The sequence below is a fragment of the Castanea sativa genome, chromosome 1, assembly GCF_040712315.1.
Source record: "Castanea sativa cultivar Marrone di Chiusa Pesio chromosome 1, ASM4071231v1".
Classification (NCBI taxonomy): domain Eukaryota; kingdom Viridiplantae; phylum Streptophyta; class Magnoliopsida; order Fagales; family Fagaceae; genus Castanea; species Castanea sativa.
The window spans coordinates 15,822,098-15,965,217 of NC_134013.1; the positions used below are offsets into that span (position 1 = coordinate 15,822,098).

General features: G+C 34.9%; 12 protein-coding genes, 1 non-coding gene and 1 pseudogene across 16 annotated transcripts; 3 read left to right on the forward strand and 11 right to left on the reverse strand.

The window, feature by feature from the left end:
- Nucleotides 1-862: 862 nt before the first annotated feature.
- Nucleotides 863-5,495, reverse strand: LOC142643984 (increased DNA methylation 3). 2 transcript variants are annotated; one of them, XM_075818679.1, is made up of 3 exons: nt 5,242-5,495; nt 3,001-3,989; nt 863-1,438 (listed from the first exon to the last, which is right to left on the reverse strand). In XM_075818679.1, exons 2-3 carry the CDS (start codon nt 3,962-3,964, stop codon nt 1,203-1,205), a joined length of 1,200 nt encoding a protein of 399 aa, XP_075674794.1. In that variant the 5' UTR covers nt 3,965-3,989; nt 5,242-5,495; the 3' UTR covers nt 863-1,202. The 2 variants fall into 2 exon arrangements, with proteins under 2 accessions (XP_075674794.1, XP_075674798.1); XM_075818683.1 differs by having other exon boundaries at nt 3,001-4,001.
- Nucleotides 5,496-9,406: 3,911 nt separating this feature from the next.
- On the reverse strand, nt 9,407-9,491 carry TRNAM-CAU (transfer RNA methionine (anticodon CAU)). The gene is given in 2 exon segments: nt 9,407-9,442; nt 9,454-9,491. It is a non-coding gene; the product is annotated as a tRNA-Met (tRNA).
- Nucleotides 9,492-10,406: 915 nt separating this feature from the next.
- On the forward strand, nt 10,407-11,716 carry LOC142620187 (heavy metal-associated isoprenylated plant protein 28-like). The gene is made up of 3 exons (XM_075793610.1): nt 10,407-10,537; nt 10,830-10,902; nt 11,321-11,716. Exons 1-3 carry the CDS (start codon nt 10,532-10,534, stop codon nt 11,515-11,517), a joined length of 276 nt encoding a protein of 91 aa, XP_075649725.1. The 5' UTR covers nt 10,407-10,531; the 3' UTR covers nt 11,518-11,716.
- A 3,048-nt stretch (nt 11,717-14,764) lies between these two features.
- LOC142624108 (uncharacterized) lies at nt 14,765-18,349 on the forward strand. The gene is made up of 5 exons (XM_075797649.1): nt 14,765-15,095; nt 15,198-15,540; nt 16,320-16,591; nt 16,802-16,998; nt 17,551-18,349. Exons 2-5 carry the CDS (start codon nt 15,275-15,277, stop codon nt 17,971-17,973), a joined length of 1,158 nt encoding a protein of 385 aa, XP_075653764.1. The 5' UTR covers nt 14,765-15,095; nt 15,198-15,274; the 3' UTR covers nt 17,974-18,349.
- Nucleotides 18,350-19,428: 1,079 nt separating this feature from the next.
- Nucleotides 19,429-27,434, reverse strand: LOC142621535 (AT-hook motif nuclear-localized protein 10). The gene is made up of 6 exons (XM_075794815.1): nt 27,232-27,434; nt 26,101-26,700; nt 24,961-25,013; nt 21,474-21,605; nt 20,529-20,690; nt 19,429-20,071 (listed from the first exon to the last, which is right to left on the reverse strand). The coding sequence occupies exons 2-6, from the start codon at nt 26,657-26,659 to the stop codon at nt 19,829-19,831; spliced, it is 1,149 nt and encodes a 382-aa protein (XP_075650930.1). The 5' UTR covers nt 26,660-26,700; nt 27,232-27,434; the 3' UTR covers nt 19,429-19,828.
- A 4,245-nt stretch (nt 27,435-31,679) lies between these two features.
- Nucleotides 31,680-34,764, forward strand: LOC142616152 (psbP domain-containing protein 3, chloroplastic). Its single transcript, XM_075789030.1, has 9 exons — nt 31,680-31,943; nt 32,059-32,174; nt 32,289-32,354; nt 32,782-32,862; nt 32,951-33,033; nt 33,133-33,208; nt 34,104-34,222; nt 34,327-34,371; nt 34,495-34,764. The coding sequence occupies exons 1-9, from the start codon at nt 31,747-31,749 to the stop codon at nt 34,519-34,521; spliced, it is 810 nt and encodes a 269-aa protein (XP_075645145.1). The 5' UTR covers nt 31,680-31,746; the 3' UTR covers nt 34,522-34,764.
- Nucleotides 34,765-35,566: 802 nt separating this feature from the next.
- Nucleotides 35,567-40,001, reverse strand: LOC142616144 (SWI/SNF complex subunit SWI3B). Its single transcript, XM_075789024.1, has 6 exons — nt 39,660-40,001; nt 39,054-39,541; nt 38,333-38,743; nt 37,622-37,760; nt 36,188-36,318; nt 35,567-36,109 (listed from the first exon to the last, which is right to left on the reverse strand). Exons 1-6 carry the CDS (start codon nt 39,889-39,891, stop codon nt 35,924-35,926), a joined length of 1,587 nt encoding a protein of 528 aa, XP_075645139.1. The 5' UTR covers nt 39,892-40,001; the 3' UTR covers nt 35,567-35,923.
- Nucleotides 40,002-43,762: 3,761 nt separating this feature from the next.
- Nucleotides 43,763-49,821, reverse strand: LOC142613738 (uncharacterized). The gene is made up of 8 exons (XM_075786223.1): nt 48,685-49,821; nt 48,220-48,343; nt 47,315-47,444; nt 46,076-46,112; nt 45,714-45,954; nt 44,732-44,842; nt 44,543-44,641; nt 43,763-44,253 (listed from the first exon to the last, which is right to left on the reverse strand). Exons 1-6 carry the CDS (start codon nt 48,913-48,915, stop codon nt 44,745-44,747), a joined length of 861 nt encoding a protein of 286 aa, XP_075642338.1. The 5' UTR covers nt 48,916-49,821; the 3' UTR covers nt 43,763-44,253; nt 44,543-44,641; nt 44,732-44,744.
- A 4,884-nt stretch (nt 49,822-54,705) lies between these two features.
- LOC142643451 (cinnamoyl-CoA reductase 1-like) lies at nt 54,706-59,128 on the reverse strand. 2 transcript variants are annotated; one of them, XM_075818092.1, is made up of 7 exons: nt 59,021-59,128; nt 58,457-58,920; nt 58,126-58,298; nt 57,537-57,722; nt 56,609-56,771; nt 55,194-55,383; nt 54,706-55,008 (listed from the first exon to the last, which is right to left on the reverse strand). In XM_075818092.1, the coding sequence occupies exons 2-7, from the start codon at nt 58,578-58,580 to the stop codon at nt 54,864-54,866; spliced, it is 981 nt and encodes a 326-aa protein (XP_075674207.1). In that variant the 5' UTR covers nt 58,581-58,920; nt 59,021-59,128; the 3' UTR covers nt 54,706-54,863. The 2 variants fall into 2 exon arrangements, with proteins under 2 accessions (XP_075674207.1, XP_075674216.1); XM_075818101.1 differs by lacking the exon at nt 59,021-59,128 and having other exon boundaries at nt 58,457-58,680; nt 58,784-58,996.
- An 11,269-nt stretch (nt 59,129-70,397) lies between these two features.
- Nucleotides 70,398-73,597, reverse strand: LOC142644203 (cinnamoyl-CoA reductase 1-like). The gene is made up of 6 exons (XM_075818864.1): nt 73,208-73,597; nt 72,202-72,371; nt 71,832-72,017; nt 71,461-71,623; nt 70,869-71,058; nt 70,398-70,669 (listed from the first exon to the last, which is right to left on the reverse strand). The coding sequence occupies exons 1-6, from the start codon at nt 73,335-73,337 to the stop codon at nt 70,537-70,539; spliced, it is 972 nt and encodes a 323-aa protein (XP_075674979.1). The 5' UTR covers nt 73,338-73,597; the 3' UTR covers nt 70,398-70,536.
- A 3,491-nt stretch (nt 73,598-77,088) lies between these two features.
- On the reverse strand, nt 77,089-80,227 carry LOC142615038 (cinnamoyl-CoA reductase 1-like). 2 transcript variants are annotated; one of them, XM_075787721.1, is made up of 6 exons: nt 79,899-80,227; nt 78,940-79,109; nt 78,572-78,757; nt 78,240-78,402; nt 77,606-77,795; nt 77,089-77,406 (listed from the first exon to the last, which is right to left on the reverse strand). In XM_075787721.1, the coding sequence occupies exons 1-6, from the start codon at nt 80,020-80,022 to the stop codon at nt 77,274-77,276; spliced, it is 966 nt and encodes a 321-aa protein (XP_075643836.1). In that variant the 5' UTR covers nt 80,023-80,227; the 3' UTR covers nt 77,089-77,273. The 2 variants fall into 2 exon arrangements, with proteins under 2 accessions (XP_075643836.1, XP_075643827.1); XM_075787712.1 differs by having other exon boundaries at nt 77,089-77,409; nt 79,899-80,208.
- A 33,675-nt stretch (nt 80,228-113,902) lies between these two features.
- On the reverse strand, nt 113,903-121,269 carry LOC142619808 (cinnamoyl-CoA reductase 1-like; annotated as a pseudogene).
- Nucleotides 121,270-128,018: 6,749 nt separating this feature from the next.
- Nucleotides 128,019-131,125, reverse strand: LOC142617123 (cinnamoyl-CoA reductase 1-like). Its single transcript, XM_075789830.1, has 6 exons — nt 130,879-131,125; nt 129,845-130,014; nt 129,476-129,661; nt 129,144-129,306; nt 128,511-128,700; nt 128,019-128,311 (listed from the first exon to the last, which is right to left on the reverse strand). Exons 1-6 carry the CDS (start codon nt 131,000-131,002, stop codon nt 128,167-128,169), a joined length of 978 nt encoding a protein of 325 aa, XP_075645945.1. The 5' UTR covers nt 131,003-131,125; the 3' UTR covers nt 128,019-128,166.
- Nucleotides 131,126-132,856: 1,731 nt separating this feature from the next.
- LOC142617129 (cinnamoyl-CoA reductase 1-like) lies at nt 132,857-136,117 on the reverse strand. Its single transcript, XM_075789839.1, has 6 exons — nt 135,897-136,117; nt 134,584-134,759; nt 134,217-134,402; nt 133,885-134,047; nt 133,283-133,472; nt 132,857-133,085 (listed from the first exon to the last, which is right to left on the reverse strand). The coding sequence occupies exons 1-6, from the start codon at nt 136,018-136,020 to the stop codon at nt 132,953-132,955; spliced, it is 972 nt and encodes a 323-aa protein (XP_075645954.1). The 5' UTR covers nt 136,021-136,117; the 3' UTR covers nt 132,857-132,952.
- Between the last annotated feature and the right edge of the window lie 7,003 nt (nt 136,118-143,120).

Consider the following 143,120-nt stretch of genomic DNA (forward strand, 5'->3'; position numbering starts at 1 on the left):
TTTTTGGAATAATAACATTTTGAATAAGTCTAGGAGTTTTGTTTCGAAGAAAGTATTTTTGAGGAATTGATATTCTTTCATTCCCTTTAACACAATTTAGAGTCATCAACCTCTCTCTTTCTACCACTATGCATTCTGGATGTAATAGTCACCCTACAAATACAAGTTCTTATGAGGTGTGAGAGGGTAAAGACATCACGACATTTTACGCACACACTAGAGGGAGGCTGGGAGGGACAAACAAAATCTGTTCTTAACCAACCCGGTACTTCGAGGCAAAGAACTCACCTGTCCCCACCCCCATTCCCTCTTCAGGGGAAGAAAACTTACACAGGGCAAGGACTATTTTGATTCAAAACAGTCTGCCCATTTCCAAGATAATCTTTATTTTGGAATTTTATGATAGTTGTTGACTCGACTTAAAAACTACCATTTAGCTAAGTGCAACAAGAAGATTGTTCAATTAGATAATTGTGAATTAACAGTGGTCACAGTATGCGAATCAAAATCATCCTCATTTGTTTTGAAATTGATACATGGTCATTTCCTGGCGAAAATTATATTTCCATGAAATTCCTGGTATACTTACTACAGTCTCATATGATTTAAAATCCCCAGTCAAATTAAGTACGATAATTAATTTTACTTAACATAACACTAAAATTTCTGAAAAATAAATCTTCACATTGAAATTATCATTTTTTTTTTTTAGGTACGGGGCATCACAGGAAAAGCACCTGTCTATCAAGCTTGAACTGGAATAAAGCCACATCCAAACAATAGTGACTATAGTTCTTCCAATTAGCAGCAGATGTATAGCTCTGCCCAAACAACCCGCATAAAAAAGTCAACACAGAAATAGTAGTATGCAAAATTGCAAAGTTGCAGCACATATATTGCAAATTAGCTACAGTAGGCATTGTACACATTTTCTGCAGTCAATCTCCATATTTTGCTTTACTTACATGCAAATGTTTCTCTGCATCTTTGCCAGCTATTAGCAGACCATCAGTAATCAGACATGACTCTCAAAATCCAAGCACCAGGGTTAGTCCTTCCTCCATTACACTTTGTCGCACTATGGACAGTTAAATGGCATAGCAACCACATGAGCCAATTCTACTCCAGAACATGCTACAAAAAGGGCTGTACTACATTGTTTATGATTCCAGAACTGACCATCTACTTAAAAAGCCAAGGCATCACTCATGTTTTAGAACAACAGCTTCGAAAATGCCATCAGATCTGAAGTTAGGAGCAAACAGCCTGGGATCAACAGGTCCTGGAAGACTGAAAGAGAGTGTGAATGGTCCAGGTGGGCATAATTGCTGGAATTCCATCTCAAAAACACGCGACCGTTTCTTTATAGTTCTTCCACCAGCTGTTGACCCTCGGAGATGAACCTTGCCGTTAGATTCAATCTCACAGCTGAACGGGCCTGCAACAACAAATGATATCAACTTGAGGAAGTTCAGAAAAGAGCACGCCACTTTTGAAGAATAGCATAAAACCAGGAAGGGAAAGCAACAAGTTGAAGCAAGATAGTTGGATTTGCTGAGACACTGAGGGAAGCATGTGTTACAAAAGCATGCATGACATAGGTCACAAGACCAATAGATATAGTTCCATTCTCAAGAACCATGAATTGACTTGAATTTGTAAAATATTGTCAGATTATTGAACTGTTCCTGTATACTTGAATGATGCCCATATGACTTTTTATTTTCTTAATAAATTACTAATTACTGAAACATAACTTGTAGGGCCAAACTAAGCTCTATGAATGATATGCAGAGATAGGAACAGGGTCTGCTGCTTATTCTAGAATGTGAAGTCTTTTGCACATGGACATAATCCAAAAAACACTTTTATGGATCTAAATTATCTTGTCTTGCAGGCAGAAAGTCTTTACCTATCTAGGATCTAATGTCATCTTATGTGCAATACTTTGTTTTTTATTAGCAAATCTGAGAAATTCTGTGAAGGAAAGGAAAGAAAAAATTTGAAATTAAGATTCATCAGGTAAGCATATCTCTGTATTGATACAGCAGTAAACATGTCACTATGATCAATAATCCAAATGGAGAAAAAGTATTTTTATTATGTTTAATAATACCTAACCTTGCTGAGAAACAGGAGGGACATACAGATCTATCCCATGAATGGATGTCAGCAATAGATTTTCAACTCTCCTTTTTTAGGCAAGTGTGCAAATGAAAGACAAGTGAGTCTATGCTCAACGCACAAGAAGAGACTTAAACCCTTGGGGCATTGTCACAAACTACGAGACTAAATACCAGTTTCTATGTCAGAAAAACTCAAAGGAATTGACGGGCCACACAAGCATATGAACCCAACGACATGATAGATGAACTAAAAGTGATACAGCTTACCAGAAAATATCTTCTATTCACTAATATGGAGAAACACTTTACAACACACATCAGAACAGATTATAAGAGCTTGATTGGTAGCAGTGTTTAAGTATCGTTGTTCAGTTTTCAGTGTTGTGGAAATGGTGTTTAAGTGTTATAAAAATACGTGTCAAAAGTGTTATTGTTGTTTAAACACTGAAAACTGTTGTTTAAACACTGAAAACTGTTGTTTAAACACTGAAAATTGTTGTTTAAAAGCGGGTACCAAACAGCCCCAAAGCATCACTGACCAGAATACGCTATGAGTCTATGACTAATTTAGAATACAGCCTCTGCAAACATTTATGGCCTTGAACCAAAAAGGCCACTCCTCAGCGTCTGAGGTCTTTCACAGGACATCTCTATGGCCCATTATAGAGATGCTCACCAATATGAACACAAGGATTTTTAATTTAACAGAGCAACCATATGCAAATGGAAGCATGCAGAAACAGAGAGCAACCAACTATTATATGTTATTTTGTGAGCATGTCCATAAGTGTAAGACTTATCAATTACCAACGTACTAAATATCAAATATTAACATGAAGAATTGAAGGGAAATGGGGAAAGGAAACAATCATACAAAAATCCTTCTTAACTCCCGGTAGAGCAACTCGGAATAAATATGCAGCTTTGCTGATACCAATGTCCACAGCACCAATAGGTGGTCCAATTTTCCCCCTTCTAGCAGTCCCACTCAAAACAATAGAAGCATGCAAGTTACAATCTTCTACATTTGGAATAGAAAGAAGAGGCATCATGACAGGTCCATCCAATTTACAAGTCCTCTCGTAAGTTCCTCTTTTACTTTGATGTTTTGACACAGGAACTACATGGGGAAATGCTGGCATTGACAAAGGATCATTGCGGTGCCTTCTCATGTATTTTTGTCGAAATCTTGTTGATGAATTACCATTTCCATTGGCAGTGTATTTTGCAGCTGTCTCCACACTACTATTCATGCAATTCTGCTCACCATCGTTGCCAGCTTGGTACTCGTGCTTGTAACATAGGGCTTCATTTATGTCTATTTTCAAATTATCGATACCAGCTATAGATCTGAACCTTTCCAGATCGTCCTCTTTCATATATGATGTAATAGGATCACAAACAAGAACAATTCCCTTCACAATCCTGAAGCTTGCAGGGAACCATATCTGTTTATGAAGATTCAAAGGGAAGAGACTAGTGAACTGCTTACTTTCTTCTATCAACCCTGAGCTTGGGGAAGGAAGGGTTCCCTTTAGGTACATATGCAACATATTTGGTTTTAAGATGAAGCTAGAACTAGCTTTCCTCAGGACATAGTAATATAAGCTCTCCAATAGAGAAATGCTGACATATGAAGGGCCGAGATCGCTCAACGTATATGGTGCTAAACCTTCATTTAATTTTTGAAGTGCTGAGCACCTTGGGTTATCAGACTTGACATCAGGACCAAAGTAAGTGCTCATGATGAAATTCAGCAAAAAATGCTGGTTATCAAATGGTGGTTGGACTGAGCTTCCAGGAGTTCCATTTTCACCTTCCGAGCCCATGCCTTGCATCAACTTCTTTAAAAGTCACAAAAGCCTGCTAACACACCTAAAAATAAGTAAAATCAAATTCTTATTTTTTACTGTCTAGAAGCATCACATTACAAATTTCTTCTATATTTTTTTATGTTTTATTGACTTTGATTACTATCATGATTAATAATAATCAAAATGCAGCAAAATGCTACTAGGCTATTTAAAAATCACTCCTCAGGGCTCATTGAATGCAATATTTTAATGAATGAAGAAATGGAATATGTTCAACCAAGTAAAAAGGCAGCTTCATTTAAAAAATGGGTCTAAGTTGGTTTACCTATAAACTATAGAACTCTATAAAGCCACAAAGGAATACAAAAATACATATATTCACACACACACACACACATATTTTCCCTTGCTTTGTAGACCACTAACATTCAAATTTTAGTCTTTCAGATGAGTTAATTCTGCGTTATAGAGTTTAAACAAGTACATATGTTTCTTAATTCTTCAAACAAATATAGACAATATAGGAAAATTCTCTTATATCTTACTTGGCGATACGAAGCAGTTTTTTCACATCCACTTTTATGTTTTTAATGTGTACATTTTTTTTTCCTGCTTTTTAAAATGTGTACATTACCGCATCAATTGTGGATATATGTGTAAAATAATAGATGTAAACAAGTGTGAAAGAATAATTAACCTATTTATTGATAAAAAATAAAATATAAAAACATTCTCATATATGGAAAAATCTTATTACACACTCTCTTTGTTGCACACTCCGTTCACACTGTGAAACACGATTTCAGTTAAAACTGTGAAATCATGTTTTAAAAACACGATTTCAGTCACGCAGCAGTGTGTATGCAGTGAGTGCGTGTAATAAGGAGTATATGACCATCATTACTCATTTATCTTACACTGCCTCCCATTTTCATCACCCAGGCCAGTAGAACATCAAAAGCCCTAGTCAGTCAAGACTAAAAAAAATACATGCACTTTCAGATTTTATTTGCCATTAACTTTACCCATGAAATTGTGGTCCTAAGCTAGGCATTTAATATTGTCTAGACCCTCACTCTCACTCCCTTGCCCAACAACCGGACCCGGCCGTATTAAACAGTAATATTGGTAAACATTTTAGAACAAAGGCCAATTTCAAAACTTTAGAACAGTGAACACAGTTTTAACACGAATCAAACAGTAATTACTACCAACAAAAAAAAATCACTGTAATGTGAATATTAAAACACCTAAAAAAGGTGGCATTGAAATTGAGAATGTAAGTGTGGGCTTAAGTTTACCGTATCTATTGTGGGGAGAACGGAATGATGATAAGCATTTGGTTTACAATGACGGAATGTGGTCAGTAATTTGCTCCTGTTTTTGCCCCAATGTGGGTTGAAAATGGGAAGTAGAAGTTTTTTTTTTTTTTTTTTTTGTGTCAGTGATAGAAAGTAAAAACGCAATTTTGGAGTGTGGAGAGAGAGTGGCGCAGTGAGAGTCTCCTCTAGTCTAGTCTAGAGACTCTAGTTCTCTAGTGGGATGTAAAAGTTGGGTGTACCACAAGCAGTGTGTGGAGTGTGAGGGCGTCCACTGTAGTTGTAATTTGTAACATCAGGAGCTCGATTGGGCCCGACGTCGTTTTGCGTTACTAATCCCGTGCCTTTTTTTTTTTTTTGAAGTAATTTTAATGGCGATGTGTTTGTTGGGTCAAAAACCCGAAAGTTCTCGCCTTAACAAATGTTTTTGGTTTTTTTTTTTCTTTTTTTTGAGAAAAGCCTTTGGTAATAATGATTAAGAGTGACAAAATTTGACACAACCTATGAATCCGACACCACTAACCCGTTTATAAACTGGTCATGGGTTGAGGCTAAACGGGTTCGAATTATATTCAAGCTAACACAGTTAACTCGTTTAATAAACGGATCGAATTCGTGTTCAACATGCAAACTCGTCTTACCTGTTTAACTTATTAAGTTATTAGTTTTTATTTTTAATTTTATTATTGCTTAATTTATGGTTTTTTTTATATGTCTATTACTATATTTATGGTTGTAATTGTATTTGAATTTTAGATATATGGAAATTGATAAAATTATATAGGTTAGGTATGAGCCATTAATCAAATAGATTATTATATTGGTTATTTTTATTGACTTTTACATGACTTGTCAATTAAACGAGTTAAATGTGTTGGGTTGAGTCGACCTGTTTAATAAATAGGTCGTGTTCAAGTTGAGGATTCTTAACACGTTTACTAAACAAGTCGGATTTGGGTAAACCCATTTAGCTGAATACTCATGGTTTGACACGACACAAACCCGACCCACGAACACGAATTGCCACCCCCTAATGATGATGTGGTAACGCAAGCATTTACTATATTATAGAAAGACTTTTACCCTTTTTTTATTTTGATTCCCCTTTGGCGAGGGAAGGGAAATGGGGGAGGACTACGCAAAATAATAATAATAATAATAATACATCTTCTTTTTATTTTTTTTGGGTCATTGGGCAGCAGCGGCTCAAGGATATATTTGTAGGAAGTTCAGTAAAAAGATGCATTTTAAGTATTAAAAAAAAAAAAAGGTAAATCTTACCGTCTACGTGATTTTTTTATTACAAATTTGTTAAGATCTAAATGATTTTTTTAGATTTAAGATAAACAAATTTATACTATTTTTCCCCATATTTTAGATCAAATTGGTTTGTTATTGAGTTTTTTTTTTTTTTTTTTGGGTTTAAAAATACCAAGATATTGTCAAGATGATCGTATTCAAGTTCATCTAAGCTAGGCTTAAAAAAAAATTAAATTTAGGTCTAGGAGGTTCAAAATTTACTTTAGGAGGGTCAAATAAAAAAAATATATATGTCATTTTTTTTGGCCCACCACCTCAGGGGGTTCATTTGAACCCCCTGGACTGTACCTAGAGCCGCCCATGTCATTGGGTCTTTGGTCGAATCATATAAATATATAAAAATTTTAAAATTTATAAAAATAAGTTTAAGAGTTCATAAAATGAATATGAAAATTGATAAGAATAAGCATGCCTAAATTATTAATTAAAATTAAGTCTAAAAAAAGCCACCTAATATAATTCAAACCCTAGATCTCACAAGTAACATTTAAAAAGATATGAAATTAAAGGATGTCATATTGTAGCAAAGTTTGTGCTAAATAAAATCTTATTGCATTATATTTCTTAAAATTCTAAAAATAAAGGCATATCTTACAATTCAAAGTCATATTCTATGCATATTACATATCTCACTAGTTGCTCTATTCCCATGGATTAAAATCTGAACTAAAACCTGAAGCTATATCTTTATTAAGAAGTCAAGTATCAATCTCATTATAAAATTATTGTTTTCATTATGCTTTAAATTCGAACAAGGGTACTACAATGAACCCATAAATGTAATTTAATTCAAAATTACAAGAGTAGATGAATCATAACACCCCGTTTGGCTTGCATGGGTTGCAAGAAAACCATTGGGTCTTTACTAGGTTTAATTGGTTCAATTGTATAAGTGGTCCAATTAAACAATTGGATCAGTTTAGGCACCAATTCATTGGGTTACTAGTTCGATGGGTGAGAGTCAAGTTTAATAATTATGTCAAAGAGTATAAAAATAGAATATGTTATGTGACCTAAGTAGGTAAGGCCAAATCCAAATGAAAAATTGGTCAACAATAAGTTTAGTGAATGAAACCCAACCCTTCATGAAACTTTTTAATTTTTAAGTCTTTTTATGTGATTGCATTTGATTCAATCTTAGATTCTCTCACCTCTTCTTGATTGACTTGTAACCACCTATCTCCATATCCATCCTTACATAACACCAACTCTCTCTCTCTCTCTCTCTCTCTCTCTCTCTCTCTCTCTCTCTCTCTCTCTCTCTCTCTCTCAATTTTTCAATTAAAAAAAAAAAAAAGCAACATCAGGTAACAAATGTTAATCTCTATACCTAACAAAGTAACAATGTGAAAATTTTGAATTATCAATTGTTTGAATAACTACTGGTATGGGATATGTATGAGGATGGTACAGATTCATGTAGATCAATGTCAATTGAGAAATTAGGAGTCTTTTGGCTGAATATTGCAAAAATGAAATTTATTTATGATATGGGCATTGTTCAAACTTATTTGGGAAATGAGAAGAGAAGCAAATTTCGTCAATAGCGTTGCTGAAATTCTAAGAAAAAGTATGAGAGAGGAGAGAGAAATGATGTGATGGAAGGAGAGAGAGACAATTGAATTTTGGTATTGTAGTTACCGAAATTCCTACCCAAAATGCAAGCTGCCTAGATTAGAGGAGTGCCCGAAATGGGAGGAGTGCCGAAAAAGAGAAAAAAAAAATAGGAATTGTGGTAATGGAGTTGTCAAAATTGTAGGGGAGAGGAGAGAGATAAAAAAGAATTAAGGCAATGGAGTTGCTGAAATTGTGGGGGAGAGAAAAAAAAAAATTATGTCAATTGAGTTGCCGAGAATGTAGGGGAGAAAAAGAAAAAAAAAAATTTATGGCTTGCCAAAACTGGAGAAAAAAAAATTTATGGCAAGCCACAATTTAGGCAACTCCATTGACCATTGCCTTTTTTATATTTATTTTTTTCCAGCTTCAGCAAGCCACAAGTCTTTTTCTATTTTTTTTTTCTCCCTTACATTTTCAGCAACTCAATTGTCATAATTTTTTTTTTTTTTTTTGGGTTTTTCTCCAATTTTGGCAAGCCACATTCCTTTTTTTTTTTCTTTTTTTTTTCTCTCCTACATTTTAGGCTTCTCAATTGCCATAATTCCTTCTTTTTTTTTTATCTCACCCACATTTTGGCAACTCCATTGCCTTAATTATTATATTTCTCTCTCCTCTACCCTACAATTTCAACAACTCCATTGCCACAATTCCTATTTTTTTTCTCTCTCTTCTTCAGGCACTTCTCCTGGGCAGCTTGCATTTTAGGCAAGAATTTCAGTAACTATACCACCGAAATTTGCTTCTCTTCATATATATATATTTTGGTTTAAATCAAAAGATAGAAACAAAGCATCACACGTATTATTAATTCATACTTCATAACTTTGTCGTGGCTTCGTCGGCATTTTAAAACATTAGTCCCCCACTCCCCATTGCGGCAGCCAAAGCAGCCTGTGAGATGGAAGAGGTTTGAAAAAGCACAAGTTTATGAGTATGACCAAACTGTGATGATGTGATGTGATTTTCAAGAAAAAAAATGCAGTATGAAAATTCGAGATCCTGATTCTAAAAATTAAAGCGAATTCCCTATTCTATTCCTTCATTCTTCACAGCGATCCCCAAGCATTTGGGGTTGAATCTTAAGGGTCCCCCTTGATCTGATCCATTTCTTTATCGCTTTCTGTGCATAATCCACCCACACTCTCTGACCTGGAAATATGACATCAAATTTTCTGAGCATTTAAAAAAAAAAAAAAATTTTTTTAAAAATTGGGGTGAGAGAGGCTCGAACTCTCGACCTCAGGATTACTCAGAAGCTATGAGACCTACGCGCTAGCCAACTGCGCCACCACCCCTTGAGTTACTGTTTGTAAAATGTTTTATTTAGATAGAGAATATAGAAGCGTATGATACCACCATTTCTAAGTTCACAGGGGTCTTTATGATATTCCCTCCAACCTGGCTACATGACTAATTCATTCATCAGGCCATCACTGTTAGTCCTTAAAATCTTATCTATGGTATAAGGCTAAGCAAAAACTACACTATCAAAAAATACCAAACTTGCAGTGTAGTTTATTATTTCTTGAGGATGTAGAAGTATTTATTCTCTTTTCTTTTTCATTTGCTCTTTTCCTTTTTTCCCACCTTGTTATATCCAGGGCTAAGTATATGGTACATGCTGAGAGTAAACTAACAAGGAAAGGATTCACTTTATGACAGAAAAGAATTGTACAAACGTGACAAATGTTGAATATGCAAGCTGTCACAAGGTTTGGCCCACCAAGAACTGATCTTAACTTTATCAAAGTATTTGGCATAACCAATTAAACCTACGGCTGTGATCATCTCTGATCATATATGCATGCACCATGTGAGCTAGATGTGGATTATATACTATACTTCTTTCTAGATTTTCCCTTCATATGATCCTAAATTCTCAAACCCATCTCCAAGAAAAAAGCTAAGTTGGACCCGTCAAAGCCAATCATTTCAAATGCTTGAAACTTACATTGCTTTGAGCTGACGGGAAGCCTTGAACCATGAGCTCACACAACTCCTAAATCCCCCTCTCGATATTAACTGTTTTCTTGTTTTCTGGTTTTTGTGTCTCTCTTTGGAAAAGCAAAGCAAGGCAAAGCAGATTATTTCATCTAGTTCTAGTAGCTGACCAAAAACCAAGACCCACTTTACTGTCTACTCCCAACTTTAGTTGCTTATGTTATGTCTTCTCTGCTATATATATGTGCCTGACATTCCCTGTCTGTCTCATTCATTCCCCACCCATCATTCTAATTGTTTCTTCTAGACCATTGTCTTTGTTTCACTTTATTGCTCCATTCCTATTACCAGTAGATCAACATAAAATTATCATCTTTCCAGTCTAAAATTCTTCATGGAGGTACATTATCTACATTTCCTGTTGTTGTCGTTGCAATCTTTGAGGCCCTCTGTGTGCATGTGAATGTGCACTTTAATGACATTGCATATCACTAGAAATTGGACAATCATTGATTTCCAAAGCATTATTGATGCATTTCTAAGATACGGGACAATGCATTTTTCTCACCTAACCAGCATTTGCAAGTGGTTTTACTTGTCTCCTATCACTCCACTAGTTGACTGCCAACAAATGCAATTGTTCTCTGTAGCACGTTTTAGTTAAGACTGAGCTTTGTTTTTTTTTTTGGCAGACTGTTGAATTGAAGGTGGAGATGGTTGGCATACATGAGAAAAGACTCAGGAAATGCTTGTCAAAATTGAAAGGTATATATATGTTGCTTTCTTTCCGAGTTATTGATCAGTGCAGCCAGCATGACAGGCAGCTTTTTAACAAAGCTAATCATGACTGCATAATGTAGAAGCATATTGGCAATCATATTGGTTAGAATTATGGTTAAATAATTAAATTCATCATTTTTTAATAACTCAAACTTTTGGGACAATCGATAATTTATCAATATCATTGTTCAACAAAGTTGATTATTGATTGATTGCTAATTCCCCCCCCCCCCAAAAAAAATTCTTCATTTTAATTAGCAGGACAATACCATTCCAGCATTTCATCTTTATTGCACCTCTCTCTCTCTCTCTCTCTCTCTCTCTCTCTCTCTCTCTCTCGTTTATTATTCTTAACCAATTAATGTAATATGCTTCTTTATGTTTGATCCTTGGTCACTTACAGGGATAGAGAAAGTGGAAGTTGATGCAAATAGTCAGAAGGTGGTGGTCACCGGATATGCACACCGGAACAAAATTCTTAAAGCAATAAGGAGAGGTGGTCTGAAAGCTGACTTCTGGTCTGCACAAAACGAGCTTCTTAGTGCTTATGCCAGTGCCAGTTATGGAAGCTTGAGATTCAACAATTACAACTTGTTTTAGGAGCTTTTTTTTTTTCCCTCTTTCTTTTGTTTTCTTTACTCTTATGGGATCATATACCGAGGTTATGTTTGTGTTTTTCATATCATTTTATTTTTTATTTATTTTTTGTTTCCCCTTTTTTCTTTTACAAAAGAACTGTCCCAATTTCAATGATGATACGTAGAGTGAAATGGAAGTCTTAAGTTTTGCAGCTTTGCCCAGTACCTTGACCTCGATGATCGATATAGTATTAAATTAAAATTCTTGAATTATATATCAATCATTATTCATGATGTTGTGGAAGTGAATGGTTGGTCTAACATGAAAAGAAGATTTCTGTACTACAACTCTCTCTGCCTCTGGTCCCTCTAAATCCCACTAATCGAATTCGAATTCTTGGAGTACTGCTTGATTCGCATTGTTGCTGTTTTGAGGATAAAGAATTTTTCCATTTCGTGAAAAATTGTGTCCCTAGACAATGTCCACATAAAGGAACAACAGGTATTTGCTGTCAACCTTGGTATAAAGTACCATCTCATACTCGTTTCTCTCAAATGAATACTGACCCAAATGAGGAATAGTATAACATATCAGAAGAGATATTACATAAAGATTACATAAGATACCTACCCCTACCCTTTTTTTTAATTAAAAAAAAATTACATAAGATACCATGATCTTTATCCCAAAAAAAAAAAAGATACATAACCTATGCAAACAATATATATTATCCCTTTATTTTTTATTTTTTTTGAAAATCTCCTTAATATTTTGTTAAACATATAAAATGTCCATAATTAACTCGTTATTATAAGAATAAATAAAGTCATTAATGTGCAGTAATAATCTTTGCGAGGAGTCAGTCACCATTTTATTTGTAAAAATAAGCAATTAAGCACATGAATTTTCACTTCCTTATGTAAAGGTCTTTTGTTTTTGTAAGTATATACACTTATCTCATCTCCTTCCTCTTTATGTAAAGGTCTAACTCAGGATATTGCACTTAAGAATTAATTAGATTTAATATAAAATAATCAAATTTCCCATCAACCTTTAACCCTTATTTTAAAACAAAATCTATGCCATGAAATGTTTCACTTTATATTAGTCTGTATATTTTTAAAATGTTACCAAAAAAGAATCTTCAAATCAACGTGTATATAAAAAATACTAACGTGATAAACAAATTCATGTAATTGGGGTCAAATAGATGCATGAAGCATATGTATCAAGAACACGATAAAGAGAGAGAAAAAAAATCACCAATTTAGTGTACATTCACTAAATTTAATGATAATCAACAACTAAACCAGGCCAATCTGAATCCTAACTAGAAAGTGTGGCAAAATGAGTACTCATGCCTCATCTTCTCACATCATATTTACATAATCAAATAGTTTTAAAATTATTTAAAGATCAATCAAGAAACTTCAAAGGCTATTTAAGTTCAATTATCTTTGAGTTAAGAATCTTGTAAACCAATTGGTACTAACAAAAATTTCCAGAGCCCCTAATAAATATTGAATTATTATATTTTTAAAAAATCAAGCACCTCAAAATATGAGAAATACTAGACCGAAAAAGGAAAATGTTCCAAGTATACAACTCTCATATTGGCATCATAATTCTATGAACGCCAAAAATTTAAAGAAATTTTCACAGTTTTTCTTTGTTATTTGTATTTCTAACGAGTCTAAATGAGATAAAAGAACTATGAGAGAGAGAGAGAGAGAGAGAGAGAGAGAGAGAGAGAGAGAGAGAGAGAGAGAGAGAGAGTGTGTGTGTGTAAAATTTTGAATTTCTTAGTGTTAAATTGTTAATAGCCTTAGGTGGCGGTTTCTCACATCTCAAGAGGCATGTGCATTTAATTATAAAATATTTGGTGTTTTTAATAATACTTTTATCATTGCATTTTTAATCTATTCATACAAGTAGATTAAGTATCGTTACGTCATTAATAATTTAATTAAATAATTAAAATATTAATTTTATGGGTAGTAAAATTCGAGTAATTTTTAGGTTCTCTCCGAGTACAAAGAATAGTGCTCCCTCCTCTCACATTCATGGTGGGGTATACTCATTAAATTCATGGTTGGGTCTACCATGAATGTAAGAGGAAAGAGCACCATTTTTCCGTACTCCGGGAGCACTTAAGAATTTTCCGTAAAATTCAATTGGCTCATTCTATTCTAAAATAGATGTGTTTGAGCACAAACCAATTTTTGGTCACTGGAGGTGATTAGAGATCACTCAAGTACAATTATTTGACTTTGTGAGACAGGATATGAGATCGGTCCAACCTAACTTAATAGGACTTTCTATATAAAATGCATAAGTTAACGATAAGAACAAGGATAAATACTTTGATTACCAAACCTAAATTACAATGCTTAAATTACGAAGCCTAATGTAATGATGCATTTACAAGCATGAAATTACAAGTCTAAAGATAATCTTGATACAAAGAGAGTCAATTCTTTGGGTTTTCATATTTGAGATTAAGTGTTTTGTGTGAGAATATTCTTCTCTATTTATACTTGAGGTTTTGTCCCTTAATTTTGTCCTCTCTGTCATGCATCGCATAATTGCCTTTTACTCGTTTCCAATAACGTGAGGTCACTTGTTTTCTTTAGCCAAGTAATGACATGCCAAATTTGTTGTATAAGAAAATTTTATCATGGTTATAAAAATCGAACCGGGCATTGAACCGTTTAAAAAAAAAATCGATTTAACCCCAAATTTTGACCGGTTTTAGAGGTTTTAACCGGACCAGACTAGCTCCCAGTTCCCAATTGAACCGGTCGGTCTAGTCCGGTTTTTAAAACTATGAAATTTATTACACACAGAGTGTGTGTTTCAATAATTGAAATCGTGAGTTTGACTCATGAATTCGGGTGTAATAACCTAAGGCAGTGTTTAACTGAATAATGAACATATGTAACTAATAGCTAATAGTGCTAAGTGTGCCATTAACAATATTAAATAGGCTATAATTAGTGGGTAAGAAAATGATGTTAACAGTAAATACAAATATATCTGAGATTTGTTGCGAAAATATTGTGTGTATACGACATTAATATGTAATCCTAATCTTGTGACTCAACAAAATCCTAATTCCTAATCCTCACAAGATGGTAACTCAACAAAAGCCTAATTCCTGATCCATCCACAGCCAGCACATCAGATCAATTTTTTATTTTATTTTATTTTATATATATATACAAAGATAGAATTTTCCCTCTAAACACTTGAACACCTACTCTTTTCCATCAAATTCTGATTTGTCATAATATGGACCAGTCTACATTCACCGTTTGAGTCTCGAGTGAATTTAATTAAAACAGTTGCTGCAAAAAAGAAGAGAGAGAGGAAGAAAAAAAAAAGTCAGAGAAACCCCCCCAAAAAAAAAAAGCACTTAAGCGAGAACGAAGGAATAGAGGGAAACACCTTCGTGGTGACCGGAGGGCTTGGATTCGTAGGCTCCGCTCTCTGCTTGGAGCTGGTCAGAAGAGGGGCTAGCCAGGTCCGAGCCTTTGATCTCCGAACCACCTCCCCTTGGTCCCAACACCTCAAAACCAACGGCGTCCGCTGCGTCCAAGGTAATAATATTAGATAATTTTTTTTTTTTGTTGTTCTGGGTTTGGACTTTTGAGTTTGTTTTTATAGGACAATTTTGGTAATGGGGAATTATTGGTTGGTAGGTGATATTGCACGGAAGAAAGATGTTGAGAAAGTAGTTCGAGGTTCGGATTGTGTGTTCCACTTGGCCTCGTACGGAATGTCGGGGAAAGAAATGCTCCAGTTAGGTCGTGTCGACGAGGTCAACATAAATGGGACTTGTCATGTGTTGGATGCTTGTCTTGACTATGGGATCAAAAGGCTTGTTTATGTCAGTACCCACAATGTTGTTTTCGGAGGAAACGAGATTGTCAATGGGAATGAGGCCTTGCCTTATTTCCCAATTGATCAACATGTTGATTCCTATGGACGCAGTAAATCTATTGCTGAACAGTTGGTTCTGAAGAGCAATGGTCGTCCTTTTAAGTAAGTTCTTTTTCTTTTTCTTTTTTTTTTTAAGGTTCAAACACACTTTAAATTTTTGTTGCTTGTAATTTCATATCTCTAATATTTTGCTTCTTTTGGATATGGGATTTCAATTTATTAGTTTCAATGAGTTGAATAGTCTATGAAATGATTTTTTTTTTCGCATGGATGAAATTTATGGATGAATTTGAGCCTTATTAATATGTGAGTTGAAATGATTTGGGGTAAAAGGTCATTTCAAAATCATAAATTCACAGGTGGTGTTGTTCAAGCTTTATTTATATCAAACAATTGATACTTGCAATTGTTCTTCAAATCCCTTAATTTTAAATCCCCAAATCCAAACGCAATAAAAGGTATCAATCTTGTCATTCCTATGCAATTTCTTTAATAGCAAATGGATGGAAATTGAACTTGGACCATATTTCAGGGATGAAAATTGAATATAAAACTTTTTTTTAAAATTTCTATCTTTAATTCCTTGATGGAAGAGTATGAGTTATTGTGCTGTAGGTATGGTTTATTTGTTGTACATATTAAAATCTGGCATGGCATGAGACCACCTTTCAAATCAATATTCATGAGCATGCTTTTGTGATGATTATATCAACTGATATGGCTGTGAGTATATTCGTAGGAAAGAAAACATTGGAATAAATGGAGAGAATTTGAATTGCCTCAATGCAATATTATGTGATGTTGGTTACCAATTGTGGCTCCTTTCTTTAATTAAGTTTGAACTTTGTATCTGAATTGTGGGGTTTTTCCATGATATACAGGAATAAGGATGGCAATTGTCTTTATACCTGTGCGATTCGTCCAGCTGCTATCTATGGACCAGGCGAAGAAAGACACCTGCCAAGGATAGTATCCATAGCAAAGTTAGGTCTGGTGCCATTTAAAATTGGTAACGCAAGTGTAAAAACGGACTGGATTTATGTCGATAACCTGGTTCTTGCACTAATATTGGCAAGCATGGGACTGTTGGATGACATTCCTGGAAAAGAAAAACGTCCAGTAGCTGCTGGCCAGCCATACTTTGTATCTGATGGTAAAGATCCAATTGTAATTTCAGAGTTGTATTTCTATTTCCCTTTAATCTCTGAACTAGTACTAGTGGTGGTGAAGTGCTTTATCCTTGAGGCAGTTTCTAATAAATTGGAAATTTTAGAAAAATTATTTGAACTTTGCCTGAATATTCTTTGATGATGAGAATGATGCTTAACTGTGACAGGAAGAACTAACTAAACTGTTTTTACAGGGTCTCCAGTCAACACTTTTGAATTCATCCGGCCTCTGCTTAGAAGCTTGGATTATGACCTGCCAAAAACTTCCTTAGCTGTTCCCCATGCACTTCTTTTGGGAAAGTTTTTTTCAGTGATCTATACAATCTTGTATCCATGGTTGAATCAGTGGTGGCTTCCTCAACCTCCCCTCCTTCCTGCTGAAGTATACAAGGTTTGTTGTATCTTCATTGCTGAATATAATTCACGTTCATATATGGGTTCATATATGTGCATAGTCATCAGGCAACTAGTCTCCAATTCATTGTATCATGCTTCTCAAGGAAAAGGATGTTTTGCCTGCATTATGAATTTTTTTTTTTTTTTTTTTAGTTACATTTGGTTTACTTTTGCTTCCCATGTAGATACATGTTGATAATGGTGCTTCTCCACATTCTTGCCAAGTGATCCAGGAATTTGCCTTTGATTTTTTTAATTTTAAATTTTCCAACCAAGAGGTCAATATGGAAAGAAGCATAATGCATTTTGCTACCATAATTAAGATGGCCGGCAATGTATGCTAATCTTTTAGGCTAAACCATTGATGAATGGACTTCTCTTCAACATTGATAATTTATATTGTTATTCTTGATCAAAATATCACTGCAAGGATATCATTAAGGTTCCTTCCTTTTGGTTTAATAGTATGGATGGATTTCTGTAGTGTGCCTATTTATGTTATGGTGAATACCATGTCATATTTGCTGAATTTCTCACCTATCTACAGGTTGGTGTGACCCATTACTTCTCTTTCCTTAAAGCAAAGGAGGAGCTGGGCTATGTTCCAATGGTAACCCCTCGAGAGGGCATGGCTGCAACCATCTCTTACTGGCAGGAGAAGAAAAGGAAGTCTCTGGATGGGCCTACGATATTTGCATGGCTATTCTGCGTCGTTGGAATGAGCATGGTATTCTGTGCTGCTTATGTACCTGTGCCACTCTTTACAGCTATTGGTCTTTTCTTCTTCCGGTCCATAAGGGTAGTAAGGATGGTATTTCTTGTATCTACCACATTACATATTATTGAGGCTATATATGCATGGCACCTGGCAAAAAGGGTGGATCCTGCTAATAGAAAAGGATGGTTTTGGCAGACTCTTGCTCTCGGAATCTTTTCATTGCGTTTTCTGTTGAAGAGAGCAAGGAAATAAAGGGATGCCCCCTTTATGCGTGTTCATCTATAGTTGTAGAAGATGTTCCCTTGGTTTAAGGATGATGAAAACAAATGTGATTCTCTCATGTTTCTGAAGAGAAATGGAAAGAAATTTCATTTCTTATTGTTAGAAGGAAAATAGGGGGCTTCACGTGAGGTAAAAATGGTGAAGGGAGCAGTTTGCAGATCATGTTAAAGAAGGATAGCAGTTAGCTCTCTGAAGATTTAAATGCCAGCACCACCAAGCCTCAGTCATAGCATACCGCTGTCTATTCCCTTGAAATAATAATAATCTGTAGCAACAAAAAATAATGATAATAGTAATGCCATTCGCGCATAAATTAATGAATTCTATTTTGCTCCCTCCCTCTTAAGACTCGATTGTGGTTTCATTTGATCATGGGTACGTTTGATAACAGTAGAGATTTGTACAAACTCGAATGTGTACCAAAATTAAGCAAGTTTATGGTCTCCCACAACTCCCAAAATCCAAAAAAATGTTCTTGGTGAATTTTCTCTATGTTTGGATGGAGGGAGATGAGAAGAGATGTAAGGAGAGGAGAGTAGAATATGATTAAATTGTACCAAGTTTTAGTGTATTCATCCACTCCTTTCTCCATTTCTCTCCCTCCATCCCTCTTTGTTCCAAACATTCCCTTACTGAAAAATACGAAACACTATGGAATGTAGGCATTTAGTTATGGTAATACGTGTGCCTTGCATTGCCTCTATAGGCTCAATGCTTGACATGTGCCAGTGATCGAAATATGCTGCAGCCTGCATTCCATGATGAATTCTCATGCCACATGCCAAAAGTCACGCCAATGGTGATCCTGCAACTACTAAATGCCGCACAATCATGCAACTTGCCATGCTTCATATTAGTTTAGGAGAAATGTTGACATTTCACAGTTGTCAAATTTTTTTAACTCAACTTACACTTCTTGGTGTTCAACTTACACTTCTTGGTGTTTGTTTTAAAAAAAGACATCTAAAGTTCAAATCTCGCGTCTCCCAATCATCCCCAAGCAAAAAAGAAAAAAATAAAAATAAAACAATGGCAATCCATCTGGGTAAAATGGTCCCAAAAATGTTGGTTTTGCAAGTAATTGATAATAGATTAATAGTTTACAAATTGAATAATTTGCTGCTTAATCCACCAGAACAAAAAACAATTATTTTCCTAATTTCTTTAGGAAACTAAATGGAGTTCTAAATTAGATGGAGACTGCTCCTGTTTTTGTTGAAGTAATTCTTCTTGAGTAAACACCTTAATCTTGATATATAGCTTTTGTTTTTCCGGTTTCAGTTTTGAATAAAAAGTTTACTGCTTTCCATCAAAAAGAAAAAAGATGGAAACTGGTATTTAAAAAGAAAAATAAAATGAAGGCATCCCCCTATCCAAAACAAAAGGCATGAAAGAAAAAGCATAGTCCATGCTAAATACCGAGAATCAGAGAAAAAATTGATACAATATTTAGCCATGATCAATTGCAAAACAAAGGGAAACTCCAGTATATTTGATGGGCGACAGCAACTACAGTAAGCCAACACATGACAAGCTAAAACACCATCTCAATCTAGAAATTCCTAAACGCACAAGCTCCTCTCTAATTCCTAGCTTACAACCTCAAAGTGCATAGGGCACCTCTCACTAGCTGGTTGGTACATTCAGCTGGCAATGGCCAATGAAGTCAAACAAAGAAAGCATTCTATAGTCCTTATTCTACTCACCTACACATAAGGCCTGAGTTACAAATGGTCTAGTACGGCTTAAAAAATAGATAGAAACACAACATTAGAGCCCATGCCTACAACACAAATCAGTGAAAAGACTCCAAGTTACAAGGGTTTTACTTCCATGCCATGCTAGACATGCCCTGTGGGTTACTGTTATTGCAAGCTCCAGTGCTATGGTTAAGTGGACTACCAGGTCCGCCCGAGGATTCGCTAAGAGTTCCACGTGATGGTGGACTGCTGGCCCCTGTATGCCCACCTCCAGGGCCAAGCTTTGATGATGGGGCATTCAAAGGCTCCATATGGTTTGCTGACTTTGATTCCTTCCGACCATCTGTGATGAAACTCCCCACGACCACCTGCCATGGGATAGGTCAATGTTGTTGGTTCGATTAGATTAGAAGACATAATATGCTTAAAGAACCGACAGCACAGAGAGAGAGAGAGAGAGAGGGGGGGGGGGAATCTAAATATTTCTCCATCATGGATATCATAAAATTGAACAGAACATGAGGATTCTTTTAAAAAAAGAAGTTACTAAAATCTTACCAAATTTAAAAGAAAAGTTTCCGACAAAGAAAAATTTATAATTCACAATGTTTTGATCCACGTATATTCTGGGAATCTTCAACATAGTTTTAGCTCAACTATTATTGATTGTATACAAATCAACCCAAATATTATTGGTGTATAAGAAAATTTGCAAAAATGAGATAAAAAACATTAGGCACCATGCAAATAGGTTTCAAAAATACATTCTAAAACTGAAAATTTAAATAAATTTCACACAAGAAGAAAAAAGAAAAAATAAAGCACCTGAATAGGGGTTGCAGCTGTAAGAAGGCCAGCCACGCCACCGCCTAATACACGTCCATCTGGACCAGATAAAGACACACTTAAACCCCCAGTTCTGCTCCGCTGACCACCATTTTCAGTTAGCAGGAATGAACCAGAAAGGGACAGAATTTCGAATCGCCCCTGCATATTAAGGAAAAAGAAAAAAAGAAAAAGAGAGAGAGCATGAAAATCAAAAGCTAGCCAAGCAAGGTTCACATGTAGCCATATACATAGCATGAGCCCAAATCCATATCATAGCTGTCTATGATTGCAAATAGGCCATATAACTGGAGGGGCAAAATCCATGTGAAGCACTGAAGCTAAGCCAAGGCAAAGGGGCAAATAAGTCAAAAGATATATTCAACTTTTGACCAAAATGTACAGGTAAGTTGAACTCTATATTCACAACTGCACAAGTCAAAGTTGATTATTAGGATCCTTTTAACACCCCCCCACCCCGAAATCCGAAAACAAATATAAACCCTCCTCTTGTGCTCTCTATTTACAATTAACAACGTTTAAGAAATTCTTCATGTATGTTGAATGATTCCAATGCAATGGCTTTATTGCTCTTCTATTTTGTTTTTTAAGATTCTACCAGTTTACTATCTAATTCTTTTTTGTTTTCAAGTTTTTCTTTTAAAGATTGGCTATGCCTTTATCTATATAGTATAATAAATTGCTACCAGTAAAAACATCCTTGGTTGTAGAAACAATGGGTTTGCTAGCATAACTGCTACAATAGATAAGTAACATCTTTCATGAATACCTCTTGATTGTCATGTCAATTCCAATGCAGTTACATACCCCAAAAATATTAAGATGCTTATAACACTTCCAATTATAGTTGGCATGTCTTAGAAATTGCAGTTTCACCTCAGTAAGAGGGAAGGCCAGAGAAAAGTTGTTAGCAATCTGACAAACCTCATAAGTTACAGTTCCACCAGATGTGGCTGGTTGGCGGAGAGTCACATTAGATATGGCTCCATTAGCTGACATAATGCAGACAGCCCTTGGACCATTCTGAGAAAATGCCATAATTTTTGAAGATACATCCTGAAAACCAAAAACAAGTAATGTTGAATTGCCTGATGAACTTATTTTTCATATTTATTAAATCATAAATCTTCAATTTGCAAGCACCATACCAAGTTGGAATATATATATATATATATATAGCACAAGAAAGTCAAGACTTTCTGAAACGTACTCCAAAATTCACTAAACTAGCAAGAGAATGTCAACTATCCATAAGAATCATATATCCTGAAACTTCCATTTCTGTTTTGCACTTAGCACTTATATGACGGAAACTTGTCACTGGGATCTGCCCATCATATCACAAACACCCACCCCCCACCCTCTTCTTTTTTTTTAAATGTTAGGACTTCTTAAGTTGTAGGAAGGATAACTGATAATCGTCTTCTGAAGAATGGTTCAAGCAAATAAAAACCTTATGCTGGTTCTGGAATTAATAAAATCGGTCCTAACAAATTCTTCCTGAAATAGCAGCACCTAGATTTCTGACTCTTGATTATGAGTTTCGTATTTACCTACTATTTATGACAAGTCAACAAAAATTATTAATTCAAGTTTAAGCTTTGCTTAGTTGACTTCAAAGGATTCGTATCACAGAAAAGATATCGCATCCAGGACAGAGTATGAAATGCTGGTAATTATGCTGCACAAACTTTAGAATTAGTAAGAATTATATACCCATTTCATACATAAATCAGATTCAGACATTACATGGTATATTGTTGAAGACTCCTAAAAATCATCTTCAATGCAGACCATCAATTATAAATCAAGTACCTCAAGGTATAACAATGATGTTAGTAACTACTATATAAAATAATATTAAACTCAAAGCCCATTGTCATAAATATCTGAAAGGGTATAGATATGGGCTTATTTGGCACAGTTTCCTAATTAGTACAAAATGACTTGTACCAGAGCCTTCTTCAGAACCTTTATTTTTTTTTATAAATCTTCTTCAGAACCTTGTTTTATCAGCCTAAGGTGAATATTCTAGTAATTCAAGTGCCCTTTGCACTATTAGAATTTTTCTCAGACATTTTACTAAGGTTGTAAATCTACAGATCAGCCACCTAAAAGTATAATAACAAAGATTACATCGTGAAGAAAAATCAAATACTAACTTCTTGCAGATGTAACATTGGAAGCAAACACTGCCAGACTATAGTTTTTTGCCATGTAATTATAATTATTTTTAAGGTATTTAATATACAGATACCTTGGGGCCAACACTCACTTGTACACATGGGTTCAAGTCACAAGCCATAGATTTCTAAGAGATATGATGGTTAAAGAAACACTATTGTCCATATCATTATTAAATAATAACTGCTTTCCACATCAGCTTACCTACTTCATGGGAGCATATGCTATCACCAACTAAGCAAACTGAGATGTCAATACCAAGCAATCCCAATACCAACCAAACAACCCAGCCTCCATAGCTCCACTGGTTTCAAAGATGCAGCCGCTACTTTCTCTACAAACCAGTGCCGGCTGCCCATTCTTTTTCCTTTTCTCCTCATAGATCCCCATTGTGGTCATGTGGCTTGTCATAGAGACTTGAGGTTGTTTGGCTACAGAAAAGAAGCAATATTTGGGATTTGACACCTCAACTTGCTGAAATGAATACAACACCAAATGATATGTGTGATGTTTATGAACAGTGTAGCACTAACGGCATTTGTAGAATAGAAAAAGATTAGTTTTGAGAGCTTGCAGGGATTTGTTCCAAAACAGAAAGAGAGGAAAGTGCTTAATTGGACTGGTGATGGGGTGAGAAGGGTACGGCAGTTTTTTCCCCTCTCTCTCCCTCTCTAAATGTTTTATTTGTTTTTCAAGGAGAGGAAAAATGCAATTTATTAGGTAAGCTAAGATGGAAAGCAATATATTTAATAATGATGTGGACAATAGCGTTTCTTTAAACATCATATCTCTTAGAAATCTACCATTTAATAAAGGTGTAACTTGAACTCATCTCACATATAAGATACCTAAGTCATAATTCAACACTCCTAGCCTGCATCATTAGATATCTGTGAAAGCTATATCTACAAAACTATGAAGTCAGCTAAGTTTTATTTTGTACAGCCTTTCATAAAGGCAAAATGAAACATTAGAAACTCAACAAACTGAAATTGCATTATCCTTAAGTAATTTAAGGTATTAGGCATCCAGTTTTTCTTTCTTGCATTTCCTTCAATTTTAGGTATATAGATATAGCAAATTGTTTCATAGTTGCACAAAAATACCATTAGGCTAACATTTAACAGTTTTGCATATTCATTATCTAACAGCCCAAGCAGTGCAGGTAACAGCTTCAAGCACACTTGAGCGCAAAGGCTTCTTGGAGCCTAGGTGCAAAGAGCTTGATTGAAGTAAAGCGCACTTTTTAAAATATAATATATAATAAACTCTAATAAATAAATTTATTGCATACAATTAAAAAAAAATTATAAATTCAAATAGTAAATGTATTTTTACCTAATAACTAAAATAGATATTAAAATTTTTATATAGTAAATTTGAAAACAATTATCAATGGACAATTCGATAATAATTTAGTCGTAGAAAGTTTAAATACTGTCTTTTATATAATCCTCTTGTGCTTAGAAGAATCATAAGTGTGATAACTATGATAAAAAAGTATACAGTTCAATCAAAATATTTGCAAAAGGCACAAGAATAATAAATTAGAGTGGTTAGTGTCTATTGATATGTATACATTTTTTGTGTAAGTCAGCAGCTTAAGAATAGTGTTATATAAAAAATTAATAGTCCACGTCATTTCCTTCAAGTTTGAGCAATTAATTTTAATGATTCATATATTTATTAACCCAAAAAAAAAAAAAAAAAACGCTTATTCAAAAATTTCCAGAAAAGCGTGCCTAAGGCGTGCTTCATTAATTGAGCTTTGCTTTGACCAAGCAAAGCGCGTAGACATTAGGGCTTTGAGCTTTAAGCGCGCTTAATTAAGTGAGCTTTGCTTTGACCAAGCGAAGCGCGTAGACATTAGGGCTTTGAGCTTTAAGCGCGCTTTTAACAACACTGAGTCCAACTAAACAATAAACACATTACTAAATTTGCATATAACTTGTTTGTTCAAATAAATAAAGCCTTCATATACATAAAGTAAAGGAACTCTACAACTCTCGCATTGATTACAGCATCCATGTTGTAATTAAGATGACTGAGCAACAAGAAGAAACATCTCACTATGCATGTGCAGTCATTTACGTAGAGCAGAACAGCAGCTAAGATATAAAAATGATTGCACTTGCAACCAAATATCAGCAATGATCAAGTGCAAAATAAAAATGTAAAGAAAAGATATATGTGGTCAATAGGAAATAATCAAAAAAGACAAACATACCTCTCCAGCCTTCACGGTGATAACATGTGGTGTAAACCCAACACCTGCTGATCCTGCAAGCAGAAACCTCCATTTAAGATACTTGTTATGATAAAGTAACTTACAGGCCAGTAGCACACTGAAACTACATTTCAATTAGAAGGCAATAAAGATTGATTCAAATACAGTGCCTGACAGAACCCATTAGACATGCATTCCTACCTTTTCTGTTTTTGTTTTTGGTTGACATAGAAATTTTTTATTTATATATGAAGGGTCATCTTCATTTTTTATTTGATCTTTTTCAAATTTTTTTAGTTTGGAGGGGAAAGTGCTGGGGAATTGTACTTGCTTATGTGAAAAAAATTCTTCTGTATCAGGAAAAAAAAAATGGAGATAGAAAGTTTAAATTGACCTCAATATTTATGTAGTCATAAAATAGAGAACATTTTTTAAAACAGTTAGAAGAAATTGTATTGAATATTGATGTGATACAAAAACAATTCACAGAAAATATTGGAACTAAAAAACATTTGTTCTTTGAATATTAAAACTCACTAATATATGTCCCATTACAGTAGTTACGAAAATAACAGGAAAATGAAGAATCAAGAAAATTCTGATAGCCAAGAGTGCCAAAGAAAAAATATATATATATCAAAGGGGGACATATATGTAATTTTGGAAATTTAGAATCTAACATCAGGTCTAACAGGTCCCCAGGTTCCAGCATTACTACATTCTCTTCCTATTCTTTTAAGCAGAGTCATCAGCATACATACACATCACCTACATATCCCTTTATTATTATCAACACCAACCATTACATTCCCTGTCAGAAACCACAAACTAAGCAAAACCCCAGACAGCTGAGAATAAAAAGAAAGAAAACTAAAACCAAAAATAAATATATATATATATATATATATATATATATATAAAAACACTCCGGGGAATCAATTTAAGGATGAGAAGAAGTCAAAACTACTATTGTCTTTAAAAACCAAACATGTCAAATATTCCAATCAGGCCACGTGAAAGACAAAATAAACTGCAAAAACAACCCAAACACACACACACACACACACACACACACATGCACACATGACAACAACAAAAAAGAAAAAAACCCAGATATAGATTCAAAAAAAAAAAAAGTACCCAAAGCTTCCAATTGGTGCTTCTTGCTACTAGAACCAGGCGGTCTCCCCCTAGCTTTCTTGAACGAAGTGGGTGGCGCTGATCCTCCAGAAGGAAGCGATGTTGGAGCCGAAAGAGGAGGAGCTGGAGGAGGAGATGAAAACCCACCTCCACCACTTGACTGAGTCTGAGCTACAGGTACAGGCTGAGCCGTAGGAGTGAGACCCAAAGCCATAGACCCATCTGGACCATACTTTCTGGGCCTCCCTCTTTTCCTCTTAGCTTGCTCTCCGCCACTCATATTCCCCATATTCACATTCACATTCACAGCCCCACCACCTCCTCCACCATCAAGCTGGTAAGTCGGTGATGTTGCCGCCGTCGTAGCTGCGGCGTTTGCTGCGGCGGAGATGGGCTTGTAAACGGTGCTGCCGTCGGAACTAAAACCCAAGCGCATGTTCTGAACCAGTGGCTGTGACGGCGGCGACGACGACTGTTGTTGCTGTTTCTGCTGTTGTTGAAGTGCTCCAACGTTAAATGGCTCTCTACTTGTCATCACTCCTGTCTCTGATCCTGACATTTTTTTTTTTTTTTTACTGATTTCTCATACAATCACAGACCCTGCAATTTTTTTTTTTTCACACATTAAAATTCTACATTTTAACCTATAAAGAAAGGAACTTTAAAACCTTGCAAAATTCATTAGGGTCATTAAGAACCCTAAAGATGAAAGATTTTACAGTGAGAATAGAAAGATTCACACTTGTGTTTAAGTGAGTGAGTAAAAGCAGTGATGAGTGGGTTTTAAACTTTGAAGTGAGTTTGGAATCAAATCTTTTTGGCTGAAATCTAGTGAAAGTGTACAAACAAACAATAAAACCCTAAAAATTACTTCAAAAAACTTAGTTTGAGAGAGTGAAGAAAAAAAAAGGTTTTTTTTTTTCTTAAATTTCAAGATGGGATCAAGAAAAAAATTTATTATTATAGATTAAAACAGAAAATAAAATGAACATTATGAAAATAAATTGAAAAAATAAAAATAAAAATAAAAAATAAAAAAATATTTTCGAAATTCAGAGATAAAGCATCTCGAAAAATACAATGAAAATTAAAGAAAACCATAAAATATCAGAAAAAATTGCTGGGACTTACCAATAATTCAGAAAAAAATAGCAGAGGAGGCTGAAAATTAGAAGAGGAGAAAATTCTAGGGTTTTTGGAACGAAAACGCAGAGGAACTCCAGAGGGCTTTTTCTAAGAAATGCGAGAATTGTGAAATTTATTTATATTTTCTTTTCTTTCTCCTTTTTAATAAATAATAAATAAATTTTGTATTTTGGGGGGTTTTCCACTTTTTAGTGCCTTGCTTCTCACGGGTAAGCCTTTAATAAAATTTATAAAAAAAAAAAAAAAAAAGACAGGTAAAAAGCATTCCTAATTTGCTTTTGAACAAAAAAACAAAATATTATTTTTTTTCAAACGCTTTCATTGCTCTTTCTTTTCTTTTTCTTTTTTAAATTTTATTACTTACTATATATCAAGTATTTATTTTTTCTACTCGCTTCATTACTATACCACGTGTTAGAAATAGGTAAAATATCTAGATAAGGATTGTGTGTCATGAATAGCAGGCGAGTATCTTGATATTCTTTACTTGCGGTATTGTGTGAAAATGGTTTGTGTCAATTTTGTATTTTCTCTCTTGTTCTTTTCACACTTTTTTTTTGAAAAAAAATCTTCATTATAACTCCAATTATAATAATTACTCTGTCTATTTGTAGTTGTACAGTTGTTGGCTTGGTGATTTGTTGATTATTTTTGTTCAATTTTTCTATTTTTTTTAAAAAAAAATGAAAGATCTTTTGGTAATCAAGCTGAGGTTGGTGATGGGTAGTTGGTCCATAAAGGAATAAACAGTAGTAAACAAGTAAAGAATTGAAGACAGAAATATTGACTTATTAATATCTGCTAGCATATGCATTATTACTTGGATTAGGGCTGCAAAAAAAAAAAAACTTGGATTAGGCATCTAGATCCATCTATTTTATACTTGCCTTTGCAATGCAATGCTAGCATATCTACTAGGCTTTGAAAATCTTGTCATCCCCTCACGTTCCTTATTACTTATACAAGATTAACTTGAACCCCACGGCACCTACTCCACTCTTTCCTGTCCATTGTACTATATACTTATATGTCAATGAGCTAAAGTCTAAAGGAAATACTATTGTATATATTAAAAAATAAATAAACATTCATGAATAGTTTATCCATTATTGGATAGATAAATCTTATAAAATATGTTTTATTTGTAAATTTTCAATTATTCAGCAAGAATGGGGAAAAAAGTGTAAATGTTCAATTTGAATTACCTATATCATGCATTAACCAAAACTTATAGACAAAAAAACTTTTCTTGTTACAAAAAAAAAAATACACACTAAAGATAAAATTGACTAATGCTTAAGATTTATGGTTAGAAATTTAGAATATACTCAACGACTTAACTAAATTCTTACTCAAATTTTAACTAAAAATCTAGTTTTCTATTTTGGCTGAAACCGAATCAAAACCAACAAAACCATTTTGACCAACCCAGTCACCCAAACAAAACCCACAACGAGAACCATGAAGAACAGTCATCAACCACCATAAATAGTCATTGTGGTACCTATAAAAAAGTATGAGTAGACTCACAGAATTCTTACTCAAAGCCAACAACATCTCATTCCACGAACACACTCTAGCCAACGCATCATCTCAACCTCTAGTAACCAGAAGCATTGGATTAAGCTACTATGATCCACCTAACTCGATAATGAAGCAAATCAAGCTGTGGGAGAGAGAGAGACTTATTAAATATTTTCGGATTACAACCGACACAGTATTCCATACCAATAAGAATAAATTATTTAATACAAAAATATGACATAAGCTTAAAAAGTCATGTGAAAAAATTAAATTTTGTATTATGTTACTTGCTTTTCTTGTTAACGTGTGTCATGTGTTTATATTTCAAAAATATCTAATAATTTTTATGGGGAGAAAGCGAATAATACCTAATAATTATTCTCCTATTAACGCATGTTTTGGATTTAGCTTCTTACCAATTAGAGTAAAAGAGATGTTGCCCAAAGATGCCCTTTGAACACAATAAGATATATGAAATTTATTTGTTATATTTAAGAAAAAATTGTGCTCTCAATGTTTTAAATATTGTAATGGAATAAATTGAATATGAATTATATCCATTGAAAGTCTATCATTCTAACTAAAATGTTCTTCATGTTTTAATGTTATAATCTATATGAGTGTGACTGAAACAAATTATTCAACCACTCGGTCAAAATATTCTATATAAATAAATAAATGCATACATCTACATAGATATAATTTGATTAAAAAAAAAAACATAGATATAGAGAGGGGGGAGGGGATGGGTGGTTATAGAATACTACTCCATTAAATACTCAATATCTAACTAAAATTTTGAGCACTATGGCTTACACCGTGACCAACAAACTAGGTAATGTACTCTACTTGTGTAATATATTATAAAGCCAGTTTAAAACATTAATATTACTATTTTCATGTGTATTCTAATAAGTATTACTGTTTACTCAAAAAAAAATCTAACTAAACTTCAAACCCTTACCTAAAAGGAACACAATAGTAACAAGGTAAATAACTTTCTCATATTAGGTTTCAAGTTTTTGATATGATCAATTAAAGTCTTAAACATACATTATGAAATAAATTCATTTTGAATCTATGTTCATCATTGTTATTCATTTTTATCATTTTGAACAATAAAGAGGTAAACAACTTTCTTGTAAGTGTCGATTGTAATATATGTGATCTTACTTTAGTTAGTAAAAGAATGAAGAGAAATTAAAGTTGAAAACTAAATTTTTGTGGCTCGCTTGAGTGAGCTCAACAATCACCCAAGCAAAGTCATACTACAACAAGACTTGTCGTCCAAGAAACCGATTACTTAGTTTGGCATACAAAAAAGTGATATCGACACTTTACTTATCCCGCTCGAGTAAGATGAAGAGCTAGCTAGAGCAAAGTGCCAATTAGAAACAAGACGTATTCATTGAAAACATTATAAAATATTAGTTAAATTACAAGACTCTTATCAATTAATCGTTTAATTAATAATGCATTAAAGTTTTTTTTAATTAATTTCCTACTTAATGATGCATTAAAGTTTTTTTTTGTTAATTGCCCAATTAATGATGCATTAAATTTTTTGGACAAATTACACTTCCCTTTCTTGAAGTTTGAAAAAATGACACTGACCCTCTTTAAAAGTTGAGCGTAAGTGTCATTTTTCCAAACCTCATAGCAGGAGTGTTATTTGCCCAAATTTTTTTAAAGCTAAAAATTATTCTTCTCATCTCTTATCCAATTGACAATAAAAAGTTGGAGCTATAAAAAGGGGATTCAATAAAGAATAATATGTTTAAAAAGTTTTCCTATTCACATGAATAAGTTATTGCAAGTTTCGACCACAAGTTCAAGTCGGCAAGATGTTTTTTTATTTTATGTCATGAACTCATGATTACCTTGGAATCTTTTTAGTCGGAAAGAAAAAGACGGAAGTAATGGACAAATGACTTTTAAATTTTTTTGGATGCAATTGACTTTTAAATTTTAATTACACTTTTTAGGCTTGAATCCACTTTGCTATAATTTTAAATTAACTCTGTCAAATCCTTCTCCGTTATCTGCTTCTTCGTAATCATCAATGATTGAACGTATTAGTTCTTATTTTGTATTAAAAAAAAATTATTTTCAAAAAATATATACATAGACTAACCGTACATCTCAATTAACCAGAAACAACTTGAAAAATGCCTTAAGATTATTCACATCAGGTAATGCAAAATACAAAAATGCTTAATTTTACATAATTATGTTTCAAAATCATCCACTTTAGTCAAGTTAAAAATGTGTAAATTTATAAAATTATTACAATAATTATAAATATTTACACAATTACTGTAATTTTATATTTTTTTTTCTCTCATCTTGCTCTCATAAGATTTTCTCTCATCGGGAAGATAATAATAATGAAAGAATAAAAATAAGTTTTTTTTTTATATAAAATAGAATATAAAATAGATAATTTGATGAAATGTTTTCAAAAAATAATTAAATTTTTTTACACAAATTAATACAAATATTAATATTTTACTTGTGTTAATATCTTATTTTATTTTATCTGTTGATACTTGGGAGGAGTATGTCAGTATATTTTTGCATTAATTATTACTAATACTTTACTTGTGTTAATATTTTACTTTATTTTTATTGTGTTAGAATTTAGTTTTCGGAAAACTAATTGCAATTAATAAATAAAGATTTTGAAACCCAAAATTATTTGTGATTGTTTTTTTTTTTTTTGAGAAATTATTTGTGATTGTTTTAAATATTAACTATCCAATTCAACTTAATTAAAAAAATTATTTTAAAAAATTAATTAATAAATAATAATTTAGCCAAAGAGAGAAATATACGCCCATATAAAAATGAAAACAAAATAGACAATATTTGATAAAAATAAATACAAAATACCCAGAAAAAGAATATTCGATTAAATTACAAAAAAAAAAAAAATGAAGTACTAACAAGCGGATACTGTTCACCAATCTAAAAGGCATGGCGTCTGTTTCTTCACTACATCGTTTGCTCCAGCGACCTTCCAATTCCATCTGCCACTACACAGCTTTATCCAATAACAAAGCTCCACAAACTACAAATTCTAACTCTAGTTTCTATGTTCTTGGTTCAGTTTTTCCAGCCACCAAACATAAAGTACTATGTTGCAAGAACAGCGAGCAGCTTCAAGAACAAAGGTAAAACTCTAAAAGAAACTTTGTAATTTCTATTTCATCGTACTTTTATTATTATTATTATTTGGGTTCACTTTCTTCTTTGTTTATGTTTTTTTTTTTTTTTTTTTGGGGTCAGTTTTGAGGTTGAAGAACTATGCGGAGCTAAAAGAAGAGAAGTCGTACTTCAGTTGACAATTGCTGCATTTTCTTTTCCAGCAATCATTTCAAGTGCAAAAGCATTTGCTGAAAACGGTGCGGTTCTCATCTCTCACTGTCACTTCCTAGTAGATTCCACTTTTCTTTTTTCTCAAATTTTGTACTTGAAATTAAGTTGTTACTCAAATTATATCTTATATCAATTTTCAGATGTACCTGAGAATTTTCGTGTTTATACCGACGATGTGAACAAATTCAAGATTCTGATTCCACAAGGTGAATAGTATTAAAGTAAAAACGTAAAGAATTAAGAATACAGACATTAGCCTTGATAGTATTGATAGTACTAGAAGTCTAAAAAGCACTGTACTTTGTGTTTCCTTTGTCATACGATATGATACATATTTCTCATGTATGATGATGATACACCAGTGACCAGTCACCGCTGTAAATGATGATCATGGTTTGATCCTAAGTTCCTAACATTGTAGTTTTTGAGTCAAGAGCCTGACTCAATGACATTGCAATTCGAATATGATCTTTCCCCATTTGTCAAAAAAAAGAAGTAATTTCTGGGATATAATATACACTCACACAAACTCACGCTCAAAAAAAAAAAAAAAAAGACGAAAGAAATCTGTTGTCAGAGCAATTATAGTTCATAACCTGAACATAGTGATTGGGTGACTTGTTGTTCATGCAGATTGGCAAGTAGGTGCTGGGGAACCTAATGGATTTAAATCGATAACGGCTTTCTACCCAGAAGATTCTTCTAATTCAAATGGTACACACAAAATTTTCTTGATGAATCTGTCTCCAGTAATTTACTAAACTTTCTTATAGTATTGAAATTGCTCACTGGGTTGCCTCAGTCAGCGTTGTAATAACGGGGGTTGGACCTGATTTTACAAGGATGGAATCGTTAGGGAAGGTCGATGCTTTTGCTGAGACACTGGTGAGATCTCAATTCTCAAATAATCCAATTTAGTGTCTTTTAAGTAGAGAGCTTGTTTAGGTATCAAGCCAATTTTTACATTCCAAATGTGTTAAACAGGTTAATGGATTGGATAGAAGCTGGCAAAGGCCTCCAGGTGTGGCTGCGAAGCTCATAGACTGTAGATCCAGCAAAGGTAATTGCAGCCACTCTAGTCTGACAATGCAATGAAATGTGAACTTTGAGAAAATTTGTTTGGAATGGTCTAAAATCTAATTGGTGCACTTCCTTCGAATAAAACTGTCCGTGTATGTCAAATTTAGTATAAAACCCTATACCTTATGCAAATTTACTTTTCTATTGACTGTCGAAAATCAAGAGATTATATATCATGTTTCTGAAACATGCATTTTCTCCCTCACATGAATTTTCTCAAAAATAAAAAATTGTGAGGTCCACCCTCATGTGAGGGAGAGGATGCATGTTTTGGAAACATAATGAATTTTCTCGAAAATAAGAGATTAGGTAGCGCCTTAAAAAGAGGGAGAAAGAGAGAGAGAGGTGGAACTCATGGAAGTCTTGACCAAGTTCGGAGAGAGAGAGAGAGAGGTGGAACTCATGGAAGTCTTGACCAAGTTCTCATCTAGGAGGTGGATTTCCATCCTGCATTTTCTATGTATCACTTCACTTTCGGCTAATGGTCTTAAAAGGAAAAAACTTTTAGATGCATACATATTCCACACATCATTCTTTATGTTAAATCTCTCTCTGTGTCTCTGTCTCAATGAGTAAATTTTAGTTCCAAGAATAGAGGAAAGGAATATAGTCAAACTAGTGACTTCCATGTCATGTCCTGAGGCTCATTCTTTATATTAATCTAATAAACTTGATTCCCAATTTCATTTATTGAGTATGCACTACAAAATTCTGGTGAAAGTCGCAGACATATGTTTTCAGTCTCTCTCTCTCAATAAGTAAATTTTAGTTCCAAGAATAGAGGTAAGGAATATGCAAAATAGTGACTTTGTCATGAGGCTCATTCGTTATATTAATCTAATAAACTTGATTCTCAATATCATTCAATGGAACAGGATTCTACTACATTGAGTATTCACTACAAAATCCTGGAGAAAGTCGCAGACATTTGTTTACAGCAATTGGGATGGCATCCAACGGCTGGTATAACAGACTATACACCGTGACAGGCCAGGTAGATCTTACCACATTGTAGTTCTTGTACTTCCATAGCAGTTTGTCCAAGGTTCAGAGCGCACATTCAATACTAAGTACATATAATTTTATATTTTGCTGCAGTTCATTGATGAGGAATCAGATAAATACAGTTCCAAAATTGAGAAGGTGAAGTGATGTAACCTTGTAGCTCCTTATTTCCTGTTTTCACTCAGTAAAGGTTTAAGGTTTGGGCTTGCTCCACGAAACTGGCGGATAATTCACTTATTGAAATGCACATCTTATTTGCAGGCGATAGGATCCTTCAGGTTCATTTGAAAAGATTTTGGCAAGTGGAATGTAAAAGTTTTGGTTTTCAAGTTTCAAGTTCTGTCTCACTAGCTTTGTATATTAAACATTTTACACGGAATTTTAATTTTTTTTAGGTTGGTCATTCTGAATGATATTAAGTTACTAAATTCACTGCATTCAACATTCAATCCAGCAGTTAACCAGCACACAGGTTGCTAAATTTATGCAAGTTCTGAACAGATTTATATAGATGAGATGAGATTGCTTCTTTTTTTTTTCTTTTTTCTTTTAAAGTATTATATATGAGATTGCATTGCATCTCAATCATTTTCTTCCCACAATGATTTTGGTAAGGATTGGATAACTGAAGCAGACGAACACCAATTGCAGTTGAGAAATCCACAACAGAGTATTAACTTCCTTATAAGGTTCTTTGGGCTTTTCCCTAAAAGCAATGTAAAGACTAAAGCCAACTGCAGCAGATTACTGAAGGTGAAAAATTGCAGGTTACAAAGACAATCCACCAACTGTTCAAGGTTATATTTCATATAAACTTCTAGGGTCGATGACACACTTGTTCCTAGAAATTGTCTACACTTATCCAACACTATACACAGAACCGGAATGAGGCAAGCCAAGGGACTACCCACTTATAAGATACTATAAAGTTAGTGTTTAAACTTTAAACACTATATTTAAATAAAAAAAAAAAACTTGATAGTTTAAAAAATAATTATATGTGCTCATCTAGTAGCTACAGCCTACAAAAATTAATAGTTTTGCCATTATAAATGATTTTTTATATGACAAAAATAGATTTTAGGTATATAAAATTTACTCTATATAGTTGCTTTTTCAGAAAAGGTCGAATTCAAGTTTTACACTTCGTTTTCATGAATGCTTACATATGTCAGAATTGACGACTTCTCCAACCTAAAATATAAGGATTAGAATTCTCATGTTCATGAGAATTAAAAGATTCTCAGGAAGTTTTTCAGATAAATACAAAACCTTCATGAATTATTGGAAATTAATAGTTTTAATCTAGAGTTCCAGCATAACAAACACACCCTAACAGAAGTTGTATCTCAGATTCTCAATATAATAACTCAATAAAAACAAAAGTAATATACATGTAGGAAGATATTGGCAGATGCATGCCAATGTTGCCATATGGTAAGTGTGATTTTTAAAATTGAGCACAAACCTACAAGGGGGACAGGAAAAGAAAAACCTACATGGGGGACAGCTGAGCAGGGAAGAAGCTTTGCAACTACAACCAATCTAATTTGATTTGAGAGTAAGTTTTGCAGATCCCGAGAGAAAGTCAATTAACAGGCATGGGGGAAAATATGGCATTTTTGGTAAGTAAATAGATAACTAGCAAAAAAAGAGGATAAGTATATAGATATTCATGAATCTTGGAATATCAATCTATTCTTACACTCTTCTGCTCCATGCGTTCGTCAGTTTTTGGGGCAGAACGTCTATGAAACAAGAGGGTAAGCTGATCAACAAAAAGCATGTTCTTCATTTGCTCCAGTTGTTTCCATTCTTTTTCCATCTGCATATCTAGGTTCTCAAAATGAACAAGCTTATCTTGGATCTCCTTCATCTGCATTGACTCCTAATGTTTAGCAAATAATCTATAATGTGACAGGAGCATGAAGCAATGACTGAGAATCATACAAACCTGAACTTCTGCAATCCTAGAAATTGCTCTCTCCACATCCAGCTCTTCTTTCTGAAGCTGTGAATTTGCTTCCACAAAAGCTCCTTCTGATGCATTCCCAGTGGTGTCGCCATTAGGTGTAACATCAGCTTCTGCATCAGAAATATAGAGCCATTATTCTGCTGAAAGTTGAGTGGTCTCCACAATAACACATTCCCCAACTAGCATTCTCTGTAGCTTTTTACTAATTCATAGGTATTTGGCCAAAAATTTACTCAGTTGTAAATTTTTAAAATTTCCAGACCTGACAGGTTGAAGGCTGCCATGCGTTAGTAATATTTGCAAGGGCAAAACTTAGATACAGTACCTTAAATACAGTACTTTAGGTTCCCCTTTTAAAATTCAGCCCTTATTAAAATAACTTAGCTAACAGTGTTAACACCCTCTCTTTCTCTAATTCTGTTAACTATATCCCTCCATCATCTCACTCTCATCTCAAACTTGAAGATCTCTCCACCATCGGAACTCCATGGCTGCTGTCAAGGGCGGCCACAGCAGGCCACCATTAGCCACTCTCTTGGTCTCTTTTGGGTTTGCTCTTCTCGCTGAAGTCTAGCCTAGGCCCCCAAGGCTAAAAGCCTGAAACCCATGAGCTCTGCAACCATCGGAAGCACACCAGTGATGGAGAGACCGCCGATCGTCGTCCTCCTCCTCTTCTCTTTCTTTGTTTGTTCTTTAGTTTTCCTTTAATTTATCTTTTCTCCTCTCGTTTGATTTTATGTGGGTTTGGGGATTGGGTTTGTTTTGGTTGTTAGGACATGATAGTTTTGGTTGGATTCCAAACATGGGGTTTTTGGGTATGGTCATTCGTAGATCTATGATTACATGAAATTGTTCATTGTCCGTTCAAGTTCTCTGCTTCTCCAACTATGTCCCTAGCCACATACAAGAAGCAACAAACCTTTAGTTGACAACGCAATGCACATAATTAAGTCAGCCTTTTCGTTCTTCTAAAATCTTGATTTCTTTAAAATTTAGAAGTCTGAGAGATTGAAAAGCTAAAGAGATTGGGTTTTGCTCATGGGTTCTCTAACATATTGGGAAACTGAAAACAAAAGTGCAAAGAAAGAGACAGATAACGGATTGTGTTAACACCGTTAATTGAGTTATTTAGTCTGGCAGGTGGCTGAATTTTAGAAGGGGTACCTAAGGTACTGTATCTAAGTTTTGCCCTATTTGCAATATGGTCCCAATTGACAAAATACTTATGTCATAAATCAATTGGGTAACACCTCCTAGAAAGCACTAATTGAATAGTTGCCTACTTAGTACTTATTAAGTTTTACAAATTCAAATCAGTAACATCCTAGGCCCAATTCCAGCCCATATGCAGCAAAATATGTCAGTCCAAATCCTAAATGCCTGAGAGCAGCTCCAAATAAGAATTTTGTATACCTTGCAATTTTGTAATTTTGGCAAGCGAACCTTGAGGCTCTTTATTAGCTCCAAGGCCCACCTGAGAGAGACTCGTAACTGCCGCTCGGGCAGCAGCTTCTGCAACATCTACACCTGCCAATGCTGACAGAAATGCAGCCTGAGAAATGTTCCGAGTACAAACGTCAATGTTGACCTTTGGAATAACCGCATTGGTTCAAAATAAATAAATAAATCAAGAATGATACTGCCAACCACATATACTTGGATGAAGCACACTTAAGATTCAGTAATAGTTAGAAAGTCCATAATCTAAATCCATTCTAGTTGAGCACTTGATTATCTATATAGATTTCCATAGGTAACACTATTAGATTAGAAGTGAACCCTGGCACCCTTGAACTAAAAGACACGGTGCAGTAAAATCATAAAGGGAGGGCCAAGGCTATAACTATTGTTAGAGCACTTTATGTTCAGCCCATTGAGATTTTCACAAGGAAGTCCTGCATCAGTCTAACCCAACCTAATAAAATTCTCCAGAAAGAAAGACCCTGTTTAAATAGCAAGGCCTACAAAATGATTCCCAGACAAAAAGTAACCCTTGTTATGGATTCGAGCATACACTAATCCGTCCTAATCATAAGGTCCTGCTTATTGGAGTTGTAATCAAGTTCTTTAAACAAATTAAAGCCATACCCATTACCAAGATTTGAAATAACCCCATAAATATACCTGAGCCATAATTGGGTTGCTTGCATCAGCAAGAGGTGTGAGACACAGTCTTTTACTGGGGAATGATGCACCCGAACTTTCTAATCTGCATTCAGCATCAACATGATCCTTCATTTGATTACATTTGACATCAACCTCCCCAGAGTCTGCATGTTTAAGATATTCCTCCCCAAAGGGAAGCTTAAGGAAATGAGCGACACATTCCTTCTCGCTTCTACCACCAACATGTTGTGCCACCCTCCTCCAGTCATCACCATAATGCAAAATAGCTTCCATAAGATGCAAATTTTCTTTCTCCGTCCAATCTGTCTTCATATCTTCACTGATCTCAACCCGCCTGAAATCCGAAGAGTTGACACCAACCCGGTAGTTCCCACGGACATAGCATCTTGCACAAAGAGTCAAGTCATACTGCTCAACAAAAGACAAATTTCCAAGGATCAGACCTTTTGGCACCAATCAATTAAACAACAAATCCATAAACAGATGAAATTGATTACACAAAGGCATCCTAAAGATCAGTTGCAAGCACTATGCAGTCAATTAAGACTTGGGTAGTTGTTAGTTATTCGGAAAACTTAAAATAAACACAAAAAAATACATACAAATATAAAATGTACCTAAATCAATTAAAATCATATTGTATCCTAATTTTTCAAATATCCTACAAGGAACTTAACAAATGTATGAAAAAAAGGCAGAAACATAATAGAAAACTGACCTTATCACAAGCAAAGCAAGCAATGCTGCAAACAAGCTTGCAACCACTACACACAACCTTAGAATTTTCCTTACTAGGACCCGCGGACGAATCAGCTGCAGCCGCGGCCGCAGCAGCAGCAGCAGCGGCAGCGGCTTTAGCTTCGGCGCCCTGAGAAGAAGAAGAAGAAGACTTGGCGTCCTTGTCTTCCCATTTGAGTGGCTTGTTTTGTGCGGAGGGAGAGTAATTGATCAAGCCCCAAGCCTCGAGAAAATCGAAGACCCTACGAATGGACCCCACGTCGCCCACAAGAGTCTTTCTAGCGTCCGTGAAGGTTATTTTTCTCGAAGGGGCTTGTGGTTGTTGACGCTGATGTTCTCTGAATTGCTTGACGATGGAGTTTCTGTAGTGCATGTAGACCTTAGGGTTCTTTGAAGGAGACCGAGAATTGAAGAATTCTGGGAGGAAACGAACCTCGCATTCGTGAATGTTGTCCCATGAAAACCACCCTAATCAAGATTCAAAATCCAAAATAATTAATTACGCAAATTATAACAACAAAATATATATATATTTAAAAAAAAAAAAAAAAAAAAATTGTTAGTTGGTTTGTTAGTTGGGACATACGGGAATAACTGGGGATGTGGATGATGTCAGCATCGGAGGAGGGAGGTGGATCAGGGGGTCTGGGAGTGGCAATGACGACGGCGACGGCGGTGGCGGGAGTGTCGGGTTTAATTGGGGTTTGGGTTTGGGGTTGTTTGGGATTGGAAGGGGTTTCCGAATCGGGTTCGATTTCGGTGGTGGAGGGTCCGGGGGATTGTAATATAACCGGTGTAGTTGAGACAGTAGTCGCCATTTAGAATTAGCCTCTCTGACTGTGAGGGCCGAGAGGGAGAGGATACAAATTTGAGATCGCGAGCGAGTCAGTTCGGGTGGGCGGAAAAAATAGTAACGGGTTTGTGTATCGCCCACTTCAGAAATGGACCTTGGATTTGGTATGTAATATGTGTATATAGTTACCCGATGGGCTTAGATTTGGGTTTTGGAACTTATCATTGTTATGAATTGGCCCATTCCTATAAGAAAAGGCCCAGAGCCCAGGACCCAACCGAATGCTCTCTCTCTCTCTCTCTCTCTCTCTCTTCACGTTTTTTGACCTTAAAGATCATTTTTTTGAGTCGTCCGTGTTAAAGAAATTTTCTTCTAAACTGTTTTGAAAGAAAGCATTGTCCAAATAGAAGACACTTCTCTAGTAAATATGAATGAGTCCAAATTTCATGTGCCACTTTTTGTATACGACTCTATGTTCCTTCAATCACTACTTACTATGTGCATGATTATTTTTATTTTTATTTTTTAAAAACGATTACTTTCCATTTTAAACTTTAGTTATTTTATAAGAAAAGTAAAATGAAAACATGACAAATAGTGATTGGTGGAACATAGAGTGGTACACAAAAAGTGATACAGGAGATTTGGACTTAATAGTAATAGTATACCAAAATTATAAACTAGATTTCCATAAATTAAAAAAAAAAATAAATTATAAACTAGAACCTTAACCATAATCTTGATCATTAGCCAAAAAAAGAAAACTACCAACCCAAAAACAAACATTGGTTCTTATCCCAAAAAAAAAAAAAAAAAAATACAAACATTGATTGTTAGAGTAGAACTACCCATATATGTTGGTTCTTACCCATATATGGTTATTTTTCTTTTATAGGAGAAGAGTGGCGAAAGAAGACAGATACAAGTTAATAAGGAAAATAAGAATGAGCACATTGTTAGTTATTTGTAACTTCATATATCACTGTGCACCCTTACTGTGCATCCTTAGTGTGTGATCACTCCACAAGTATAAATGTTTGTAAGGTATAGTTCAAGTCTTCAAAAATGAGCTTTACACACATATACACTTAAATTATGTTAGAATAGAATTTTTATCTTGTAAAAAAAAAAAAACTTTATATAAAATAGGTTTATTCTTTTTCATGAGTTGATACTTGATACTTTGCTTTTTATAAAAGAGTTTTTACATATTTTTCTTGTTCCTTTATTTTGTTGATAAGATTGAGATATTATTCATCAAGGCTAAATAAAGGGCTTAAGATGTCATCTATATGACAGAAGGCTGATGTCATCTATATGACATAAGGCTTATGTCACCTGCTCAAGATTTTTTTTTTTCTTGTGGTTAATGGCTTCTAGCAAATTTCCAACTTTTTTTATTATTTGACTTGTAGTGGGTGTGTAGAAATTCGAGTAACCATATACCTCTTACGATTTGTTAGCATAAATCTTTTGAAATTTCAATCATTAATTTCTTTTGCTTAATTGAACAAATTAATTAGGGTTTGTGCTCAATAAGTTATTCCCTCAACATGTGGTAATTCAAAGGACATAACTCTTTTTTTGCTTGTTGCTATTAGAAACCGAATCTAATATGGTTGGAAGATTTTTATTATTTTTTATTTTTATTTTTATCTAACTCACCATCTTGCTGAAAGTGAAATTTTTACCCTATTTCAGGTTCTTGCTAAATAAAAGAGCAATGTTTTAAACATAGCAAAAAAACTGATATCATTGGACTGTTGTTAAAACTTGAAAAATACTTGGTAAGCTATTCCCATTATAAATCTTCATTTTTTATGATTAAAAAGAGATGTTAACTTTGGTATTCGTTCATGCGTATTATATCATGACTTTGAAGCAAGATTTTTCTAGTCTTTTATTTTCAGGCCTTTGTTGAAATGCTTCAAAAATATCATGAGTGAGCAAGCCTTCTGCTTTCTCAAAAATTTAAAAGAAAAAAAAAAATTCTTCATTTTTTCTATTTGAAAATATTGAAGTAAGAAATTTTGAACTTTTTTAGCTTCGTTATTTGCTCAACTATTTTTTTTTTCTACCAAATTACTCGAGTTATTTGAACTTTCCCTTTTTATATTTAATCCCCGAAATTTCATGATTATAGAAATGATTTATTTCCAAATAGGCTTATTTTGTCGTTTCCAGAGAAATACCCACCAACTCCATTGCGCTTTAAAAAAGCGTCTAGCGTTATTATCGGCTGTGAATGACATGATTTCATGTTGCATAGATTTCTACTTAGAATCCTTCACCATGTTTAGGTGCTCGTTTGGAGCTTTTGGAGCCTTTTTGGCTATAGTAACCAAATATTTTTTATGAGATTCATGGATTCTTGCATATAGATGGATCTCTATTAGTTTCTTGTTTTAGCAATTATTAGACCATTTTAATATTATTCCTTTCTTTTATTTGTCATTAAATCTTTAACAACTCCAATACCTATTTTGATAACGGTCAATTAGACTGAAATTCTATTTATCATTAAGTCTTTAACAACTTCAATATCTATTCTGATAACAGTCGACCAGACTGAAATTGGATCTACCTGGTGGATACATTAGTAAACAACTTTAAGAAATTTTTTGATGAGAAAATAAAGAAATAACTAACTAACTTTATATATATTAATCGGACCCTAATTTTATAATTTTATGTATTTTAAAAAAATTGAGGATGAGAGAGGAATTGAGTGGGAGCGCGCATGAGCGCGACACTATCTCAATTTCACGAGAACAACTGAATTCAGTGGTAAATTGAAATGGAAGCCAGCCTGTTTGGGACAAATTAACTTATTTCCCTCAGTACAGTACAAGAAGTCGAAACAAAGTTTGTCAACGCTGCAAGTGTCGAGTGTCGTGGGTTTCCACGACGGGAACTAACAAAATATGCTCCCAACAAATAACAACCATGACAATGATAATAATGCATGCCACCAAAACAACAATATTGGACCGACCTAGCCAACTACGACCGACCACAACCATAATTTTTTTTTTTTTTTAAAAAAAAAAAAATTCCCCAAGGGACCACCTCGAGCAAAATGAATTATTAAAGTATAGAAAGATATCACCGCCAACGAGGTGTAGAATATATGACGTCATAACAACCCACGCACAATGTCATCATACTCTCATACACAAACAAACCTTCTATGAAAAAACAAAACAAGTTCCAGCACAAAAATACAGCTTTAATTAAAGAGGATTTGTATTTAAATAAGTTTATGTACAATCGAACGTGGATACACATTTTGGAAGAATGCAAAACAAAATTATAACCTTAAAAACTGAAAAAGATACAGAATCACGGGGGTAAAATGAAATGATCTACGACGCCTCTTACAGTCTTACGAGGCTTAGAGGACAGTGATATGCATACTAATGACCTTATCGAACAACAAACGTAATGATGCCACCACTCGAGCGAGTAGCAAGCAAACATTCTCTACAAGGGACAGTCCACGAAGAAAACAAACATCAACAAAAAACATTCATGATGATTTTAACACATTTTTAACTACGACATGCACGTGCTGGGACCTATTATTTCTCTTTCCTTGCCACCTGGCTCACACATCACATGCCAATGCCAATGCCATTGTTAATTAACACATGGATAGGACAAGATCAGCAATAGACAACCTCCCCTATGTATAAAGGGCCCAACGACCTCAAATCAAGGCACTGAATATGGCATTTAAATTGCCAAGTAGTTAACGAGGCTCGAGAGCAAACAGTGACTCAATTGGAAGTTCATCAAAAAAATAAGATTAATTTCTTGACCATTAATCTTAGCATAAATTGACGATTCCTAACCTTCCCATAAGGCAGGCAATCAAAAATCATAATGAGAACTAGTAAACACACAAAAATTCTTCTCAAATAAGATATATACCTGAAGCTTCTCCCATGTTTTGAAGCCAGGCCCTCAACAAAATCATCCAAGATGCAAGAGTTAATGTTTTTCCAATAAAAATCCTAGCACTAATATGCACAGAACAGAACACAAATCATTTATAAATACAATGGACCCAACACCACACAGAGCACCAGAGACTATCTATACACCCAAAATGCAGGGACTAGACTATAAAAGAATCATATGTTGATTCTAAATGATGATTTTTTACAGAGTTTTATTACTACATGGCTGCCAGAAACCGATTCCAGCACCCATCAATCCATGAATGCCTGCTACTCTTCCTGAGCAGGGGCATTATATGAGGGTTTAAATAAACTATAGGGTAAAGGTCCTAATGGAAGTGCAGCCCGCATCTTCCACATCCCTTCTCCGCCATCTGGAGCGACTCAGACATTTGACTTCTCTGGTGAGCATGACTATGTATGACCTGCATAACATGAAAATAACATAAGAATGCCTGTGGCATAAATACTTATATCAGAAACTAGTTAATTTAGGGATTCAAAGTGTTGGGCAAAAAACTGTAATTGGGTTTCAGAGAACCTAATTAAAATCAAGATCTATACCAGAAAAATAAATATGAAAATATAATTAAAAAAATTCAATAAAAAATTTCCCCCACCATACAGTCTACTTCTCCATCATCTCATATTAATCGGACTAAATATTAAATTCGTATTCAATGAGGCTACAAATAATAAATTTAAAACTTGTACCTCTAGAATGCAAAATATTTAATTTGCAAGGCTAGATCCGAAGCCCGCCACTCAAGTAGCAGTTCCGCTGCTCTTAGTCCTGCTGCAATCTAAGGATACCTGAAAACAAGAGACTCCAACAATAACATCATACAGGTGGTAGATATAAGCAAGATCACGGAAGTATCTATCCTGCAATGTGGCACTCACCTTGATCAACCCCTCACCCAGTTGTTTGGTCCGAACCGCTACCTTGCATATACTGAGGAGAAGGAGCAGGAACTATAAACTGTGGTTGTGCTGCAACAGGTGCTGCTATACCTGAAAAACAAATGAATTTCCCTGCTCAGGTCTATATAATGTTATAATCTTTTTTGAGAATTTTACGGAGCAAATATCATTTTGAGTTTTCCCCTCCCTTTCACATCAGAAGTGGAAGACTTGCTTTATGACCTTTTGGTAAACTTTTTCTTTAATAAATGTCACCTCCATATCTTTTTCCTACTTTAATCATTTATCTTTCTCCAACCTTTACTTCATCCAGTCATCAGATGTATAATTTTATGAGATTCCATCACCATTTCACAACTCCGAATTAAAACACTATCCCAAATCTTTTTCTAAAGCTGATTCCCAAGATTCCAATCGAACAATGGCCTCAATTCATGGTATTTTACAACTTTTTGCATTCTCATTTTTCTATCTTATGGGCTGTACAGACACATGGTACAGGATAAGATTTTTTTGGGGGGATTTAGTTTTGGCCTCAGGGAGAGGAGAGAGAGAGAGAGGGGGGGGGGGGAGTGGATTTGAACTAGTGAATTCCATTTCATGAGGTGTGGTCTCTAGCTGATTGTGCTACCTTTGGGTTCACAAGAATTTGGTAAATCATTTGAATGTTAAGCAGTTGTTTCAGCATATTTTCTGTTAAAACAGTCTGATAACTATGGTAAATTGCTGAAATAAACATTAAAGGCTTGACTCAAATTTGTAATGTTCTTCAATAAGGCTTGCATTATTGCATACCATAAACAAACTGCTAAACACAAAGGAAAATTGCAAATTTTTGTTTTCCAGAATGTTGATAGCAGAGAAAAGGAATAAAATCTTTCATGTTGTAATCCTTGCTGCGACGTGCAAGTGGCCATTCATGTTATAAAGAAACAGAGCTAGTTTGCAGGACATGAAGTACCTGTAGGATATGGTGATTGAATTGTAGGCATAGGCGAAGTTGTTATTGCATTAACACTGGGCCCACCAAACTGTACTATTTGATGACCCGGCATAGCATAACTGGGCACTGCTGTATAACCATGACCACCAGGAATTGTTTGACCCATTTGTCCATAAGGATAGACAGCAGTGTTAACTGTCCCAGGTACTCCATAAATCTGAAGATATTGCTGACCTGCATAAGGGTTGTAAACACCACCCTGCAGGAGGAAATACAACACAAAAAATCATTGCAAGAAAATCACAGTATTCTCACACTCTTTTATAACCATACTTAAATGTGGGTTTCAATTACTGCTACAATTTTGGAGCAATGCTGACCTGTGGATACACATATTCAGGTCCATATGTTGCATACCTGCACAGAAAAACCACCATTGGAATTTTTTACAAGATTATATAATGTCACAAATTGAGGCTAAAGCGATTGTTCTTAAGGTCTGGACAGTGGCTACCACATCACTCTCCTTTAAGCAAATGTTGGAATTTTGGTATCTTTTCAAATTTAGATGCTAGATTTGCTATTAGGTGTTTCTCTTGTACACATCCTGTGTACTAGGGTTGCACCCTTTACTGCACTTTTTTAGATGAATTTTATTGCTTATTAAAAAAAATTCTTGACTCAAATTGAGAATGTTGCTTAGACCAAAGTCATTTGCAAGATGAACAAGAACAACATGCAGCACCATTCATAACAATGAAATGACCAAGGTTTCGCAAGCAACCACAGGTTGAAGTGATCCTTTCCTATCAATGAGCCATCTCATGTAAACCTAAGGAATAGATCAAGAAAATGGTGAGACTAACAACCCTAATCTGTGTTTCTTATTAAACTACCCCTATCATCATTCTTGCCTGTTCAATAAACATTGAGCTGGGGTACACATCCACCGCGACTACCACTTTTTGCATTCCTGCAATTACCAATCACAATATGTAACATCACTGGACGAAACCAACCCTGACATCTGAAGGAATGACTAAGTATTCTTATTACAATTCTAAAAGTGAGGTTGCATGTTGTGATTGGTATATGCAACACAAAAAGAAATGCAAAAGATAAAATAGTTGCAAAGGGGTGTACTGAATTGAACAAAGTGGTCACCAATTATTCTAAGGCCACTGAACCAAGAATACATAGGCCTAGGTGGAACACATTCAGCTCCAATACACATTAGCCCCAAGGCTATCACTTAATTGTGAGAATAGTGATAGAACTTTTGCAAGATAAAACCCAAACAATAATTTCAGGATTGAATCAACTATATTATTCTTTCTATTGAAAGTGAACATCTAAGCAAAGTTATAACATCAAGAAAAATAAAAGGGGCATGTCACTATTAGCCAAACAACGTTCAATGAACATAGTTTTAAAACATAATTTCAGTTTACCTTCTATTCCCCCCCCCCCCCCCCAACCCTCCCCAACCCAAAAAAAAAAACAGCATATACACACACACATACCTTTTCCCCTCCCCCCCCAACTTAATATTGGTTTAGACATGAAACTTGAACCTAGCTAAACTGAGCTGACTAGCTGCTTTGAAATGCACAACTTACCCATAAGGAGGATACATTAATCCTTGTTGGTAGCTATAAGAAACTGGTTGCTGGTAGCCAAAACTTCCAACGTAAGCCCCCCGGGCGGCTTGCATATTTCCAATGTATGGGCCTGGTGGTCTCAAACGTCCTATGATAAACAAAAGCAGAAAGCAAAATACAAAAAATAAATCTTACTTAAAGAAACTGACACATATAGATGGTTTAAGGGCTGAAAGTTAAACTGAGTGAAATTAAAAACCACACTAGCTCAATTATCTCCAATTTTAGGCATTAGCTTAAATGTTTAATAACCCTTTTTTTTATTTTTTTGGAAAACACACACACACACACAACTCAACATTGATTCCACATTCATTGCACTACCAACTGCTACTTCATATACATACAAAAAGCTTCCAGAACCAGAATGGCTTGAGGTTAACATAAAGAGAGTCCACTATTAACAAGGCAACACAAAGTGCATGTCAAATATTCATTCCCCCAACAACATGGCTCAACCATATCTGCTTTTAAGAAAACTGCAAATCCAATTACATGCAGCTATGCACAAATGACAATGTCAGTAAAATGTCCTATTCTACAGGTCAGCATCTCAACCAATACACAGAAACCAAACTTCTTTTTTTAATTTGTAATTACCCATGCACCCTCCACATGTTTTTATAGGGGAGAAAGTGCCATTGAGCTAGTGCTCATATTGGCACAAGGACAGAGAGGTATTTGGTACAAAATTTAATCTAGATGGTGAAGCTCCAGAGTATACCGCATAACATACATGGTCATGAATCTTCTAAAAAATGTATAGAAAAAAAAAATCCACCACAAGATATTGAACAATATGACCTAACAATGAAACCAGCAACAGGGGAATTATTAGCCAAATGCCAGCCAGAAATATATACCATAATGCATAGGAGGCCGAGGTCGCCCTAGTGAAGCCAAATTACAATTTGCTCGCCTGCCATCAATAATTGGGGTAGGATCAGCACAGGCTCTCCTAGCAGACTCCGGGTCGCGAAAAGTTACCTAAACCCTCCATGTAAATACGGGGGGGAAAACCAAGTCATTCAATAGTGAAACAAGTACTCCTCATCAATACAAACTAGCACAGATTCAAATACATTGACTAGCAGAACCAATTTACTCAATCAAGCAGATATTGATAACTAACAGCTAAAATTTTCAAATTTCCAAGGTGGCACACATTACAGACCGTTCTGATCAATCCTAGGATCATTGAAAGAACAACTAATATCGTTTACATCGAGGTGTACTAAACCAATACTCATTTCAAATGAAAGATATTTATTATAAAAATAAAAATAAAAACAAAAAAAACCCAGAAACTGAAAACAATAAATACTCACAAAACCATAGCCTTTTGATCGACCAGAATTCTTATCAGTGATAACGACAGCCTCAAGAATCTCACCGAACTGCTCGAAATAGCGTCGCATGGTCTCGCTCTGTGTCTCCCAAGCAAGTCCCCCAACAAACACCTTCGTATAAGTTGTATCACCAAAAGGGGAATTCAAGAACTGATACCCAGAACCCGAACTCGATCCCGAACCCGGACCCGGAATCGACTGGTACGCCATGAATGACAATTTTAATTTTTTTAATTTTTTTTGCCACTTAAAAAAAAAAATTTACCCAATTGAAATTCAGATAAGAAAAAAGATTCGATCAAATTGAGTGATACTAAAGTCGACCCAGTAAACACTAAGCACATATTAAAGGAAAAACCCTAGAAAAACCCTAGATTTTGACGACGAGATATACTGAGAATCCATATAGAATTTAAAGGGAATCCATGAAAGATAGAGAGTGAAGCTAATCTTCAAAGAGAAGGAAGAGATCGGAGGAATATATGTATATATATCAGCCTAAAAAGAATCAATAATTACATAAAAATAGAAAGGAAAGAGAAAAAAAAAAAAAAAAAAAAGAAGAAGAGAGAGAGAGAGAGAGTAGAAAGAAAGAAAGGAAAGGAAACCCTAGAAGAGAGGAGGTGAGGTCGGTGATGGGCCAAGAGGTCGGTGATGGTGGTGGGATAATGGAATTTAACATATAGAGAGAGAAAGAGAAAGCATGGGCTTTTAGGGTTGGGCTGTGTATGAGTGTTTGTGCGTGAAAGAAAAAAAAAAAGAGAAAAGGTTGGTCTCTCTCACTGCTCAGGTCAGTTCAAAGAGAGAGATATATGTCTGTGAAAGAATCTTTGGAGGGTACTACTACTAATCGAAATAGAAACTTGATAATACTAAGTCTAATTATACCTAGTAATGGTATTTGAGGATTTAGTACTACAGGGATAGTAATTGTTGTAGGAGAATTGATTTTCTTCTTCTTTTTGTTTTTTCATTGTTGGGTTAAAGAAAAGAGAGAAAATGGAAGAGGAGAAGGGTGGGGGGTTAGGATTTAGGAAGAGGAGGAGGAGAGAGAGAGAGAAAGAAAGTCATGATTTGCACTGAAAGAGGAGAGAGAAAGAGAAAGAGAGAGAGAGTGAAAAAGAAGGAAAAAGTTGGACCCTTTTGTCTTCGAGAGTTCTCAAAACAAAAGAGAAGGAGGGTGTGGATTGTGGGTCCCATGTTATTGTTTTCCGCCAACCCAGAAAACCTTGTTATTCTCTCTCTCTCTCTCTCTCTCTCTCAAATTAGAAAAGAGAAAAGAAACCTTCTTTCTTCGTTATTACTAGTTACTACCACTCTTTTCTCCATAATTTCACTTGTCAGCTTAGCTTTACTTTACACGTACTGTGTGGATAATTCTAGTGTCACCAACTTTTCCATAATTTTGTTACAATTTTGTTATATGACAGTTCATAAGTCGTGAAATCATAGATTCATACGAACTCATTATTTTATTTTTATCACTTATAACATTTCATGTAATAAAATTGTAGTAAAGTTTGTAGCACTAGTCTTGCTCGTTTGATAAAATGGGATAAGGTTGTCCAGCGTGTACAAATTTAACAAAGAGCCAAACACGGACCTAACGCGGATGTTTTTATTTTTGCTTGCCCTGTTCTGTTGCACACTTGCACTAATTAGCAACTTCGTTTCTTCTTATGATGACAAAACAGATTTTATAATATATAAAAATACACACACGGCTCATCAAAAAAAAAATACACACACGCACAAAGTAACAAACTTTATGATGTCACAATTCGGCTCATGATTCTATTTCAATTCCACCCTATAAAATAACTGTGCTACGATCTAAATTGATTTAGGGATATAGGGTTAATTGATTTAGGGATATAGGGTTATAGGACACTTATAATCTGTATTGCGACGATCATGATTGAAGTTATTTGGGTTTAACATGAAACTTACATAATTCTAACAATAAATTTAGTAACACAAAGCTTTAAACAATTTTTTATTTTTATTTTTTATAACGGTTGAAATTGTTATAATTAATGAATAATAAAATTAGTATTAATAATATATCAATGTGAGAGTAATATTACTTTAATCATAACTTACTAGCTCAAAAGTTATGAAAAAAAAGTTAACAACTTAGCAACTATTTTGCAACCTTCTAAGAGAAGATAAGAGAAGAAAAAGAAAAATGAATCTTTCTTTGCAACCTTTTTTTGCACACATAATTCGGATTCTATGTTTTTTTTGCAAGATATCGTGGAGGATCTCATTTTGTAATATTGAAGTGTTGGCTACAATTTTAGTTCATGAAATTTTGGTAGATATAAAGAAGAAAATAAAAGATGATTTAGGCAAATTATAGGAGGTTTTTATTTTAAGAAAAAAAAATGATAGGAGTTAAGTCCTAACTCCTAACTACTTTGAAGAGAATAGATACTTGATATTAATGAGACAAATTTTAAGTGAGAGAAAGAGTGAAAATTTTTGTTTTTATAACACATTTAAGAAAATAATAAAACGCATGTACCTGGTCACCTGGGAATAACAGTAAGATCTAAGCAGAAACAAAACGTAATACTTATGAAGTATATTTTCTATAAATTGATACGTCCATGATGAAAAGACTCCTCCCTATAAATTGTTGCACATCTTTGTTATGTCATTGGATTTTGTTTTAGTATACCATGAATTTATGAAATCTCCATCAAATGACAGTCAAATTGATAATCGTTTAGCTTAATTGATGGTTCCTTGAAATGGGAGATAATTCTTTAAGACACTTCCATTTTTAACACAGCTTGTACATTCAAATATATTTATAAAAGGTCTCTAAAATATATATATATATATATATATATATATATATCTATAAATGAGTAATGTTACAGATACAAATTATTTTACAATATTTTTATAAACTACTGATGCGGCTTTAATATTTTCCAAATAGTTATTATAAATAAAAGTGCGATGTTAGTGATAGGTCAATATTAGAACTAGTAAAGATTTGTCATATCAACAATTTGTAAAAATATTGTAAAATAGTGTGTACTTGTAATATTACTTTTTATAAAAAAACAAAATCATTAATGTGGACAACACTATAAATTTAGGTACCTTAAGAGCTTAAATAAACTAATTTTTATTAATTTTAAAAAGTACATATAGTGAGATGATACCAACTTTTTTATTTTTTGACCTTTTGTTAAGGGGAGGAACCAATCAAATAGATTTAATTTTTCCCCCTAATTTCATGAATGATTTTATTTATCCATTTATTGACAATATTGTGAAATTATTTATTTCTATTTTATGTATTAATATACAGAAGTGATTGGATAAAGCCGAAGGAGCTGTCCATGTTACTATAGTCAAGAAAGGGACCCTCGCTTTGGATGATGCAGGTTGTGACATGAATCATTGTTTTCCTTCGTTAACCGGGTTGGTACACTCATAAAGTATTTTATTGGCAAAGATCACAAGGGCTCAGCCCCATTGGAGGCACTATGCAACTAACCATATGAAAAACTTAATTGGCTCAAAATATATACACTGGATAGGTAGGGTTTGAATTACAGACATGATCCATGCAAAAAATGTTATTATCGTTAAACTATCATTAAAACCCTAATTGTTTTAATATAAAAAAGAAAACCAAAAGTGATACAATGGAAGGATTGTAAATGAATAGAATTATTTATGAAGAACTTGGGAAAAAAATTGTTCAAGTTTGTTTAGATAGTAAATAAGCTAAACTTAAATCTAGGCTTAGGTTAAACAACCAAAATTTATACGTAATAATGTATATGGTTATATGTATACATAAATAGATGCGCGCGCGCACACACACACATATATATATACATGATTGTATTTTTTAATTTATTATAAATGATGGAAAACAGGGATTCAAACCTTGATTTTTTGTATAAAGGAGATGATACAATATCATCAATCTACAGTACTCTTTGATAAGATTAAATTGTGAATTAGTGCATAATTAACATATCAAATTGTTATTCATTATTTATTGATAGTATAAATAGTCATTATCAAATAGTTTATTATTTGGTTTTCACTAGCTATATATATATATATTTTTTTTTTGAGAAGATCAATAGCTACATTTTATTTATTAATAATTATCATAGATTTGTGATGGGGTAAAAAAATTTAGATATAACGTTTATTATAGATGGGAAATGATAAGCTAATCAAGTAACTTATGAACAAATTTTAACTTGTTTTACAAGAAATTGAATCAAGTTTAAACATGTTATTGAGTTCAGTGATGAGCTTGAGCTCAATTTGTATTCAAAATAAAATTAAATAAACTAATTTCAAACTTTTAATACTCAATTCAGTTTTTTTTATTTATTTATTTATTTATAAACTACTCAGTTCAGTTTTACTTGTTTACGATCCTAAAACTTTTCATTTTATATCCACCACTTTTTTGATAGATATGACATATGTTCCAAACCAATTTTTTATTATTTTATAATCTTTTTCTCTTTTGAGGAAAATTATTATTTTATAATCAAGTTAAAACATTAATTGGTTTTTTTGGAAGTGGAATTCAAACATAGTCTCTTACTAGAACAATCTTGTATCCACCACTTTGGTACAGCCTTATCATGGAAATGGACTAAGTAGCTAACTTAGGATTCTCTTAGTAAAAGAACAGGACTACTTTACCATTAAAAGATTAATTTTGTGATTAATTTAAACATGTATATAATGGCTTATCATTGAAAATCCTATTGCATTTTATAATAAATGATATCCGATGCACAAAGCTTACGTGAGGTCGAGTGTATTTGTTTGTCCACTGTTATTGTAATTTTCTTGGTTGTGATCAGATACTGTTCCTAAACTGGGAAAAACAAAAGGGTCACATTCCATGGGTCAGTGGCTCTGCAAAAGAGACATGTTGAAGCTAGTGGCTGGGATTTGGGTTCGATAGGGGCCCAATTACACCTGTCTTGGGCCACACCAGTTGTCCTGCAGCATTTTAATTATAGGGACCACAGCACCAGCGTATCTTGGGTCAATAACATTTTTTTGTGGTCCGGGTCCTTAGACTTTTAGACTTCATAGAGAGATATGTGCATTGCTAAGGGCACAAGAATCTGGTTTGGTGTTAAAAACTATTCATTCGAAAAACAACAACTAGTTAGATGACCGGTTAGAAGAAAGGAAAGAAAGGTTGTCTCTGTTTCTTTCTCAATGCTATATTTATTTATTTATTTATTCGAAAAACAAAACTTTGTCGTTGAATACATCTTGAGGACCAATAACAGTTTAAGGATAATGAAGCCTCAAACTTTGTTTGTTTGTTTGTTTGTTTTTTTTTTTTCTGATAGAGTTTTATAATCTTTAGTGTCTACCGTTATTAATTGCAATTTATATTATTAGACCATGATATCAATCAATTTTTGGTATATGTGGAGAAAAATAGACTATTTGATTGCATGCTCAATTATCTTTTCAGACCTAACATAGTAATCTTGCAAAATAAATGTATATCAATATTTTGTAATTCAACATATTGTCCTTATGTCCTTTGACTCTTTTCACCTATTGAGCACCAAGATTTTTGAATTACACTGCAATAACTGCCTACTTACAACCAATTGGACTTAAAGAAATAATTAAATCGTTTGGGGGTGCTTTGGACTGTCAGTACCTCAATTCAATTCATAAGAGGACGTTCACCTTTGACGTTTTTAAATATATTAAGATTTTCCAACTTGCCCAAGCTTGATTGAGTGTTATTCCTAGAGAAAAAGATTGAGCAGGAAGAAACTTGAACACATACCTTAATTGTACTGCTTATAAAACTGATTCAGATGACAAGATTCATGAGAAACGAAAATGAAAAACTGTAATGTAACCATCATTTCATGCCGTTAATATTTTATTTCTTAGATTTAATAGTATACAAAATGTCATGTTATTTAATCATGAAATGAATCATTATCTAAAATAGGCACAAAATTTTACAATTATTGAATTTGGCCACCGCTAACGTTAAGATATTATTTATTTGAAATGGATCAATTTTATAGTTTAGATTAAAAATTACAAATCCAAAGATATATTTGACATGAGCTAGCATAAGCTATAACTAATTTGAGACATTTCAAAGCAGGTGGCTAGTCCTGGTCCTTACTCAGGAAACGGCTCTCTTCATATCTCTTCACAACATCCACAATTGTCTCATCTAGTGGCCGATACTTCCAACCCAAATTCTGCAATTTCCCTGAACTCATCTTCACATCTTCCTTTATAGCAGTGAAACTATCATGGTACACATGGAGTCAATGAAAATATCAAAGAAGAAGAAGAAAAAGATAGTGTTCAAAAGACATTAAACTAGATGACTATTGAAAATAGGTTACTAGAAACGTAAAACACATCCATATTAGGGTAAAACTGATTTCAAGCTTTCTATTCAGGATACATTGCCTGAAATTGGAAGTTACCTTTTAGGGTAATTGTAGTTAGGATACAAGCTCTTCAGTTTGTTTACCAAATCTTGCATTCTTATTACATATGATGTGCATATATATCTCCCTTTTGCTTCAGGCTTCTCATATGCAAGCAACAACGCTTCAGCCACATCTCGCACGTCTACAACAGGTCGTGCCTTATTTTCCAGTGATTCGATTCCACCTGACCCCATAGAACCCAATTTTATTAAAATTACAAAACAAACAAGAAATAGAACCCAATTTTATTAAAATTACAAAACAAACAAGAAATAGAAAATGTGTGTGTGTATAAACATGACATGGTAGCAATCTCCAAAGCCTTATTTTCAGGGGTGGAGCCAGGGGGTTGAGGGAGAGGGGGGGGGGGGGGGGGAAGTTGCCCTTGGCTCGTTGAAAAAAATCCTTGAAGTATGTATATTATGAACTATTCTTTGGTACTTTACCCTGATAAGAAAAAGATTTTCACTTTAATACATATATAGACCCTTAACACCAAGAAAGTAGAAAAAAAATCTTCTCCCATGTACCATATCATATCACTTTTTCATCAAATGTACTATCTCACCATGTATGTCTTCACCCATTTCATTGTTTCTTTTTTTCTCAATCACTATTTTCAATTTACTATTCACAACCCTTTTCTTTTGTAACAATGCTATGAATACTACAAATTTTACAAATTGACATGTTATCAATCATAAAAAAATTCATTTAAATATTTATTTATTATATTGTTTAAGTGTCATACATTCTTGTCATATTAGTTTGTGAGCTTTTTATAGTAGAATTTATAGTCATTTTAGCTTTGAGAAATTTTATATCCACAACATTTTAACAACACTTTCACAACAAATTTTAAATAACAGGTCGTTACTAGTTGTTATTGGTGAGCAAAAAAGTAAATTTTAATGGTGGGTTAAAATTTGAACTAATAACAACTTATCACTTATGATTTGTTATGAAAATATTGTGAAAATCTTGCTTATCCCTTTTTTTTTTTCATGGCAATCTAATTAGTGGTCCCCATAAGTAACACATAATTATTAGTGGTCTGCCACTGCTTATTTTCTTAAAATGTACTTATATAATCTACCTGCAATTGTTATAGTCATCAATCAGGCAGAAATCAACTCAACTTAACGCAACAACACACTGTTTTTTTATTTATTTTTATTTTTATTATTATTATTTTTTGAGAATACTAAAGTATTTATAACACATACACAAGGGAAGAGGAGAGAATGTTTTTTAAAGAAACATACAATGGTGGATATCCAAAAGGGCCTAACACCTCTCATTCCACGTTGCAACACCTCTCATTTCACTTGTCAGGCATTTTGACCAATATAAATTGTTATGGAATGACTAAATATAACACAAATAGACGTGGAAGTAGGAGGGGAAACCTTTCAAAAGTGTTAGGAGAAATAAGCTACTGGCATTCATTGTAGGTTGCAGCAATGGCCCGATAATAATGGATGGACAAACAGTTATAATGCTGAAGTCACTACTCTTTGCATACTCCAAAGCTTCACTTTCCGCAACTGTTTTGCCAAAGCAATAATATTCCTGAAATTCATATGAATAGGAGTTACCTTATATGTACCAAAAATTAATAGATGACTATACCTTTATACCATATAAAGAGGGTCCTTTTATGACATCTCTAATGTTTTTAAGGGGTGACATGGAGTAAGGTGACATGAGTTACTAAAAATTGTAATAAATTTATTGTCGTATGTGACCTTAATATTATCTGTCCAAAATCAAAATAATCGATTTTTTTTAAAGGAAAATAAAAATAAAAATGGGTTATTGTGTGGCATGGCAGTTTGAATTAGCAAAGTTGATGCAGACGCTATCTTATTAATTTGACCTTATCATAGTCTAATGTGAAAAGGGGAAAAAGTGGAGTTATTACTTAATCGGTAATTACTTGTTATGATCTCAATGTTCCACACAGATTAAGTGTAAAGTGTAAATTTAATTATGTGTTTAGAAGCTCTTGAGTACCTTCCTCTTGTTAGCTGGTTTTCAAGAGTAAGTTCTGCCTATGGGTTCCTAACGGTACTCTTAATCTCTTACCGACACTGAACACACAACTTGTTTTTAAACATGACTTTCCAAGAGATGCGACAAAGTTATTGTCATGTGTAAATCTGTTACTAACAGAGGTATCATACCCCCAAAGAAAGTGGGTGTATCCATGAATTTCCTAATATAAAGATTAAAGTGACTACAGAGTTTGGTTGTGTGCTGGAGCCTGGAGAGGAAAAAGAAAAATGCTAATTCCGGACATTTAAGAAACAATTGTAAACGTTGCATATGAGATACCTGAACTTCCTTGCAGAGCTCTGTATCAGACCAACATTCCTCATCCATGGGCTGATCCTTGGGCCAACTGCGGTTGAACATAACAGCGCCAATAGATGAAACAACCACGACTCTCTTCACTTTTGCCTTCGTACATGCATTTAGTACGTTCCTTGTGCCAGTAACAGCTGGTTCAATTAGTTCTACCTGTGCAAAATTTTAATTTCATGTCATTTGGCAAATCCAGGTTACAATAACCATACACTTGCAAGTAGATTGGTAACCATACTTCAGTTCAGTCCAATTTGAATAAGCAACAAAGCCTTTACTAAAATGTCAAAGTTGTATCATCACACAGTCAAAAGACTGTGAAGGAAGTCTATTGAGGATGTTGGAAATTAGTTTCCCATCTTATGGCAAAATTGGATCCAACTCATTCAAATGAAAAAAAAAAGGTTGATTTATATATTACCCTTAATTTTTTCTTTATATAAATACATATTATATGCATGTGTTACTAAAAAGACTAGACTACACAATAAGTAAAAGTGAACTGATCCAAGTATGGATGAAAATATGGTTGAATTAATAGTGACTAAAAAAGTATTGCCTCAGGGTTAGGATCATTGCTCCGGGTAGGAACAGGGCAGGCAACATGGAAAACCCCAGTACAACCATCAATGGCAGAACAAAGACCTTCATAGTCCAGCAAGTCCGCCTTGAAAAGTTGTAATTTCTCTGAAGCGTTTTCCAATTTTTTCAAGTGAGCATTCTTCATATCACCTGAAACAATTCGTAAGTTTTGTGCATATGATATTTATAGCAACAGATTGATAGCACTTTTCTCTCCAGAAATCAAAACACTCAATGAAATAAACATTCCAAGCACTAAAATTACATGAACCCAAACAAATCCTTACTCGTATAGAACATAGGATTACCTGGGTCTCTAACAGTTCCATGGACCATGTACCCCTTTGAGAGGAGGATCTTTATGACCCATGATGCCAAATATCCTCCTGCACCAGTCACACACACTCTTTGCTTCCCTTCTACCTGTGTCATCTCTCTCTCTCTCTCTCTCTCCTTTTTTCTTCTACGAAGATACCTTTGACACTAATGTCGACTCTTGCCAAGAGGGCTCAGTGGTATTTCTCAGTTCCATCTATAATTAAGCATGGAGGTTCGAATGGAATAAAAATCACGGGGGAAACAATACAAAGAGAGAAAACAAAGCAAGAGAAAAATACAAAGGGAATCAGACCCACATGAAAAGGACCAAATACATTAACAGAGTAGGCCCAACTTGCATGGTTGTGAGTGGTGACCAACCGTTAAAACCGGCAAGCTGTTCTTGAGTTTCTGAGATGAGACCAACAGACCAGCTTGCTGTTTTGCTTGATTGCTAAAGTTGATTAAACTCTACTTATTAGTACTTAAAAAACCGAGCATATATAGTAATATAACCAAAAAATCCAAAAACTAAAAGAATTAGACTGCCATACCTTGTTTTTCTAGTATTTGGTGCTTAGTACATACCTTTAGGACTTTAAAACTAGAAGGGCATGAAATCAATGTTGCAAAAACAAACAACAGAAATTAGTAAAACTAATCTGCCCAATAGCGTCAGAGGCAGTACACAATAATGCACCACTACTTACAATTCAATGGTACCCAAACAGGCAGAGATGATGATTTGATGTCAAGGCTTTTAAAAAAAGAAAATTGTGGACCTACTACTATTAACAATGAAAAAAGAAAAAGAAAAAAGTAGTCACCGTCCAAATTGGGAAGTGATCATATGCATATTTTCTGTCACTCACATGGAGGAAACATTCATTCGATGCATGGTGTATTTTCTCCCAAATTAGATATACAAAATCAAATGGATAGACTCTTCACCTCAAAACCAATCAGTGATGAAGAAGACACACTCAATTTTTATTTTACAGGATTTGACATTGCGCTCGGCAGAGCATTTGCAAGGAGTCAAATTGTGGTTTTCCAACAAGGCTAAATGTGACATTATTCATTAATTTATATTTATTTTAACAAGATAAAATTGAATAGCTAAACTTTGCATACTTAAATAAAATTAAAGTAATCAATCAAATTAGATAATCAAAGTCATAGTTCATTAATATTTATTTTAATGGTTAAGTTTACACCTAAGCTCTAACTAATTTAAAACTCTTTTAAAAACCACTGAACACTTTTGATGTGGTGGTCATTCCACAAGTATAAGTGCTTGTAGGGTTAGGGCCTAGGGGGTTAAGAGCTGGGGTTCAAGTCTCTAGGAGGGAATTTCACACTCATATACATTTAGATAATTCTAGAGTAGAATTTCTATCTTGTATATATATATATATATATATATATATATATATATATATATATATATATATATAAACTCTTCTAAAAAAAACTAGGGTGCAAATTGCAAATTACATCCTGAAATTTTAGAATTTGGATTTTACCCTTTGAAGTTTGGAGGTGTTTGAATTTTACACATTGACATTTCAAAATTTGGATTTTACTCCCTAAATTTTAGGAGTGTTTGGATTTTACTTCCTAAAATTTGGGAGTGTTTGAATTTTACACCCTGAAGTTTCAGAATTTTAGGGTGAAAAATCCAAAAACCCTAAATTTTAGAGGTAAAATCTAAGTTCTGAAATGTTAGGGTGTAAAATCCAATTACCCCCAAACTTTAGAGAGTAAAATCTAAATTTTTAAACTTCATGATATAAAATTGAAACTTTAGGAGTGTAATTTGTAATTTATCCAAAAAACTACTTTAAAACGAAATGAAGGTTCTCTTCATTTAAAATTGGTCTCTTTGGATTAAATATTTCTGTAAAAATATTATTCCTTTTATAAATTTTATTATATTTAGTTGGTATCCTGTAAACTTTTAGACTAAGAAATAAAATTTTAAGTGTGCAATATATCAGAAATAAAAAAGCCATTTAAACTTGATAACAAAGGCTTGAACAAATTGTAGACTTCAGATGCGTGGGAATTGGTTGGCTTAATTTAAAAAAATATATTAAAAAAAATGCCATAAGAACCCATTCAACACTTGAAATATATTACTCCTAACTGGCTGTTTATTACTCTGACATAGACTTATCACTTTTTTTTTTTCACCATTAACAAATAGTCACATTAAATAGTTGGGAAAATAAGTGTGAAATTAGTTGTGGTCCTATAATTTTTCGTTGTGAGCTCCATGAAAGCATTGTGTTGGGCAAGAGGTTGGCATTCAGGCTATTTTCCATGTTCATATCATAATCAAAATCCGATTTTGAGGTAGAATTGTTTAACATAATTATTTATATACACTACAAGCTCCAAATGAAGTAGATTGTTAGAGATATATTAGCCCATTAGCATAGGCTCAAGCCTAATTCTACTTTGTGTGCAAGCCAAGTCTCCTACTTGTACTAGAAGTCTATTAGTCTAGGGTTTAGTCTACTATATATACACATGTTATGATTCATTGTAACACAGGATTTGTACTACACTCTAATATATTATTGATGTAGCTCTTTAGGGTTTTCTCCGTGGATGTAGGCTGTTAGGCTGAATCACGTAACCCTCGTGTGTTATTGTGTTCTATACTTTATGCTTTCGCTTCCGCATCCATATTAGCATATTCAACATGGTGTATCAATGCTAATATTTAACATGGTATCAGAACCATCTTCTTGTGGCCATGGTTTTTTGTCCTTACAGTATTTTTAAGAGCAATCTTTATCTTTCTTGGTATTTTTTCCCTGCGTTCATCTTCTTTGGCTTCCCATTGCTGCCGACAAAAGTCTCCAGTATAGTCATGACACCGTTAGAAGTTGCATTAACACTGCAAGACTATTGCCTTCCTCAAACTACCATCACAGAGCCAAACTTCATTCAATGGATCTTCTCAACCTTATCAATTCTCAAGTTTTCATCAAGCTTCCATCTTGAATTTGAGAGGAGGTGTTAGAGATATATTAGCCCATTAGCATAGGCTCAAGCCTAATTTTACTTTGTGTGCAAGCCAAGTCTCCTACTTGTACTAAAAGTCTATTAGTCTAGAGTTTAGTCTACTATATATACACATGTTATGATTTATTGTAACACAGGATTTGTATTACACTATAATATATTATTGATGTAGCCCTTTAGGGTTACCTTTGTGGATGTTGGTTGTTAGGCTGAATCACGTAACTTTCGTGTGTTATTGTGTTCTATATTTTATGACTTTGCTTCCGCATCCATATTAGCATATTCAACATGGTATATCAATGCTAATATTTAACATAGATGTTGCAAAGTTAGAGAGGAGAAGAATATACCCAACAAGGTATATATATATATATATATATATATATAATCACACACACACACACACACACACACACACACACACTCTCTCTCTCTCTCTCTCTCTCTCTCTCTCTCTCTCCGACTAAGCGTACTAAAGCTATTAAAGTAAAAGTGTAAAACACAACACCCACATTATGTCAACCTCAATCCACATCTAGAGTACCTAAAGTCTTAGCATGACATAAAAATTCTCGTAATATCCTACCACAATCATGAGTGTCACAACAATTAGTTAAACCTAAAGAGGCCAAAAAAACTAATCCCACGTGTGAGCCTAAATACACCAAGAATGAGTAAGAACCCACACCTAGAGTTTCCTTTTTACTGTAAACTAGTTGCTAACCCGTGCATAGCACGTAGGGATGACAATTTTTCCCCGCCCCGCTTAACTCGCCCCTCCCTGCTTCGCCCCGCGGGGGTTTTTCTCGCCCCACAAAGGTAATGGGGCGGGGATGGGGCAAGATTTTAGCCCCGCACCACGGGGCGGGGATGGGTTTAGACTTTTTAGACCCAACTCGGCCCGCCCCTCCCCGTACCCACCTCGGCCCGTGTTGTTAAGGGGTTATAATTGTAAATTTTTCATATCCTAAAACCCTACTTTTTAGACAAATATATCAATATTAGCTTATTTTATTTTACCTAATGTGGTTCTCTGCCTTTATATTGTTGTGTTATACTATGAGTTTTTTTTTTTTGGGTGATTGTCTTGTTAAACACTTGATATATTATTCAATTTTTTATTTCTAAAAATTGATTTGATTTGATGGGATAAATTTAGTTGTAATTTCAAGTATATTTTTTTAATGAAATAGGTTTCATTAAAAAAAATTGTACTAGTTGTAAGGCAAATAAAAAAAAAGTAGACTTTTATGGGGTGGGGCGGAGCTTCGTGGGGCCCCAAGGGATGGGAATGGGGTGAGAAAGTTTTCCTTGTCATGTAGGGCAGGGCGGGGATGAGGCAAGATAAAACCATGCGGGGCGGGGACGAAGACCCTATCCTTCGGCCCCACCCCGCCCCATTGTCATCCCTAATAGCACGGGAATCTACCTATTTGTGACGTAAACTAAAATAATTTTATAAAATCTTAAATTGATTAAGAAACTACATTATTGCATGATTTGCTCTTGTATGATTTTTATTTGTGTTACAATTTGATGAAAAAACCATTACTTGAACGTGCAATGGCTTATTCAAAAATTTAGATATTAAAACTTCTAATGAAAGACCAAAAAAATTAAAGAATCAGATGATACACTACTTATAAATTATTGAAATAAAACAAAATATATATGACTAAACAATAGAGAAATATAAGAGAAAGATATGTTAAATTCAAAAGAATAACTTATGGCCATAAAGCCCATAACTATTGAAAGGAATCAAAAGATTCAGGACCTACAAATTAAAGATAATATATATGTGTGTGTGTGTGTGTGTGTGACTACACAACAGAGAAATATAAGAGAAAGATGTTAAAACTTTTGAAAGACTACGAAATATTAAAGAATCATAAGATTTACTTCCTATAAATTTTTGAAACAAAACAAAATGTATATGATTACATAATAGAGAAATATAAAAGAATATTTGATTACCTTCAAAAGAATAATACATGGTATTGTCATTGAAATAAGCTAAACATGTTTAAATATTGCAAAAACTAACATAAATTTAGATGTTAAAACTTCCAAAATGCCAAAAAAGATATATAATTAAAGAATAAATTATTGAAACAATTTAAAAAATATATGACTATTCAAAAGAGAAATATAAGAAAAAGAAAAAAGTACATAAACCCATAAAATAATAAGTTTTAAATTTTAACGGGTCTAAACTTTAAACGATGAAAAAACAATCATCAATTCTATAATTATTTAAACAATAAAATAGTAATCTTAAAATCAAAAAAGAAGCAAATTACAATAATACCTATCACACTTCACGTAGTCGTTTTTATTTTAATTTTTTTTCAACCCTATTTGATTGGCCAGCTCAATATTTTTCAAATAATTCAAATTAAATAATAAAAAAAAGTTAAAACAATAAAAGTATTGGAAAAGGAAATACTCTACGTGGCCAAGAAGCACACCACCTTTCCTCTTGTGTACATAGTTTATTCATCGGAAAAGAAGAAGACAAAACTCCAACTCGTATAACAACCCTATTTTGATTCTGTGCTGCCTCTACCATAAAATATATATATTTTTTAACAAAGTAGATGAGAAGAAAATAACATAAGAAGAGTTCATACCTCTACTCAGTTTTTTAAAAAATATTGTTGTTTGCTTTGCTTTTATAGTGTTCATGATAAACCTTGCAAATTTAGAGATAAATTATCAATGTTTGAGTTTAAGTTGGACTTGTTAGAGAGATAGAGTTTCACTTCTTGTTGAGTTTGGATTAAAAAAAAAAAATTTGTTTAAAAAAATGATAATGATGAGTTTGAGTTTGAGTTTAAGTTGAACTTGTTAGAGAGATAGAAGTTTGGACTAAACAAAAAATATTGTGCTGACGTGAAAAATTGTGGGAGTTTCAGAGGTTTCAGTTTTATATTTAGAGAGATAGAAGTTTGGACTAAACAAAAATAAATTTATTTAAATAAAATTATAATTTTATTTAAATATTGTACTGACATGGAAAATTGTGGGAGCTCTAAAAGCTTCGGTTTTATATATCATATACTATATAATAAAAGTTGAGTTTAGAAGCCGTGATTGCGCCATGTGGCTTTACCAAATTGCAAAAATTTTGTTAAATTTTTTAAAATATATATAATTATTTTGCTAAGTGGCCGCATCAAATTGCAGTAAGTTTTTAGATAAAAACAATTTTTTTTATTTTTTTTTATCTTATCAACTTCTTTGGATAAAGTAACAATAAGTGTTCTAATGAGCTTCTTCTTCTTCTTCATTTTTCTTTTTTATTTTTTAAATTTTATATAGTAACAATTTGACTCTTATCTTACGTTATTTTATTTTATTTATTTTTGATAAAAATTTATTCTACATCATCTATTTACATTATTATTATTATTATTTTTTGGTGCGATTGTCTTTGTGGGAGGAAACTTAGTCTCAAACCCCAAGAAGGAATTGTCCTCTTCGAAAATGGTGTTGAGCCATAATCCTTAAAGTTTTGCTCAATCCCACATCGAAAAGAGACGTCTTCTACTCATGCCTTATAAGCCTGAGCCTAAGACATGAGTGTACCAATACTACACATGTGTAGTAGTGGTCTTGGGGATTAAGGCTCAACGCCATTTCCGAAGAGGACAATTCCTTCTTGGGGTCTGAGACTAAGTTTCCTCCCACACTGTCAATTATTATTTTTTAATTATTGAATTCAAGGTTTTTCATTTAAATATGCACTTGAGATTCAATTATGCAAACTCCCTTTATATTTTTTTTAGGCATCTCCTTTTATTTTAGTTGCATAGTTATCTACCATATTCCATTCAATTAATTTTGGACTTATATATGATTTTATTTATTTATTTATAAAAACTAATCTTACACAATATGCATTCACTATATAACTTAAAGTAAAATGTTACTTTGTTTTAAAAAAAATAGAGTAAAATATTACTTTATTTTTGTTATCTATTTAATTTTAATTAAAATAATTTTTTTATTTTCATTAATTTACCCATGATTCTTGATTAAACCGTGCATCGCATGAGCATAGTACTAGTGTGTGTGTGTGTATATATATATATATATAAGAGGTGTCTCTCAAAAAAAAAAAAATATAAGAGGTATATTGAAATAGGATTCAAACTCATTTATTATCTCAAAAGGTTACCACATAGGAGAGTATAATAAGATTAAGAATAAAACTTGATATAACAGAACTAGTCGCTAACCCGTGCTATGCACGGGAACTTACCTATTTGTGAGGTAGATTAAAATAATTTTATAAAATCTTAAATTGATTAAGAAACTACACCATTTCATGATTTGTTCTTGTATAATTTTAATTTGTATTACAAATTGATGAAGAAGCCATTGCTTGAACGCGCAATGGCTTAAAAAAAAATTGTCAAACAATTTCAGATACTACAAAAAAAAATAACTCAAAAATTCAGATATTAAACTTCTGAAAGTGTTGACACCTCATTTTGCAACCCGCATTTAACCTCACCTGGAGGGTAAAAGGTAATTTTTCCTTGGAAATGTGCATCTTGATTCTAGTCATTAGATCCTTAATCTCATTTCATCAAAACAATTTTGATATTGTAACGATCAAATCGACTGGTCATAAGTCCTAATCGGACTACCAGATTTAAAGTTATCATCAAATCAAGTTTTAGTGATTGAGATGCACTATCACAAATTGAGTCCGACTATATGTGATTATGAACAATTGATTTCAATTGGTTATAAGTATAATCAATTTGAGATCAATGATGTGTCATAATTTGATTGGTTAGGACTACATTTTATGGTAGGGTTGCATACACCTAATTAACTAGATAGTTAAACATTAATTATTCAATGAGTAACTTGTGCAATTATCTTTTAATTAGGGTAAATTTGAAACTAATTAAGTCTGAAATGGGAGTAATTGAAGCCTATTAATGTTAATTGGAAACTAATTTGGGATCTTTTAATGCTAATTGTGCTGAAATTGTTTTCAAACAAATGACATCTGCTCACCATTTCGTTGATATCTCTCAAAATATTTTGAATCTATGAATAAGGTTAATTTTCCCAGAAACTAGACATTCGGGGCTTCAATTTGAGCACAAGAACGAGACAATTCCGATCAAAATTGAATAAGATATGATTTTTTGAAGTTGGCTCTACAGGCTGTTACAGTAATTACGGAAAAACTGAATTTTGCTCGCTCATCACTTTCACCAATCTTTACAATCAATGCCCCCGATTTTCCTATATGCTAAAATAAGGTCTAGGTTCATGATTCTTTATCAACCCTCATTAAATGACTTTCCATTCATATTTTTTCCACCACTACTATATAAACCCCTCATCTCCTTCATTCCAAAGTATAAAAAAAACATCTCATAAAAAAAACTCATCTCTTCTCCTCTCTTGAGTTCTAGTGAAGTAGAGTAATCTTGTCATATTTTGGTTTCTTGAGACTCAAGGTATTGAGTGAGACTTACTCTCCCTCTCCCAACTCTTCTTTTCCTCTACCTTTAGAACCTCTACCAAGAGTCTTCTCCTTCACCGTATGGATCTTGTATGAAGGTATAATCAATTTCCTAAACTTGTTTTTTGTGTTGCTATGATGAGAATGTAAGATTAAAGCATGATAGTAATTATTTAAATTCCCTTGAATATTTTGAATATTCTTAAATGTTTTTTTTGTGTTCTTCACATATTCTTGATTATTCATTACATGTTCATGCATAACACTAGTTTTGATCTTAAACATACATAAAATATGAAAAAGATGTTTGCTTCATAATTCTTTCAAATCCTTGGATCTAGGATATCACCATTCATACACATTCACTAAAATTTATTTTTCAATCCAAATGCAATACTTAATAAATGAATTAAGGTTTATCACATGCACACACATTAAATTTAACATGCAAATTAATTGACATATTGGATGATATGATATGAATGTTGGCTACCATAATCTAGAAGACCGGTTTCACCAGGTAAGGTGGATGTCTAACTCCTTCCCACCTTGTAACATAACCTCCGACCTTAGATCAAGGGTTAGTAGATCCAATACTTATCCATGTAATTTTTCAATTTCTAGATTGTAATTAGGAAATAAAGCCATGTACTTTGTCTTAAATTGTACCTAGGACCAAAGCCATGTAATTTCCTATGATCAATATAAATTCAATTTCAAATTAATAAAATAAGGAATTTTTCAATTTTGGTTTTCTTATTTATTCCAATAATTAAATAAGTGACGATTCCATTGTAAAACACTTAATCTAAAGGGGAAAATATAACTAGTCGAACCTTCATTTTGAGAGGCAATAACACGACTTCACCTATTTATGTGGGATTGGCCCAACATACTTAAAAATGGACCGGGGGCGCGATCTCTCACAGAAAGACAAAAAAATATTAAAGAAAAATTATCAATGTTTGAGTTTGAGTTTAAGTTGAACCTGTCAGAGAGATAGAGTTTCACTAATTGTTAAGTTTGGACTAAAAAAAAATAATTTTGTTTTAAAAAATGATGAGTTTTAGTTTAAGTTAAACTTGTTAATAGGGACGAAATCAAGACTTGAACCTAGATGTGCATTGATAATAGCTTAATTTTGCATATTTATATTATTGTTAGAAAGCATTATCATACTTATTTTGAGGTAATTCATGCATTTTATAGTTGGTTTTGGAATAATGGTAAATAATCAATTTTGTGCTTAATTAAATCTTATTGTGTGAATTTATCTTTTGTATGAGAATGGAATTAAATAAGTGGACTTGTGCAAAGAAGAAAGCTAATGGATTTTACTTTTACAAGGGCTATGATGAAGTTAAAGAAGACCAACCCAATTAAATTTAAGTTCAATTGGAGTAGGGAATCAAAGGAAATTTGCATCAAATCCAAGTTCAATTCGGATTAGGATTCCAGACTGCACATCAGTTAGTATTTTTGGCATAACTTTCGGCTCAGATGTCTAATCGAGATGATTCAAGTTGGGCTGGAAAGTTAACTTAAAGGGCTACAACTTTGTAGTTTACCAAAAGTCCTAATTCTGACGTTAAATGGGCCAAAATTGTCGGTTAAGTGAAGCCTAAAAATCTGAAATTTTCCCCAAACGGGAATTCAAGTTGTAATAGGATTCCTTAACCTATTTAAAGGCTCTTTAGAGCAAAATTCGAGGGAGGCCAGTGCTAGGACTAAGGGCTGAACATAGAGAGTGCGGCTACTTCTTTGGTTTTCTTTCATGACAGTTAGTTTTATTTTATTTGTCTAGTTTAATATTTAGTATTTTATTCTTGTGTTTTATTTTAATTATTATGAGTAGCTAAATTTATAATTAGGATTAAGGATGAAACTTTGTTAAGGATTATCAATAATATTTATGTGATTTGATTTTTTCCACAATAGTTGTTCTTTAATGATTTAAATTGTTCTTGCTTCATATCAATTGACTGAGATGAGATTCTAGATATGAGTTCAATCATGTTTTTCTTATGATTTAGGATTTGTCTTAATTAATTGAATGCTTGGTTTATTAATTCTTGATTATAAAATTGGATATCGCTTGTGATTTATCTGTCAATGGATACAATTTATGATTTGATTTTTAGAATTGGATATATCTTGTGATTTGTTTGGCTATAGATACAATTGATGATTTGATTTTATACTTAAGAAGCGAAGAAGAACATGCTTTTGATTTTTAAAATAAGGATTTTAATGAGAATATTTTCCATGATAGCAAGATTGATTTCTAGATTATCATGTAGTAGTTGGGAAAAATTAATGATTATAAATATATACTGATATGACTTACAAGGCAGATTCCAAAACCTTAATTCCTTTCCCTTGATTGTTTGTATTTTTTTATTGCTTTATATCTTTTGCTTAGTTTAACTATTTGCTTAGTTTATTTAATTTCAAAACAACTAATTTTTATTAAACTAGATTAGGATTAATTTTGTTAAGATTTGATTAATTTTCCTACGTTCATTCAAGTTCCTGTGAGTTCGACCTCGTTCTTGTCAAACTATACTTCGGTACGGTTCGTACACTTACGAGTATTTTAAAATTTCACAACAGGGGAGCAGGCATGAACCAAAAAAAATTTCAAGTGACATGGTTTATTAAAAAAAAATCATGGTAGAAAAAACAATTGCACTTTATTACCTAAATATTTAAGACAAGAAGGAAATAATATGAACAAAAAAAGTTGAAAGTTACAATATGATATTCTAACCTTTTCGAAGAAGAAGAAAAAAAGAAAAAGAAGACTTCGGATCTCCAGATTTTGAATAATTGGAATTAATATGCTGATTTTATCACGTTGACCAACTCATCAATATGATAAACTCATACTTTTGGATGTAACTGAAAATCATACTAATGAAGTTTTCAAAACTTTATTTGAGGGTTTTAAAAAATTGAGATATTAATATTAAGAGTTGGCAATACTACATCATCAATATTGGTTTCTAAAAGAATTTTGCATTTTATCTTTTGAAAAAGGTTTAAATATTGTAATTGACTTTTTCATAATTTATAAATCAATTAAAAAGAGTCATATAAATTATTATAACCCCGTAAGAGAATTTTTTTCAATGAGATTTTTTTGGTTATGAATTATTGAATTATGATATTGGTGATTTTGAGATTGTTTGTTTTGTTGTATTTGGACTATGGAGGGGCCATGGGCCCAAAGAAAGGGTTAGGTGATTAGTTTCTTTTGGACTATTTGGACCAATTCAAAAAGCCCCTTAGTGGGTCCGTCCCTGTTGTTAAAAAATAAAGTTTCACTTCTTGCTAAGTTTAGACTAAACAAAAACAATTTTATTTAAATAAAATGACAATTTTAATTAAATATTGTGTTGGCATGGAAAATTGTAGGAGTTTCAGAAATTTCGGTTGCTATATATATATATATATATATATTAATTCGGACAGTTACTTATTATCCAAACTTAGGTTTGCTTTGTAATCAAAGCATTAAGCCAAACCGTCGTTTGCTTTTCAATCAACGATTCCTGCTTTGCGATAGCTTTCAACAGAATCAGTTAGAGTTTCCTTTAATTGCCGGAAACTCCAACCCAATTTTTGCAATTTCTCAGAACTCAGTCTTCCTTCTTCTGGAACTTCAGTATAGCTGCCAATACAAGCAAAGTCCATAATCAATGAGTTGAGACAGCCAAATATGTAACACAAACGACTAGCAAAAGAAAAATGCATGGGATGATTGTTAGTTGTCCACCCTTTTGCATGATCACGTAACCATGTTGATCAATAAATATATACCATATTGAAAAATCACCTTAATAATAAATAGCATCAATAGAGAAACTTACTTCTTAGGATAGTTATAATTGGGGTATATACTTCTTAGCAAGTCAACAATATCCTTTGCCTTGATTGTGTGTGCCGTGCATATGTATCTTCCTTCAGCCTCAGGATTCTCATAAGTCAGGAGTAGTGCCTCAGCTACATCACGTACATCTATAATCAATCGAAGCTTGTTTTCCAGTGATTCAAACCCATCTGCATAGTAATCAAGTGTAGAAGATGAGAGAAGCATACCCTCCATTACAAATCAAAAAGAAGCTGTGCTTAGGAAAAAAACTAAATTCTCTAATACACTAATCAGAATCACTAGAGCCACTTGTGGCAAAGCAAGGCACAATGAAAGGGATGGAAATATATATAAGAAGCAGTAGCAATCCTAGAAATATGGACCTGAAAAAATTAAAGCATGAAACTTTAACTTGAGATGTTAATAGTCCGTTTCATAAATACATGCACAGCGTGAGATACAAATTTTCATCTGTATATAAAATTATAAAATGTGACATGTATTATATACATATATTTATATTTATAAACATTCATACATTTAAAAGCACGGAAAGATTACAGTAAAGATAATATATTATAGGCAAGTACCTTTCAGAAGTTTAATGAGAACCAAGCTAGTTGTATTCACTGTAGGCTGCAGAATTGGGCCCCAAATAAAGGAAGGACATACGGTTACAACATCAAGGCCACTTCTTTTTGCAAATTCTAAGGCCTCACTTTCTGCTTCCGTTTTAGAAAGACCATACCAGTTCTGGAAAAATTTAGAACTAGGTCATTCAGTATAAATATAGAAACAATTTATCAAAATCTATAATTCAGAATTGGTATACAAATAATTTTACTATAATTTGTATTGGAATCCCGCGATGTACAAAATAGAGCAACAAGCTCAACATACAATTAATTATTCAGCAAAAAAGAAGAAGCTCAACATACAATTGTGTTTTGTGGTCAGTTACCTTTGTAGTTCTACAGTATTCCTTGTCAGACCAACAAGTTTCATCCATCACTTGATCCTTGGGCCAGCTTGAATTCAACATCAAAGCATAAACAGAGGACACAACAACAGCCCGCTTAACTTTTGCTTCAACACATGCTTTCAGTACATTAAGCGTGCCCTTTACAGCAGGCTCAAGCACTTCCACCTTACAAAAGATATATGAAAGAAGTGTAAAAAGGAATGCAACAAAAAATCTATGCATAATATATTAAATAGCTTAGGAAGGTAATATAATTATATATTATTAAGGGTGTCTTAGTAGATTTGTACTAATTGATGCAAAATTATTTATTAATGAGGAAAAAGAGGTCATAGTTAGGTATTCTTGCCTCAGGGTTTGAGACTGTGGTTGAAGGAACTGGACTAGCAACATGGAATACTCCAATGCACCCCTCAACTGCAGAACATATAGATTCGTAATCCAGTAGGTCTGCCTTGAATGTTTTCAAGTTTGTGGATGCGTTCACAAATTCGCTTAAATGAGCATACTTCACATCTCCTGCACACAATTTCCAAGAAGTTCATCTTAAGAAGCATCCAAAAAATGATTGAGCAGCAAATTAATTATAGTTCTCCTAGATAGGGGGAGTTTTTTTATTAAAAAAAATTGTCTGATACAAATCAGTTCTAAAACTGAAAGTGAAAAATGGCATTTATAGTTTATATATATGGTCATCCCATGAAATAATTCTTACTATATGTTCACTTTTGATAGTTCTATAAAGTCAGTCCTTTTGTTTCTTAAAGTATTCAACATGATTATATTTCACCTATCTAAAAAATTTCAACATATTATATTTCATTTCAAACAAATAGAACATGAAGAAAACTTGAGTCTATTCCATTTGCAACTGATATGAGAAATGTCCGATTTTTTTTTTTTTAGTTGAAATGAAATTCCTTCACACTCATTAGTGGGTTATAGTAGTCAAAGGCCCTGTAAGCTTATTGCGGTGAAAGTAAAAGGAAAATTTTACATTAGAAGGAAAGAAAATGCACATTAGCATTTTCGGTTTCTATATATATATATATATATATATATATATATATATATATATATATATATATATATATATATTTTTAATCTATAATTCATTTTATAGTTTATATTACCATTTTCATTTCATTTCATTTCACAGAGCAATTATAAGTTGAAACAATACAACAGCCAATTACAAGATTGATGAAACAGTAATACTAGTTGCAAAGTCAGGCATACTAAGTACGTAAGAATCAAATATACAAAAGAAATCTCTTCTCTTCTAACTGTATTAAAAAGATGTAAAGTAAAGATGAGAAGAAAGTAAAAGAGACAAGGTAAAGTGAGTGAATAACCTGGTTGTCTAACGGTTGCGTGTACAAAATAGTTGTTGGTAAGAAGTATCTTAATGACCCATGAAGCAAGGAACCCTCCTCCACCTGTTACACACACTCTTCCCTTCTCATTCTCAGTCTCAGCGGCCATTTCCAAAACGAGTTTCCAACACAGCGATCACCCACCTCAATAAGTCAAACTGCTCTGTTCTTCTCTCTTTCTTTCTTTTCGTAATTGTTTTTTTAAAAAAAAACGTTTTTGTTAATTTTTTAGTGTTTTTTTGGCCCAAAGTAAGAACTGGAAAAGGCCAAAAGGACCCAGCCCATCCTAACCTAAGAGGACCCAACTGGGTTGGAGGAGAATGGGAAATAAAGTTTTGGGTAAATTCCATTAACCTCCCTAAGGTTTGAACAAATACCACTCAGGTCCAAAATATTTTAAAATTAACCAATTAAGTCCCTAAAATACAATTTAATCCCTAACACCCCTAACTCTGTAACCCCCTCCATTACTCCCATTTTTCTCACCCGGTCTCCTCTCTTATTCCTCTCCCTCAGACCACTCTTCACTTATCTCTAACCTTAAATTTGCTCCAATTTTACCCATACCCATACCCATACCCATACCCAATCCCAACTAAACCCACAACAGCAAAACTCAAATCCAAAAAAATCCCAGCCAAACCCACAACAAAACCCAAATCTTACATTTGGATTTTAGATTTGGGTAGTGCTTCTTCAAGAGACAATGAAGCAGATTTGGCTGTGAAGTTTATGGCACTAGTGCCTTTGTGTCTTCCTTGTCCAGCTTTGAGGATTTGAAAGAAATTAATGTTGATGATGAGCGTTTGGATTCTGGGGTGGGGTTAGTTTTCTTGACCCTGCAGCGTTGCAACAAAAGGAAGGTGCGGGACCCAGTTGTGGTTGATGAAGATTTTGTTGAATTTGGTGGGTTTAGAGGGATCAAGGCTTCCAATAAGGCCGAGGCAGTGCTGGGTGAGTTTTGATAATCTTTGGTTTGAGAAAGTTTGGATTTATTATTTATTATTATTATGTGGGTGTTTTGGCTTGGGGGTTTAATTGGGTTTGCTTCGTTTTGTGCTTTTATGGTACAAATGTGGGTTTTTGAACTGGGTGGAGGAGTCCAATATGGTTGACTATATAGTGTGGCTTTTGTACAGCGGTGTGGGTATGAACTGCGGCGATGTGGGGCGAAAGAGAGAAGCAGATGGGGTAAGAGAGAGAAGAGAGACCTGAGAGAGAATGAGGGAAAGAAAAATAGTAATGGAGGGGGTTACGGTGATATGGGTGTTGGGGATTAAATGGTCTTTTAGGGACCTAATTGGGTAATTTCAAAATATCTTGGACCTGACTGGTATTTGTCCAAACATCAGGGAGGTTAATGGAATTTATTCTAAAGTTTTTCTCCAAACTAAAACCCTTTAAACTCTTTATATACTTTTATATAGAGAGTAAATTTTGAAACTCTAACAATTGGATTTAATGTTCTTATTATACCCTTTATACTTATAAAATTTTAAGAAGATCAAATATCAATTGCTATGCCATTAAAATTTCAAGTTTTTAAGATTTAAAATTGTATATAAAATATAAGTTTATCGATCGAATAGTAAATAATTTTCAATTTGAACAAAATCTGATATGCATGGTAAGAGTATAAGAAAAATGAAATTTACTGGTTAAATTTTCAAACTTCATGTTCAAAAAGAAATATACGAGAAGTTTGAAGAATTCATCTCTAAACTAGTTTGGAGATAGGAATGGTATATAGTTACTACCTTGACTAGGGAAAGAGGCAGCCCAAGCAGGCGCGCGCGCGCACACAGAGAGAGAGAGAGAGAGAGAGAGAGAGAGAGAGAGAGAGAGAGAGAGAGAGAGAGAGAGAGAGAAAAACATAGGGTTATAACATTCATATTAGTGGGTGTATAATATAAAAATGTGTCAAATTTGCACAATTTTACTTAAAAATGACCTATATTAGTTAGTGTATAATTATGTAAATTTACAAATTTGTTATAGTAACATTTTCTGAAGCCTTTTTCACTTGATAACGAGGGTTCCAATAAAGTAGACTTCATATGCACAAGAATTGGTTGGCTTACTTTTTATTTTTAAAAGGCCAAAAGAACCCATTTTGCACTTGATTCAAATGGTGGCAGACTATGACAGATTTTTGTCACTTTCACATAAATTTATCATTTTTTTAAGCACCCACAGGCAACTACGCCAAATAGTTGTGAAATGGTGAGAAATTAGTTGTGCTCTTATAATTTTTTTATTATTATGAGCCCCATAAAAGCTGTGTTGGATAAAAGAGGTTGGTATTCTGGCTATTTTACATGTTCAGATCATAACCAAAACTTGATTTTGACGAAGAATTGTATAACATAATCATTTCTGTACATTATAAGTTCCAAGGGAAGTAGATGTTGCAAAGCCAGAGAGGTGAAAAAATATACCCAACAAGGTATAAATATAATCACCCGCTCTCTGTTCGACCATGCTGTAAAAGTAAAAGTGTAAAATGCTATACTTAAAAAGCCAAGCATATCATTTATTATTGTTGTGCTTTTGTTGAGCTGCATCAATATATCATTTTAGTTTAATCTAGTACAACTAAATTTAAGTGAAATTCTTTTTAAACAAAAAAGCTATGAATATACAAATGTAATTTTTAGGCAATTATTAATTTGTTTTAAAGTCGTTACTTTTAAATGAATTGCATGAAGTTGATTATATATTTAAGCAAATATATATATATATATACACACACACACACACATACACACACATGTATGTCATATTGTGGTTCCTTAACAAGGTTGAAATGTGACATTGTTCATTCATTTATATTTATTTTAACAAAATAAAATTGAGTACGCCATAATAAAAAATAAAAAAAATCAATCAAATTAGATAATCAAAACCCAATGAATAAGTCACGATTCCTTGATATTTATTTTAACGTTTAAGTTTGAACCTAACTAAAATTCAAAACTTTTCTTCAAAAAAACTACATTAAAACGAAATGAAGGTCTCTTCATTTAAAATTGGTCTCTTTCCTAAGTTGGATTAAATATTACAAAGTATTATAGAGTTATTTTTTCCTTTTTATAATTTTTTTAGTTGGTATCATGTACAATTTTAGATTTAAGAAACAAAATTTTAAATGTACAATATATCCAATTGACAAAGCCTTTTTCACTTGATATCAAGGGCTCAACAAATGGTAGACTTCAGATGCATGGGAATTGGTCGGCTTAATTTTAAAAGAAGCCACAAGAACCCATTCTACACCTAGATTTAGTTTCTCTCAAAAAAATAAAAATAAAAAACACTTGGAACAAATGAACTCAGCCAAGGACTGAAATATTCTAAAGGAGTCATTACAGGACCAAAACAAATCCTACATCCATTTTTTGTAACTATCCTTTATGGCAAACTTTGACTGGACTCACAACTCTTTTATTTTATTTTTTTTCATTATTAACAGCAGTCACATCAGATAGTTATGAAAATAAGTGTAAAATTAGTTGTGATCTTATAATTTATAAAAGCTTTGTGTTGGGCAAGAGGTTGGCATTTGGGCTATTTTCCATGTTCAGATCAGAATCAAAACCTGGTTTGGAAGTAGAATTGTTTAACATAATCATTTCCGTACACTACAAGCTCCAAGGGAAGTGAATGTTGCAATGCTAGAGAGGTGAAGATATACCACCAAGGTATAAATTAATCACTCGCTCTCTGTTCGACTAAGCGGACTAAGCTGTAAAACTTTGAAGTGTAAAACGCCACACCCACATTGTGTCAACCTCAATCCACATCCTCCATGTGAGCCTAAATACACCCACAATGAGAAAGAACCCAACGCATAGAGTTCCTTTTTAGAATGAAAATAGGATTCAAACTGATAATCACTTATTATCCCAAAAGGTTGCTACAAAGGAGAGTATAATAACATTAAGAATAAAACTTGATATAACATCATTAATTCTGATAATCACTTATTATCCAAACTCAGGGTCCATCTGCAATCATTGCATTAAGCCAAACTGTCGTTTGCTTTTCAATCAATGTGTCCAGCTTTGCGAAAGCTTTCAACGGAATCAGTTAGAGTTTCCTTCAATGGCCGGAAACTCCAACCCAATTTTTGCAATTTCTCAGAACTGAACCTATTTTCTTCTGGCACTTCGGTATAGCTGCTAATACAAGCAAAGTCCAGAATCAATGAGTTGAGACAGGCAAATATGTTACATAAACGACTAGCAAAGGAAAATTTAAGGGGATGATTGTTAGTTGTTCACCCTTTTGCACGACCACATAACCATATTGATCAATAAATACATACCACTTTGAAAAATCACCTTAGTAATAAATAGCATCAATAGAGAAACTTACTTCTTTGGATAGTTATAGTTGGGGTATATACTCTTTAGCAAGTCAACCACATCCTTTGCCTTGATTGTGTATGACATGCATATGTATCTTCCTTCAGCCTCAGGATTGTCGTAGGCCAGGAGTAGTGCCTCAGCTACATCACGTACGTCTACAATATATCGAAGCTTGTTTTCCAGTAACTCATACCCATCTGCAAGGTAATAAGGTGGTAAAAGATTAGAGAAGTATACCCTTCATTACAAATCAAAAAGAAGCCATGACTTGGGAGGAAAACTAAATTCTTTAATATATTAATCAGAATCACTAGAGCCACTTGTGGCAAAGCAAGGCACAATTAGAGGGATGGAAATCAGAAGAAGCAGGAATCCTAGAAATATGGACCTGAGTCTTAAAAAAAAAAAAAAATTCAAGCATGAAACATTAACTTGAGATGTTAATAATCTGTTTCATAAATACATGTAGGGGGTGAGATGCACATTTTCACCTGTATATAAAATTATAAAAAAAGGTGACGTTTTTTTTTGATAGGTAAAGAAAAAAAAAGGTGACATGCATTATATACATCTTTATTAGCATTCATACATTTAAAAGCACGGGAAGATTACAATAGAGATAATATGCTACAGGCAAGTACCTGTCAGAAGTTTTAAGATAACCAAGCTAGTTGCATTCACTGTAGGCTGCAGAATCGGCCCCAAAATAAGGGAAGGACATACAGTTACAACATCAAGCCCACTTCCTTTTGCAAATTCAAAGGCCTCACTTTCTGCCTCCGTTTTAGAAAGATGATACCAGTTCTATAAAAATTTAGAACTAGGTCATTCAGTATACATATAGAAACAATTTATCAGAATTTATATTTCAGAATTGGTATGCAAGTAATTTTACTAAATTTGTATTGGAATCGCATGGTGTACAAAATAGAGCTATAAGCTCAACACACAATTGTATTTTGTGGTCAGTTACCTTTGTAGTTCTACAATATTCCTTGTCAGACCAACAAGTTTCATCAATCACTTGATCCTTGGGCCAGCTTGGATTCATCATCAGAGCAGAAAGAGCGGACACAACAACAACGCGTTTAACTTTTGCTTCAACACATGCTTTCAGTACATTAAGTGTGCCCTTTACAGCAGGCTCAATCACTTCTACCTTAACAAAAGATATATGAAAAGAGTGTGAAAGTGAAAGCAAAAAAATTCTATGCATAATATATTAAAGAACTTAGGATGGCAATATAATTATATTATTAAGGGTGTCTTAGTAGATTTGTACTAATTGATGCAAAACTATTTATTAATGGGGAAAAAGAAGTCATAGTTAGGTATTCTTGCCTCAGGGTTTGGGACTGGGGTAGCAGGAACTGGACTAGCAACATGGAATACTCCAATGCACCCTTCAACTGCAGAACATATGGAGTTGTAATCCAGGAGGTCTGCCTTGAATAGTTTCAAGTTTGTGGATGCGTTCTCAAATTCACTCAAGTGAGCATACTTCACATTGCCTGCACACAATTTCCTAGAAGTTCATCTTAAGGAGCATCCAAAAAATGATTTAGCAGCAAATTAATTATAGTTCTCCTAGATGGAGGGGATTTTTTTTTTTTTGATACAAATTTGTTCTAAAACTAGAACTGAAAGTGGAAAATGGCATTTATAGTTTATATGGGTCATCCCATGGAAATAAAATTCTTACTATATATTGACTTTTGATAGTTCTTTAAAGTCAGTCCTTTTGTTTCTTAAAAGTATTTAACATGATTATATTTCATTTCAAAAAAATTGAACATGTAGAAAACTTGAGGCTATTCCATTTGCAACAGATATGAGAAATGTCCATTTCTCTTTTTTCTGATTAAAATGAAATTCCTTCACACACACAAGTGGGTTAAGTCAACAGCCCAGTAAGTTTGTTGCTGTGAAAGTAGTAGCAAAATTTTATATTAGAAAGGAAAAATAAAAAATAAAATTGTACATTAGCATATTCTGTTACTATTTTTATCTATAATTCATTTTATTTTAGCAGTTTCATTTTGTTTTTCTTTTCCCTTAAGAACCGACCGGATACTAAACATAGATTACATCATGTCACAAGCTGTAGAAATTTATTTCCGAGCACTTAATTATAAGATGAAAGTTGAAACAATATAATAGGCAATTGCAAGATTGATGAAACAGTAATACCACAAGTTAACAAGTCAGGCAAACTGAGTAAGAGTCAAATATACCTGTATCAAAAAAATACACAAAGAAGAAAAGAAAGAAAAAGAGAGAAGGCAAGGGAAATGATTTACCGGGTTGTCTGACGGTTGTGTGTACAAAATAGTTCTTGGAGAGAAGTAGCTTAATCACCCATGAAGCAAGGAACCCTCCTCCTCCTGTTACACACACTCTTCCCTTCTCATTCTCAGCTGCCATTTCCAAAACCAGTTTCCAAATTCCAACACTTGCCCACCTCAACAAGTCAACACGCAACAGCACTGCAGTTTTTTAAAAGGAAGAACCGAGGGACTATAAAAAGGCCGAAAGGACCCACCCCATGTCCCCATCCCTAACCTAACTTGGAGGAGATCGATGAGGAATAGTCCATACTCCATAGTTACTACCTTGACCAGGTAAAGTGGCAGCCCAAGCTGTTTTTATTGGCCTAAAAAATGGCTTATCTAGGTGTACAATAAAAATCCTATCTACAAAAGATTGATAAAAAACAAGAAAATGTAGTCAAAAGTCTAACAACACAAAATGAACTTGTCCACACAATTTAAGGATGGTGATTATCCTCTTTTCATCTATGAAGCACGGGTACGGGTGCGGGTGCGAGTGTGGGACTCTGTAATTTTAAAAAAAGGTGGGTACGGGTGCGACGGGACTCTGCAATTAAAAAATTATTAAAAATATTTTTATTTATATTTTCTATATATTTTTACTATTAAAATATTCTTAAAAAACATATTACTATGCCTTGATTCACAAAACAAAGAAAGAAGAAAGCAAGAAACACAAAACAAAACACAAAACCAAAAAGAAAAGTAGAAAACACAAAAGAAGTAACAAATATTCAAAATAAAATTGAGGAATGACAGATTTAGGGTTTTTGGGTCTTATTCAGAGCCTATTTTGGCTGTTCTGGCATGATTCAAGGCCGATTTCGGCCTGTTTTGGCTGTTTCGGTCGTCAGCCGATATGACCCGATACGGCCCGATTCTAGCTGATTCGGCCCGAATCGAAGCCGAGTCGGCGCAAGTCGGCTGAAAATAAAAAGAAAACACGTGGTAGACGCGGCCCAACGCGGCACCGATGCACGAGCAACGGCGTCCCTCTCGCGTTGCGCCGCGTCGGATGTGGGTGCGGCACCTCTAGCGCCATGTCCGTGCATCATAGCTTGTCATACATTGACAAATATATAAATTGTTGAAAAATGTTTCATTGTGTGGATCAAAAAGATCCTTTTGAAATGTGCACCATGTAAATTTCATAATTTAAGAATAAGATAGCGTACCTTAGTGTGGAGAAATTCAAAACAAAGATTAGAAGCACTTCTCTCAAGAAGTGTGGTCTCTCAATTAGTTTCCAAGGGAGAATGAAAGTGTGCCTTACTCTCTCTCTTTTCTTTTTCTCTCATAAAAATTCTGTATGTTTCTCCCTTTATAACTAACTGATTATCTAATTGAGCTGGCTTATTGGGCCTTTCCAATTGGGTTTTAGTGTGTGACTTGGAGTGTAACCAAAATGAACCAATAAGACATTAGCTCCAATGGGCCTTGGGCTTTCTGTCAACTCTTTACAAGTCCAAAGTTAGCATTAATTATATTTAAACCACTATATAAATATAATTGCACTCTAGGCCTTATTAATAAATTATATCCCAAAACTTTATTATACATACAACCCCTTTATAAAATATTCGTAATAATACAAAGTCATGAATATAGATTACCACTTTGAAAATTACTACATCTTAATCTTTGAGTACTTAGTTTAATCCTTTAAAGTTATTCATTATACATTTATGAAATCTAATTTTATAAATGTATACTTTAGTAATTTCTTACCAAAGTGGTTAGGTCTAACTCTCTGAATAACTGAACCCATTAAACTTATCTCAAGGAAATATTTTATATCTCCATCAAGAGACTATGAATTCCATTGTTGAGTTATTTAGACCCCTTAAAACAACTAGATTTACCTAGTTAACAAGCCAAATTATAACTTAGTTCGAATTTCAGATTTAGGTTAACACAATCATATAATCATATCAATGTAAAGCAGCGGAAAGATAAAGAACACAATGATATGATAACCCAGTAAAACCAAACCGGTAAAAAACCTGGGGAGGATTTAACCTAGCTATCCTCAAGGTAAACCTAAATACACTATAAAAGAATCAAAATTTGTACAATAGGGATTTAGACCACTAACATCCTATTGCTACCCACCAGTAGAAAACTTACTGACACGACCACGTGCAAGCTCCGAGACCACGGACTCCTTCTTTCTTGGATTCTCTTGCAAGTACAAGCACTCCCACTTGTGTATCTTTAAGCTCTTATGGCGGCAACTGAATGATCATCAAGCTTTTGAAGAAATCTCCTTCTTGATAATCCTAAGCTTGTGTGAAGGCAAGCACCTCTCAGATCTCATAAGAGATTCACACAAATAGCAATATGAGCAACTTCAAAAACGTGGTTAGAGATTTCCTTTTATACTTAAGGCAAAACATAAAATCCTACATGTTATATGGGCTTAGGGCTGAGTTGGAAATTCTGCAGAAAAAACAATCTGCACGACTTTCGATCGGTTAAGTCTAATTCTCGATCGATCGAGTCAGGTAGAAATGTACAGTAACTTCTACAGTAAACTTGATTCAACTCGATTCTAATTTTACATTAAAGACACATACTTTAAGCAGTCTAAACATGACTTAAACGTTTTGATCATGTTTTGCCAACATAACACATTAGAGTTCTAATATATTAGTTCCTAAGTACTTAGAACCTAACAACTCCCCCTTTGGCAATCCGTGACAAAACACAACTAAAAACTCAATGTTTACAAAGAAAAGCCCTTTAAAAATATAATGCCCATTATAACAAATTCAATTTTAACTACTATCCATCAGTTGCAAGTGTAGACAGCAGCTCAATTGAATCGATCTGTATATTTCTTGAAACACTAAACAAAACGCATAAACGTATGTGTGGAAAATACAAGTAAACAAAATAAACATCTTGACTTCACAAAACACAAAATATAAACATATATCAATGAAAAACTCATAGACATAGGTCAATAAGAAGTGAAACAAGAATCATATATATAAAAAATGTAACTCCCCCTAACAAGAATACACCTAGAGCCAAAATAATGAAACAAATACAAAGTGAAGCACCTAGATACAATCTAATCTCCACAGGCTCACAAGAATGCCTAAAAATCTCTCCTTAAACACAAAATCTCCCCCTTTTTATGACGGAATGCCAAAGGGCAGTCATAACCCCTCATCAAAAGGAGGTGGCGAAGGCGAACGTCTAAAACGCGCCAAATCAGCTCGTAAAGCGTGAATCTCATTAAGCATGTCCACCAAAATCTGACCATGAGCCGCCTGAATGGTCACGACAGTCTCTAAAGTACTTCGAATGTCAAAGTCATCTGAAGTTGATGGTGGAGGAACAGCAGCAGCAGCATCATCTATAGGATTAGCAAACTCCTCACCAGAAGGACAACCTGTAGAAGAAGAAGGGGGAACGGTACCAGAAGACTCAACTCTAAGACGTTTAGAGTGCTTTCTCATCTGAACAGCTCTCTGCCTAAGAAAAGTGGCACCTATGGGAGCAATAACATAGACATGCTCAGAAGTAGGGAAGTCAGACAATCCTAAAGACAACAAAATCCTATAAATGAAAACAGGATGAAAAAGAGCATGAGCAGTAGATGAACTCCTGTAAATTTCATTCAAAGAACGAAAAAACAAATGAGGAAAACTAATAGGAGCATCTATAGCAAGAGCATACAAAAATGCACATCGCTCTAAAGGAATGGTGTGTAGATGAGATATAGGCCACAAGGAATGACACGCTATCCGAAAGAAAAGATAGGTAGACTCAGAAAGCTCAGTAGAAGTGATCCGAGGATCAAAACCCCACCAGATAAAAGTACCAATGATGTATGACATGATGTCGTCTAGGGGAGGAGACACATCATAAGGGTAAACAGGATGCTGAATAATAGGCACCCCAAGAGCATCAGCCACTACCGAAAGGGTAATGGTGAACTCATCACCACGAATCCAACTCCGCACCAGAGTGCCGGAATCATAGGAGTGAATAGAGAGGTTCAAATAGAAATTTCTAATTAAGATGGTTGGAAAGGGGGAACCAAAATCCAGAAGAGGCAACCAGCCCCGACGCTCAAAGTTGGCCTTAATGGCTGGATCAAGCTCATCTAACAGAACCCTAAGCTCAGCCCAAATCTTTCTCTTAAGGTTAAGGGTCTCAAAGGTTTCTTGGTGCGTTGCACTCAAGAATGTGTCACTCTCAAAAGAAGGGGCAAGCAGAAGAGGAGGACCTATTGACTCTAGTCTTCCTAGGCATGGTGTTAAAATGGGGACAGAGACACAAGAGAAAGAACAAAACAAAACACAAAGGCAGACTGCAAGTTAGCACACCAAAAACAAAAATATAGAAAGAAAAAAAATCTATATGATGCATTAACAGATAAATGTCATGATGCATGCTCTAATGCAATGATAACAAGTTCAAGATGAAGTTTAGAATCACAAAATTGACTTGAGCAAAGAGTTTATAACAAAACTCCAAAATTTTGAAAAAACCACTTGTTAAAAATTTATTAAATGAACCCATTGACCATCACACAAGTTAGATAACAATGTATAATGATCAAATGCATCAAAGCAACAAGTCAATTTCATCAATCAAACTCAAATTGAACAAAATCTCCAATTCGGACAAAATACAAGCCCTAGAATTTTCAATTTCTCTCAAAACACCAAATTGAGCAAAATAAACTAAATGGAACATGATTATAACATGATAGGACAAAAACCCTTTGATCAATTTCAGAAAATAAGGCTTGAAACAACAAAAACCCAAAAAAAAAAAATGCTTAGGTCCGAAAATATCCCTTAAATGCATGATGAAACATGAAATAAAATGCAAAAGGAAGGGTAAAAAGGTCTTACCGGCCTTGGGAGAGGAAAACCTTGCAAAAAGATTGGAGGAATACGACAAAAAATTTGATTTGAGCATTGACCAGTTCGTATAGAGAGAGAAAAGTTGAAAACTTTTTGAAAAGTGGAAGAACACGTGCAAAGGAATCCCTTTTTAAAAAGAGTCTACACGATTTTTGATCGATTGAAAAATAGATTCGATTGGTCGAAAATCTTCGATTGATCGAATACCAATCGAGAACCGATCGAAACAGACAGAGACTAACCAAAAATTTTGATCGCAATTTCGATTGATTGAAAAACATGTTCGACCGATCGAAAAACATGTTCGACCGGTCGAAATTATGGAAAATTCAGTTTTTTGAAAAATAGAATAATTTTATGCAGAAACTCCTCAAAGCATTGAATTATATGAACAAAATGCATGAGTATAAGATAAAATACTTTTCAAAAACACAAGTTTTGAACCCAATTTTCCCAAAATAAAGATTTTCAAACATTTTCCTTGAATTTTCAAGCATCAAATCTATTTTGCATAAAACTCAAGGTATTTTCAAACTTGGTTGGTCAGACCAAAAACACACACAATAACATATACAAAATTTAGCAAAGAGTAACTTGTGTAGTGTGTGCAGCTAGCAAAACCTTGAGATACATGTGAGGTGATATGTAAGTAAAAATCAACCACAGAGTCTTCAAAATTCATCACGAAGAATTTGAAAGAAACTATCACCTAAAGAGTTACATCATATAACTCCTACATCTCCTAGATCAAAAGCTTGCAATCATGTAAGTTTCTTAATTTTGCCTCATAATGTACACACAAATTTTAATTTGTTCAAAAACTTATTAAAAATAGTCGGAATAATGTACACACAAATTTTATTTCTTTGATTTAGGATTAAGTCCAATAATGTACACACCAATTTTAAGCAATTTAAACCGAGGCTACACCTTATGTTCTTTTTGTGCATGTGCTACACTTTCTCGAGTACAAAATCTTACGATATGCACTAAGGTGTTCATGATTGGCTAGTGAACAGTGGTGAGATGATTATTTATGCATTTCTCAAAAGGTTTACGTCCGACAGTCAAAGACATGTGACTTCAAGATCACGACAAAGTAATAAAAAAACTACAAACATCTTCCTTCACAACATGCACTACAAAGCTTTAACTAGTAAAGTGCATGAAATAAGCTCATCCAAGCTAAACAAGGTACATAAACATGTTATGTGAAAATAAATTGACCAACCTTGTTTTCAAAACCAAGAAAATAAATGCAAAACACATTTTGCTTCCCTTTTCTTTTTCCTTACTCCCTTTTTTTTTTTAAAAAAAAAATAACACAAACATCCTAGAATGAAATGCAAGAATGTTATGCAATGCAAATCCTAGAAAAAAAACAAGAAAAACCAAAAAGGTCACAAAGAATAGAGCAATGAAGCACAAGGATCATGAAAACTAAGAGAGACTAGGGACATAAAATCACACCAATAACTTGACGAAGAGCTTCAAACTTACTTCCATCAAGCGGTTTGGTGAAGATGTCAGCATTCTGACGTTCAGTGGGAATGTATTCAAGAACAACAATCTTCCTTTCAACCAAATCTCTAATAAAGTGATACATAATCTCTATGTGCTTAATCTTAGAATGTTGAACAAAATTGTTAGAGATATAAATAGCACTAGAATTGTAATACCCCACATAATTTTTATTTAAGAGTTTTCTTTAAAATATAATTGTTGGGCTATAGGCTTTCTTTTAATTGTTATTGCAGCCCACTACCCACTAAGCCCACATCTTATAATACAAGCTACAGAATAGAGGAAGAGATAGTCAGGGTTTTATCTAAGAGGCTAAGAGGCTAAGAGGTGTTTTCTTTGGAGTTAGAGCATGTACAATTGAAGAGACAATCAGATTGTTCAAGGTAAGATTTCTCTCAATTAGAAACAAGAAAAATTAGAATTTTATTAGGTTATTTAGAAATTTGATTTTGATCCTAAAATTTATATTCTAACATTTAGATTTGCCGCTGGATTAGATGTTAGATTTGAGCCATAGGATTTCACGAATCAATATTTTTGTTTAAGTCTTCCATTGGATTTGTACATATAATCCTAGATTGAAGTCAAACAATTCGGCCATCCTTCTTCCATTGAATTGGTATATATATATATATATATATATATATATATATATATATATATATATATATATATATAATGGTTAAAGAAGAAGTCAAAGAAGGTGGCTACTGTCCTTCTGTTGGATTTGTGTGTGTGTGTATATATATATATATATATATATATATATATAATGGTTAAAGAAGAAGTCAAAGAAGGTGGCTATTGTTCTTCTGTTAGATTTGTGTATATATATATACATATATAATGGTTATAGAAGAAGTCAAAGAAGGTGGCTTTTGTTCTGTTGGATTTGTGTATATATTTTATATATATAATGGATAGAAGAAGTCAAATAATGCGGTTGGTTTCATTGTCTCTGGGACTTATGCTATGCCAGTGTGGTGTTATATATATATGGATATTAGGATAGCTGTAAGTTTTCGATGGTAGATATATATATATATAATATGACTTGTTTGGGGTTATGTATATTAACTTAAACTCTAAAACATTAGCTGCTGCCTCTGCGTTCTGATAAATTCAAGGAAAACACATATTTATTTTGGGTAGAGATACTTTGCATTAGTGCTATCATTTAGTTCAGCAAAGTATTTTACTAGTGAGTCAATTTTTATAGTTTAGTAAAATTTATATTTTGTAGAGGATATTGAGTAATTTCCACAATTGATTATAGGTCCGATTTAAGAGTGTCTTGAGGCTCTTTGGAGATTATTTTGGCTGGACTTTCAGAGTGATTCGAGTGTGGTAAGTAATTATGCATAATATGCACAAGTTTTGTTCTTTAGGTTCTTAGAAGTTAAAGATTTTCAAAGTTATATTTTTAAGCTTACATTTTTTAAAAGTTTATCAAAAAACATTTTTACACTATTGAAAGAGAAATTTTAATTGGCTTTTAAATAATGTTTTAAAAGAAATTTCGAATTTTAAATAACGTTTTGAATGTCCAAAACCCATTTAAAAGATGATTTTTAACTAAACTATTTTCTGAAAATAATTGAGTTTCAAAGTAAGTTTTCTAAAAAGATTTTTGTTCTTTAAATTGTTTCAAACCAAGTGATTTCGAAATCATATTCTTGTTTTTCAAATGGTATTTAAGACGTTCCTTTTAGCAAACTGGATTCTCAAACTTATTCAAGAATTGTAAAAATATTTATATAAACTCTTCAGTTCCTATTCGTTCCCTAAGAGAGTCAAGCATCTTTTGATTTATGTTTCAATTTGATATTGTGATATTCAATATATCTTTATTGTTGGAACAATTGTTAATATTGAGAAAATTATTATATGTTGTATAAACTTTATTGTTTGTGATATGTGACTCAAAATGAGTGTTTTTAGAATTGATCAGATATATGTGTAAATCCGCTCACAGGATTGTATGTGAGAATATGTGTTGATCCCTCACCAGCAGGGGTTAGATGTTGGTATCCGCTCACAAGATTGTATGTGAGAATATGTGATGTGTATATGTGACGCTATGCTCTGATCAATTATTTGTATGTGTTTCCAAAAGACTTTAAGATATAATTATATGTGTATTAAGTGATTCTTTACATGTTTTGAAAACTATATTGGATATTTTGAGTGAAATTGTGAAATCAAACTCGTGCTTTGCTTGACTCTATTCCGTTGTGTATTCTGTATAATTACTTACTAGATGTGTGGCTCACCCCATCAATTAATATTTTCAGATTAAAGTATAGTTGGGAATTAGAACTTTTGGACCGCTTGTGAGGTGCAAGGTAGAGTGTGGAAGTTGTAGGCGGCTTTAGTGTTACTTGAAGACTCATAAAATTTTAGTTACCTTTGTTTTGTAGTTTACATTTTATATAGTGGAGTTTATTTCAATTTGTGGAGTTTTGAAAAGATTATTAGTTTTTTTTTTTCTTATTCCACTTAGAATTCACAATATTTTGGAGACTTTTATAATTTGTGGATTTTAGTTATTATAAGAGGTTTATTAGAAGCATTGTTTATTTGGAGTTTTATGGAACAATGTTTAAATAAATTATGTTTATTGAGCTAGGTAAGGTTAGCAAGTTAGTCATGTATCTAAATTCCTGTTTCATGGATTTGGGTCATGACAAGAATTATCACAATAAAGAATCATGGTGTCTTGTGATATTTCATAATCATTCAGGAGTTTTTTCATCCAAAGAAGCTGTGAACAACAACTTCCAGCAGCAATATATTTTGCCTCTGCGGTAGACAAAGACACAAAATTTTGCTTCTTACTCATCCAAGCAACAAGATTGGCTCTTACATAAAAACACCCACCAGTGGTGCTTTTTCTGTCATCGGCATTGCCAGCCCAATCAGAATTAGAAAAACCAGCAAGAGATAGATTAGACTCTTTGCTATAAAACAACCCATAATTACAAGTTCTACCAACATATTTAATGATACGTTTAACAACATTTAAATGTGAAACCTTAGGATTAGATTGAAATCTAGAACAAACACCAACACTAAAGGCAATATCAGGCCGACTAGCAGTTAAATACAAGAGACAACCGATCATGCTTCTGTATAATGTAACATCAATAGACTCACCTGACGGATCATTGGTTAGTTTTGCATTTGCAACCATTGGTGTTCTAGCATGTGCTGCCTTGTCAAGTCTGAATCTCTTGACTAGATTTCTTGCATATTTTGCTTGGTTGATGTAAATTATTGAATCCATTTGCTTCACCTATAATCCCACGAAATAAGTCAATTCATCAACCATACTCATCTCAAACATCGCCTTCATTTCATCTGCAAAAGATTTAGCAAGAGAATCATTAGTAGAACCAAAAACAATATCATCAACATATATTTGAGCTACAACAAAATAATTCTTATCATTTTGAATGAAAAGAGTAGTATCTGCAAATCCTCGTTTGAATCCATGCTTCGTGAGATATGTAGTTAGCCTATCATACTAGGCCCTTAGAGCTTGTTTCAAATCATATAGTGCTCTCTTCAACTTGTAGACATCATTCGGTCTGTAAGGATCAACAAAACCCTTTGGTTGTTCAACATATATCTCTTCTTGCAACATACCATTCAGAAAGGCACTCTTAACATCCATTTGATACAACTTGAAGTTCAGATGACTCGCTATGGCCAAAAGTATCTGAATGGATTCTAGTCTTACTACTGGTGCAAAGGTCTCATCAAAATCAATCCCTTCTACTTATGTGTAGCCTTGAGCAACAAGTCTTGATTTATTTCTGATAACAGTGTCATGTTCATCAGACTTGTTCTTAAATATCCACCTAGTTTCAATCACATTAACTCCTTTTGGTCTAGGAACTAATTCCCACACATCATTCCGAACAAATTGATGAAGTTCTTCATGCATAGAATTTACCCAATTAGTATCTTGAAGAGCTTCAATCACATTAACTCCTTTTGGTCTAGGAACTAATTCCCACACATCATTCCGTACAAATTGATGAAGTTCTTCATGCATAGAATTTACCCAATTAGCATCTTGAAGAGCTTCATCCACCTTTTTCGGTTCAAATTGGGATAGATAGCATGAGTGAGTAATTACATTCAAGGCTTTGGATCTCAATCTCATGTTATCATTTAGACAACCCAATATGTTTGTGGCAGGATGATTTAACTTAACTGGAGAAGATGGACCTTTTGTTAGGATTAGTGCCCTTAAATCCTATTGTATGATGTTATGTATGATATTATGTATGACATGATGTATGACTTAATATTGTGATTGATAAAGTTATTTTATTATTATCTAAAATAATGGTAACATGAATATGTGACATTATCATATAGTCCATGAGATGCATTGTATGTGATTTATGTGAAAAGTCACAGAAGATGTAAATCACAAGTTCTTTGTAAACTCAGAATTTATAGTTCGTAGTCGGTGATGAAATTGGGCATTTCATCTGCGAAGACTATAACGTATCAACTAAGATGATTTGTCTTGATCATGGAAGTGGAGACTTCTAGTTGATATGTTGATATGTTTTAAGAGTTAAGACATATTGAACAGGACCGCTGTGAGATTTATTATTCTCCTAACGACTGTCAATTGAATAATAAATTTCATGACTTCTATTTGCATGAACTCTTAATCCTGAGAGAATAATGCACTGATCATGAAGTGTAGGTTGCTTTGATATATCAGGAGTGAGATCTGAAGTGACGGTCAAAACCTTAGTATGTTGGGCAGCCACATTTAGTGTTGATGGAACATATATTCTCAAGATGAAATTCATAGTCTCTTGATGGAGATATAAAATATTCCCTTGAGATAAGTTTAATGGTTTCAGTTATTCAGAGAGTTAGGCCTAACCACTTTAGTAAGAAATTACTAAAGTATATATTTATGAATTGGATTTCATAAATATATAATGAATAACTTTAAATGATTAAACCGGGTACTCAAGGATAAGATGTAGTAATTTACAAAGTGGCACTCTACATTTATGACTTTGTGTTACTACGAATATTTTATGAAGGGGTTGTGTGTATAATAAAGTCTTGGGATATAATTTATTAATAAGGCCTAGAGTGCAATTATATTTATATAGTGGTATTAAATATAATTAATGGTAACTTTGGACTTGTCAAGAGTTGACGGAAAAGCCCAAGGCCCATTGGAGCTAGTGTCTTATTGGTCCCTTTTGGTCCCACTCCAAGCCACACACTAAAGCCCAATTGGAAAGGCCCAATAGGCCAGCCCAATTAGATAATCAGTTAGTTATAAAGGGAGAAACATACAGAATTTTTTTTTTAAAAAAAAAAAGAGAGAAAGAAAAGAAATAAGAAACGGTGTGTGAGAGAGTGTGAGACACACTTTCATACTCCCTTTGAAAACTGATTGAGAGACCACACATCTTGGGCGTAAAGTGGAATTGGAGTGAAGATTAAAAATGTTCCCAAGTGCTTCTAATCTTTGTTTTGAATTTCTCCATATCAAGGTACGCTATCTTGTTCTTAAATTCTGAAATTTACATAGTGCACGTTATCAATCATGAATGAAATAGATCCTTGTTTATTGCTTCCGCTATGTGTTTTGTATGAGATACAAAACCATAATTTTTCCTTCACCTTTGACTAGAGATATGGAGGTACCTTTTTGTTCAAATGGAGGAATCAGCTCAGTTTGTGCTTGTTGAGTTTCATGAACCGGTGTGGATGGTTCTGAGCTTGATGGTACAGAGATTGTATCATTCAATAACAACAGCTCTTCCTCAGTATGCTTCCCCACATAATCATTAGGTAGAGAATCATCAGCTTCCATGACTTTTTCTTGAACTAGAGAAGTGTTTTCTGAATGACTTTCTGAACTCAATTCATCATTGATCACAACATTTGAAGACTCCATGACTGTTTTAGTTCTCAAATTGTACACTCTGTATGCTCTACTAGTGGAAGAATACCCTAGAAAGTAACCCTTGTCACTCTTTGCATCAAACTCTTCTAGGTTCTCTCTATCACGCAGAATGTAACAATCACTACCAAATATTCTGAAATATTTGACAACTGGTTTCTTTCCTCTCCAGAGTTCATAGAGAGTTTTCTTAGAATTAGGTCTGAAATACACCCGATTGAGTGTATGGCACACAATGTTAACCGTTTCTCCCCAGAAGGATATATGCATCTTCTTATTGTGTAGCATGACACGTGCCATTTCTTGGACAACCCTATTCTTCCGTTCCACTATTCCATTTTGTTGTGGTGTCTTGGGAGAAGAGAACTCTTGATGTGTGCCTTGATCATTGCAGAAGTTAGCCAGTTTTGAGTTCTCAAATTCTCTTCCATGATCACTTTTGATTCTGGCTATCATAGTACCTTTCTCAACTTGCAATTTTTTGCACAAATGAATCATTTTTTCAGGAGCCTCAGCTTTATCTTTCAAAATCACAACCCATGTATATCTAGTAAAGTCATCCACAGCCACTAGGATATACCTCTTTCCTCTAAAACTTTGAACTCTGGCAGGACCCATGAGATCAATATGTAATAACTCTAGAGGTCTAGAAGTTTTAACATCAGTCACAGACAGATATTTGATCTTCACTTGTTTACCCATCTGACATGGTCCACAAATGCACTTTTCAATCTTATCAAACTTGGGCAAACCAATAACTGCATCACACTTGGAAATCTTCTTTAATTGCTTGTGACTTGCATGTCCCAATCGTTGATGCCATAGGTTAACTTGATTGATCTTTGCACTAAAACATTTGTTGCTTATACTTGGTGTTATACCATAACAATTATCAACTGTCCTCACACCAACACACATGCAATCACCTCCTTCATCAAGTATCTCACATTCATGCTTGGTGAAGAGAACATTCAGCCCATTATCACAAATCTGACTAATGCTGAGTAAGTTAGCCTTCAACCCATCAACGTACCAGACATCTTAAAAAACTGGCAACCCTGGAATGTCCACGGTTCCAATGCCTTTGATTACAAATTTGCTTCCATCTCCAAAAGTGATTGTCCCAAGCTTTCCTTTAAAGAGTGTCTTGAATAAAGTTTTATTTCTTGTCATATGTCTGGAACAACCACTATCCAAATACCAAAGACAAGAATCACGTGCCTTTAAGGCGGTTAAAGCAGTATAACACAGATAATTATCATCACATGTAATTATATCAAGATGCTCCAGGAAAGATTTGACAAAAGCAACAAGAGACAAAAACAACAAGTAGACAAGTTGACATATAAGCAGAAAGATATTCCCAGGATTCATGACAATAGGGGTCAAGGATTAGCTCAGAGATCAACAGATCTACATAAAAGAGCTACCCGCTCTGATACCACTTGTTGAGTTAAAACAACCAGATTAACCTAGTTAACAAGCCAAGTTATAGCTTAGTCCGAATTTCAAATTTAGGTTAACACAATTATATAATCATATCAATGTAAAGCAGCGGAAAGATAAAGAACACAATGATATGATGACCCAGGAAAACCGAACTGATAAAAAACCTGGGGAGGATTTAATCTAGCTATCCTCAAGGTAAACCTGAATCCACTATGAAAGAATCGAAGCTTGAACAATAGCGATTTAGACCACTAACATCCTATTACTACTCACTAGTAGAAAACTTACTGACACGACCATGTGCAAGCTCCGAGAACACGAACTCCTTCTTTCTTGGATTCTCTTGGAAGTACAAGCACTCTCACTTGTGTATCTTTAAGCTCTTATGGTGGCAACTAAATGATCATCAAGCTCTTGAAGAAATCTTCTTCTTGATAATCCTAAGCTTGTGTGAAGGCAAGCACCTCTCAGATCTCATAAGAGATTAACACAAATAGCAATATGAGCAACCTCAAAAACATGGTTAGGGTTTTCCTTTTATACCTAGGGCAAAACATAAAACCCTACACGTTATATGGGCTTAGGACTGAGTTGGAAATTCTGCAGAAAAAATAATCTGCACGACTTTCGATCGGTCGAGTCTAATTCTCGATCGATCGAGTCAGGCAAAAATGCACAATAACTTCTGTAGTAAAGTCGATTTAACTCGATTCCAACTTTACATTAAAGACACATACTTTGAGCAGTCTAAACATGACTTAAACGTTTTGATCATGGTTTGCCAACATAATACATTAGAGTTCTAATACATTAGTTCCAAAGTACTTAGAACCTAACATTCATCTTGAGAATATATGTTCCATCAACACTAAATGTGGTTGCCCAACATTTGGAGGTTTTGACTGTTACTTTAGATCTCACTCCTGATATATCAAAGTAACCTACACTTCATGATTAGGTCCATTATCCTCTCAGGATTAAGAGTTCATGTAAATAGAAGTCGTGAGATTTATTATTCATTTGATAGTCGTTAGGAGAATAATAAATCTCACAGTGATCTAGTTCAATATGTCTTAACTCTTAAAATATATCAACACATCAACTAGAAGTCTCTACCTCCATGATCAAGACAAACCATCTTAGTTGATATGTTATAGTCTTCGCAGATGAAATGCCCAATTTCATCATTGATTGCGAACTGAGTTTACAAAGAACTTGTGATTTATATCTTCTGTGACTTTTCACATAAATCACATACTATGCATCTCATGGACTATATGGTAATGTCTCAATATTCATGTTATCATTATTTTAGATAATAATAAAACAACTTTATTAAATACAACATTAAGTCATGCATAATGTCATACATAGTATCAGACAATGGGATTTAAGGACACACATCCTATCTTCCTGCACTTTGATAAAGCTGCCAAGACAAGTAAAGTCCAGAAACCATGAGTTGAGACAGCTTAACATAAAATGCATTTTCTAGTTAGTTACCTTAATAGTTCTACAATATTCCTTATCAAACCAACATGTTTCATCAATCACTTGATCCTTGGGCCAACTTGGATTCATACCCACAGCAGCAAAAGAGGACATAACAACAACTCGCATAACTTTTGCTTCATCACATGCTTTCAGTACGTTTAGTGTGCCCTTTACAGCAGGCTCAATTACTTCTACCTTCAAAAAATATATATGAAAAAAGTGTGAAAAAGGGAAAGAAAAAATCTATGCATAATTTATTTACTACCGTAGGAAGGTAATATAATTATATTATTAAGGGCATCTTAGTAGATTTGTACTAATTGATGCAAAACTATTTATCAAGGGGGAAAAAGAAATCATAGATATGTATTCTTGCCTCAGGGTTTGGTATTGTGGTCGAGGGAACTGGAACTGGATTGGCAACATGGAATACTCCAATGCACCCTTCAACTGCTGAACATATGGAGTCATAATCAGTAATTCTACCTTGAATAGTCTCAAGTTTGTGGATGCGTTCTCAAATGAGTATTCTTCACATCTCCTGCACACAATTTCCTAGAAGTCATCTTAAGAAGCATTCAAAAAATGATTTAGCAGAAAATTAATTATAGTACTCCTAGATTGATAATTTTTTTTTCATTTGATACAAATTCATTGTAAAACTGAAAGTAGCAGCTAAGAGCATTATAGCTAAACTGACACCTCCTAGTGTTTCTAATGAAGATGTCTAGGGTTCAAATCCCCCACCCTCCATTGTAACTATTTATTCATTCCATGGAAATAAAATTCTTAATATATACTAACAAATACAAATTCTCTCTGCCACTTTTTGTGTTTTGCTTTATATTCATCACATGTTTGAATTTCCCCTCCATTTTAAACTTAATTTATTTTATAAGGAAAGTAAAAAAGAATACATGACAGGTTGTGATTCCTAGACTGGTAGAGTACAAAGTAGAATACAAAAAGTGTTACAGAGAATTTGTATTATATATTGACTTTTGATAGTTCTTTAAGTTAGTTCATTTGTTTCTGAAACTATTTGACATGATTACATTTCTTTTTCTTTGCGTTAAGTTAGTTCCTTTTTTTTTTTTTGGTTTGGGTGTTCAAGTTTATATCTTATGTGGGTCAAACAAAAAATTTAAATATAAAGTAAAATTTTTTTTTCTCTTCAAGTCAGGAGATTCATTTGAACCATGTGCCTTCAATGTAGCACCACCCTTGATCGCTGTACCACTTGATCTGAGGCTAACGTTGTCATTTCAACTTCGCACTGCCACAATCCCCTCAAGTCGACTTGTCGGAGAACTGGATTTAGCCATTGGATCCAGCAATGGCTATCTCACTAGAGTAGCAAAAAAAGCTTCTCCACTTCTCATTGGTTCACAGATACTAGCAAGGATGGAGCTAGAACATCAACTTAGGAGACTGTTTTACTATTGGTTGTGTGCAACGATTTCCACCCTTGACGCAGCTACTACTTAGCTACTGAGATTTATTTTAAATTTTTTTTATTTTATGGGTAAGAACAAAATTATTTTTTTGTAGAATTTTTTAAAGGGTGGAGTTGTTTATTTTGGATAAAATTGGTTAATTGAGCTTAATTTTTTAAGTTTTATTATTGGTAATTTTTGTTGTTGAGCTTATTTTTTGGGGCTTGTATATTTTGTTTTAGATTTTAGATCCACAAATTTTTTTATGGTCACTAAAATGAGGAAAATGCTAGAGCTTCAAACTTTTTATTTTATAAATTATTGATGTGATAAGTGATTAATGGTAAGTTAACAATTTATATGAGTAGGGGGCTCATATGCGAATCAATAAGAATTTGCTACTAAAAAAGTTTGTAAAAAAGTTTGTGAGTATATTATTACTCTTAAGAGCATCAGCATTGAATGGGCCAAATCCCAAATGTAGGCCAAATCTCAAAGTAGTTTACAATTTAGGCCCAAAAGAGAGAACTCCATTAGAAGTTGTAAAATACAACTATTGCAACCAAAAAAAAAAAAAATACAATTGAGCTACAATGCGATTCTAAATGTAGAATCGCACTGTAGCTCAATGGTAAAAACAATTTTTTTTAATCGGTTTGGTCTTCTCTCTCCTCTCTCTGCAGATCATAATCTTTCTCTTTCTTTCTTTCTACTTTCTCTTCTTTCTGCTCTCTCTTCTTCAACGGCATGGAGGCAACAACGTGGAGGCTCGATCAGCTTCTGTGGTGGAGGTGTGGAGGTCGTGAGTTTGTTCATGGGTTTCCGGTGTGGGTTTGTTCATGGGTTTTTGGCGTTTGGGTTGGATTTGGGTGGCGTTGGGGTTGGTGTTTGGGTGGCGTTTGGGTTGGATTTGGGTTGGCGTTTGGGGGATTTGTTCCGATGGGTTTGCTGGGTTTGATGATGGATTTTGATTTTGGATTTTGATTTTGATTTGGTTGGATTTTGCTTAGTGGAGATGGGTGGTGTGACTAAGAACGGTGGAGATTGGCATGGGTTTTGATGAGATCGGCGTGGTGGAGATTGGTGGAGCTGTGGTGGCTGTGGTGTTGTGATCGGCGAGGGTGTTAATGATTTTTTTTTTTTTTTTAGTTTCACCGATCTGGGTTAATATGGATGATGGAGGAGTTGTGTGGAGGAGTTAGGTTGATTTAAATGATGGAGGAGGAGTCTACAAGAAGGTGAAAAGTATATTTTATTGTGAAGATATATTATTTTAATGAGTAGAATAGAAAATAGAAGTTGGGATGTTGGGTATATTGAAAAATGGTATTGTACAATTGATAAAGTGATTTTTTGGCTGGTAAAATAGGATAAAATTGAAATAAATCAATGTTGATGCTCTAAAAGAATCGATGATATTGTTTAAGGAAAATAAAATGTAATTTTATAGAATAAAATTGCTAAAATTAATACACATACATATAATAATATTTTAAAAAAAATATTTAAAAAAAAGTTGGGGGAGGTGGGGGGGGGGGGGGTCATTGCTCTCCGTGGTCTAATGATGACTCCATCCATGGATACTAGAGAGAGGATAATCCAAGAAGAGAGGACAGAAGACAGAGTTAAATTTTTTTTTTTTTTTTAAAGTTACAATTTTGGCTTGGCGAGGAAAGTTGGTCGCCACAAGAGGTGAGTAACTGCTCCTCGCTAAGTATGGGGGACTACTTAGTGAGATTAATGCGTGAGTTTTTTTAGTCTTTTAGCTATATATTTGCTAAAATATTAAAATAGCTTTATTGATGTAAATGCTCTTAGGAGGTAAAGTGTAGTTTTATTGACCAAAATTGTTAAAATTAGTAATTTATATTTTTTGATAACTTTTTTAATTTCTCATAATTTTTTAAAAAAAAAATTAGTTTATTAATTAACGTTTGCCTTAAATTGTTTACTAAGTTTCTTAAATTAAGGGTAAAACCCATATATATATACACTCCTATATTTTGTTTTCTCCAAACCTGTCTGTGACGATTCCCAAAGCAAGTTGTTGTTTTTTTTTATTTTTTGGTTTAATAATGTTTTTTTTTTATATAGATTTTATAGTATCTTAGTGTTTTTTATTTTTTATTTTGCCTAAAGGAAAAAATAGAAAAAGGCCCAAGGACCCAGACCATCCTAACCTATCCCAATTGGGTTGGAGGAGATAGGAATGGTCCATAGTTTCTACCCTGATCAGGGAAAGAGGCACCCCAAGCTGCTATTTACGGGCCTGAAAAATGGCTTATCTAGCGTATAATAAAAATCCAATTCTAGTTTATCAAAAAAAAAAAAAAAAATCCAATTCTAGGAGAGAGAGAGAGGGTTTGGGAAACAAGAAGAAAATGTGGCAAAAAATGTAGGAGCACAGTTCTCACTATTCAGAGTCTATCCAAAAGTCCCAATATGAGTATTATTCCACTCCTGAGTTTAACCAACTGTTGCCACATAAAAGTGTTTGGACTTTTTTCTCTTCAATATACAAGATCAAAGGGCTGGTTAAAAATTAGCTTTCATTTTGTTTTGTTTTCTTTGTTTTTCATACTAATCTTTCATTTTGTTATGAAACTTAATCCTGACAATCTTCATAGATGAATTTGGTTTTTTAGTAGTTGTAATAGAAACTAGAATAGTAAGTGATGAAGTATAAAAATCAGTAGGCTAAAATATTTCGGGGTACGGTAATGGTTGTACGTCTTGAAAATAAAGAAAGTACTGTTAAAAGTGACCGGTGTAACTCAGCCAAGAACTCTTTGACAGTTAAGTCGGTTTTCTCTCTAGGACATAAGGAAAGAAAATAGTGAATGATTAGAACTTACCTTGGGTGGATAGAATTTATTCCTTTAATAGAGAGTTATACGTGAGTCTACTTGTTAGGATCTATTACCTTCATGGGTAATGCTGATGGTTGGCAAAAAAAAAGGGTTACATGGGGCATTGCATGTGGAATTTCTTCCATGTATCATGCAATTTGTCGTATTTTGCTTAGATGAATCTAATGGAAGACTTTTATAAAATTTACCAAGTATGAAATACTCGTCCATGTACATGTTGTCTTCAAATATACTCGTCTATGGAGAATCCTCTTCATGGCATGACTTGGATGGTTATGGACGAGTTCCTCTACGGGCTCTCGTTCTTGGACGAGCTGATATAGCTTTTCCTGTGCTTTGGAAGACGACACAAGGACGAATAGGATTTGGTGTTTATCACCATCAGTAAGTATAAGAATAGCCACTTTATAAATAATTAAGTTGTTAAGTTATGATTTTCTAGTCCTACTAACTTTCAGTTTTTTATTTTATTTTTATATTTTTATATTTTTATATTGTTAGAAATACTTGACAATTTTTTTAAAGTCCGAATACTAAGTTACAGTATGGTCATAATAATGAATTCCATTTCAACATTGTGTTAGGATTAGTGCCCTTAAATCCTATTGTATGATGCTATGTATGATATTATGTATGACATTATGTATGACATGATGTATGACTTAATATTGTGATTGATAAAGTTATTGTTAGGATTAGTGCCCTTAAATCCTATTGTATGATGCTATGTATGATATTATGTATGACATTATGTATGACATGATGTATGACTTAATATTGTGATTGATAAAGTTATTTTATTATTATCTAAAATAATGGTAACATGAATATGGGACATTATCATATAGTCCATGAGATGCATTGTATGTGATTTATGTGAAAAGTCACAAAAGATGTAAATCACAAGTTCTTTGTAAACTCAGAATTTATAGTTCGTAGTCGGTGATGAAATTGGGCATTTCATCTGCGAAGACTATAACGTGTCAACTAAGATGATTTGTCTTCATCATGGAAGTGGAAGCTTCTAGTTGATATGTTGATATGTTTTAAGAGTTAAAACATATTGAACAGGACCGCTGTGAGATTTATTATTTTCCTAACGACTGTTAAATGAATAATAAATCTCACGACTTCTATTTGCATGAACTTTTAATCTTGAGAGAATAATGGACCTGATCATGAAGTGTAGGTTGCTTTGATATATCAGGAGTGAGACCTGAAGTGACGGTCAAAATCTCAGTATGTTGGGCAGCCACATTTAGTGTTGATGGAACATATATTCTCAATATGGAATTCATAGTCTCTTGATGGAGATATAAAATATTCCCTTGAGATAAGTATAATGGTTTCAGTTATTCAGAGAGTTAGGCCTAACCACTTTAGTAAGAAATTACTAAAGTATATATTTATGAAATTGGATTTTATAAATATATAATGAATAACTTTAAAGAATTAAACCGGGTACTCATGGATAAGATGTAGTAATTTACAAAGTGGCAGTCTACGTTTATGACTTTGTGTTACTACGAATATTTTATGAAGGGGTTACGTGTATAATAAAGTCTTGGGATATAATTTATTAATAAGGCCTAGAGTGCAATTATATTTATATAGTGGTATTAAATATAATTAATGGTAACTTTGGACTTGTCAAGAGTTGATAGAAAAGCCCAAGGCCCATTGGAGTTAGTGTCTTATTGGTCCCTTTTGGTCCCACTCCAAGCCACACACTAAAGCCCAATTGGAAAGGCCCAATAGGCTAGCCCAATTAGATAATCAGTTAGTTATAAAGGGAGAAACATACAGAATTTTTATTAGATGAGATTAGAAAAGAAAAAGAAACGGTGTGTGAGAGAGTGTGAGACACACTTTCATTCTCCCTTGAAAACTGATTGAGAGACCACACATCTTGGGCGTAAAGTGGAATTGGAGTGAAGATTAAAAGTGTTCCCAAGTGCTTCTAATCTTTGTTTTGAATTTCTCCACACCAAGGTACGCCATCTTGTTCTTAAATTCTGAAATTTACATTGTGCACGTTATCAATCATGAATGAAATAGACCCTAGTTCGTTGTTTCCGTTGTGGGTTTTGCATGAGATGCAAAACCAGAATTTTTCCTTCACATTGGTCCTTGTGTATACGCTTTTTTTAATTATTTTTTTTCTCGAAGTTATGATTTTTGAAGTTTTGCAAATAAACTCATTTTAAAAAAATATAATTTATTCTCAAATATTAATGTGCCTCTCAAACATCTACAGTCAATTTAAAAATAAGCACTTCACCACATGCTCAAGAAATTAACGATTTATTTATTGTGTTCAAGAATCTATTGTAACATAGAAAAAAAAAAAAAAAACTGATTTGCAAAGTCATCCTGCCATCCGAAATAAAACTTTAAAAAAAATATATATATATTTATATAAATATTTAAAACTAGTCCCTAAAAACATACCTAAACCCCAAGAATTAATTTGGCCTAAATTAATTAATGGTAACCCCAAAATGGTGAATTAGAATAAACTAGTATCGAAATATTCTATTTCATTAAACAAACTGTAACAATCATCAGAATGAAATTGATAACATTTGTATAGTTCACCCGTGCTCAACACAACCAATCTATACTCCACATGTCTTTGCATGGTTCACCAAATGGTTTGCCCCCCTCCAAATCTCCTCCCACCCCATGCTTGTTGATGTCAATCTAAAAGTTTTTACTACCTAGTTAACATTGAATCTATTTATCTTGTAAAACTCTAGTGCATCGAAATTGATGATGTCGAAAATCATCAATAAGTTGCACAGTCCTCACGTGCTTTAGACAAAGCCTGCGCAACGAAGAAGAAGAAAGCCTTACAAAGAGTACCGGTGTGGTACTGACCAAATACCTTCCGAATATTAAGTTAGAGAATGTTCACAACTTTAGAGTGCCAGAGCTGGGGTAAATTATGTGTACCTTGATTTCTGAGGACTTTGAATTTTTATAGTAGTGCAGAATCGACATTTGTTTCTTGGCGGCCAAGGCATTTCCTTGTGGGGAAGACTTTCTTTAATACACGTATTTTGCAGGATCCTTTTCATGTGGAGACTTTGTTGATTAAGGTTTATCGTGGAGCGTAAGACATTTCCATATGAGGTTTCTTAGACACCACTTAGGCCACGCAGATGCCGTGTGGCTTAACTACCCATCTCTTTTGCATCCGTCTAATTTGAACCCGTCCACTATGGAGGATCCAACTGTTTTCCTTTTTCTCCATCTGAGGCATAAGCTAACCACTCACTTAATACTGTTGCCTACGGTTAACCTTATTGAACGGATCCGTCTTCCTCAATTTTATCCTCTTTAGCTCCCTCTCACTCTATGGACCCGACACCTAATTTTGCAGACGGGCTTGGGAGTGATGGTCTGACTCAACCTTCAGGGAATGCACCTTGATTGATAGCCTAGCTTAGGGTCATTAATGCAAGAGGGACACGCGTCATACTTCTAGTGGTTGATTACTCGGATCGAGGCATCCCTTTGTCTTCCGTGCAATTTCCTCTATATATATGTCGCATCTCCCTTTAATTTTTACTTTCCACAACAAATTTCCAGTCAGAGCGCTACTGTCTCCTACTAGAAATCGACCTACCATTTGCTTGGAGTGACCGTCCGCCACGCCTTCTCCATTGTCTTTTTGCATCATTCAATTGTAAGTATTCTTTGCCTTATGCTGAACTCTCTGTTTGCTTTTCTCTTAAATATTGCATGCCCGTCCACCATGTAGACTTGTAGAGTCTTAGGGGTTTTATCCATCACGTGTAGGTGACAGATGTCTAGTGAGGCGTTGAGTGATCAATTGTATGTCCGTGAAGGGGCAGGCTACGATAAAGTGCATTCGTTAGGTTAGGATGACCTCGACACCTCCCATAATGAACGGGTTCCGTCCACCAACTCACCTTCCACGGAGGAGGATGAAGACTTGGATGTGGATGGATTAGAGGGTGACTCAAACCATGAAGATATAGGCAGTGCTGAAACCCCCCGTCCAATCAGTTATAGGTCCTGATGGCTTTAGGCAGTTTATTGTTCTTCTGTTGTGGACAGTAAACGACTTTCATTCTACCATCAAGAAAAAATACTTTGATACCCTTAGGGAAAAATACCAGATTCCCGTCGGCATCCCAATTCGTCTACCCTTCAAATTTGAAAAGTGCTACTACCAGGATGCTGAAGACGTCGGAATGTATTAGCATATGTTAAAAGCGAGACTTAGATTCTCTTTAAGTGCTCTTCATCGTCGTCTTCTTCAATACTTGGGACTGGTCGTCACCCAAATTTCTCAGAATGCTTGGAGAGTCTTCTTGGGCACGAAAGTCTTATATGGAGTCTTAACTAATGAGGCATGAAGGATGACGGTAGGAGGAGGGCTTACATCAAGCAACAGGCTGCTGCGCTAAAGAAACAGGAGGGAGGTGTTCCCTTAAGGGGCCGAGCCCATCCACAAAGAGGAAGCCTTCGAAAAAGGCTGACCGTCTGTCGAAGAAGCTTAAGGTGACGGCCAAGTTAGCTATAGGGGAGACTTCTGATGCAAGCAAGTTGCCTCCTTCGTTTGGTCCTGGGAAGGGGAAGGGCTTGATAACTAGTTGAGGTCCCATCATCATGGAATTCCCCATCCTCCTTCGTGAAGACCCAAAGTACGCCTTTAAATAACTTTCTTCCATTATTAAGGGCAATGACTATGAGGACCTAGGCAACCATGCCACTGAGGCTATGGGGGAGACGGGTCTTTTCAGTTTGGCATAGGTATATATCTGTCCTCCTTTCCATACGTCATGTTGTTCATTTTTTCTAACCCTTGTTTCTGATTTTTGCAAGGGGTGCTTATGATGAAGGGCCTAATGGACCGTTGCCTATCTCAGGAAATGGTGGTGGATTGTGTGAGGGTGAAGGAGGCAGAGTTGGGGGAGCTGAAGGCCTGGAAGGTTGTCCAGGAAAACAAGCCTGATTTGACGAAAAAACTCCTGGACAAGGCGGAGGTGCATATGGAGGCATCAAAAAAGTGCTTAAGGACAAGGAAGATGAAATCTCTAAGTCCAAGAAGTAGCTCCGTTAGGCTAAGGAGGATGTGATAAAGGAATACCGTGACTTCGACGCTCTTTTAACCAAGCTAGGCAGTTCCTTTGCCGACGGCGTCGATGACTGCCTCTGTTAGGTCAAGGCCTCCTTCTCGGATCTAGATCTATCCCATATCACTATTGATATTGAAGACCAGACCCCAGCCCGTCCTATAGACTCCGAAGGCACCAACAAGCTTTTTGTGGATGATTCCACTCCCTACCCTCAAGGTGACAAGAAGGCTGCTCCTTATAATGATCAGGCTAAACTCGTCGAGGAGGACTCCCGTTCACTTGAAGGGAACCAGATGGTTGAAGAGAAGGATGGAGAGACCTCGGCTAACTAGCAGTAGACTTTATTTTTTGTCCACTTATATTTTCTTAGTGTGAAAATCTTTTGTGAGGACAATATGTCTTGTTGTTTTCACTGTTGCCATTGTTTTTTGGGCTTCGTATGTAAATTTTACCCTTAGGCTTTTATCTACTACTTATATTTATAATTTTTTTTTTCTTCTTTTTCCTATCTTTGAGATGTGTTCTCGTTTGTCTACCTTGGAATTAGTATTTAGTATGTATCCGTCCCTTTGAGGACTTATTGAGACTTGGGTGTGCTTGGTCATTTTGGTACTTATGCTTAAATGCACCCATCCCTTTGAGGACCTCAATATTTTTGGGATGAAACTGTCCATTCATGAACTTAGTGTCCATAAAACTTATCCATTTGTAGATTTAGTACTCCTTCGTTTAAGGACTTGGTAACTTCTGACTATCCTTTAGGATGAACCCGTTTACTATTGGACTTAATAGTTTTAAATCACCACTTGAGATGAATATGTCCACTTATGGACTAATATCATCCACTTATGGAAATAATTTCAAATCACCTCTTGGGATGAGCCCGTCTACTTATGGACATTATGATTTCAAGTCTCCCTTGGGGATGAACCCGTCCACTTATGGATTTAATAATTTCAAGTCACCCATGATGAACCCGTCCACTTATGGACTTAATAATTTCAAGTTATCCCTTGGGATGAACCCATCTAATTATGGACTTAATAATTTCAAGTCACCCTTTGGGATGAACCCGTCCATTTATGGACTTAATAATTTCTTGTTGTGTAGACAGCACACATATGTCATATCTGAATAACTTCTCTTATTGTGATAAATATGAGCATATAAAAAATTGTTCTTGGAAAAATGAAAAACTGACCTTTGGACTTAAAAGTACTGTAGATAGTGAGAATTAACTAAAAGGAAATAAATTGGGAATGAGGAGTGTTGTTGTCCGCGTCGTTGTCTACTGGTAGTATTTCTTCAAGTGCTCTGTGTTCCATGGGTGGTGCAACTTCTGCTTGTCTAGCGTTTCTAGGTGGTAGGTGTCTTTCCTATGCCATGAAGCGATCCTGTAGGGTCCTTCCCAGTTAGGTCCTAGCTTTCCTTGGGAAGGGTCTCTCATGGTGCCTGTCACCTTTCTCAAGAAGAGATCTCCAACTTGGAAATCTCTGTCTCTGACCCTAGAGTTGTAGTGTTTGACCATGAGATCCTGGTACTGCACTAACCTTTGCTCAGCCGTTGCTCTAACCTCATCTACCAAGTCAACCTGTAGGCACATAGCTTCATCATTCTTACTTTCGTCATGGTTCTCTACCCTGTAGCTTATGAGTCTAACTTTAGCTGGGATAACGGCCTCGCATTTGTATGCTAGTCGAAACGATGTCTCTCTTGTAGGTGTTCTTGCCGTCGTCCTATATGCCCATAGGACGCTTCGCAGCTCTTTTGGACATATACCCTTTGCCTCCTCGAGCCGAATCTTGATAATTTTGAGCAATAATCGATTTGTGACCTTAACTTGTCCGTTGGCTTGAGGGTGGGCGGATAAGAAGTAGTGATTCTTGATCCTTAACTGTGAGCAAAAATCTTTGAACGAGTCATTGTCGAACTACTTCCCGTTGTCTGAGACCAGTACTCTAGGTATACCGTACCTGCAAATAATGTTCCTCCATACAAAGCTTCGTACGTTCTTCTCTATGATGGTGGCCAGGGCTTCGGCCCCTACCTATTTAGTGAAGTAATCTATGCTGACTACCAGAAACTTCAACTGTTTGATTTCTATTAGGAACATGCCCATGATATCCAACCCCTATTTAGCGAAAGGCCATGGGGTCGTCATTGGAATGAGCTCCTCTGCTGGTTATTTGATGAGGTTGTCATACCTCTGACACTTGTTGCAAGTTTTGACATATGCATGGGCATCTTTCAGCATGGTAGGCCAATAATATCTTGCCCATACCAGCTTGTGCACTAAAGACCATGATCTAGAATGGTTTCAACAGATTCCTTCGTGGACTTCTCTCATGACATAGTTTGCCTCCTCGGAACTAAGACACCTTAGGTATGGGTGGGAGAAGCCTCTTTTGTACAAGATGTCTTTGATTAGTACGAACACACCACCTGAACCTTTAATTTCCTTACAGCCTCCTTACCGTCAGGTAGCATGCCTTTTTTCAGGTAGGAGATTAATGGCATAGTCTAGTTGTTCTTGGAACCTATCTCTCGCACATTGACACCATCTATCAATGGTGAGATCTGGACAAAGGATAGTACCTGACTTGGGATGTGCATATGCTTTACTAATGCAGTCTTGACAAGATGGTCGGCTTGCTTGTTTTCCTCTCTTGGGATTTGAACAAACTTTACTTGAAGGCCGTTTGTTCTTTTTTTTCACTTGCTCTAGGTACTTTTTCATCCGTTCACCCTTGCACTCGTAGTTGCCGTTTACTTGACTTGTGACTACTTGAGAGTCATAATAGATGACCACATTTGTGGCTCCTGCTGCTTTGGCGAGATCTAGCCCTGCTACTAAAGCTTTGTACTCCGCTTCATTATTGGTTGTACGAAAATCGAGTTGGACCATGCATTCGATCTCGTCCCCTTCCAGGGAATGGAGTATTATACCAACTCTGCCTGCCTGTCTGTTGGATGACCCGTCCGTGTGGATACTCCATTAAGGTTGCGCTCTTGCCCCCTAGCCTTCCATGTTGGTGAATTTCGCGATGAAGTTAGTGACAACTTGCCCCTTCATGGCCATACGTGGGCGATACTGTACATCAAATTCACTCAACTTAATTGCCCATAGCATCATCTGTCCAGCGGCTTCAGGGTTGCTCATTACTCTCCATAGAGGCTTGTCTGTTAGGATGACCACAGTATAGGCCTGGAAGTATGGCTTGAGCTTACGAGCTGCAGTTACTAATGTGAAGGCGAGCTTCTCCATCGGGGGGTACCTCTCTTCTACACCTTAAAGGGCCCGGCTAGTGTAGTATATAGGCTTTTGTACCCTGTCTTCTTCTTTGACTAACGCTGCGTTGACAGTTGCTGGGGAGACGACTAGATAAAGAAATAATTTTTCCCCTAGTTTGGATGGAATCAAAAATGGCGGGGAGGACAGGTATGATTTTAGGTCTTTGAATGCCTGCTAACATTTAGCCATCCACCCGAAGGACTTCTTCAATGTGCGGAAGAAAGGCGGGCATTTAGCCGTTGCTCTTGAGATGAACCTATTTAGTGCGGCTACTTTGCCGTTGAATCTTTGTACTTCTTTGATGTTTGTTGGCGGTGTTATCTCCATTATTGCCAATATCTTGCTCGGTTTGACCTTAATACTTCTTTAGGATACCATGAACCCTAGGAATTTTTTGGCCATCACCCCAAATGCGCATTTGTTTGGCTTCAGCTTCATGTTGTAAGAGTGAACGGTATCAAAGGTTTCCTTAAGGTCGTCCAAATGATCGTCTTCTTGTTGGCTTTTTATCAACATGTCGTCCACGTAGACTTAGACGTTCCTCTCAATCTGATGTGCAAACATCTTGTTTATCAGCCTTTGATATGTGGCGCCCGCGTTCTTGAGTCTGAATGGAATTACTTTATAGTAGAAGAGACCCTGGTTGGTGAAGAATGAAGTCTTCTCTAGATCAGTTTCATCTAGCTTGATATGGTTGTAACCAGAAAACACGTCCATGAAGCTCAGCAACTGGTGTCTTACTATTGAATTCACTAAGATGTCAATCCGCGGAAGTGGGTAGTTGTCCTTAGGGCATGCCCTGTTCAGGTTCGTGAAGTCTATGCACATCCTCCAGTTCCCATTGGCCTTTTTGACCATCACTACATTGGCTAGCCAGTCGGGGTAGTATACTTCTTGTATAAACTCTGTTTCTTATAATTTGCGAATCTCTTCTGCTATGGCCTTGTCTCGTTCCTACGCGAACACCCGTTTCTTCTGACGGATGGGAGAAAAAGAGGGTGATACATTCAACTTGTGGACTATGACCAAAGGGTCAATCCTGGGCATGTCCTCGTGGCTCTAGGCAAAGACGTATTGGTTCTCCCTTAGAAACGCTGTGAGTGCCTGACGGACTGATTGGCTGGCAAGGGTGCCGATCCTGGTAGTTCACTTGGGTCTGGAGTCATCGAGGAGTATCTCCTCTAACCCCTCAACGGGTTCTGCCACTGTCCACTGTTCTTCTATACTTATAGTCTATAAATGATCATCTATCTCCAGCATGGCTATATAGCACTTGCGTGCAGCCACTTGGTCTCCTTGCACCTCTCTTACTCCGTACTCGGTGGGGAACTTGATCATCAGGTGGTAGGTTGAGCTTACTACCTTCCATGAATTGAGTGTAGGATGGCCTAGAATGGCATTGTAAGTGGACGGACAGTTGATAACCAGGAATGTGACGTCCTTGGTAACCTGTTGAAAGTAATCTCCAACCGTTACAGGCAAAGTGACCCCACCAAGGGGGTATACGCTTGTTCCTCCAAATCCAACAAGCGGTGTGTTAGTTAGAACCAACTGTTCTCTTTTAATCCTTATCTACTAGAACGCGGGGTAGTAGAGGATATCAGCAAAGCTCCCATTGTTAATAAGAACCCAGTTAGTGTTGTAGTCCCTCATTCGTATGCTAACAATGAGTGCATCGTAGTATGGGTGGTGGAGGTGTCGGGGGGCCTCCTCTGTGAACTCAACTATGGGGTTGTCGATTTGTGCCATTTTTAGGACGAAACCCTTAAGCTGGACGTTCTGGACCATCCTAAGGTAGGTTTTGCGCACCTTCCTGGATGAATAGGTAGTTGTGGTGCCCCCTACTATCATCCTTATGTCTCTTAGGGGTGGTTTAGGACGCTCATTTTCCCTCTGGACAGCCTACTCTTGCAGTGGTTCCATCCTTTCTTTGCTAACAAACCTCTGCAACTTTCCTTGCCTGATAAGGGCCTTTATATGCTATTTTAAGTCGTAGCATTTAGACGTATCATGACCGTGATCTCGGTGAAAACTGCAATACTTGTCTTTGGACCTTTTATTGGGGTCTCCCTTCAGCTTGCTAGGCCATGTCAGGACTGCTTCGTCCTTGATCTGCATCAGGACTTGGTCAATCGGGGCAGTCAACAAGGTGAAGCTTACAAACCTCCTAGTAGAGGGCTTAGAGCACCTATCCTCCCGTTGGTCTTCGGTCCTTGTGGTATTCCGTCCCTTGTCCTGCCTTGCATCTTCTTGTCTTTCCCTCTTCCTAGGCTATTCTTCTAGTTCTAGTAATGCGTCCTTCGCAGTCATGTACTTAGTAACTCTGTAAAGTACGTCCGACATGGTTTTTGGGTCGTTCTTGTACAAGAAGAACATAAATTTCCTCTTATGTAACCCAATGGTGAACGCAGTAACGAGAATCTTGTCGTCAACTTTGTCAATCGAGAGGGCCTTCTTGGGATTCTCCATCAATGTCGGCACCTAAAACTTCTAATGTGTTCAGATTAGCAATCATCCTAAGACAATGCTCCCTCACTGAACTTCCTGCAGCCATTTTGGTATTATAAATTTTCCTCATGGTTTTTTGCCTTGCAGAACGGCCTTGCTCACCAAACATCTCCTTCAGACTATGCATTATGTCTGAAGCAAGTTCTACATCCTGCATTTGATGCTGTAGAACATTTGAGATAGGTGCTAGGATGTAGCACTTGGCCATCTCATTAGATTTCTGCCAACGATCATATCGTTGTTTTTCCTCAAGAGGAGCATCTAATGAAGGAAATTTAGGACATGGTTGAGTAAGCACATATTTGTGCTCTTCAGCAGTAAGAACAATGTCCAAATTTCTTTTCCAATCAACATAGTTGGATCCAGTCAGTTTGTTTTGGTTAAGAATAGAAACAAGTGGGCTAAATGATGCCATGACAAAATCTAAAAATAATAAACATAAATATAATAAGTAAACTGGACATTATCAATTTAGCATATAAGCATATAATATGGAACCTGAATAAAACCATAAAATAACATATGCAACGACAACCCAATCTCATATTCAATATCCCTCAGCATAGAGTGAACATAAAATACTCTGATTGATTGAGAACTATTCTCATTATTAGTACTATCATGATAACTCTTATCATATACTAATAATATGTCGTTTTATATTTAGCCTCTAAATAATAATAGTAAGAACTCAGCATAAAGGATACTATAATACTTAGTCTAGTGTATACCATTGTCTAGAATTATGTGTAACCACATTTCATCCCTTTAACAGGCTTATTTTGTAGTACCATGATAAAACACCCTCCGCATGGAATGCAAAGCTCGAAGTTAAGACAAGGTGTTTATCAAACCACTATAAACCAGGAAATTCAATCTTGTAGGACCATGAAATAAATACTCTCCGCATGGAATGCTAAGGTCGAGGCAAAGACAAAGTATCTATTTCACACTACTATGAACCAACAATGGAGGCCGTGAGATCCAACCTTTGTATCTCTCTCCCACTAGATATTTTAAATTAAAAGTTTTTAAGGTCAAGAACTAGAATAATGCTAGACACGTTGAAAAATAATCCTAATCTAATTAGGAATAAATTTCATTAAACTAGCATTAACATATATAAATATATATAACGTAATAAAAATCTTTATTATATATAAAAATCCATATTATATTATATATAATATAATATACAAATTAATATATAAAATATATAATTATTACATTGTATATAAATATATATATATATATATATATATATATATATATATATATATATATATATATATATATATATTTATATATGCCATTGAATTGTCTTATTATATGTCACGGTGGGCCATCAAGAAATTGTACTTCAAGACAATTCATGAAATAGGCTTTGTCTCATTAAATGAAAGTAGATGCAATTCCCATTATAAATGAAAGAAACTGTGGGCCATCAACAATTCATTTGTCTTATTATAAATGAAAGTAGATGCATGAACCGTGGGCCATCAACAATTCCCATTAAACTTCGTCCAAAGACATGCAATTGAAGTCAAGCCGTGCAATTAAAGAAACCAAGTCAGGCCATAAAAATCCGGACCATGCAATAAGACTCCAATCCATGCATTCAAAGGTCAAACGGTGCATTAACAATTCAAACAAGTGCATAACTGCCAATCAATAACTACCATGACTAAATGCAATCCGTACATGACAATTACACAGATTCTACATGCAATCCGTTAACTTCCATTAATAGTTATTGAATCAATGTCCAATCCGTGCACATGTAGAACAATATATCACATATATTTATCAATGCACACAAGATTTATGGAACAATAGCGGAAGCAACAAACAAGGATCTATTTCATTCATGATTGATAACGTGCACAATGTAAATTTCAGAATTTAAGAACAAGATAGCATACCTTGGTGTGGAGAAATTCAAAACAAAGATTAGAAGCACTTGGGAACACTTTTAATCTTCACTCCAATTCCACTTTACGCCCAAGATGTGTGGTCTCTCAATCAGTTTTTCAAAGGGAGAATGAAAGTGTGTCTCACAATCTCTCACACACCATTTTTTTTCTTTTCTAATCTCATCTCATAAAAATTCTGTATGTTTCTCCCTTTATAACTAACTGATTATCTAATTGGGCTGGCCTATTGGGCCTTTCCAATTGGGCTTTAGTGTGTGGCTTGGAGTGGGACCAAAAGGGACCAATAAGACACTAGCTCCAATGGGTCTTGGGCTTTTCCATCAACTCTTGACAAGTCCAAAGTTACCATTAATTATATTTAATACCACTATATAAATATAATTGTACTCTAGGCCTTATTAATAAATTATATCCCAAGACTTTATTATACACGTAACCTCTTCATAAAATATTCGTAGTAACACAAAGTCATAAATGTAGACTGCCACTTTGTAAATTACTACATCTTATCCTTGAGTACTCGGTTTAATTCTTTAAAGTTATTCATTATATATTTATGAAATCCAATTTCATAAATATATACTTTAGTAATTTCTTACTAAAGTGGTTAGGCCTAACTCTCTGAAGAACTGAAACCATTAAACTTATCTCAAGGGAATATTTTATATCTCCATCAAGAGACTATGAATTCCATCTTGAGAATATATGTTCCATCAACACTAAATGTGGTTGCCCAACATACTGAGGTTTTGACCGTCACTTCAGATCTCACTCTTGATATATCAAAGCAACCTATACTTCATGATCAGGTCCATTATTTTCTCAAGATTAAGAGTTCATGCAAATAGAAGTCGTGAGATTTATTATTCATTTGACAGTCTTTAGGAGAATAATAAATCTCACAACGGTCCTGTTCAATATGTCTTAACTCTTAAAACATATCAACATATCAGCTAGAAGTCTCCACTTCCATGATCAAGACAAATCATCTTAGTTGACACGTTATAGTCTTCGTAAATAAAATGCCCAATTTCATCACCGACTATGAACTATAAATTCTGAGTTTACAAAGAACTTGTGATTTACATCTTCTGTGACTTTTCACATAAATCACATACAATGCATCTCATGGACTATATGATAATGTCCCATATTCATGTTACCATTATTTTAGATAATAATAAAATAATTTTATCAATCACAATATTAAGTCATACATAATGTCATACATAATATCATACATAGCATCATACAATATGATTTAAGGGTACAAATCCTAACAGAACCCAACATGTAGGGTTCCTTTTTACTCTGTATAAGAGATAGTAATCACTTATCCCAAAGGCTACCACATAAAAGAGAATAGTAAGAGTAAAATTTGGTATAACAGACTTAATGAAATAGTGATATGTACATCCAAACTCAGTTTTGCTTTGTCCTTAAATTAAGCCATAACTGCTGCCTTTATGAAACCTATACTTAGTTGGGAAGATAAAAATTACAGTCCAATGTTTTCAATCAATGAGTCCAGCCTTGCAATTGCTTTCAACTGAATCAGTTAAAGATACCTTCAATGGCCGGAAACTCCAACCCAATTTTTGCAGTTTCTCAGAGCTCACCCTTTCTTCTTCATGCACTTCAGTAAAGCTGCCAATACAAGCAAAGTCCAGAAACCATGAGTTGAGACAGCCTAATATGTTATATAAACAACTAGAGAAAGAAATATACAAAAGATGATTGTTGGTGCTTTATCCATAAATAGAAGCAACATTATAAAGAAATGGAAGAAAGAATTCTGTATTTGATTAATTAGTAAAAGGAAAGATACAAAGTATTATATATACAGAGTAAACACACCTATTAGACTTACTGCTACTAACAGAACAACAACTGACTCTACACGTGCACATATAGTAATAACTACCACTCCCACGTGCCATCACTTACAATCATTAAATCAAGCATCAAAAATTACAAGTCGTATTTACACAGTACAAGTACTATTTCAAGTCGTTTATGCAGAGATTTTGTTCTGATCAGACTCTAATGCTCTTGTAAACTCTGCTCTTGTTGCTTTTCTTGTGTTCATTACCATCTTCACTTTGATATTCCCCCTCAAGAGCAGAGGGTGTATGTATGTTTATCATTCTCAGCTTGTAAACAAGATTGGAAAATTGATTGTAACCCAAAGCTTTGGTAAGCATGTTTACTAATTGGCAATGAGTCCTAACATGATTCAACTTAATAACCCTTTCCAAAACCTTATCCCTGACCACATGACAATCTATCTCAATATGCTTTGTCCTCTCATGGAATACGGGGTTAGAATCAATATGCAGTGCTACCTGACTGTCACAAAACAGTAATGCCTCTCTATTATGTTTAACCCCAATGTCTTTGAGGAAATGTAAAATCCACACCAACTCACATGTGGCAACTGCCATGGTACTATACTTAGCTTCTGCTGAGGATCTTGAGACTGTAGATTGCTTCTTTGATTTCCAGGTCACCAAAGAGTCACCAATGAAGACACAATAACATATCATAGATTTTCTTGTGTCAGGACAAGAAGCCCAATCAACATCTGCAAATCCCTTCAAGTGTAAATCTGTTTTAGAGGAAAACATAAGACCTTTCCCTCGTTCATCTTTCAAGTATTGCAATACTATATAAGTTGCATCCAAATGTGGTTTTCTTGGTCTAGACATGTACTGACTAAGTCTGTGGACAACAAAAGTGATGTCTAATCTTGTGATTGTCAAATACAATAACCTGTCTACTAATCTTCTATAACTACTTGGATCTTTAAGTTCTTCTCCCTCCAACTTACTAAGTTTGAGATTTTGCTCCATAGGTGTCTTTGCTAGCTTACACCCAAGCATACCAGCATCATTAAGAACCTTAAGTGTGTACTTTCTTTGACAAAGTGCAATTCCTTTGTCTGATCTAGCAACATCCAGTCCAAGAAAGTACTTCAAGTCACCTAGGTCCTTTAGCTTAAACTTCTCATCTAGCAAAATCTTGAACCTGTCTATTTCAGCCTTATTATTACAAGCTATTAAGACATCATCCACATATACCAACAAAATCATATAAACATCACCTTGCCTTCTAGTAAACAAAGAATAATCAGCTTTGGATTGATTAAAACCAAGCTGAAGTAAAGTACCAGAAAACTTGGCAAACCATTGCCTAGAAGCTTGTTTAAGGCCATATAAAGACTTATATAGCTTGCAAACTACCTCCCCTTGGCTGTGAAACCCCTGTGGAAGAACCATATACACTTCCTCATCCAAATCACCATGAAGAAACGCATTATTCACATCCAATTGACTGAGAAACCAAACCTGAATTGCAGCCACAACAAGAAGTACCTTGACAGAAACCATTTTGGCCACAGGGGAAAAGGTCCCAAAATAATCCACACCCTCTTTTTGTGTAAATCCCTTAGCAACCAACAGTGCCTTGTACCTCTCAACTGAACCATCAGCCTTGTATTTAATTTTATAAACCCACTTACACTCAATAGGTTTCTTACCAGCAGGCAGAGGGGTCAATGTCCAAGTATTATTAGCCTCAAGTGCAGCTATTTTAGCAGCCATGGCCTCTTGCCATTTGGGGTCAGAAGCAGCTTGGAAAAAATAAGTTGGTTCAACAAGGGAAGAAATGGAGCAATAAAAAGATTTGTAAGAAGGAGAGAGATGGTGATAAGAAACATGAGATGAAAGAGGATGGGAAGTACCTGATCGAGGAGGAGTGGCAGCAAGGATAGTGGATACTTGGTTGCAGTGGTAAGCTTGTAAATAAGAAGGTGGTTTGACAGTCCTAGAAGACCTTCTAAGAGTACTAGGATCAATAACTAGATTAGGAGGTTCTGCAGGTACCTCATCAAGCAAATCATCATCAAGGGAATGATGAATATGAATGATTGATTCAAGAGGAACAGCAGATGAGGAAGAAGATTTGGATGAAAGAATAGGATCAAACATAGGATTAACAGTTGGAACATAGGGTAAGGGTAAAACAGAAGATTGGACAGAACCACAAGAATTTGAAACAAATGGAAAAACATGCTCGTGGAATATAACATCCCTATAAACAAAAACAGTATGAGACTCAAGGTCAAAGACTTTATAACCCTTAACATTGTAAGGAAAACCAAGAAAGACACATTTCCTTGCCCTTGGAGAGAATCTGGTTCTTGTATGAACAATGGTTGAGGCAAAACACAAACAACCAAAAACCTTAAGATAATTGTAATCTGGAACCTTGTGGAGAAGAAGTTCAAAAGGAGTTTTATCATGCAATAAAGGAGAAGGTAGCCTGTTAATAAGGTAGGCAGCATGTAGAACACAATCACCCTAAAACTTAAGAGGAACCTGGGATTGAATTTGTAAAGCTTTAGCTATTGAAAGAAGGTGCTGATGTTTCCTTTCCACAACAGAATTTTGTTGTGGAGTGTAAACACAGCTATACTTATGAATAATTCCATGAGAATTAAGAAAATCAAAAATATCAAATTCCTTAGCATTATCAGTCCTAATTGCTTTTATTTTTAGGCCAAATTGAGTATGAACCATAGTATAGAAAGAAGAGAATAATTGCCTAACTTCTGATTTAGACTTCATCAAGAATAACCTTGTAGCTCTTCTAGCATCATCTACAATAGTTAAAAAATACTTGAAGCCATCCAAAGTAGGAGTTGAATATGGTCTCCATACATCCATATGAACCAAATCAAATGCACAATTATTGATATTATTATGAAAAGGAAAAGGCAATCTCTTAAGTTTTACCATAGGACAGATTTGACAATTTTGATTACATGAATGTTTTAAAGAAGGAATTACATGACATAAAGCATTGAGTTTGATGTTAGAAGGGTGACCTAATCTGGCATGCCAGAGAGAAGAAGAAGAATGATCAACATGAGTGGAACTTGCTGCAATAAAAGGACTAAAAACATCACTAATGTTGTAAGCAGCTAAGAAGGTAGTAAGAGAAGAAGCAGAAGAATACTGAAGACTTTCAGACTGCAACAGATATAAACCACCAAGTGCCTTGCCTACCCCAATTGTTTTCCAAGAGTTAAGGTCTTGAACAAAATAATAAGCAGATAGGAAAGTAAGGCAATATGGCTGAGAATGAGTCAAAGTGATAATAGATAAGAGATTAAAGGTAAAAGAGGGAACACAAAGAACATTTTTTAGGATAAGGCAAGATGACAAAACAACAGTCCCAACATGAGTTACTTGTGTTGATTCCCTATTAGGCAATTGAACCAAAGACTGCCTAGTAGCAGTAATTGAAGTTAACAAGTCAACTAAATATACAAAATGGTCAATGGCACCAGTATCCAATACCTAAGTAGTAGGACTATAAGCTCTCCTATTAACGACATGTGCAACAAAAACACTATGAGAGAAATCAATACCTACCATTGCCACATTGGCAGTGTTGGAAGAAGAAGCTACATTAGCCATTGGTGCTTCTGATGTTGGAGTGGTTACTGTAAGAGAGGAATTGGAAGCACTTAACAAAGCCAATAGCTGCTGACACTGCTCAGGTGTAATGGCAGAAGGTTGATGCATTTGAGTAGCAAACTCTGAACTTGAACTTGAGGATACTTGGTGTGCCATAGAAGGCTTATTCTTGAATTTCAAACCCGGTGGAAACCCGTGCAACTTGTAGCATTTATCTATAGTATGACTAGTCTTACCACAATGAGTACATACAGGTCTCTCCTTAACTTTTCCACCATAATTAACAAGATTGGAACCATGATTAATATGATCAATTGGTACTTTAGTAGCTAATACAATAGAATCAAATTTAACACCTGAAGTATATGGGATTGATCTTTGTGTTTCTTCTTGAATTAGCAAAGAATAAACCTTGCTAAGAGATGGAATTGGATCCATAAGCAACACTTGGGTCCTAACTTGGGAGAAAGAATCATTTAATCCCATCAGAAATTTCATCACAGACTCTCTGATTTGTAAATCATTAAGCCTTTTGTTGATATTACAGACACACTTGCCACAAGTGCACGAAAGGAAAGGATTAAGATTCTGCAATTGATCCCAAAAAACCTTCAATTGGGTAAAGAAATCAGTAATGGACATCTCACCTTGATGTAATTTTGAAATTTCCTTTTGAAGATTGAAAACCTTTGGTCCATTGGTTTGGGAAAAACAATTCTTCAAGTCATTCTAGATTTTTAAGGCAGTGTCCTCATATATGATGCTTGTTTGAAGCTTTGGAGAAACAGAATTGGTCAACCAAGTCCCAACCATATTATCACACCTAATCCACGCTTGCACAGATAAAGGAGTAGACACCAATGGTGATGAGAGAGTTAAAGTCCCATTAATGAAACCTAATTTGTTCTTAGCGAGCAAAGCCTTCCTCACAGCTCTAGCCCAAGCTGAGTAGTTTTCTCCACCAGTTAAGGGCTGTGTGACAAGTACTAACCCTAGATTCTCAGCATGATGCAAGAACAGGGGATCATCCATTGGAGAATCTTGCGAAGAAGACGATGGATTCTTAGGTGCAGATCCATTGGTCGAACCATTTGTGGTTGTAGTAGTTGCAGCGGAAGCCATTATTGGCAAGAAAATGAAAATTTCTCAAAATAGAGTGTGTTTTCTCGAGAAAATTGAAGAAGAAATTGAGAAAATTGAAGAAAGAAAATGCAAAACACTAGAAAGATTTGAGAATTTACTTTGATACTATATTAAGAAATGGAAGAAAGAATTCTGTATTTGATTAATTAGTAAAAGGAAAGATACAAAGCATTATATATACAGAGTAAACATGCCTATTAGACTTACTGCTACTAACAAAACAACAACTAACTCTACATGTGCACATATAGTAATAACTACCTCTCCCATGTGCAATCACTTACAATCATTAAATCAAGCATCAAAAACTACAAGACGTATTTACACAGTACAAGTACTATTTCAAGTCGTTTATGTAGAGATTTTGTTCTGATTAGACTCCAATGCTCTTGTAAACTCTGCCCTTGTTGCTTCCTTGTGTTCATTACCATCTTCATTTTGATAAAGATCACCTTAGTAAATTAACTAGAATTGAAAGAGAAACTTACTTCTTAGGATAGTTATAGTTCGGGTATATAATTTTCAGTAAGTCAATCAGATCCCTTGCCTTAATTATGTGTGCTATGCATATATGTCTTCCTTCAGCCTTAGGCTTCTCATAAGCCAGGAGTAGTGCCTCAGCTACATCACATACGTCTACAATCCTTCAAAACTTGTTTTCTATTGATTCATAACCATCTGTGTGGTAATTTAGTGGTAGAAGATGGGACAAGTATACCCTTCATTACGAAAAAAGAAAAGAAAAAGAGAAGACATGCTTTGGAGAAAGACTAAACTCTGTAATATATTAATTAGTATCACTAGAGCCAATTGTTGCAAAGCAAGGCACAATAAGAGGTATTTTTGAGAGATAATTACAACATACTGCTAACCCCGCCACTCGAACCCTTTCCCCTTAGACCCCCAAGCACTTTGTACATGGGGAGGTGTTAATTCAGGTACAAGGCCTTTGGCGACACAATGAGAGGTATGGAAATATGAAAAAGAAGGAATTCTAGCAGTATGGACCTTAAACTAAATAGATAATTTTAGCATGAAACATAACTTAAGATATTAATAGTTTGCTTCATAAGTACATGCACAGTGTAAGATACACATTTCCACCTGAATATAGAGTTATAAGGTGATAAGTGTGTGTGTGTGTGTGTGTGTGTGTGTGTGTGTGTGTGTGTGTGTGTGTGTACATATATAAAGGCATGGAAGGATTAATGGAGATATTAGTGTTACAGGCAAACACCTTTCAGAAGTTTCAAGATAACCACACTACTTGCATTCACTATAGGCTGTAGAATTGGCCCTAAAATAAGGGAAGGACATACAGTTACAACATCAAGCCCACTTCTTTTTGCAAATTCCAAGGCCTCACTTTCTACTTCCGTTTTAGAAAAACAATACCACTTCTAGAAAAACTTAGAACTAGGTCATTCACTATACAAGTAGAAACAATTTAGCAGATCTATATTTCAGAATTGGTATGCTAGTAATGTCAATAAAATTTGTATTGGAGCCACAAAATCTATAAAAGAGAGTTACAAGCTTAACATACAATTGCATTTTCTAGTTAGTACCTTAATAGTTCAATAATATTCCTTATCAGACCAACATGTTTCATCAGTCACTTGATCCTTGGGCCAACTTGGATTCATGCCCATAGCAGCAAAAGAGGACACAACAACAACTCGCTTAACTTTTGCTTCAACACATGCTTTCAGTACGTTAAGTGTGCCCTTTACAGTAGGCTTAGTCACTTTTACCTTAAAAAAAATTTATATGATAAAAGTGTGAAAAGGAAAAAAAAATCTATGCATAATTTATTTACTACCTTAGGAAGGTAATATAATTATATTATTAAGGGCATTTTAGTAGATTACTATTTATTAATAGGTGTTAACATGTTTTAGTGTTGTGGACTTTTGGCCCACCTAAATTACTTGTATAGCACATATACTTGTATTACACTCTTACTTATACTGCACACATCTGCCTCCTATATAAAGGCATTCATGTATATTCTTTTACGGTGAAATACAATACTATTGAATTTAGTATTTCTAACATGGTATCAGAGCCACTGCTTTGACATTTTTTTAGCAGTCTTGTCTTTATTGGTGTTATTTCATTCTTAACATCACTTTTGTCATCACAGCAGCAGCCACAGCTTTTTGTTGTTGAACCTCCGACGTCTTCCAGCTATCGTCCTTGGGTTTCGGACCTATAGCCGTCGCCATTAAGGAGTTCCACACTGCAAAGACCATTGCTCTTTTCATCATCGCCACGAATATTTCTTCTATTAATTTTCTACAGGTACCATTGAGATCGTCTTGCGTCTATCTACACACTCATGGAAGCCTCGAAGCCATAGGAGACCGCACGCACCCCCAACGGCCGCTCAAAGGATCTGCGCTGTAGCTCACACACCCCACGCCCTATCAACTGCTCTAGGCTGACGTCACCCGTGACGTTAGCAATGCCACGTCAGCCCTAGCTTACATCAGCATTTAGTCATTTGCCGTCATCACCTCTGACCATTGACCGAGTGGACCGTTGACTTTGACTAGACCGTTGACTTTTCTCCAGAGTTAACTTTTTGTAGTCCAGGTTCTCCTTACCTAGTTTTTCGCGTAAACTTCATTTTTGTAATCTGTTTTTGCATATTGTGTTTCTAAATGGATAAAAATGATATTTTTCTTCCTCGCCCTATCAATACTATATTGGAGGGGAATAAAAATTACTTATCTTGGTCTCAAGCTATGTGCAGTTTTCTTAAGGGTTGCATGCTTTGTCAATATTGTATTAGTGCAATCACTATTCCTGTCAAGGGGGAAAGTGAAGAAGATGTTGTCTTCCTTAGTCGCATGATTGAATGAGATAGTTACAGCCACATGATCCTCACATGGATTCGGAACACTTCCATTTCCTTTATCTCCAATCTGTTGGGTAGCTTTGATGATGCAAAATCGGCATGGGATATGTTGGCCAAAAGATACTCTACTACTCACGGATCCATGAAATATCAGTTAGTGGTTGAATTGCATCAACTTAGGCAAGAACTAGGGCAATCCATCAATGACTACTATGATTAGCTTCACTGCATTTGGGACCAAATTGGCCTTTCTGATCCAACTTAGGCATGCTTAAAGGATACTCAGCAATATACTACCGTTAGAGATGAATTTTGTCTCTATGAATTCCTGATGTCACTTCACAAGGACTATGAGCCCATCCGAGGTCAGCTTCTTAATCGCAGTCCTCCTCCTTCTCCTGATACCGCTGTATACGAGTTGGTTGGAGAAGAAGCTTGTCTTGCAACCCTTCAAGCCCAGAATAAGCTTAATGTTTTGGCCATTGCTCCTTCTGCTCCACTCATAAAGCAACCTCCGTAATCAGGGTTTGATTCCTCTGGCTCTAGCAATTCTTGCAAGCAAACCAACAAAAAGTTTTGCAACTATTGCATGCATCCTGGCCACACTGTTGAGACTTGTTACCGTCGGAACAAATCTACTGTTGTTGTTGCTAGTACTGAGTCTACTCCGTCAATGCCTTCCGTTTCAGCTGAGTCCCAGACTTCTGGATCCACTGACAACCTTTTCCCTACTAAACTATAGGACATCATAGCTCAGGCTGTTCGTATGGCTGGTAATGCATCTCTTTCCACTACTCTCTCAGTTTTACCCGGTAAATCTTACGCTTGCCTTTTTGATTCTGCTTGTTGCAATCACATGACACCTCATTCGTCCTTATTCTCCAAACTTGACCCTGCACCACATCCTCTTAATATTCATATAGCTGATGGTTTCACCATGCTTGTAAATAGTTTAGGTTTTGTTTCAACCTCCAACCTCTCTGTTCTTGGGGTCTTCCACGTACTTGACCTATCCTATAATTTATACTCTGTGGGTCAATTAGCTGAACTAGGATATCACTTTATTTTTTACTATTCTGGATGTACTGTGCAGGATCTGAGGACGGGGTAGGAGCTTAGGATCGGTCCTAGAGTTTGGCGTATGTTTCTTGTGGACAATCTTCATCTTCCACCAGTTGCTCATGTTTCCGTTGTTGCTGCAATTGCTACGATTTCTTCCTTACATTCTCTTGCACTTTGGCATTCTCATCTTGGTCATGCATCCTCTTCTCGGGTACAACCGTTAGCTTCTAAGGGTCTGTTAGGTTTTGTGTCCAAAGAAAATTTTAATTGTACTTCATGCTAGTTAGGAAAACAGCCAGCTTTGCCTTTCAATAATAGTGAATCTATCTCTAATAGTATTTTTGAGTTAATTCATTCTGATATTTAGGGACCTTCTCCTGTTGCTAGTATTGGTGGATCTTGATATTTTGTTGTTTTTATTGATGATTATTCTCATTATAGTTGGATTTTTCCTATGAAATCTTGTTTTGAAAATTTTCCTTGAAAATTTTCCAATCTATGGTAACTTTGCAAAAATGGTTGAAACACAATTCTCCAAATGTATCAAAAATTTTCGATCTAATAATGCTCTTGAATATACTCAGTATACTTTTCAAACTCTGTTGCATTCCTATGACACTATACATCATCTAACTTGTCCAAGTACCTTTCAGTAAATTGGTTAAGCTGAAAAAAAACTTCTTCATAGTCTTGACACTGTTCATGCTCTTCTTCTTTTTGCCAAAGTTCCTACTCTATTTTGGGGTAAAGCTGCTCTTCATGCTGTTCATGCTATTAATCGCATTCCGAGCACTGTCATCTGACTATCATCACCTTCGTTCCTTCAGATCTGCTTGTTTTGTTCTTTTTTAGCCTCATGAGCACAACAAATATGAGCCTTGATCTATACTTTGTTGTTTCCTTGGCTATGGTGAAACTCAAAAGGGGTATCAATATTATGATCCTGTTTCTCATCGTCTTCGTGTTTCCCGTAATGTTGTCTTTTGGGAACACCTGCTTGTTTGTTGAACTCTCTCATTTTCGCTCTTCCTTGACTACCTTATCTGTTTTAGAAATCTTTCCAGACGAGTCTCACGTTCCTTCTCAAAATACTTTCGATCCTCCTTTGGACTTCTTTATCCAACCTCCAGATATTTTTTATGCTTTTTGTGGACAAGTGGAAGATGAATAGGTTGATGACGAACTACCTCACTTTAAGCCTGGGTCCCCTGCTCCTACTCTGCCTAAAGATCTTTAACAAGACATTCCATCTCGTCACTCAACCCGGGTAAGATCCATTCCTGCACATTTACTTGACTATCATTACTACACTACCCTTGCTACACTCCACGAGCCTCACATCTATCGTGAGGCCTCCACTGACCCTTTATGGTAGATTGTGATGAAAGAGGAACTTGATGCATTATCCAAAAACCATACTTAGGATTTGGTTACTCTCTCTCTTGGACAGTCTGTGGTTGGTATTAAGTGGATCTACAAGATCAAGACTCACTTTGATTGGTCCATTGAGTGCTATAAGACTTGTCTTATTGCAAAAGGTTTTACACAAGAGTATGAGATTGATTATGAAGAGACCTTTACTTTAATTGCTCGTATCTCAACCATTCGTGCCCTTTTAGCTGTTGCAGCTGCTAGTAAATGGGACATTTTTCAGATGGATGTTAAAAATGTCTTCCTTAATGGGGCTTTGAGTGAAGAAGTTTATATGCAACCTCCTCTTGGTCTCTCTGTTGAATCAAACAAGGTTTGTCACATTTGACGTGCACTTTATGGCCTTAAACAAGCTCCACGAGCTTGGTTTGCCAAGTTCAGCTCCACCATTTTTCACTTGGGTTACACTGCTAGTCTTTATGATTCTGCCTTATTTCTTCGTCGCATTGACAAAGGCACCATTTTGCTTCTCCCATATGTGGATGATATAATCATAATTAGTGATGACCTCAATGACATTCAAGAGCTCAAGGATTTTCTCAGTCAGCAGTTTAAAATGAAAGTCTTGGACATCTTAGCTATTTCTTAGGTCTTGAAATCACTCATTCCACAGATGGTCTTTATATTACTTAAGCCAAGTATGCTTCTAAACTTTTGTCTCGAGCTAGACTCACTGATAACAAGACTGTTGACACTTTAGTTGAACTTAATGCGCATCTGACTCCCTCAAGGGGGGGGGGAAACATTGTGTAATCCCCCTTTTTATAGATGATTGGTTGGCAGCCTAATTTATCTCACTGTTACTCGTCTAGACATCTCCTATACTGTTCATCAGGTGAGCCAGCATCTGTCTGCTCCACGATTGACTTACTATGTTTTTGTTCTGCGCATTCTTCGATACTTGAAGGGCACTCTCTTCCATGACCTTTTCTACTCAACTCAGTCTTCTCTTGTTCTCTATGCATTCTCTAATGTTGATTGGGCAGGAGATCTCACTGATCACAGGTCCACCACTGGCTATGCTTTCTCCTTGGTTCTTCTTTAATTTCTTGGCGAAGTAAGAAACAAACCCTTGTGGACCACTCTAGTACTAAAGTAGAATATCATGCCCAAACTGATACCACATCTAAGTTTCTTTGGCTACGATGGCTTCTTAAGGGCTTAGGTGTGTCCACATCATCTGTTACTCCTCTTTATTGTGACAACCAGAGTGCCATTCATATTGGTCACAATGATGTCTTCCATGAATGGATTAAACATATCGAGATTGATTGTCATTTTATCCGTTATCATCTTGTCCATGGTGCTCTTAAGCTCTTCTTTGTCTCCTCCAAAGATCAACTTACAAATATCTTCACCAAGTCACATCCTAAGGGATGCCTTCGTACTTTGATTAACAACCTCAAGTTGGTCTCACACCCACCTTGAGTTTTAGGGGGGTTGTTAACGTGTTTTAGTTTTGTGGGCTTTAGGCCTACTTAGATCATTTGTATAGCACACATACTTGTACTACACTCTTACTTGTACTACACACATCTACCTCCTATATAAAAGCACTTATGTATATTCTTTTATGGTGAAATACAATACTATTGAATTCAGTATTTCTAACAATAGGGAAAAAGAAATCATAGATAGGTATTCTTGCCTCAGGGTTTAGTACTGTGGTCGAAGGAACAGGAACTAGGCTAGCAACATGGAGAGAGAGAGAGAGAGAGAGAGAGAGAGAGAGAGAGAGAGAGAGAGAGCCTTTTTGTATAGGAAAAATATGCATAGAATGGAAGAGATTGAGTGGTAACTTTATAATAAGATGATGAAAATAAGAAGAGCCAAAATAAGGAAGATAAAAGGGCAAAATAATATTTAAATTTAAAACTGCCAAAAAGAAATACATGTAGACAAAACTTTTGTTTTGATTTTCCATTTATTTATTATTTACTTATAACATCAAAATTGAAATAAATGAATATGTAAAGTTAAAACCGCCTAAAATGAATTTGTAAAGCTAAAATTGCCTAAAATGAATTTGTAAAGTCAATATATTTATATAGTTAATATTGTAAAAAATTATATTTAAAAAATAAATATGAAAGAGACTAATGATATGGTGGATGTGGTGGCTTAATAGGAGCATAACAACAATAATTGCTACACTTCAGTTTTTAGATACACACATATGTGTGTGTGTGTGTGTGTGTGTGTGTGAAAATGAAATAGTCACCATCCAAATTAGATACTCAAAATCAAATGGATAGATTCTCCACCACAAAATTATTTGTTGACGAGCAAGACATACTCAAATATTTTATGAGATTTGACATAGCACCCTGTGGGCCTGTGTTTAGAGCGGTTATAAGGAGTCAAATTGTGGTTCCTTAACAAGGTTAAAATGTGACATTGTTCATTCATTTATATTTATTTTAACAAAATAAAATTGAGTACGCCATAATAAAAAAAATTAAACTAATCAATCAAATTAGATAATCAAAACCCAAAGAATAAGTCCCGATTCCTTGATATTTATTTTAACGTTTAAGTTTGCACCTAACTAAATTCAAAACTTTTCTAAAAAAAAAAAAACTACATTAAAACGAAACGAAGGTGTCTTCATTTAAAATTGGTCTCTTTCCTAAATCGGATTAAATATTACGGAGTATTATAAAATTATTTTTTCCTTTTTATAATTTTTTTAGCTGGTATCATGTACAATTTTAGATTTAAGAAATAAAATTTTAAATGTACGATATATCCAATTGACACAGCCTTTTTCACATGATAAAAAGGGCTCGAACAAATGGTAGACTTCAGATGCATGGGAATTGGTCGGCTTAATTTTAAAAGAAGCCACAAGAACCCATTCTACACTTAGATTTAATTTCTCTCAAAAAAATAAAAATAAAAAACACTTGGAAAAAATGAACTCAACCAAGGACTGAAATATTCTAAGGAGTTATTATAGGACCAAAACTAATCCTACATCACTCTCCTTTGTGGAAAACTTTGACTGGACTCATAACTCTTCTTCTTTTTTTTTTTTTTTTTTCTTTTTCATTATTAACAGCAGTCACATGGGATAGTTATGAAAATAGGAAAATTATTGTTTACTCCCGGAGTACGATAAATGCGTGCTCCCTCCTCTCACATGAATGGTGGGTCTAACTAATTAAATTCATGGTGAAACCCACTATTTATGTGAGAGGAAGGAGTACGTATTTATGGTACTCCAAGAGTACCTAATAATTTTTCACAAAAAATAAGTGTAAAATTAGTTGTGATCTTATAATTTATAAAAGCTTTGTGTTGGGCAAGAGGTTGGCATTTGGGCTATTTTCCATGGTCAGATCAGAATGAAAACCCGGTTTTGAAGTAGAATTGTTTAACATAATCATTTCCGTGCACTACAAGCTCCAAGGGAAGTAGATGTTGCAATGCTAGAGAGGTGAAGAAATACACCAACAAGGTATAAATATAATCACTCGCTCTCTGTTCGAGTAAGCGGACTAAGCTGTAAAAGTTTTTAAGTGTAAAACGCCACACCCACATTGTGTCAACCTCAATCCACATCCTCCATGTGAGCCTAAATACACCCACAATGAGAAAGAACCCAACGCATAGAGTGTCTTTTTACTCTAAGAGGTAGAATGAAAATAGGATTCAAACTGATAATCACTTTTATTATCCCAAAAGGTTGCCACAATGGAGAGTATAATAAGATTAAGAATAAAACTTGATATAACATAATTAATTCTGACAATCACTTATTATCCAAACTCAGGGTCGATCTGCAATCATTGCATTAAGCCAAACTGCAATCAACGTGTCCAGCTTTGCGAAAGCTTTCAACGGAATCAGTTAGAGTTTCCTTCAATGGCCGGAAACTCCAACCCAATTTTTGCAATTTCTCAGAACTTAACCTTCCTTCTTTTGGCACTTCGGTATAGCTGCCAAAACAAGCAAAGTCCAGAATCAATGAGTTGAGACAGGCAAATATGTTACATAAATGACTAGCAAAGGAAAAATTTAGGGGATGATCGTTAGTTGTTCACCCTTCTGCATGACCACATAACCATGTTGATCAATAAATACATACCACTTTGAAAAATCACATTAGTAATAAATAGCATAAATAGAGAAACTTACTTCTTTGGATAGTTGTAGTTGGGGTATATACTCTTTAGCAAGTCAACCACGTCCTTTTCCTTGATTGTGTATGCCATGCATATGTATCTTCCTTCAGCCTCAGGATTCTCATAGGCCAGGAGTAGTGCCTCAGCTACATCACGTACGTCTACAATATATCGAAGCTTGTTTTCCAGTGACTCACACCCATCTGCAGGGTAATAATGTGGTAAAAGATTAGAGAAGTATACCCTTCGTTACAAATCAAAAAGAAGCCATGACTTAGGAGGAAAACTAAATTCTCTAATATATTAATCAGAATCACTAGAGCCACTTGCGGCAAAGCAAGGCACAATTAGAGGGATGGAAATCAGAAGAAGCAGGAATCCTAGAAATATGGACCTAAGTCTAAAAAAAAAAAATAAAGCATGAAACATTAACTTGAGATGTTAATAGTCTGTTTTGTAAATACATGCAGAGAGTGAGATACACATTTTCACCAGTATATAAAATTATAAAAGGTGACATGTATTATATACATATTTATATTTATTAACATTCATACATTTAGTCCCTTTGGGGACATCCGATAACATTCATACATTTAAAAGCCTGGAAAGATTACAATAGAGATAATATGCTACAGGCTAGTACCTTTCAGAAGTCTCAAGATAACCAAGCTACTTGCATTCACTGTATGCTGCAGAAGTGGCCCCAATATAAGGGAAGGACATACAATTACAACATCAAGCCCACTTCTTTTTGCAAATTCCAAGGCCTCACTTTCTGCTTCCGTTTTAGAAAGACAATACCAGTTCTGGAAAAATTTAGAACTAGGTCATTCAGTATACATATAGAAACAACTTATTAGAATCTATATTTCAGAATTGGTATGCAAGTAATTTTACCAAATTTGTATTGGAATCATGCGATGTAAAAAATAGAGCTACAAGCTCAACATGCAATTGTATTTTGTGGTCAGTTACCTTTGTAGTTCTACAATATTCCTTGTCAGACCAACAAGTTTCATCAATCACTTGATCCTTGGGCCAAATTGGATTCATCAGCAGAGCAGCAACAGAGGACACAACAACAACCCGCTTAACTTTTACTTCAACACATGCTTTCAGTACATTAAGTGTGCCTTTTACAGCAGGCTCAATCACTTCTACCTTAACAAAAGACATATGAAAAGAGTGTGAAAAGGAAAGCAGAAAAATTTTCTGTGCATAATATATTAAACAACTTAGGGTGGCAATATAATTATATTATTAAGGGTGTCTTAGTAGATTTGTCTAATTGATGCAAAACTGTTTATTAATTGGGAAAAAGAAGTCATAGTTAGGTATCCTTGCCTCAGGGTTTGGGACTGCGGTATAAGGAACTGGACTAGCAACATGGAATACTCCAATGCACCCTTCAACTGCAGAACATATGGAGTCATAATCCAGTAGGTCTGCCTTGAATAGTTTCAAGTTTGTGGATGCGTTCTCAAATTCACTCAAGTGAGCATACTTCACATCACCTGCACACAATTTCCTAGAAGATCATCTTAAGGAGCATCCAAAAAATAATTTAGCAGCAAATTAATTATAGTTCTCCTAGATAGAGGGGAATTCTTTTAAAAATTTTGTTTGATAAAAATTTGTTCTAAAACTAAAACTGAAAGTGGAAAATGGCATTTATAGTTTATATGGGTCATCCCATGGAAATAAAATTCTTACTATATATTGACCTTTGATAGTTCTTTAAAGTCAGTCCTTTTGTATCTTAAAAGTATTTAACATGATTATATTTCATTTCAAACAAATAGAACTTGTAGAAAACTTGAGTCTATTCCATTTGCAACAGATATGAGAAATGTCCGTTTCTCTTTTTTCTGATTAAAATGAAATTCCTTCACACACATAAGTGGGTTAAGTCAACAGCCCAGTAAGTTTATTGCTGTGAAAGTAGTAGCAAAATTTTATATTAGAAAGGAAAAATAAAAAATAAAATTGTACATTCTGTTTATATTTTTATCTATAATTCATTTTGTATTTGCAGTTTCATTTTGTTTTTCTTTTCCCTTAAGAACCGACCAGATACTAAAAAAAGATTACATAATGTCACAAGCTGTAGAAATTTATTTCCGAGCACTTAATTATTAGAAGAAAGTTGAAACAATATAATAGGCAATTTGCAAGATTGATGAAACAGTAATAACACTAATTAACAAGTCAGGCGTACTAAGTAAGAGTGAAATACATTCTCAAAAAAAAAAAGAAAAAAAGTAAGAGTGAAATATACAAAAGCAATCCCTTTTCCTTTCCCAAACTTTTAGCTGTATCAAAAAAATACATAAAGAAGAAAAGAAAGAAAAAGAGAGAAGGCAAGGGAAATGAGTTACCGGGTTGTCTAACGGTTGTGTGGACAAAATAGTTCTTGGAGAGAAGTAGCTTAATGACCCATGAAGCAAGGAACCCTCCTCCTCCTGTTACACACACTCTTCCCTTCTCATTCTCAGCTGCCATTTCCAAAACCAGTTTCCAAATTCCAACACTCGCCCACCTCAACAAGTCAACACGCAACAGCGCTGCTCTTCTCTCTTTCTTTTCTTCTGTGCTCTAGACGCATCCCAGTGTAAGTTCTTAATTTTTTTTAGTGTTTTTTGGGCCGAAAGGAAGAACCGAGGGACTATAAAAAGGCCTAAAGGACCCACCCGATGTCCCCATCCCTAACCTAACCCAACCGTGTTGAAGGAGATGGATGAGGAATAGTCCATAGTTCCTACCCTGACTAGGGAAAGAGGCAGCCCAAGCTGTTTTTATGGGCCTAAAAAATGGCTTATCTAGGTGTACAATATACAATAAAAGTCCTATCTACAAAAGATTGATAAAAAACAAGAAAATGTAGTCAAAAGTCTAAGAACACAAAATGACACACTTGTCTACACAATTTAAACATGCGGCAAGCAGTGATTACCCACTTTTCACGCATTGACAAATATATAAATCGTGGAAAAATGTGTCATTGTGTAGATCAAAAGTTTTGACATTTTTGTCTAAAACAAATTTAGCTGTGTTAAAAAAAAGTTCATAACCTTGAAAGACCCAAATAGGGATTCGATCAAAATTCAACTATTCATGTGAAAGTGTGGTGTAGTTGACTCGACCAAATCTATCGGTTGATAGTAAATATCACCCCTCCAACTAAAGAAGATATCTCTTGTTTCTATTATATAATAAAACTTTTACAACATGTGGGCCTCACACCATTTTATGCAATGAGTCTTTCAAAACATGAGTTATAAGAGACTTGCAACGTATAACAAAAACATGAGATCCTTTTTCCTCCAACCATCTGTTCAATTCGGGTGATGTATTGATAGGCACATTTATCCAAATTGACAAGTGATCACCATCAATAGGAGGGCCTAATTAGGAAAACGTAAATCTTGACTAGTTGAATTGGTTTTTCAATTTGTATACTATGGTACTGGTAAAGCTAACTATAGTTTTAAAAGTTTTCCCAAAAAAAAAAAACTTTGATTTTTAAAAATCCCTAAATTGCTAAAGAAAAAAATATTTAAAAATTTCTTGGATAAGTTTATAACTTTTTTTCTCTATTAAAAAAAAAAAGGGTTTTAGGCTGTGCTAGTGGCTCACGTTGTTGGTCCCAGATGAAGTTCATTGAATTATATTGAATTTGACAATGCTTTCTTAGAGTTAAATTCTCTATTCTGGATTTTGCAACTAGTAATAAGAGAATTTTGCATTGAACAGACCGAGGCAAGAGATTTTGTCATCATCAAGTACGGAACTAAGTTAAGACTTAAGACCAAGGGCCCAAGTATTGAAGCCTCAATGCTCTGAGTTGGGCAAGAGGTAGGCATTCTGGCTATTTTCCAGGTTTATATCAGAATTGAAGCTTGGTTTTGAAGTAGAATTGTTTAACCGTCAATCTTTTCTATAGGGTATATTCTGCATGCTCCAAGGGAAGTAGATCTTGCAAAGCTAGAGAGTTCACCTCCATTGCCGTATGATTCTTGCTTTGGATGCAAGAGTTCGAATCTATCATTGGGTTGGTATTAGGGAATTCATTTGGGAGGATTGTGGGCAGTTGCCAACTGAGACTTTGTGACAATTATTAGACCAAAGAGAGAAAAAATCAACAATGTTTTTTAAATGAATTGAGAAGAAGATGGTAAGTTAATTTCTTTAACATCTAATACCACCACAGGTAGAACCCAACATGTAGAGTTCCTTTTCACTCTAAATAAGAGATAGTAATCACTTATCCCAAACACTACCATGCACACTAATAAGTAAGAATAAAATTTGGTATAACAGACTTAATGTAGCGATATGTAGACACATGCCAGAAGATAAGCGGGTCCAAACTCAGTTTTGCTTTGAAATCATTATATTAAGCCATAACTGTTGCCTTTTAGTTGGGAAGATAAAAATTACAATCCAATGTTTTTAATCAATGAGTCCAGCCGTGCAATAGCTTTCAACGGAATCAATTAAAGATTCCTTCAATGGCCGGAAACTCCAACCCAATTTTTGCAATTTCTCAGAACTCACCCTTTCTTCTTCATGCACTTCGGTAAAGCTGCCAATACAAGCAAAGTCCAGATACCATGAGTTGAGACAGCCTAATATGTCATATAAAAAACTAAAGAAAGAAAGATACAAAAGATTATTGTTGGTGCTTTCTTTATCCTTTTGCACAACCACATTGATCCATAAATAGAAGCAACATTGAAAGATCACCTTAGTAAATTAACTAGAATTGAAAGAGAAGCTTACTTCTTAAGATAGTTATAGTTGGGGTATATACTTTTCAGTAAGTCAATCAGATCCCTTGCCTTCATTATGTGTGCTATGCATATATATCTTCCTTTGGCCTCAGGCTTCTCATAAGCCAAGAGTAGTGCCTCAGCTACATCACGTACATCTACAATCCTTCGGAACTTGTTTTCTATTGATTCAGAACCATCTGTGTGGTAATTTAGTGGTAGAAGATGAGACAAGTACACCCTTCATTACAAAACAAAAAGAAGAGAAGACATGCTTTGGAGAAAGAGTAAACTCTGTAATATATTAATCAGTATCACTAGAGCCAATTGTTGCAAAGCAAGGCACAACGAGAGGTGTGGAAATATGAAAAAGAAGGAATTCTAGCAGTATGGACCTTAGTCTAAATAGATAATTTTAGCATGAAACATAACTTGAGATATTAATAGTCTACTTCATAAATACATGCACAGCGTAAGATACACATTTTCACCTGAATGTAAAGTTATAAGGTAATAAGTATATATATGTATGTATGTATGTATCTATATAAACATTCATACATTTATAAGCATGGAAAGATTAATGGAAATATTAATGCTACAGGAAAACACCTTTTAGAAGTTTCAAGATAACCACACTACTTGCATTCACTGCAGGTTGTAGAATTGGCCCTAAAATAAGGGAAGGACATACAGTTGCAACATCAAGCCCACTTCTTTTTGCAAATTCCAAGGCCTCACTTTCTGCTTCCGTTTTAGAAAGACAATACCACTTCTGGAAAAACTTAGAACTAGGTCATTCACTATACAAGTAGAAACAATTTAGCAGATCTATATTTCAGAATTGGTATGCAAGTAATATCAATTAAATTTGTATTGGAGTCACGAAATCTATAAAATAGAGCTACAAGCTTAACATACAAATGCATTTTCTGGTTAGTTACCTTAATAGTTCTACAATATTCCTTATCAGACCAGCATGTTTCATCTGTCACTTGATCCTTGGGCCAACTTGGATTCATGCCCACAGCAGCAAAAGAGGACACAACAACAACTCGCTTAACTTTTGCTTCAACACATGCTTTCAGTACGTTAAGTGTGCCCTTTACAGCAGGCTCAATCACTTCTACCTTCAAAAAATATATATGAAAAAAGTGTGAATAGGACAAAAAAAAAATCTATGCATAATATATTTACTACCTTAGGAAGGTAATATAATTATATTAATAAGAGCATCTTAGTAGATTTGTACTAATTGATGCAAAACTATTTATTAAGGGGGAAAAAGAAATCATAGATAGGTATTCTTGCCTCAGGGTTGGGTACTGTGGTCGAAGGAACTGGAACTGGACTCGCAACATGGAATACTCCAATGCACCCTTCAACTGCTGAACATATGGAGTCATAATCCAGTAATTCTGCCTTGAATAGTCTCAAGTTTGTGGATGCGTTCTCAAATTCACTCAAATGAGCATTCTTCACATCTCCTGCACACAATTTCCTAGAAGTCATCTTAAGAAGCATTCAAAAAATGATTTAGCAGCAAATTAATTACAGTTCTCCTAGATAGATTAAAAAATTTTCGTTTGATACAAATTCATTCTAAAACGGAAAGTAGTAACTAAGAGCATTATAGCTTTAACTGACCCCTCCTAGTGTTTCTAATGAAGATGTCTAGGGTTCAATGGAAATAAAATTCTTAATATTTATTGATGAATACAAATTCTTTATACCACTTTTTGTGTTTCACTTTATATTCTAACACGTGTCTAAATTTTTCCCCCATTTTAAACTTAATTTATTTAATAAGAAAAGTAAAAAAGAATACAAGACAGATTGTGATTGTGATTGCTAGACTGGTAGAGTACAAAGTGAAACACAAAAAGTGCTATAGAGAATTTGTATTATATATTGACTTTTGATAGTTCTTTAAGTTAGTTCGTTTGTTTTTGAAACTATTTGACATGATTACATTTCTTTTTTCTTTGTCTTTTATATATATATAAAAATATATATATATATATATATATATATATATATATATTTGACATGATTATATTACATTTTACACACAAAAAACATGTGGAAAAATTGTGTCTATTCCAATTGCAATCGATTACAAAAAATGTCCTGGTTGAAGTAAAATTCCTTCTCACAAGCATATGCAAGAAATTGCAGTCAGAGGCCCTGTATCTTATTGCACTGAAACTAATAGAAAATTTTACATTTAGAAGAAAATAAAAGCTATACATTAGTATTTTCTGTTTCTATTTTTATCTACTAGTATAATTTGCTTTATATTAGCATTTAATGCATTTTCATTTTCATTTTCGTTTCTTTTTGTTTTTCTTTTCCCTTAAGAACCAATGACATATTAAACAAAGAAAAACATCATCAGATCACAATTCACAACCTATATATATATAGGAATTTTGTTCCAGGCAATCATAAGTTGAAACAATATAAATAGGCCATAGTAAGATTGATGAAACAGTAATACATAAGAAGTCAGACGTACTAAGTAAGAATCAAATATACAAAAGAAATCTAAAATCCCTCCCCCCTTACTTTAAATGTATAAAAAAAAAGAAAAAAAGAGAGAGATAGAAAGGAAAATGAATTACCGGGTTGTCTAACTGTAGCGTGGACAATATAGTTGTCGGAGAGAAGTAGCTTTAAGAGCCATGAGGCAAGGAACCCTCCTGCACCCGTTACACATACACTTCCCTTTTGGCTCTCAGCGGCCATTTCCAAACACAAAGATCACCCACAACCACAAACTAATAAGTCAATCGCACTGTTCTTCTCTCTTTCTTTTCGTCTCTGTTCTATGAAGATTCCTACTGCTAGTTGCCGTTTTTGACATTTTTTTTTTTTTTCAATTCTTTTAATATCAAAAAGGCCGAAAGGACCCAACTGTTGTTGGAGGAGATACCCAGACTAAAGCAAGAGGCAGCCCATGAGCCCAAGTTGTTATTTTTGGGCCTAAAAATAGACTAAATCGGTGTAGAATAAATGTTCTTACTTCTCACTTTTTTTAAAAAACACAATAAAATATGGCAACGTTTTTACCCCAAATAAAATGGCAACTCAACATATATAAATATATATGTAAATGAAAAAAAAATTATACTAAGGGAGTGACGGTTACCATAACTCAAAACAAAGATATTGTAAAAAAATGTTGCGAGTTTTTGTTGTATTTTTAAGTTTTCACATCCCTACAAAAGAAGTTTGAGAGAGAAGTTAGGAAAACATAAAAATGTAGCTGTAGGGATGACAGACCCAAAAATGTATATTGGGCTGTGGGCCCTGTCTGAGTACACTTAATAGTCCAAAGACCGGTAAACGTTATCATAGAAATGCACATTAGTGAATGAAGAAAGGGGTATGGTCATAAGGTTCCAAGAAGGAGGTCTGAGGACAAATGGCACCTCAGCTTAATAGAGCAGAGGTCAGAAGGGTGGACATGCCATCAAGAGCAACATTCTAGACAATTATGCCGGTAAGGATAAGCATCAGGAAGGGATAAGACAATAGAAAAGCAAGAAATATCTAAGGAAAAGCTCCTGTCACCGCATTGAATGCTCTATAGCTAACTCTTTGACCGTATTAATGTAGAAGTGATACATGAACAGTGATATTCAGCCTTTTCAGGAAGGTGCTGATAGAACAAGGGTAAAAGCTAGACATTTGATCAACACGTGGATGACTAAGATGGAGTGAAGAAGGGTAATATAACGAAGAAAAATCCCATTGTAGGGGGGATCGGAGAATTTGTAAAGAAAACACTGTAGCATTGAGAACTGAAATTGCATCCAAGTTTAAGAATAATATAATCAAGAACTACTCTCCTCAGACTTAGCCGAGGAAGACTTTCTTTGCATAAACCTTGTTTTTCTTGTCCTTCCTACCATCTTCAATTCCTTATGAGTATTGTATAGTTCATTGAAGCCTAGTTTTTAGCACACTTTCTACAAATTCATTGTATTGGGCTATTTGGGCTTAATCCATTTACCTTTTGGGCCTAGGATCCAAAATCCGCCCCTATAATTGGCACCGTCTGTGGGGAAAGCTTGAGCTTTGGTGAGTTCAACGTCCCACTATGGTGAGTTCAACGTCCAACTATAGTAGGTTCAGGGCTAAACCAGGAGGAGTCTGTTGGTTCCCAATGTCAAGATCAGTTACTCAATCTTAAGCTTAGGAGGGACCGGGAGGTTGGTGTGCATACCACACATACTAGTAGGAGTCAGTTTTGAAGTGGGAGTCACCTCTCTCATGAAGAGAATACTAAAAGTATGCAGCTGGAGATTGACCACTTGCGAAAGAGGTTGCGCCGCGAGCAACGGAGAAGGACTCCTTCAAATTCGGACATTTCTTCTAATGATGATAGAGATGGCAGTTATAGGCCCAGGTCGAGGACTCCTCTCCAGTGAGTCTTTCTCGTGTGATGAGGGTCACCATCATAGGCGCACAAATAAGAACCCGTCTCACAAAGGTCTAGGAAATGACGCTATGACTAGGGTGTTGAACCAAATTTCCAAATCACCTTTCACACGCAAAATTGAGGGAGGAAAACTTCCTCGGCTGTTTACTTAGCCAAAATTCACCATGTACAATAGTCGAACAAACCCTGTGGAGCATGTGAGCCACTTCAACTAGAAAATAGCTGTTCACTTCAAGAATGAGGCCTTAATGTGCAAGGTGTTCTCATCCAATTTAGGGCCAGTGGTGATGAGATGGTTTGATGGTTTGGGAGAAGGTTTTATTAATTCCTTTAAAGAGCTTACTCGGGCGTTTGGATCTCATTTTGTTACTTGCAGCAGAGTTCCTCGACCCATGGACTCTTTGTTGTCCATGACCATGTGAGAGGGGGAGACCTTGAAAACATACTTAGACAGATAGTAGGAGATGTTCAATGAGATTGATGGGAATTTTGATGATGTGGCCATAAGGACTTTCAAGGTCAGCCTGCCCGCCAAGCATGATTTGAGAAACTCTTTGGCAAGGAAGCTCATGGATCGTATTGATGAGTATAAGCGAGTCAAGGAGGATCAACAACAAGGAAAGGGAAAAGCTAGGGTAATCCCCTAAGATTGGAGGGATTTCAGGTCGGATAGGTATAATAACAATCGACCTCGAAAGGATTTTGTTAGGCATTTTGCTTCAACTGCTACTCAAGTGGTTAGTATTGTATGCCGAGAACCTGTGCACCAAATTTTAGGGAAAATTAAGAACGAGCCATAATTTAGGTGGCCAAATAAGATGGGGGGCCCACGAAACACAACTAGAGCCTTTATTGCCAATACCACCAGGAACAAGGGTACACTATCGAGGATTGAAGGACTTTGTGGAGTCATCTAGAGCAATTGGTTAAGATAGGGAAGTTGAAACAATTCTTGTATCAGCCCAATGGGCAGGGCAGTCAAGTGAGGGCTGGAACGCAGAGAAATGCTTCTTCAAGGCCCCCATTGGGCACAATCAGTGTTATTCTTGCTGCCCTAGGGAGAATCGTTTCTTTTCCGTCCCGAGTGATGTCCATAGATCTCCCATCTGCCGAGGACTTAACTCCTTATCTGAAGAGGAGCAAAATAGATGTCCAACCAGCTTTGAGCTTCTCTGATGAAGACATGGTTGGGACCTCGCAACCACATAATGATGCTTTGGTGGTTACCCTTAGAATAGGGGGGATATGATGTGAAGAGAGTGCTAGTGGATTAAGGTAGCGGGGCAGAGATAATGTACCCTAATTTGTATAAGAAGCTTAGGTTGAGGCCCGAAGACCTGACCTACTATGATTCCCCTTTGGTGGGTTTTGATGGGAAGATTGTTATCCCAAAAGGCTAGATCAGGCTACTTGTACATGCAGGATCAGAGGTGGTAGAGGTAGATTTCATTGTGATGGATGCTTACTCCTCTTACACTGCCATAGTAACCAGACCCTAGCTTCATGCCATGGGGGCCGTTTCTTCCGCCTTACATTTAAAGGTGAAGTATCCATTTGGGATCATATTGAGGAGCTAGTTGGGAGCCAATCTATGGCTAGGCAGTGCTTGGTGGCTAGAATTAGGCATCAAACTGAAGGTGAGTCATCGACCTGTGTTGTGCAGGGTTTGTAGCAATTAGGGGTGATGGTGTTGTCTACGGACACAGTAATAGAGGGGGCAAAGTGCGAGGAAATAGAAATTTTTTTCTTGGTGATGATGAGGAGAAGTTTTTCTAGGTCAAATCTCAGTTGTCTCTTCGGGAGAGAGAAGCGCTGATAGTTTTCTTAGAAAAAATATTGATGTGTTTGCATAGAATTCTTACGAGGCTCCTAGAGTGGATCTAAGTTTCATATGCCATCATTTAAACGTCAATCCATCTATCATCCCCAAAAAGCAACCTCCTCGACGCTCATCTAAGGAACACTATGATTCTGTCAAGGATGAAGTGCTTAAGCTTAAGCGGGCTGAGGCCATAAAAGAGGTGTTTTATCCCGAGTGGTTGGCTAACACCGTAGTGGTGAAGAAGAAAAATAGGAAGTGAAGAGTATGTGTGGACTTTACGGATCTAAATAAAGCTTGCCCAAAAAATCATTTCCCCATGCCTCGGATAGACCAATTAATGGATACAACTGTAGGCCATCCTCAGATGAGCTTTTTAGACGCCTTTCAAGGCTATCATCTGATACCATTAGCATTGCACGATTAGGAAAAGACTACTTTTGTTACACCCATTGGGAATTACCACTACAAAGTGATGCCCTTTGAATTGAAAAATAAAGGGTCTTCTTACCAGAGAATGATGACCAGGATGTTTGAGCCTCAGTTAGGAAAAAACATGGAGATTTGTATAGATGACATGGTGGTGAAGAGTAAAGTAAGTTCCAAGCATATAGATGACCTCGAGAGTACTTTTGAGATACTGAGGAAACACAAGTTGCGCCTTAATGCTTCTAAGTGTTCTTTTGGTGTTACCTCTGGCAAATTTTTGGGTTATATGGTTACCCATTGTAGAATTGAAGTTGACCCTAATCAGATTAGAGCAATCAACAATCTATAGCCTCCTCGGAATCCCAAAGAAGTCTAGAGGTTGACAAGAATGACGACTGCTTTGAATCAATTCATCTCTTGGTTCGAAGACAGATGTATGCCCTTCTTCCAGTTATTGCATAAGTGGAAGGGATTTGAATGGATTGAAGAATGCACCTCGGCCTTTCAGAAGTTGAAGGAATATCTTTCTCGACCACCAGTTATGTCGAAGCCCGAAGAGGAGGAGGTTTTATTTGCTTACATTGCTATAGCCTCTCATGCAGTGAGTTTAGTACTGATACAGGTTGATGATGGGGTGCAGAGACCAATTTATTACGTAAGTAAATCATTAGATGAGGTAGAGGTTCGTTATTTACCATTGGAAAAGAACATCCTGGCAGTGGTACATGCTACACAGAAGCTCCCTCATTACTTCTAGGCTCACACCATTGCGGTTTTAACCCAACGCCCTTTTCAATCACTGCTTCAAAAAGCTGATTACACAGGAAGAATTGCAAAATGGGGAACGATCCTAGGAGCTTTCGATATTAAGTACATGTCTCGCACCTCTATAAAAGGCCAAGTCCTTGTAGATTTGGTGGCTGAGTTTGCTGAACCTTTGTTAGAAGAAAATGGTGAAAGGAAGAACATGGATGAAAAATCAGTTGAGATGGTCTCCACACAGGAACCTCTAACTTGGAAGTTATAACGTTGATGGTGCATCAAATCAAAGAGGATTTAGAGTGAAGCTAGTTGTAGTGTCCCTAAGAAAATCATCATTGAAAAATCCTTAAGGTTTGGCTTCTCGGCCACGAACAATGAGGCTGAGTATGAGACTTTGTTGGCAGGAATGGCTATGGTTTAGAAGATGTGAGGAAAAACATTTGAGGTATTTTCAAACTCGAGATTGGTTGTAGGCCAAGTAAAGGGAGAACTAGAAGCCAGGGATTTGAGAATGCAGGAATACGTGAACCAGGTGAAGCACCTGCAACCAGGTTTTAACTCTTTTTCCTTACAACAAATCCCTATAAGCAGAAATACGCATGTTGATTCTCTTGCCACCCTCGCGACCTCCTCGGCATAGAGTTTGCCTCGGGTTATCTTGGTCGAGGATCTATGTAGACCCATTGAGATGAATGAGGAGAAGGTCCATATTCACCAAATTAGGGTGGGGCCTAGTTGGATGGATCCTATTGTGTTGTTTCTAAAGGATGACATCTTACCCGAGGAGAAAGGGAAAGCTAATAAAGTGTGGAGAAAAGCTCCACGTTTCTGGTTGTTCGAGGATCAAAAGTTATACAAGCATTCTTTTTTCGGGGCCCTATTTGCTATGCATCCCTCTTGAGGCAATGGAACCACTTTTAGAAGAGTTACATGAAGGGATTTGTGGAAGTCATACAGGGGCAGATCACTGTCTCATAGGGCCCTTACTCAAGAGTATTAGTGGCTAAATATGCAAAGGGAAGCATAAAAATACTTGAAAAAGTATGACCAATGTCAGAGATTTGCTCTGAATATTCATCAACTAGGAGGTGTCCTCAATCCTCTATCTAGCCCTTGGCTTTTTGCTTAATGGGGCTTGGATATTATGGGGCCCTTCCCTAGGGCAACTGGAAATAAGAGATGGCTATTGGTCGGCACTGATTACTTCACCAAGTGGGTTAAAGTTGAGCCATTGGAAAATATCAAGGATGTGGAGGCCAAGAAATTTGTGTGGAAAAATATTGTCACTTGGTTTAGGTTCCCTCATACCCTCATCTCGGATAATGGGCTTCAGTTTGATAGCAAAGCCTTCAAGAGGTACAGTTGTAAATTAAGCATTAAGAATAGGTACTCCAACCCGGCTTATCCATAGGGGAATGGACAGGCCGAGGCTGCCAATAAGGTCATAGTAAATGGACTCAAAAAGATACTGGATGATACAAAGGGTAAATGAGTGGAAGAGCTACCACACATTCTTTGGACATATCAGACTACCCCTTGTGGATCAACGGGGAAGACACCCTTTTCAATGACTTATGGGGCCGATGCTGTGATTCCTCTAGAGACTAGATTCCAACGTTGAGGACAAGTTTGTTCACACCAGATAGCAATGACAACCTACTAGAGAGGGGCCTGGACTTAATTGAAGAATGGAGGAAAATTGCTATGGTTCAATTAGTAAGTTATAAAAAAAAAAACTCAAATAGGGGTATGACTCAAGTGTGAAGTTAAGATCATTAGCCCTTGGAGATCTGGTATTAAGGAAGGTTGTGGGTACTGTGAAAAACCCAACATGGAGAAAGTTAGATTGCAATTGGGAAGGGTCATACCGTGTTACCTCGGTAGCTGGTATAGGGGCTTATCTCCTAGAAGATTTAGATGAAAATGTCATATTACGTCCTTGGAATGTAAATAACCTACGAAGGTACTACTATTAATGAAATGCAACTCTGCCATGTTCTTATTTCTGATGTTATGTGTTGTGTTTATTACTTATTTGAGTATCAAACAGAACCTTGGTCATGCCAGGCTCTTTGGACCACATATCTTGGGTAAATTAATATTTCTTATTATTTATTTAAGTATCAAATAGAGCCTTGGTCATGCTTGGCTCCTTAGACCACATACCTTGGGTAAATTGATATTCTTTATTATTTGGTTAAGTATCAAACAGAACATTGGTCATGTCTGTCTCATCAGACCACATTCCTTGGGTAAACTGATATTCCTTATTATTTATTTAAGTATCAAACTGAACGTTGACCATGGCTGGCTCCTCGAACCACATATCTTGGGTAAATTGATATTCCTTATTATTTCTTTAAGTATCAAACAGATTCTTAGTTATGCCTG

Coding starts and splice junctions, on each gene's coding strand:
- LOC142643984 (XM_075818679.1), bottom strand. CDS start 3,964: ATGCAAGGCATGGGCTCGGAAGGTGAAAATGGAACTCCTGGAAGCTCA. Junction 1,439..3,000: donor GGGAGTTAAGAAGGATTTTT/GTATGATTGTTT, acceptor TTGTTGTTGCAG/GCCCGTTCAGCTGTGAGATT.
- LOC142620187 (XM_075793610.1), top strand. Junction 10,903..11,320: donor ATGCTTGTCAAAATTGAAAG/GTATATATATGT, acceptor GGTCACTTACAG/GGATAGAGAAAGTGGAAGTT.
- LOC142624108 (XM_075797649.1), top strand. CDS start 15,275: ATGTCGGGGAAAGAAATGCTCCAGTTAGGTCGTGTCGACGAGGTCAAC. Junction 15,541..16,319: donor AGCAATGGTCGTCCTTTTAA/GTAAGTTCTTTT, acceptor CATGATATACAG/GAATAAGGATGGCAATTGTC. Junction 16,592..16,801: donor GCCATACTTTGTATCTGATG/GTAAAGATCCAA, acceptor CTGTTTTTACAG/GGTCTCCAGTCAACACTTTT.
- LOC142621535 (XM_075794815.1), bottom strand. CDS start 26,659: ATGTCAGGATCAGAGACAGGAGTGATGACAAGTAGAGAGCCATTTAAC. Junction 21,606..24,960: donor TCACCGTGAAGGCTGGAGAG/GTATGTTTGTCT, acceptor TTTGGTTTTCAG/GATGTATCTTCAAAAATTAT. Junction 20,072..20,528: donor CAGCTGCAACCCCTATTCAG/GTGCTTTATTTT, acceptor ATCCCATGGCAG/GTGGTCGTGGGGAGTTTCAT.
- LOC142616152 (XM_075789030.1), top strand. CDS start 31,747: ATGGCGTCTGTTTCTTCACTACATCGTTTGCTCCAGCGACCTTCCAAT. Junction 33,209..34,103: donor AGACTGTAGATCCAGCAAAG/GTAATTGCAGCC, acceptor TCAATGGAACAG/GATTCTACTACATTGAGTAT. Junction 34,372..34,494: donor ACAGTTCCAAAATTGAGAAG/GTGAAGTGATGT, acceptor TCTTATTTGCAG/GCGATAGGATCCTTCAGGTT.
- LOC142616144 (XM_075789024.1), bottom strand. CDS start 39,891: ATGGCGACTACTGTCTCAACTACACCGGTTATATTACAATCCCCCGGA. Junction 39,542..39,659: donor CCACATCCCCAGTTATTCCC/GTATGTCCCAAC, acceptor AATCTTGATTAG/GGTGGTTTTCATGGGACAAC. Junction 36,110..36,187: donor CTAGGATTGCAGAAGTTCAG/GTTTGTATGATT, acceptor GAGTCAATGCAG/ATGAAGGAGATCCAAGATAA.
- LOC142613738 (XM_075786223.1), bottom strand. CDS start 48,915: ATGGCGTACCAGTCGATTCCGGGTCCGGGTTCGGGATCGAGTTCGGGT. Junction 48,344..48,684: donor GATCAAAAGGCTATGGTTTT/GTGAGTATTTAT, acceptor TGGAGGGTTTAG/GTAACTTTTCGCGACCCGGA. Junction 47,445..48,219: donor TCGGCCTCCTATGCATTATG/GTATATATTTCT, acceptor TGTTTATCATAG/GACGTTTGAGACCACCAGGC.
- LOC142643451 (XM_075818092.1), bottom strand. CDS start 58,580: ATGACACAGGTAGAAGGGAAGCAAAGAGTGTGTGTGACTGGTGCAGGA. Junction 58,299..58,456: donor TGGAACTGTTAGAGACCCAG/GTAATCCTATGT, acceptor GAATTGTTTCAG/GTGATATGAAGAATGCTCAC. Junction 56,772..57,536: donor AGCTCTGCAAGGAAGTTCAG/GTATCTCATATG, acceptor TATGAATTTCAG/GAATATTATTGCTTTGGCAA.
- LOC142644203 (XM_075818864.1), bottom strand. CDS start 73,337: ATGGCCGCTGAGACTGAGAATGAGAAGGGAAGAGTGTGTGTAACAGGT. Junction 72,018..72,201: donor CCACAGTCTCAAACCCTGAG/GCAAGAATACCT, acceptor ATCTTTTGTAAG/GTGGAAGTGCTTGAGCCTGC. Junction 71,059..71,460: donor TCTCATTAAACTTCTGAAAG/GTACTTGCCTAT, acceptor ATTACTATGCAG/ATGGGTTTGAATCACTGGAA.
- LOC142615038 (XM_075787712.1), bottom strand. CDS start 80,022: ATGGCAGCTGAGAATGAGAAGGGAAGAGTGTGTGTAACAGGAGGAGGA. Junction 79,110..79,898: donor CACAACCGTCAGACAACCCG/GTAAATCATTTC, acceptor AATTGTGTGCAG/GCAATGTGAAGTATGCTCAC. Junction 77,796..78,239: donor TATCTTAAAACTTCTGACAG/GTACTTGCCTGT, acceptor ATTACCTTGCAG/ATGGGTATGAGTTACTGGAA.
- LOC142617123 (XM_075789830.1), bottom strand. CDS start 131,002: ATGGCAGCTGAGAATGAGAAGGGAAGAGTGTGTGTAACAGGAGGAGGA. Junction 130,015..130,878: donor CACAACCGTTAGACAACCCG/GTAACTCATTTC, acceptor AATTGTGTGCAG/GTGATGTGAAGTATGCTCAC. Junction 129,307..129,475: donor AATATTGTAGAACTACAAAG/GTAACTGACCAC, acceptor AAATTTTTCCAG/AACTGGTATTGTCTTTCTAA.
- LOC142617129 (XM_075789839.1), bottom strand. CDS start 136,020: ATGGCCGCTGAGAGCCAAAAGGGAAGTGTATGTGTAACGGGTGCAGGA. Junction 134,760..135,896: donor CGCTACAGTTAGACAACCCG/GTAATTCATTTT, acceptor AATTGTGTGCAG/GAGATGTGAAGAATGCTCAT. Junction 134,403..134,583: donor CCACAGTACCCAACCCTGAG/GCAAGAATACCT, acceptor TATTTTTTGAAG/GTAGAAGTGATTGAGCCTGC.